Here is a 109,583-nt window from a genome sequence, read left to right as displayed (position 1 = left end):
TGAAGGCCGGCCATGAGCGCGGCCTTCATGGAGCGGTGGAATCGCTCGCACAACCCGTTTGCTTGGGGGTGGTAGGCTGTAGTACGGTGGAGCTTGACCCCCAGGTTGCGGGCGACCGCGCCCCACAGCTCGGAGGTGAACTGTGGTCCGCGGTCTGACGAGATGTCCGCCGGTGCGCCGAAGCGGGCGGACCCCAGGTGGCGATGAAAGCCTGCGCCACGTCGGCGGTGGTGGTGGAGACGAGGGGAACGGCCTCCGGCCACCTGGTGGTCCTGTCCACCATGGTGAGCAGGTGTGTGAACCCCCGTGACGGGGGAAGGGGGCCCACCAGATCCACGTTGACGTGGTCGAAACGTCGTTCGGGCACGGTGAAAGGTGCCAGCGGGGCCTGGGTGTGTCGGTGGACCTTGGCCCGTTGGCAGGCCGTGCAGGCGCTGGTCCAATCGCGGACGTCCCGACGAAGGCCGTGCCAGACGAAACGCGCCGACACCAGCTTCTGGGAAGCTTTCCGGCCCGGGTGGGAAAGGCCGTTGGAGGGAGGCGAAGATGCGGCGTTGCCAGGTGACGGGCACGATGGGGCGAGGCTGGCCTTGGGAGACGTCGCAGAGCAGGACAGTGTCCGCGCAGGGGATGTCGGCCAGGCGGAGGCCCGTGTCCACCGCCCGGAGGGCTTGCACCGTGGTGTCGGTGGTTTGGTCCGCCGCCATAAGCGCAAAATCCACGCCCAGGTGGACCGCGTTCGCGCTGGCCCGGGAAAGACAGTCGGCCACGGCGTTGTTTTTGCCGGCGACGTGCCGGATGTCCGTGGTAAACTCCGACACGGCGGAGAGGTGGCGCTGTTGGCGGGCCGACCATGGCTCCGTGACCTTGGCCATGGCGTAAATCAACGGCTTGTGGTCGACGAACGCCGTGAAAGGTCGGCCCTCCAGGAGGTGGCGGAAATGGCGGACGGCCAGGTGTAGACCGAGGAGCTCCCGGTCAAACGTGCTGTATTTGAGCTCGTTCGGCCGGAGCAGCCGGCTGAAAAAAGCGAGTGGCTGCCAAACCCCGTTCACCCATTGCTCATGTACGGCGCCCACCGCGTAGTCGGAGGCATCCGTGGTGAGGGCGATGGGAGCGTTGAGCACCGGGTGAGCGAGCAGTGTTGCATCGGCGAGGGCCCCGCTTTGAGCGTTGGAAGGCCGCATCCATTGCTGCGGACCAGGCGATGTCGTGCTTGGCCCGGCTTGCCCCGGAGGGCGTCGTAGAGGGGCCCGCATGAGGTGAGCAGCGCGGGGCACGAAGCGGTGATAAAAAATTCACCATTCCCAGGAATTCCTGCAGGGCCTTTATGGTGCGGGGACGTGGGAACGTGGTGATGGCCTCGACCTTGGTTGGCAGCGGCACGGCCCCGTTCTTGGTGATGTGGTGGCCCCAAAAAATCAACGGCCGTCGTGCCGAAGTGGCATTTGGCCGGGTTGACGATGAGGCCGTGCTCGCTGAGGCGCTCGAACAGTGTTCGGAGGTGGAGGAGGTGCTCGGCCCCGGACGTGCTGGCGACGAGGATGTCGTCCAGGTAAACGAAAAGGAACGGCAGGTCACGCAGCACGCCGTCCATCAAGCGCTGGAGACGCCTGAGCCGCGTTCTTGAGACCAAACGGCATCCGCAAGAATTCGAATAAGCCGAACGGCGTGATGACTGCCGGTTTAGGGACGTCGGCCGCCCTGACAGGTACCTGGTGATATCCCCGTATGAGATCAATTTTCGAAAAAAATGACCCGTCCCGCCAGCCGGGCGGAGAAGTCTTGGATATGCGGGATCGGGTACCTGTCGGGGGTGGTAGCGTCATTCAGACGGCGGTAGTCGCCACACGGGCGCCATCCACCCCCCGGCTTTGGCACGATGTGCAGTGGCGAGGCCCACCCGCTATCGGAGCGCCGCACGATGCCGAGGTGCTCCAACGCGTCGAATTCGGCCTTCGCTACGGCGAGCTTGGCTGGGTCGAGGCGGCGGGCCCTGGCGTAGACCGGCGGGCCCGTGGTTGGTATGTGGTGCTCGATCCCATGCCGTACTGCGACGGCCGAAAACGTCGGCCGCGTGAGGGCCGGGAACTCCGTGAGCAGGCGAGCAAACTCGTTCGCCGCCGGGACGGTGCATGCCAGCTCGGTCGGCGCGGAGCTGCTCAATGTGCATACCAGGGAGCTGAGGTTTCAGCGTTGATTAAACGACGCCGTTGGACGTCCACCAGCAGTCCGTGTGCGCAGAGGAAGTCGGCGCCTAGCAGAGCCACGGGCACGTTGGCGGTTACAAACGTCCAAGCAAAGCATTGGCCGCCGAAGCAGAGGGTGACATTGCGCGGGCCGAAGGTGCGGATAGTCGATCCGTTGGCCGCAACTAAGGAGGGGCCGCAAACCGCGGATTGCCTGTCCTGGTCAGAGGCGGGTATGACGCTCAGTTGGGCGCCGGTGTCGCACAGGAAACGCCGTCCGGACGCTTTATCCATGATGAACAGTAAGTTGCCCGTATGGCCGGCGCTCATGGCTGGTAATGAACGCCGGCCCGGCCGTTTCCCGGCCTGCCGAAGGTGCACGGGGGTCGGCATGTCCGGGCCTTTTGTCCGAACCTGGCATGATAGTAACACCACGCTTGGTCGGGTGGAGGTGGTCGGCACGGTAGAGCGGCCGCCAATTGCGTCGGCAGTTCGGCCGTCGACCGTGCCGGGTGCTCGGGCGCCATGGTTGTTGCGTCGGACGGCGGTGGGTCCCATGTCGCCGCTGCGATGCGCCGTCCTGCAGCGGAGATCTTGTCGGCTTCTCTGGCAAGGGCCCGGGGATCTGTGATCGTCGTGCTTGCCAGGGCGAGGCGTACCGGGTTAGGCAGCTGACGGAAGAACAGCTCCCGGAACAGGAATGCCGGAGAGTGCTCGCCGAGCAGTGAAAGCATGTAGTCCATTCGCTCGGAAGGGCGCGTGTCGCCGAGCTCAGGCAGTTCGAGCAGGCGCCGTGCGCGTTCCGCCGATGGGAGGGCGAAAGCATCGAGGAGCAGCTTCTTAATCGCGCCGTATTTGTCAGCGGCTGGCGGGCTTTCGAGGAGGCTCAGGGCGCGGGCCGCGGTAGTCGACCCGAGCGCAGCTACCACATGGTGGAAGCGGGTGTCGTCGGCCGTGATGCCTCGCAGGGCGAACAGGGACTCCGCCTGTGCGAACCAAACCGCCGCGTGAGCCTCCCAGAAGGTAGGCAGTTTAATGGCGACTGCCGTGTCCATGTCGATAGGTCACCAATGTAGGAGCTGGGGCTCCCACGTCGATCAGAAGAATGGACGCGACAAAAAGCTGGAATTCATCTGAGTTGCTTTATTGAAATCAAACACTCAGGCACTCTGAAAACCCGTTTATCGGTCAGCAATATATATCTATTAACCCAGGGGGTTTGCCCAGGCCCGGCACCAGGGGGCGTGGCCCAGCATCCTGGCTGCGGCCTGGCAAGTTGAGGGCGAGCCTGCCCGGGCATGCCCGGGCATGCCCGGGCGTCCCGACCGAGGCCTGGCAAGTTGAGCGCGGGCCTGCCCGGGCGTCCTGGACGACCCCGGCATGGTGATCGCTCCGCGTCCTTGATAGGTGCAAGGCGATTGTGAAACCCCAGCGGCAGCCGCTACAATATATATATATATATATATATATATATATATATATATATATATATATATATATACATATATATATATATATATATATATATACATATACATACATACACACACACAAACTGATTTATTTATATAGATTGTAAAAAGGTTGATGGAATTAAATAATAAAAAGGACAAATATTATTGATTGTAAAAAGGTTGATGAACAACAGGAAGAGACGAATCGAGCTTAGCGAAATGACGACATTTCCTCCCTCCCAGAGCGTCATTTCCTCCCTTTCAGAGCTTCGTTTCCTCCCTCCCAGAACGTCATGACGTCATTACGCTAAACTTGATTCCTCTCTTCCTGTTGTTCTCCACACGATAAATCCTGTATTTCTACCAAGATAAACAAAATATATACATCACATCATGATTGTTTAATACCAGGATATGGACGACCATTCACAGCTGCAATGTGGGCACCGAACGGCGGCCATTTCGAGGTAATTTCGATTTTCTGTGGATTGGCGCCGCTCAATTATAAAGGTGATCCTCATGGAAAAGGACACTTTAAATTTTTTAAAGTTATCGCTTCTCGGTGTTTTGGCTCAGATCAAGTGGTCGAGGATGGAGGATCAATCGAGGATCGAGGTGGTGGTGCGATCAATGATTCAATGACGGTGGCAGCAGCGGACGAGTTGGCGTTGGTGTTGCCAGCTGGGATATCGGAGGCGTTTGATGAATTCCAAATATCAAGCATGTGAGCCTCTCCGTTTAGGAGTCTATCGGTCACGCACGCATGCACGCACGCACACACAGAGTTTTATTTATAGCCGGCGAAGCCGGTGTTGTCAATAAACGCGTACGTATTATGTCGAAAACCAGATTATGCCTTGGCTTGAGAATTCCAAAGCTCCATGGAGGCCGCCATCTTGCGGATGCGGAAGTATGCATAACAAATTGAAAAACGTTCAATAGGAGTTTCTTTCACCCGTCTTTGTTTGATTCACAATATTATGCACCTCTAATTTATTATTAAAATACTTTAAGACCAACCTCGGCCCGCACGGGCCTGGTTATCTTCAACGAAAAGCATCACCAAACACCGGAACCAATGAGATTCGAGCATTTGAAAAAATATTTCTAAAACCAAAACACGCAATGGAGGCCGCCATCGACCGGATGCGGAAGTTTGCATAAAACAATTGCGAAAAAGTTAAATAGGAGTTTGTTTCACCCGTCGTTCTTTGATTCACAATCTAATGAACCTCTAATTTGTAATTAAAATACGTTAAGACCAACCTCGTTATCTTCAACGAAAATCGTCACCAAACACCAGAAGCAATGAGATTCGAGCATTTGAAAAAATATTTTTTTAAAGCTTATTACGCGTCGGAAGGTCAAATATTCTAAAATTGACGAATAATTGTTTTTTAGAAATCTCGTGGCCGTCGGGGATAGTTTTTCACGGCCAGAAATACAGTATAAGCGGTTTACATAAAGAAAGAAAGCTCGGTTTGATTAACGACGTCGACAGTCACACATTGCCGTTGAAACGGCGCTATCGTCTGATCTGTCGGCACTAACTTCTTCTGGTGGAGGAAGCCGCAGTGCCCGGAGAGAACCAGCCCTGACAGCGACTGAAGTTAGAAGACGACACACATACTGTGAAAACGTATGTTAAGCCCAGTTAAAATTTCTTAAAATAGGCCTTAAGCTAGCACATCGTATAGTTACTTCCTTAAGCTTCTTGTGACATTTATTGTATGTATGTATTGGGGAGGACTGTCTGCTCTTCTCTTTTACCGAGTCTTACCAGGTACGGTACCTACACCGACCTACTATCAACTACCTAACCTACTGATGTCATCGTGATGGGTAAAATAGTGGCAAGAGGCTTTGGCTTCGCCGGCTCATTGCGGGTTTGCAGTCGGGTACTAGTAGCCGGCGAAGCCGGTGTTGTGAATGAACGCGTACGTATTATGTTGAAAAAACAGATTTTGCTGGATCCTTTGAGAATTCCGAGCTTTGATGCACCAAATCACTCAATGGAGGCCGCCATCTTGCGGATGCGGAAGTATGCATAAAAATTGCGAAAAAGTTCAAGAGGAGTTTGTTTCACACGTCTTTTTTTGATTCACAATCTTATGCACCTCTAATTTGTAATTAAAATACTTTAAGACCAACCTCGTTCCCCGGGCCCGCAAGGGCCCTGGTTTTCTTCAACGAAAATCGTCACCAAACACCGGAACCAATGAGATTCGAGCATTTGAAAAAATATTTCAAAAACCAAATCGCTCAATGGAGGCCGCCATCTTGCGGATGCGGAAGTATGCATAAAAAATTAAAAAGTTCAATAGGAGTTTGTTTCACCCATCTTTGTTTGATTCACAATCTTATGCACCTATAATTTGTAATTAAAATACTTTAAGACCAACTTCGTTCCCCGGGCCCTGGTTATCTTCAACGAAAATCGTCACCAAACACTAAACACCAATGAGATTCGAGCATTTGAAAAATATTTTTAAAAAGCTTATTACCGCGTTTCGGATGCTGAAAACGGCGTCAAATATTCTAAAATTGACGAAGAATTATTTTTTAGAAATCTCGCGACCGTAGGGGATAGTTTTTCACGGCCGGAAATATCCGAAGTTGAGACGGAATTCACCGAATTAATCAAGAACGAGATTTTATAAATTTTAATCTCATCCAGAATGCAAATGGTGTCATTTTGAACTAGGTACGGTACCTACTACACCTACCTACTACCAACTACCCAACCTACTGATGCCATAGTGATGGGTAAAATAGTGGCAAGAGGCTTTGGCTTCGCCGGGTCATTGCGGCTTTTCAGTCGGGTACTAGTAGCCGGCTAAGCCGGTGTTGTGAATGAACGCGTACGTATTATGTTGAAAAGCCAGATTTTGCCGGATCCCTTGAGAATTTCGAAGCTTTGACGCACCAAATCGCTCAATGGAGGCCGCCATCTTGCGGATGCGGAAGTATGCATAACAAATTGAAAAAAGTTCAATAGGAGTTTGTTTCACCCGTCTTTTTTTTTTTCACAATCTTATGCACCTCTAATTTGTAATTAAAATACTTTAAGACCAACCTCGGCCCGCACGGGCCTGGTTATCTTCAACGAAAATCGTCACCAAACACCGGAACCAATGAGATTCGAGCATTTGAAAAAATATTTCAAAAACCAAATTGCTCCATGGAGGCCGCCATCTTCCGGATGCGGAAGTATGCATAAAAAAAATTCCGAAAAAGTTCAATAGGAGTTTGTTTCACCCGTCTTTGTTTGATTCACAATCTTATGCACCTCTAATATGTAATTAAAATACTTTGAGACCAACCTCGTTCCCCGGGCCCACACGGGCCCTGGTTATCTTCAACGAAAATCGTCACCAATTACCGGAAGCAATGAGATTTGAGCATTTGAAAAAATATTTCAAAAAGGCTTTTTACCACATTTCGGACGCTGAAAACGGCATCAAATATTCTAAAATCGACGAAGAATTGTTTTTTAGAAATCTCACGGCCGTAGGGGATAGTTTTTCACGGCCGGAAGTATCCGAAGTTGAGACGGAATTCACCGAATTAATCAAGAAGGAAATTTTATAAATTTTTATCTCATCCAGAATGCAAATGGTGTCATTTTGAACTAGGTACGGTACCTACTACACCTACCTACTACCAACTACCTAACCTACTGATGCCATAGTGATGGGTAAAATAGTGGCAAGAGGCTTTGGCTTCGCCGGCTCATTGTGGCTTTGCAGTCAGGTACTAGTATAGATTGTAAAAAGGTTGATGAACAACAGGAAGAGTCGAATTGAGTTTAGCGAAATGACGTCATTTCCTCCCTCCCAGAGCGTCATTTCCTCCCTTTCAGAGCGTCATTTCCTCCCTCCCAGAATGTCATGACGTCATTACGCTAAACTCGATTCCTCTCTTTCTGTTGTTCTCCACACGATAAATCCTGTATTTCTACCAAGATAAACAAAATATATACATCACATCATGATTGTTTAATACCAGGATATGGACGACCATTCACAGCTGCAATTGAGGCACCGAACGGCGGCCATTTCGAGGTAATTTCGATTTTCTGTGGATTGGCGCCGCTCAATGATAAAGGTGATCCTCATGGAAAAGGACACCTTAAATTTTTTTAAGTTTATCGCTTCTCGGCCGGTGCCAGAGCAGCTCGCTGATTCGCTCAGAGCGATCATGAGAGGTTCCATCCTCGCCGCCAGACCATTGAACTGAACAAACAATCACAAACAATTTTGTATTGTTGTAAGTGTAATGAGAATTGTTGTAAATATCACCCGTCACAGGTCGTCCTCCTAGTTACTCCATATACATACACGTAGCAAATCATATACCCTTCTAAATAGTTATCTCCTTATTCTATGTAGTTGAAGGCTCTGTTCCCATTAGTTGACTCTGCATTGCATCAAATTGAAATAAGGTAGAATCCCCTGTCAAGTTCAAAGCCTCCATTGCCAACTGCATTGCCGCCTTGCCCATGTGGTCAGCTCGGAGAAGAAAGGCGTGTCTCCGCCCTCGTCATCGGAAGGAGGAGTGAGCCAACCCCGATTAACCAACCAAGGACGAAGGGTTTGGCTTGAAAGGGCGGAGAGAGAACGATCGGGGAGGTTCGCGAAGGTTCGAGGGTGTGGCCTATATAACCCGCGGCGGGACGCCCCCACCGAGATGAGTCCTTGGAGAGCACGCGACGCACCCCACCTGAGACGAGTTGAGGAGGGAGATAGAAGCACGCAGGAGTTTTGAAACCACCGCAGCTCTGAAACCATCGCAGCTTTGGGACCATCGAAGCTTTGAGACAACCGCAGTGGTGACCATGGCAGCTTTGAGCTTTTGCGAAGCGACGCCGCCGGGCGAACACGATTGAGGAAGGGTGATCCTCACTCCCGGCCCGGCCGTCCTCCCGTGTCCAGCCGAACCTTCCTCCCCTTCCAGTCATCCGTGCCTGGCCTCATCCATCCATTCGTGTGAGTCTGACCATAGTCTGTCTTTTGTCTTATCCTGGGGTTAAGTAAGACTGTTTAGGTAAGTTAATAATTGCTCTGTGTCTTCTGGTCCTTCCATCCTTTCTGTAAATTATTTTATTATCTTTCCTTCTCCTTGGTTCCTTTGATTGTGTAAATATTAGTAATAAATTATATTTGTATTTCCTACCTTTGTTCTTCTTCTTCATGCTCGTCCGGTCGCTTTAGTGATTTCCCCATTGGACACCTGTGGCACGATTTGGCCAACAAATAGGAATCAGGTCTAGTTCTTGTTAATAGTTCGTGCCGCGGTTGCTAAACCAATTCATCAACAGAATTAACATCTGTCCGCGGTCGCGAACGGGGTTGCGCCCCTGCCTCTCCGGAGGGAGCTGTGCAGCGTCAAGACTCACGTCGGTCAGTCACAAACAAGGGGACTAATCCCCCCTTCTTAAGGGGAAGAAGGCCGACGTAGAGATCCGTAACAATATATATAGAACTAGCAGAAGTACCCGGCATTGCCGGGCTGGGGAGGGGAGGGGGAAGGGGAGGGGAGGGGAACGGGGGGGAGGGGGAGGCGGGGGGGAGGGGAGGGGGAAGGGGTAGGATGGAGGGGAGGGGGTAGGGTGGAGGGGGAAGGGTGGAGGAGGAAGGGTGGAGGGGGAAGGGTGGAGGTGGAAGGGGAGAGGGAGGGAGGGGGAAGGGGGAGAGGGAGGGGGAAGGGGAGGGCCAGTCAACAATGACGTTGCAGTTCTCATGGGAGGAAAGCAGCACAACAATCGCGAAATCGTCCTGCATCTTCGCAACAACAGCACGAAGCGGATTTTGGAGACTCACAGATTCTTACCGGGGGAAGGGAGACCCATACATTCCCAACCCGTACATTCGCCCTCTCGGCTCAAGCTCACTCGGACAAAAGCCTCGCACAAATTACACCGTGAAGGCCCAATGGCCATGTCTATGCCACAAATCAAGTACGTGAGCGAGTCTGGTGCACTGAATTGAAAATATATAGAACGCTCATACTCCGTGAAAAGTGTCGCCATCTTGGTTAGCACGACTCGACCAACTCGCTTCACGGATCTCGTTTGTTTTGAACGTGTCCCAGATTTTAAAAGCCAGACAACTGTTAAAATGCCATTTTGTGCGGCAATAAACTTTTCCAATCGGTTAAGGAAGGGTTGTGGAAAGACGTTTCACAGCTGTTTCAAAGACGTTTAATTCATATCGCACAAAATCGACACAAAACACGATCGCACAAAAGGTGAAAAAACGCAATCGCTTTTCGCTCTGAATTACGTGCAAACGTGTGACGGAAATCACCATCGCCCAGCATCGAGTGCCAACCGAGATGGCGCCCGGTAGCTGCATCTCCACCTATGTGGTGTGAATGGCAATGGTCATTCTATATATTTTCAATTCAGTGGTCTGGCGGCGAGGCTGGAACATCACGTGATCGCTCTGAGCGAATCAGCGAGCTGCTCTCGCACATGCTGAGATTCTGTGTATAATATTCCTCGCTGAAATGCGATGAGGTAAATATGAATAAAAAATATGGATCTCGTCAAATATTTTGAGTTCGGCCACGTCCTTCCCAGGCTCAATGGCCATGTCTATGCCAAATATCAAGCACGTGAGCCTCTCCGTTTAGGAGTCTATCGGTAACATATACACACACACACACGCACACACACGCACACACACACACACACACACACACACACACAAACTGTGTTTTATTTATATAGATTTAAACCTTTTTCCCATGCCTCGTGTTGTTACCACAGTCTCCTGGCGCCATCTGGAGGTTAAAACAGATTCCCACAATATTTTTCACCTGATCACAAACTATTACTATTAGCCTAATCCATCATACAGAAGCGAAGGAAACCTATATTTAGGAAAGGGAAATGTGGTCCAATGTATTTGTGTCATTCCTCGCTCCATTTAATTAATCTATTCATTTTTTGCCATTAACTCAATATCCATTTTATCCACAAATTAACTTACGTACTACATAGACAGAGACTTTAGCCATGGTTCTTGTGATGCAAACTGACATACTCTTTTTTTTGAAAGACACCGTGGGATGTTTAATTTGCACAACAAAATGATGTTACCCACAGCTAGGTGCTGCAATGAAAGAAGAGGAAGAAGAGGGAGAGGAATAAGAATGTCCCGCTCTTTTCAAAAGGCACTTTGGGATCTTTACCAAAAGTAAATCCCAACAGATGAGACAAGAAGTTCAATATTCTCTCCAACGTATGGCATATGAGACAGATAGGTATACAACCTTATCTGCAGGACGGCGTACTCCGAGATGCAGCACCACCACCTTGCAATGAAACAAATTCAGCAGTTTTTGTCAAATTTGATTCCTCAGGGAAGCAAATACAGCAACAAAGCATCAGCTATTGGTGAGTTTGTTGTCCCTAAAGTTTCAACTCCTGCCTTTCCATCGAGATCTCCAATTAAAGTACGAGCCAGGCTTGTCTCTGCTTAGCTTCTGGGACATGATGGGATTGGACGCATGGGAACCATAAGCCGAAGGTGAAATTAAACTAATTTAGCTATTTGTGTGAGTGGGATTGTTTACCCCATGTACTGGCAAAAACGATCATGGTAAATCGTACATTAAGCAATTCAGCACTGACGAATCACCTTCAGCCAAAACCCAGAGGGGGCTCAAGCCCGAAATTTCGCTTGGACCAGCTTGGCGGTGCGTGCACCTCTCAACGGGCCAGCGTTCTATTTGGCGACCAGCCCTGGCATGGCTGATTTCTCAGGTCATTCCGTCAAGCTTGGCAGGTGGCCGCATGGCAAACGCACGTAAGATCTAGAGCTACAAGACAGATCTTTTTTTTTCCCCTCGTTCAGCACTCTCACCAACGATGGGGCAGCGCATCTTGGAAGTTGATGAAGAACACAAAGGACTCAACATTATTGAGTGTTGAGGGAATCCAGAACAGACACTCGGGGATGATGCAAGTGCACGAGTACAAGTTTTGAGCTCGGGAAGATGTCCGCGGCTCCTGCAGGCCTGAGGCTCGTGCTAAATTTACATGCTCGATGAGTGAGGCAGCATCTCTAGGCTCCGCGGGACCCTCTGGTGCTGAAGAACCCTTCGCCGGCCCTTCTAGTACCCATCGGTCTCCGGCTCGCCCGTGGGGCTGGGTGCTTGGGCAGGCGGGCGTTTCGAGACTCCCGGGGCTAATTTTAATCTCCTCGCTGAAAATGTACCCGCTCTCGGCCGGACGCTCGAAAGATGACAGATGTCGTGGTTGCCGAGGGGCCAGTGAAGCTGAAAGAAGGGAAGAAGGTGAGTTTCAAACACATATCGCTGCCTTTTATTTAATGTCTGTTTTTTCTTGTCCTGAACGTATAAGAACCGTGGAGATAATGAAAGTCAATTCAATCTCCTGGATGTACGCAGTGGAAGAACCGATGGGTTATGCTTCGGAAGCCTTCACCTGTTGCCGGTAAGTGAACTTTTGTTTCTTGTTGTTGTTGTTATTGTTTCTGTTGAAGACTTTACCCAAATAAAGTTGTTATGACCTATATTTCAAATAACACTGGTGTTGCTCAATAGGTTGAGCTTTAGCTGTATTGTAATATGGTCATTGCAGGCCCATATCATGGTTTTATTTTTGTATGCAAAGGTAAGGTTGGTGGAGGACTGAGTACGTAGAATGGATGAGGACGTAACAACAAAAGGTACAGAGAAATAGAGGGGCCCGGGTTGGAGGGGAGGGTGTGGGATAGGGAGCAGCACATCAACAACATGGTTGAGGGACAAAATAGGGGGATACTTGGAGAAATAAGGAATGTGGGGAGGAATTAGGGCTCGGAGTGAAAATATGGGCTGGGCAAGGTCACAAACTCTCAGGAAGAACAAAACTGGAAACTTGGGGAGGGTTAATAAGGGTAGAAAAGATCATGGTTTTGGATATTGGGGTGATATGAGATGGTGATGAAGAGCTGTCTTGAGGACATGGAGGAAAGAATGAGATTGAAGAAAATGTGGAAGTTGGTTCCACAGGTGGGGGGTAAAAAGAGGATTGGATGTGTGGAAGTGAGCAGTGTTTCTGGATTTTGGGAGTTTCACTCGAGGAGGTTGGTGGCAGACTGTGTGCACCCTGCAGAAACCTGGGAATGGGAGGGATGGGGGAACAGCATGGAAGGAACAGACGGTGCAAGACCAGAAAGGAGGTGGTAGAGGACACACCAATGACTGGTCTGCAATGGAAAACTGATAGTCCTATAGACTCGGCTTCATTGTGGGACATTCCAATAACCTTGAAGGCCTTAGTTTCCACGGCGTCAAGCTGAGCAATGTGTGAGGCAGGAGAGCCAGCCCAGAGGGGGATAGCAATATTTCATCCTGCTGTGGATGAAGATAAGTGGATAAGAGTTCAGGTGTGCCAAGGAATAATGACCGTACATGATGGAGGGTGCCCAATTGGCGACTGGCTTTTGGAGGCCAACTTAGAAGGGTGGTTTGCCCATGAAAGATCATGGCAGGTACTGAGGGCCAAACGTTCGAGTGACTGAACTTCCTCAAAAGTATTGTTAAGAAAGTAAATGGAGAAAGTAAATTTGTCAGGATTGAAAGACATATTCCAAGTGTGTTGACCAGTTTATGATTTTATCAAGGTCTGTTGAGAGGGAAGAGGCCGCAGCCTTCCTGTGTGATTTATGAGGGATGTCACAGCAGAGGGTGGAGTCATCAAATAGATAAAGAGGATTTTCTGGAGTCAGAGAGATAGTTGATAAAGATTAGAAATAGGACTGGGCCCAGAATACTGCCTTGTGACACTCCAGTCTTGACCGGGAGAGGAGATGGAAGGATTCCGTTGAGAGCCACGTATTGGTTAAAGGAGCGGAGGACTCAGTTAGCCATGTGTGGAGTTGACCTTGGATGCCATAGGGAGATAGTTTGGAGAGCAAAGCGGGGTGCCAGGCTGTATCGAATGCTCGAGGTATATCTATAGGGAGATGGCCCTGACCTCATGGCTGCCATTGCGGGCCTCCATTCATTGTTAGGAGAGCAGAAAGAGCATTCCAATGCCCTCCAAGGTAGATTCCACAAAAATGCAATGACAAAGCACCTACTTTATGACCTGCCATAAAGCTGCTTTCAGAATATCTCCCTCCCCTGTTTTGGAAGATGTCATAACAAATAGGTTGAGCTTTTCTGATTATCTAATGGATCAATTTGTTGTCTAGGTCTACACTGTGCATTGCAGGATTTATTTCACTGTATGAATTGTCAGAAACACCCCAGTGTATATCTTGGTTATAAAGCAATTTCTTGATATATTGGCTTTTGTGGGATAGTATACCACAAGGAATTGTGGGACACTAACTCGGTGAGTGGCTCTGTGCTATACTTATAGATGCACCACAACTGCATACCATCACTCAAAGCTTGTGCTTTTGCTATGACAACATGCAGTAATCGACCCATTCATGTACTCGACACTGCCAGGTTAACAGAATCTTTCATAACAGGTGCTATACTCGGTGATGTGGCACCTCCACACACCATTAGTTAAACTCATTCTTAAGACTCAAGGCCCAAGTCTCATGCTGCTGCAGTGAGCCAATGAGCCTGGGAACCCAACAAAATCTGCCATTTTTGCCCAGCATCCCCATTTATGAATATAAACATATACCGGTACATGTCAAAAATATGATGAAGCAATACTACACGTATTTCAACATCTTCTTGACAGTGATTAGCAAAATTGATCCACAATATAGGGATGTGTAGAGTATATTTTGCCCCGAAGATAGAACAGCAATCTACGAGGTTGCTGTTGTTGTTGTTGTTCTCCTCCTTTTCCCTTTATAAGGGGTGTTCACAAATTCCAGGAACACGATGCTCGTCAATGGCTGCACACAAAGGCTGCACTTTTTAAATATTCATTGGTCATTGGCTGCTCTTCATAAATATGACAATGATATTTCAGTGTATAATTGAGTAATTGAGAGATTTGCTATGTCCTACAATAATGGGTCTTTAAAAAAATTGAGCATCGACGCGTTTTCAACTTTTAACGCAAATAAGCTGCTTGCTCCAAGAAAATCCACAAACGCATGGGCCCGTGTTTGGTGAAGACACACCCTCAAATTCTCCAGTACCTAACTGGGCAGCCAACTTTAAACTTGGACTCTTGTAGATGACCCCAGGTCATCACGGTCAGCAGATGCGACCTTCCCCCAAACTTTTGCCAATGTCAAAGCATTTATGCAGGATCACTGAATTATGGTCACATAAATATCCACAAAAACGTGCAATTTCTGAAGGCAGTGTTATAATAAGCATTCATTAATATTTGTGCATTTTAAAAGTCTCAGCAACATGAATATCTATAACATCTAATCTATATACAGACTTGGCATTTAATATGGAATATTTTTTTTGTGGGGGTGAACTTACTTTTCAAGTTGACTTAGAACCAAAAGTTCATTGGAATTATGTTGAAATTATTCTAGATTTTGTTAATGTGACCTTTAAAAGAAACAAAAACCACATTTGACATTTCGAAGCAAATAAATTGATCCTTGAAAGTGATGGAAACTGATATTGAACTCAATTCACGGACAGTACTGTGTTAAACTTCTGTACGTTTTCCAGAAGTATTCCTTTATATTGCACATTAGCCAAAAATTTTTTAAACAAAAACAAAAGTGAAATTACAACTGGGACTACGGACAGTAAAATTACAGTTCAGTACGTCGTGTAACCCCCACGCGCATTCAGGAGAGCACGTACACATTGAGGCATGCTGTTCACGAGATTTGCCAAGGTTTGGACAGGAATCGCTTGCCATGCAGTGACAATAGCCTGCTGCAATTCACGCACAGAGGTAGGCTGCTGGTCCAAGTTGTCGATTTGACGCGTTAATTCTGCCCACAAATTCTCTATCGGATTCATATCCGGGGACATGGCAGGCCACTCCATATGCTCTACACCATGGTCAGCAAGAAAGTGTTGGATCATGCGAGCACGATGAGGCCATGCATTGTCATCTTGGAAGACAAAGTTTCCTCGAAAGGCTGCACGAGCAAATGGAAGCAATGTTTCTTCCAGAATGGCCCTGTACTTGAACTGGTTCAGGTTTCCATTCAGAACAACCAGGTCCGTTTTGCCCCCTGCATGAAAAGCAGCCCAAAACGGTCACCCCACCACCTCCAGCTTGGACTCTTGGCACTATACAATCTTCGTTGTAGGCTTCATGCACTTGTCTGCGCACTCGGACATGGCCATCTTGACGATAGACCAGAAATCAAGACTCGTCACTGAAGATCACGTGATTCCAGTGTCCTGGCTGCCATTGACGGTGCTCTCTGGCCCACTGCAATCGGCGCTGGCGGTGTTGTCTTGTCAGGCGTGGCTTTCACAGGGGACGCCTGGCACGATCGCTTGCATGAACCAGTCGTTGGTTGACTAGCTTTCTGGATGCAGGCACATTTGTCAGTTGCTGCCACTCAGTCCTAAGCCGATTAGCTGACTTGGTACGGCCATTGCGGACTAACCGGTGCAGCTGGCGATCATCCCTCCTTGTGGTTCTGCGGTGATGTCCTGGCCTCAATATTGGAGGAGGGACACCCCTCTGAGCATTTCGTTTCGGGATCTTTGACACCTGACCTTGAGTGATGCCATACTGACGAGCAATTGCACACTGTTTCATACCGGAATTTCGTAAAGCCACCACTCCATGACAAACAGCATTGTCGAGTTGACGGACCATCTCCAGAGGAAGCGGCAATAACTTTTGTAGACATGCAGCAGTTGTTTTCCACTAATACAGAATAGAACAACCCTTATATACCCGATTGTGAAGCGAATCGTCAAATGTACCTGTCCGTACATTTTCTCACGCCACCTGTGATATAATCCTGTTATTGACTTCTTGCTGCGACAGACAATCAGTGACATGGTTCTTTTAACAAAGAAATCACCGAAGCGTAAAAGAAACTCACCAGGTTGATATTCTGAGTTCAGAAAGGAAACCCAAGTCAAGAAAAAAAATATATTCCATATTAAATGCCAAGTCTGTATATAAAAGAAAGTTTTTGTTTGTTTGTTTGTTTGTCTGCACGCGCTAATCTCCTGAACGGTGAAAGATAGGAGGAAACCTCTACAACAAAAAAATGTCGGGACGGGCCCCAGGTAGGTTATAGGATAGGTGGCGAGGCCGGTCGAGGCCACCTCGGCCGAGCTGGGCCCATTTCACGATTAAAAGCTGAGCTGAATTATAGTAATCAATCTTCTACGGCCGTGAGTAAAAGCTGAATTATAGTAGTAAATTCATTCAAAAAGAACTAAAAATGTTGGGATGGGCCCCGGGAAGGTTATAGGTGAGGTGGCGAGGCCGGTCAAGGCCCACCTTGGCCGGGCTGGGCCCATTTCACAATTAAAAGCTGAGCTGAATTATAGTAGTCAATCTTCTATGGCCACGAGTAAAAGCTGAATTATAGTAGTAAATTCATTAAAAAAGAACCCGGGCAACGCCAGGTGCTTTCAGCTAGTAAAATATAAAATAAAAAACCTCAGCACTCGGAGGCGATAACAACGACTAGCATCATGTACCGATGACATCATGTACCGGTGACGAGACTTTTTTTGCTTGCCCCGTAACTGGTGATGAAACGCGGCTTCACCACAGGAATCCTGAAACCAAATTGGAAGCCAACACAAGGGAACACTGCCAAACAACAATTTCACGCTCAACTCTCGGCCAGCAAGATCATGGCCTTAATTATCTGGGATGCCAAAGGAATTGTACTGATTGACTGTGTGCCTCTCAAAAATGGACAATGACAAAAGATTATTACCGCAGCTTCATGCAAGGATTCGGGGGCAGACCGTCCTGGATAAGCAAAGAGGAATGTTGTTTGAAGGTGTGCTCTTCTGTAACAATATGTCTGTGCCCAAGGCCAGGACTGTACATACCACCATCATATCTGTGACTTCCTGCAGATTGATCCTCACTCCTCCATCCCCCTCCATGCATTCTTGGCTTTGCCCTCGACTGTTATCCGTTTCCACATTTTTAGTCCCACGTGGTCACTGATTTGGCGACGGCGAGGAACCAGTTTATGCATATACATACTCCAATATGGTGTGGACAGTTTGAATACTTATGATATATTATTATTTGACAAGTTAGGCCATCTTGACTCCATTCTTGTATATTGTCGTCTTCACAGAGTATAACTTCGAATTTTGCTTGCCCATAACGTTTGCCCCTTTGGATTGCTTTGTTACTGATAAAACGTGTAGTGAGGGAGTTCTCCTGGTTGTGAAGCAGCAATTTAGTATCAGAAGTTTACATTGGGAATGTTTTCGGTAAGAAAATGTCATTATCGTTTTCTCAAGTAGTTGGTTAAATTTGTGGAAACAAGATGGTGCCATGTGTATTCCACAATACCCTTTGGTAGCTGCGCAATGGGTCCATTAGTTGAGTGGAACCAGTTAATTCAGAACAACATAAGCAGCCCATACAATGTGCACAAAGAGATGAAAACAAATTGTGAGGGCTGCCTCCATTTTGTTGTATTTATCTGCCACACTTGCTTCTGGGTGGTTTGCTGTTGATGTCACAGTAGTTAGGGCAGGAATTTGGAATTTGTTCATGGTGGTGGCGATAGCTCGCGTACTCTTCAACAGGATGTCGGTTTTATTGTAGAACCGAGAAACAGCACGCACATTGATGAATCACGCCGCCTGCGGAACACTGGAATGAGAGTTTATAGCTGGGTCTGGATTCAAACCCAGGCTAGACAGCTTAGAGGTGACTGTGCATACCTCATGGCCATCCCGACAGCCCTTAGTTGAACAAAGGATGCAAATCTAAGATGTTTAAAAAAAATTCAGGATTTTAAACAGTTCTAGAACGAGTTGTACAACAAACAAAACGGTTGATAAGGTATGACGCCACTTTTTGTTTCAAACAACTTTCAATTTTGTTAGACCTGGTATGTTAGACCTGTGAGACTAGTACTTGCTAGACTGTACCCCGGCCCAGCCCTCTGCCTTGCACAGAACTCCCGATGTCCCTGTTCCCTACTGTTGTTGTGCTTCCCATTCTCCCCCCCCCCCCTTGTCTCCCGCTCCCTCTTTATTATATGTCCTATGTGTTAGCTCTTATATGAGCCTCGACTTGGTATACAAAAAAAAAAAGACCAAAATACATTGATACATTTGAGCCAACATGAGGTTATAGTGTATTGGCAACATAGGAAGGCCTACTTTTATATATATGTACTCTCAACACTTGTGCAAAACAAATAGAGTTCATTACAGGACTAAAACAGTTTATATCTGTCTAATATGCTTTTAGCAATAAATAAAAAATATTTCATTCCAAAATCCTGTCTTTTGAACAAACACCATTGGACTGTCCACCAAATGTTAGCTGGTGAAAATACACAGAGGCCATGCTGCTGAAATCGAACACACCAAATTGTTCTGCAAGTGTATGAAACCATGAAGGATTAATGTGTGGTTAACGCCTTGGAAAACTGTTTCCCCTTGGTAGTGTGAACATGAGATATGCAACCTTACTATCATGGGAGGCATGGCCAGCTGCTTGAAATCCAAGCTTTGGCTACCGGCCTTCTACCTTAATGATAAAGTGTACCTCGTTCTGCCACAAAATCCATTTATATGGGGTAAAACAAACTGTTCTGCTCTGTCCACAACACTCCTCCACCACCCTCATCACCAGCCCTCTCTCTCCACTCCACATCCACCTTTCTGATATCCCTCTTCACACAGTTCTACCATCTCAATAGCAGTCTATCCCTTTCCTTCATGCGTTGCTCTTTCAACACATCTACTCTCTTTGAAAGTCTATCTTCCTCCATCCGGACCAGATTCCCAGCCCACTTCAGCAGACGCTCTTAACCAATTTCCCGGTGAAGCTGACCTGCACAATCTCCTCCCTCAGTTCATCCATCCTCATTCTATTCACCCTCTTCACTCCCGCAATCCTCCTGACTCAGTTGTTCTCGCACATCTGCAGCCTCTGTTCTTGTCTCTTTGTCAGTGCAACCGTCTCCAGACAATATAGGTATGACTCACAAGAAAAACTACTCTACTATATAATCCCTGAGACTATTGAAAAAAAGAATAATAATAATAATCAGACATATGCTAATTAAATAAATATAACTACCAGTCACATAAATAAGTGAGACTAGTGGATTAAAGCAATAACATACGAAAAACTAGAGAGTTCATAGAATACGTTACCCCACGCAGTGTTCAAGTGTATTATTCAATTTGAATTAAATAATGATATGAAAGAGCATTTTAAAAATTCCAGAAGTTTAGCGTTATTGAAGCAGTCTTATACACCACGCCGTTTAACATGTTCTTGTATTGCTAAACTGGAGGTTCATGGAAGTGAAAAGAGGGCGATTTGTGTTCCACAGTTTTCAAGTCTATAATTCAATTTAAATACACTAAAGATTATAAAAGTCGTATAAATATATTAATTCCAGAATCTACCGCCATTTTACGCAGTGTCGATTACACCACCCTATCTAACACATTATTGGTCCTTGACAACAGTAAGCTTCCTGTTTGGAAGGATTTTCAATTTTGTTTGATTGCCAGGTAGGCAGAAGGAGTTAAATATGATCTCGGTCCTCTCTGTGCATGTGCGATCGGGACGGATTCAAAGTCAAAGTGTAAAATGGCAGAGTTGTCTTCTTAATCATGTTCCGATTCGTGTTCAAATATAACATTCAATTCCAATAAGTTGTTCCTCGATCATAAACGAACGTTTACAGACAGATGGACGGACAGATGGACATTAACCAACTGCTTAAACCTGCTTTTTGCTTTGCGTACGCAGGATAATAAAGATACGAGTCAACACGCAAGCTAAGTAGAAACCGAAAACTGATATCAAAAATTTGTCTGATCATCATCAATTTATTTAATTTTACATCATTATTTGAAAAAACAAGACCAAAAGTCAAAACAGTGGCGTAGCTGGGCTTGTAAAATATTATAAACCACAAACATAAATGTTTAGCTTTTTAAACAGTCGCTAATGCTGTTTATAACATTAAACAAAGAAATTTGGAGGAATCCTGACATCCATCAGGTAAGTTTTACTTACAGAGCGGAGCGAAGATCTACTGTAATCGATGTACCCCAAAAGGATTGGAGGTGTGCTCATTTGCCAAGCCAGCCGTTCCTTAACGGTTTTGAATGGAGTGCTGCTCAAATGCTTAAATCACATGGCGATCTCTCCACAATAAATTGTTAAATGAACACACACCCAATGTTCTTGAGACCCGACCATATATCGACTGTAATCTATGTACCCCAAAGAGGAATGACCTATCCTGCCGCTCTCAAAGTGAGCGGGTGTTTACGCCGTAATGACATCATATATGTAATGACGTAACATGACGGCCGGACACAAAACCGCCACTACTTTAATATATATAAGACTAGCCGAAAGCACCGGGCGTTGCCCGGGTTCTTTTTGAATGAATTTACTACTATAATTCAGCTTTTAACTCACGGCTGTAGAAGATTGACTACGATAATTCAGTTCAGCTTTTAATTGCGAAATTGGCCCAGCCCGGCGAGGCAGCCTCGACCGGCCTCGCCACCTAGCCTATAACCTTCCCGGGGCCCGTCCCGACATTTTTTGTTTCAGAGGTTTCCTCCTATCTTTCACCGTTCAGGAGATTAGTGCATGCAGACAAACAAACAAACAAACAAACAAACAAAAACTTTCTTATATATATGTATATACATATACTAGCAGAAGTGCCCGGCATTGCCGGGCGGGGGGAGGAGGAGGGGGAAGGAGAGGGGAGGGGAGGAGAGGGGGTGGAGGGGAGAAGAGGGGGGAGGGGGAGCGGAGGAGAGGGGGGAGGGGGAAGGAGAGGGAAGGGGAAGGGGGAGGGGGGAAAGGGAGGGGGAGGGGAGGGGGGAAAGGGAGGAGGGAGGGGAAGGGGAGAGGGTAGGCTGGAGCGGGAAGGGAGGTGGAAGGGAGGGGGAAGGGGGGGAGGGGGGAGGGGAGGGGAGGGGGGAAGGGGAGAGGGTAGGGTGGAGGGGAAGGGAGGGGGAAGGGGAGGGGGGAATGGTAGGGGGAGGGGGAAGGGTAGGGGGAGGGGGGAAGGGGAGGGGAGGGATATAGATGGTTACTGGCAATTTATCACATCCACAAATAATGTAATCCACACAATTTATGTACTTTACATAACGTTAATAGGAATACATGGCCGTGTAGATGGGAAATACAGTTTGTTTGAAATAAATCACAAATATCAGATGAAAGTTTTTAAAATTTAGAACTATTCTCACTCAGAGTTAAACATCACCACAATATTACGCGGTTGCTTCAACGTTTTCTGTGAATTATATGTCATCATTGTGAGATTTTTTTGGATTTTTTTTTTTTAATGAGATTTTTATATTTAAAAAAACGGCAAAAAAGCATCAGAACAGCTGTGAAAAAGCATCAAAACAGCAGTGAAAAACCATCAGAACAGCAGTGAAAAAGCATCAAAACAGCAATGTAAAAGCATCAAAACAGCAGTAAAAAGCATCAAAACAGCATTCGATATATTTTCACTTTTACGTTTTGGCTAACTCGCTCGCGAACCTGACGAAGATCCTGAGCGAGGATCGCTACGCTACGCTACGTTATGCTAATGCTACGTTACGCTACGTTCGCTACATTATGGCTAAAAATATGGATCTAAAGATGAAAGAAAAAAAAACCTATGTGGTGTGAATGGCAATGTTCCTCGCTGAAATGTGAAAAAACGCAATCGCTTTTCGCTCTGAATTACGTGCGAACGCGTAACTGTGAGATTATGGTGGCAAGGCTGGAACATCACGTGATCGCTCTGAGCGAATCAGTGCGCTGCTCTGCCACCGGCTCAGATTCCGTGTATAATATTCCTCGCTACGTTCGCTACGTTATGGCTAAAAATATGGATCTAAAGATGAAAGAAAAAAAAACCTATGTGGTGTGAATGGCAATGTTCCTCATTGAAATGTGAAAAAACGCAATCGCTTTTCGCTCTGAATTACGTGCGAACGCGTAACTGTGAGATTATGGCGGCAAGGCTGGAACATCACGTGATCGCTCTGAGCGAATCAGCGCGCTGCTCTGCCACCGGCTCAGATTCCGTGTATAATATTCCTCGCTGAAATGCGCTGAGGTAAATATGAATAAAAAATATGGATCTCGTCAAATATTTTTAGGTAGGCCATGTCCTTCCCAGGCTCAATGGCCATGTCTATGCCAAATATCAAGCACATGAGCCTCTCCGTTTAGGAGTTTATCGGTAACATTACACACACACAAACTGTGTTTTATATATATAGACCGGCTCAGATTCCGTGTATAATATTCCTCGCTACGTTACGCTACATTCGCTATGTTATGGCTAAAAATATGGATCTAAAGATGAAAGAAAAAAAAAACCTATGTGGTGTGAATGGCAATGTTGCTTGCTGAAATGTGAAAAAACGCAATCGCTTTTCGCTCTGAATTACGTGCGAACGCGTAACTGAGATTATGGCAGCAAGGCTGGAACATCACGTGATCGCTCTGAGCGAATCAGCGCGCTGCTCTGCCACCGGCTCAGATTCCGTGCATAATATTCCTCTCTGAAATGCACTGAGGTAAATATGAATAAAAAATATGGATCTCATCAAATATTTTTAGGTAGGCCATGTCCTTCCCAGGCTCAATGGCCATGTCTATGCCAAATATCAAGCACGTGAGCCTCTCCGACAGCAATGCAATAGAAACGTCACTTCATAAAAATAATTCCTGAACATTTCCCATAGAAATATCAATGCATTTCGTTTAGATATCTCGTTATTTACATTAGTCTGTATCTAAATTTAATCCTAACTACCGACAGTGGTGCACATGTTGATAAAAACAGGTCACCAAAACGCAGGCAAAAAAACGACAATGGTACAAAGTCGTGCATGATTCCCATGGAAATCAAAATGCATGTGCGTCTCCTTGTGACTTTCCCTATAAAAGGCACCCCAAAACGTGTGTTCATCATTCGTGTTTCGATGCCACCACCATGCCCAGACTTAAGAGGATTCAGAGAGACCAGGCTATTGGAAGATTGCATGATGGACAGACTGCACGAATGGTTGCCAATGCTTTCCATGTCAACGTGAGAACCATCTACAGGTTACAGGAACGATACCAGGCCACCAACAGCACTGATGACCTCCCACGCAGTGGCAGACAGAGGGTAACAACACCATGACAGGATCGACAGATTGTGCGTCATCACATCCAAGATCACTTTACCAGGGCTACAGAAACTGCAAGACAAACAGTTGGAACCCACCAGAGACACATTAGTGGTGATACAGTCCGTCGACGTTTGAAGAACAGGGATGTCCGTTGTCACATGCCGTATCGTGGCCCCATTCTTACAGCTCGACACTGCCGTGACCGACTACAGTGGGCCACACAGCATCAAAATTGGCGTTACCAGCAGTGGAGAACCGTTCTTTTCTCAGACGAAAGCCGATACTGTGTTTCCACGGCAGATGTCAGAGTGAGAGTTTGGCATAGACGTGGGGAACGCTACTCAGATGACTGTGCGATGGAAAGAGACTCGTGGGGTGGTCCAAACATCATGGTATGGGGTGCTATTGCTCTCAATCACAAAGTCGGTCCTATGGTGTTCCAGAATATTGGTCCAGGAAGAGGCAATGGTGTCACAGCTGCTCGCTACATCGATCAAGTCCTCAGACCTCACATTGTGCCACATTTTGGACGTCACGGAAATCATGTCTTCCAGCAGGATAACGCCCGTGCCCACACTGCCAGAGCAACAAGGGACTTCCTGCAACAGAATGGCATCCAAACCATGCACTGGCCTGCGCTCAGCCCCGATTTAAACCCGATAGAGCACTTGTGGGACGAGGTTCAAAGAAGACTGAATGGCGTTCGATCAAGGCCGACAACTGCAGCTCAACTCAGTCAGGCGTTTCTCAGAGTGTGGGCCCAAGTGACAAATGCCTTCATCAACCGATTAATCCACTCCATGTACAGACGATGTATGGCTGTCATCAACGCTCACGGGGGTCACACAAGATACTGACTTTGACCTCCCTTGGTCTCACCTGGTCTTGTGTATTCAGAACATTCACATTATTGTTTGAACTGTGGTGACCATACCTGTAATGTTTCATGTTGATCCTAAATCTCAATTCGTGTTGATCATGACTTGAAAATAAAGACTCCAAAATATTGATTCTGACTGACGTTTCTTTTGCTGTTCAGTATATATATATATATATATATATATATATATATATATATATATATATATATATATATATATATATATCAAGTAATGAACGGCGGTTGGGAATTATATCCACGATATCCATTTTTCCGTTCTCCAACCTATAGCTTTGTCTTTAAAAAAAACTCAACGTTTCGGCCAGCAACCCAGCGTGCGCCGAGCCTCCACCAGCCTTAATCAAGAGAAGTTCCCTTGTTCACCTCCCCCCAGATATATCTGGGGGGAGGGGTGGGCCTATTCTATCAACCAATCACAAAGCTGCGTTGCGAGACCTCGTGACCATGGACCCATGCTCGGCTTATGTTGCAAGTGTTTTGTGCGTGTTTGAGCGGTGCATTGTGTTTTGTTGTTCGTGTTGCCTGTGTCGGCTATGTCCCACTTTGTCTTTGTCCTCCTCCACGCATCGGTGTGTCTCTGGTGTACTTATGCATGAGAGGTCCGTATGCCTGTGGTAACGCCACAGTCTCCTCTGTCAATGGTGCCCTCGTTTGGCCAGTGTGCCAGGCCTCCAGTATTCGCCTCCTGGCCCGGTTCGGGGATGCCGCCAGCACGTTCACATTGTCCCATAGAGGAATATGGCCTGCCCTTATTCCATGCTTGGCGATAGCAGATCTTTCTGGGTGATTACACTCAAAAGCCTTGTGGTGTTCATTAATGCGCTGGCCTAAGGTTCTTCCAGTCTCGCCTATGTATTCTCCACCACAGTCACATGGAATGGTGTATACCACACCTGTGCAATCATTCTTCAGTCTTTTGTCTTTGACCTTGGTCAGTGCACGTCTCAAGGTGTATATAGGTTGGTAGTTGACCCTCACCCCGACCGGTCTCAAAATCCTGCCAATCCTTTGAGATACCCGTGGCACAAATGGTAGCACGCAGAAGCCCGTAGGTGGTTCCTGTGGCACGTCCTGGATTCTTGGAGCTGCCAGTACCATTTCATTTTTTGGGCAGAGGTGGTCTGGGTAGCCATTGGCTTTCAATACCCATTTGAGATGCTTGATCTCTCTCCTTTTGCCCTTCAAGGTGGACGGTATATTCCTTGCCCTTTTTACGAGTGTATTCACCACAGCTCTTTTATGGTGCAGTGGATGGCAAGACGTGAAATCGAGGTAACGCTCGGTCTGGGTGGGCTTCCTATACACTGCGGTACTTAAGCTTCCATTGAGGTTCCTCCTCACCAAGACGTCCAAAAATGGAAGCGACCCATCCTGTTCTTCCTCACAGGTGAATTTGATGGAAGGAAACATTCCACTGATGCCCTCCTGGATTGCATTAACAGCCGTGCTGGGGCAGATGACAAAAGTGTCATCGACATAGCGGTACCAGACACGTGACTGTGTTGGGAGGGATGGGATGGTGCGTGTTTCCAGCTCTTCCATCACCATATTGGCAACCACCGCAGACACCGGGGAGCCCATCGCAGTGCCGAACACTTGTTTGTAAAATGTGCTGTCAAAGACAAAATAGGTGGAAGACAGACAAGTGCTGAGGAGGTGACAAACGTCATCAACATTCAACTTGTCGGCGGCCTGTTTCCAGCAATCATCCTCCATTAGCCTCTGTCTCGCCACATCAACCGCCAGGGTTGTGGGCACGTTAGTGAATAGCGAAATGACGTCAAATGACACCATGGATTCGTGTGGATGGATCGTGGTGTGTGTTATTTTGTCCACAAACTCGGAGCTGTTGCGCAATCCTCGGTCGGTTTTTCCCACGAGGTACTTTAGTATATCGGCCACGAACTTGGACAATGCATAAGATGGTCCATTGATACACGACACGATGACCCGTAATGGAACGTCTTCTTTGTGGATTTTTGGTAACCCATACACTCTGGGAGCGACGCCGTTGCTGCTGTACAATCGTTGGTAGTTTGTGCTCGATAGTCTCCCTGTTCTTTTTAACCTTGCAAGCAGCGAGTTTAACGTGCGTTCTTCCTTCTTAGTTGGATCCTTCGTTATACGTTCATAGGTGTTCGTATCATTCAATAACTCATGCATTTTGTCCTTGTATGTCGAGCGGTCCAATAAAACTGTCGCACGACCTTTGTCCGCCGGTACAACCACAATGTCGTCCATCCTGCGCAGCTCTTGCAACGCTCGTCGTTCCACCGAATCCAGGTTGAAATCATTTCTGCTGCGGCGGGGTGGGCGGAGTAAAACTGCTGCCACACGTGACCGAAACTCGTTCTTGACGTCATCCGACAGTTCCGTGACGGCGGTTTCAACTCGTGACACGATCACATCTGTCGGTATTCCTTTTGGAGTGACCGCAAAGTTAAGGCCTTTTCTTAATACGCTCATATGTGAATCCGTGAAATGTTTACCTGAGAGGTTAACCACCCATCGGTCCTGGCGTGAATCGCTGGCGTTTCCATCATGCACCAGTGTGTCTTGGAGTGCAGCAAACTTTTTCTCGTGCGTCTTCTTCACTGACACCAAGGTGGCGCTGGCAAAGTTCGAAGCTCTCTTTTCCACGGGAGTCCATTCTGCCATCGGTAAGGCCGTGGTGCAGATCGCATCAGCAATCCGGTTTGTTCGGGCGGTGCGTGATCTGATCTTGTTATGGCACATCGATACGAACAGACGCAAAAACCTCCGACCCGTGGCGTGCATGATCCGACGTGCTTTGTATCCTGGAAGAGGTGGTCTAAAACGGAGAGGTTTGGGTAGGACATCTTTGTTCAGGCAACGATGGTTGAACCTCAGATGGGCCTTGGTCACTTCGGGCAAAGTCACTTCGGGCTTCGGGCCTTGAAGGGCAAAAGGAGAGAGATCAAGCATCTCAAATGGGTATTGAAAGCCAATGGCTACCCAGACCACCTCTGCCCAAAAAATGAAATGGTACTGGCGGCTCCAAGAATCCAGGACGTGCCACAGGAACCACCTAAGGGCTTCTGCGTGCTACCATTTGTGCCACGGGTATCTCAAAGGATTGGCAGGATTTTGAGACCGGTCGGGGTGAGGGTCAACTACCAACCTATATACACCTTGAGACGTGCACTGACCAAGGTAAAAGACTGAAGAATGATTGCACAGGTGTGGTATACACCATTCCATGTGACTGTGGTGGAGAATACATAGGCGAGACTGGAAGAACCTTAGGCCAGCGCATTAATGAACACCACAAGGCTTTTGAGTGTAATCACCCAGAAAGATCTGCTATCGCCAAGCATGGAATAAGGGCGGGCCATGTTCCTCTATGGGACAATGTGAACGTGCTGGCGGCATCCCCGAACCGGGCCAGGAGGCGAATACTGGAGGCCTGGCACACTGGCCAAACGCGGGCACCATTGACAGAGGAGACTGTGGCGTTACCACAGGCATACGGACCTCTCATGCATAAGTACACCAGAGACACACCGATGCGTGGAGGAGGACAAAGACAAAGTGGGACATAGCCGACACAGGCAACACGAACAACAAAACACAATACACCGCTCAAACACGCACAAAACACTTGCAACATAAGCCGAGCATGGGTCCATGGTCACGAGGTCTCGCAACGCAGCTTTGTGATTGGTTGATAGAATAGGCCCACCCCTCCCCCCAGATATATCTGGGAGGAGGTGAACAAGGGAACTTCTCTTGATGAAGGCTGGTGGAGGCTCAGCGCTTGCTGGGTTGCTGGCCGAAACGTTGAGTTTTTTTAAAGACAAAGCTATAGGTTGGAGAACGGAAAAATGGATATCGTGGATATATATATATATATATATTTAACCTCCAGTAACGTTGCAGTCAATACAAAGGGATTAGTGTTACGATTAGATTTACTACAATAATAACGTTACGTTATTATTACGAAAATTATATATATATTTTTTAAAACGGGGTGAATTCCTTAATTTTGCTTTTACACCACTTCAATCCATCAACTTTCCATTCACAACATTGGGGTTAAAGTGTAATGGTTATATTTACAATAATATTATTACGAAAACGATACTACTGAAACATTATCACTGTATTAAGAAACCTGGGCTTAATTTGTCCAAAGCGGAAGGTGAGTCATAATGCCTAAGGCCTATACGTACCATATTGTTGGAAGAGACGTAAGGCCGATACTTTTGATATTTGATGATCATTTAACAATCGGTTTGTTTGTGTTTAACACTGAATGAAAAACGTCAAGGTAGAGCATGGTGATTGTGATATATGACAGGTTCGACGATATGTTTGGCATGAACGGCATATAAATCAAAATGGTGGAGTGTGGAGTGTCAGCCGTTGTACGCTTTAATGACATCAGACGTAATCACATCACCCTGTTATGTGACCAGATTTTCAGCTCTGATTGGTATACGTTTGACGGGACATACATACATTCATACATACATACGGACGGACAAACACTGTTCTAGACGTCTCTGCCCGATGGGCTACGCCGTAAAAATCATGATTGGGCAGAAAATGCAATTTGGCTAACTTGCCAGGGGTGTTTCAAAAGGAAGTTATATCTTGTTTTTGTGGGTCCATGTTTGGCTGTCCCCAGTCTTTAATGTTCACAAGTGTTTATCCAGAAACTATTTCCTTGTGACAATACCTAAGTCCAAACTTTCTGTCCACATCTGCTCCTTTGTGTCCTTTTCTCTCATCCTATGAGTCACTTTCCCAAGTTTGTCCTCTTGTATTCTTCCTTCCAGTCCTCTATGACAGCAGCATATCATTGTCTTGTGTTGTCTCACAAACATATCCTTGAGCTTTTTCTATCGATCCATATTCTGACCCCTGAACTCCACCTGGAAACCTTGCTATTCGCTAAGGTGTTGTTTTGATTGCTCCTTGTTGTGTACTTGCCTCTCCACTCCAATTGCTGATTTATTTATCTTCTAACCTCAATCATCTGTTAAGCCTGGTGTTGGCTTAGCCTTAGCGGTTAGGGTGCCGGCTTGGGATCCTAGGATACTGGGTTCGAATCCCGGTCGATCGCTGAATTAACGCCAGTGGGTTGACTCAGCCTGTCATCCTTCCGAGGTCGGCAAATTGAGTACCGGTTCACTGGTAATTCCCTGTGTGTTGCAAGAGGCAAGAGGCAACTAACAGGGTTGGTGGCAGGAAGAGCATCCGGCCATAAAACATTGCTCAACAAGCATTACGCCTAGGTCCCCCGTCGGTGAAGTGATGCGAGTTGACAAAGTGGAAGACGCAAGGCGGCCATCTTGGATTTTGACGTGGCGACCCAATTTTCAATAGCGTTCTTCCTTATGCCTAGATACACACACACCAGATTAGAAGTTGGTACTTCGCTTATTTTTCAAGATATTCCGCTCACAAGGTTCAGACATACATGGCGGCGGCCATCTTGGATTTTGACGTGGCGACCCAATTTTCAATAGCGTTCTTCCTTATGCGTAGATGCACCCACACACCAGATTAGAAGTTAGTAGTTCGTTTATTTTTCAAGATATTTCGCTCACAATGTTCAGACATACATGGCGGCGGCTATCTTGGATTTTGACGTGGGTTGCACCCACACACCAAATTAGCATTCGGTCCTTCGCTTACGCACGTACGCACGCACGGACACACGGACGGAGGGGAAAACCATAGTCCCCCTTTCTCTCCGCGGTGCGACGGGGGACAAAAAGGGGACCACGGTGCCTGAAAAAGGCCAACCCCTGCTCTGCGGGGAAAAATGGCCTCTAAAGGTGGGTCTTCTCAATAATCTGTTACTTCTCCTCCTTTATATGTGCAACTCATTGGATTGTAATTGCATTTCACCACATACATTTAACGACAATTTTTGCATACAGATTCAAGGCTCGTGGAAGAGCTAAAACACCAAATGGATCAGGACGCAACATAACAAAAGGAAGAGCAGAAAGACAAAGGGGAATTGCCAACAGTAGGGCCGAGGGAGACTGAGACAGACAACAAGGGATGCGTGGGTAAGGATGAGAGCAAGGGAAAAACGCAGAAAAGACCATGGTTTTGGATTGGTATGACCTGAGATGGTGGAGAACAGCCGTGTTGAAGACCTGGAGGGAAGAATGAGATTGATGAGGATATGGAAGGTGGTTCCACGTGTGGGGAAAAAAGGAGCCATTGAGTGGAGGTAAGTTGCAGCTATAGGGTTGTGGGGGTTTGGGGGTGTGGGGGTTGGTACCCCCTGAAACTTCAGGTCCCTACTCTTTGTTTATTTACCAACTGCTTGTTCTGAAACCCAATACAGCCCTTCTACTCGATAGATTTTTCAATTTCGGATCAGGGGGCTCCCTGGGGATCAAGGGTGCTCTGAGGGGGGCCCCCAAAATCAGCAGAGGTCTGAACTACAATCTCAAGAGATGGCCATCAGCTGACTCAGTGCTATTTATTTGATTTAGACGTTTGATTACAACTTAACTTGAATAACTAAGCTACATTAAAATACGAGGTCTTACTTTATTCGTGTGTTGTATTTCTGTTTCACAGACTGCCTCATTCTGGTCATCCATAAAGGAACCTCAGTTGAGAATCGCAAAGAATGGCGCTTGAGACTGCCTGAGAGGGGAGGTACATTGGAGCCTACAAGTGAACTTCTGTTGGATGGAATCTGTGGCCTTCAGGCTGGGGTGACAGCAGAAGGCTGTGAGAACGTGTTGGCCATCGTGTGTCCACTCCAGGTCATCTTGCTTGGTTTTGAGTCTCATCGTCGCCTAATAGAATGGGATGAACAGCTCCGTGACTGTCTCGGAGAAGGCGAGTGCATCGGATTGCTTGAAACTGTATTTGATTTGCTTCTGAAGCACTTAAAAATATATTGTGCATCAATTGTTAGGAGTCGCTGAAATCGAAGTGAAACTAAAAAATTCCATTTGTTTCATAAAAATATATTTCCAAGGAGAATGGGAGGATATTTATTGTGCTTAATTTTCTTATTGACAAAGGAATAACCTTGAGTTTCTGCTTTGGTTTGAGTCTGGAGGTAGTTAAATCTCAACAGGAATTTGTAGATCATTTTTGGGGGATGTGTGATCAAAATATTTGTAGAATATGATTGTCAGTCAATATACAGTGCGCATCAAAAAAAAGGTAATCCGAATTCAAGGGGTTAATATGCAAAGGTTATTTATTTTGACAATTTACATGTGGTTTACTAATTAAGAGGAGATCCTCAGCTTTCCATTGATACCTTCCATGCATCATTGCTGTCACACATGATCGAGTACATGTTCATTGAATATGAAAAGTTCAAATCGCATTTTTACAAGTTTGGCTAATCGATGCAAGTCAGGATAATTGGTGCAAAATGAACGTCAGATGTGAACTTTTCTCAGGAATGATTGGCCTTTATGCACCCACACCTTCAACATGTCCACCTCCCCTTTCAACACAACGCTCACAGCGGCGGAGCATGCCCTGAACTGCTCGTCTCACCATAGCCGGGTCATTGCGCAAAGCATCCACTTCATGTCGAATACGGCCCTGAAATTCGTCAAGATCACGGGGAGGAGTTACGAACACCTTGTTCTTTAAATGTCCCCAAAGGAAATAATCACATGGTGTGAGGTCAGGTGATCGTGGCGGCCATTCCACTGCATGGTTGAGGGCGATGACTCGGTCTCCAAAGAGTTCCCTCAGTCGATCTCGGACAGCGATAAGACGATGTGCTGGGCCGCCGTCTTGGGCCCACCAGAGATATCTGTAGACACCACGAACCTGTCGCTCAAAGTTCTCCTCCAGCTGCGTTAAAACTTCATCATTGATCATCTGCAGATACCTGTTACCATTGACATTCCTTTGAAAGAAAAATGGTCCGATCACCTGACCACTTCCACAAAGTCCCAACCAAACAGTCCACCTTTGTCGATTCATGTTGGTGTCAAAATTTAATTCCGGGGGTTGTCCTGTCGGTGCATATTCAAGAACATTATGGGTATTGACCTTGCCGTCCATGGCGAAAGCAGCTTCGTCGCCGATAACAAGATATCGCAGGAAATTGACATCTGCTTCGCAACGTGCTATCAACCATCCGGCAAGCACCAGCCTCCTGGCAAAATCCCCTGGCGTACGTTGATGCCGGATGTGAATCCAATATGGATGTTGGTGGAGGTCCAGTCTTGTGATTCGGTTGAATGTTGCCGAAGGCAATCCCGTTCCATTTCATCTTGCGCTGGTATCCCTAGGATGCTCCAAAACTTGCTGCCTTACTGCTGCAATGTTCATTTCCGATCGCCCAGTGCGCCTCCTACCAGAATTCCCCTTGTTGTGGTTGAGGCTAGTGCCATGCTCTTGGTATATTCTAACATTCGCCCAGATGGTTTTGGCTGCTGGAGGCTCCCGTTCTGGGAAACGTTCCCTGAACGCATCACGAGTTCACTGCAAACTTCCAGTTTGGTGAAAGGTTGTAACCACGAAGGTCCGCTGTTCAGTCGTAAGTTGAACCATCTTTTCAATGACTCAGACTGTCTCTAAACCCATACACTGTAGGCCCATCTTAAATACCCATCTTAAATACCCATCTTAAACAAAGGATGACGCAACCGACGATTACCAGACCAGCTTAACAATTTTACATAATCAACTTGGCAGTCGACAAGTAATGCGTCCATTTCAAACTGTCTTGCACCGATTAGCCAAACTTGTAAAAATACGATTTGAACTTGTCATTTTCAATGAACATGTACTCGGTCATGTGTGACAGCAAAGATGCATGAAAGGCATCAATGGAAAGCTGAGGATCTCCTCATAATTGGTAAACCACATGTAAATTGTCAAACTAAATAACCTTTGCATATTAACCCCTTGAATTCGGATTACCTTTTTTTTATACGCCCTGTATGTAGACAAAGTATTCTTTGTCCCCATATTTCATAAACCATCATCAACAGACAATGTTCTCGTCAATAAGTTGTCTTTAAATGTAATTATTTGACTGAAAAGAAAAAAATGTGCCTTGATGATTATTTGCAGTCTGATCCTTAATGATAATTGGGTGATCAATCTGATTGAAGTCACACTTTGATTAGCTTTAGGTACAGGAGATTTTCAAAAAACAATCAGAATCCCATAAGTCAGGATTAAACTTGAAATGTATTGTCTCACCAATTTAGAAATCAATTTGCAATTTCATTCAATAATATCAGCAGGTCAATTAAGCTAGCTATTACCATATCAGCAAATGAAACTCACAATTTTTCCAGTGAAGAGTTAAGTTTGCAATTTATTAAGTATCACAGTTTAAGTTTGCTTACACGGTAATGCCTCCTACATAACAAAAGCAGGACAAAGAACAGCTAATTAAATAAGAGTGAGTATTGCTTTGCAATACATTTCCCCTTCCGATGTGATATTTTCGCTACTCGTACACCGGTTCACTACAGGAGCGGCCAGGAAGGGTCATTCCTCTTTGGGGTATATAGATTATAGTAGATCTATTGTCGGGTCTCAAGAAAATTGGGTGTCTATTCATTTACCAAGTTTCTTGTGGAGAGATCGCCAAGTGGTTTAAGCATTTGAGCAAGCACTCCATTCAAAACCGTTAAGGAACGGCTGGCTTGGCAAGCGCGAGCTAGCTGTTTGGCAAATGAGCACAACCCGAGCTTCCTCCCTTTCGGTTTTGTGTTAAACAGCAGGAGCGACTTTTTCAAAAGGCCGCCACGAAAAACTCCACATTAGTGGCAGGAAGGGTCATGTTATTAACCCAACCCTTGTTGGGTATATAGAGTACAGTAGATCTTCCCTCAGTTCTGTAAGTAAAACTTACCTCATGGATGTCGGGATTCCTCCAAATTTTTTGTTTGGTGTTATAAACAGCATTAGCGACTGTTTAAAATCTAATTGTATGTGCTTGTGGTTTATAAATTTTTTACTTCTGGTAGAGGCCGTTGTTCCCATGAAAACACCATGATAAGCTATTTATAAACGTTGACACGGCGTTTGTTGAAGGAGGAAAAACCCTTTGGAGGTGTGGGACATTATTAGTATTAATATTGTTTTGTAATAACATTAATATTATGCTATTATCATTGGTTTTATTAGAAGCGGCCTTGGAAAAATGCCACAATAAAGCTAACTTAACATGGATATACACCTCAACACACAACCCATTGGCAGCAATGGTGGGAAAACTCCCTTCACGGAGAAACCCCCTTGGGCAGGGGGCAAATTAATGCGCTACAACCTTCATTGTGTGACCCTTAGTCCTCCTGTCAAGTTTGGTTGAGATTCATTGGATAAATAACAACGGAATGTATCGTGGTCAAAAATCATTAGACAGACAGACACCAAATTGCATATTTAATATGATGTCCAAAGAGGGCATAACAGAAAAATTCATGAAACGTCCTGAAACTCAAACTTGTTCTGTAAGTTATCATAATAAAGCCATGTGCCAAGTTTCAATTGAATATGTTAAAGGGTATGGAAGAAAGTCTGAAAAACCACAGGTGGGACAGAGACAGACAGACAGATGGATGGACAGACGGACATACAGACGGATGGATGGACGGACAGACAGACAGAGAGCAAACTTGTAGTCCGCTCCTGATGAAACTGGTATGGGACTAATAACAGAAAAATTACACAGAGCCTGAGATTGCCTAGAGGTACACATGCACTCACCTCAGCTGTCTCGCCTGGGTTTGAATCTCAACCCAGCTATAAACTGTCTTTCTGGTGTTTCGCAGGCAGGATGAGGCATCAATGTGTTCCGTCCCTTGGGATGTTAAACCGGATGTCCCATCTGCTCCCATTTGTTTGGTGAATGTTAGATTCCAATGTGTTCTTCGTGAAGAGTAGTTGGCGAGCTATCACTGGCAGCCTTGCCAAATTACAAATTCCTGCTCTATCCTACAGTGCCTGACACAGAGTTTAACATCATTGGCACCGCCGTGGCCCGACAAGAACTGATACAAACAGCAGTCACTTGCTGCATGCGAACAAACAAACGAATGGATGTTTTATGCTTGTTACCAAACCTATCTCTGATCTATTAAAATTATCATCCTGTGTGTGAAGTGAAAAGCCTGGTTCAGCAGTACATGGACAAAATATTACTACATTTTACATCATCTCGACCAATCAATTTTGCTGCCCGCAGACCCCACCCACGTCCTTTTTTCCAAAGATTGTGCAGAGTAAGATGTTCTATGAACTCTGTAGTTAATGTAATTTTATGGTATAATTGTTTTTTTGATTGGCATAATTATTTTCAAACTATTCCCCTTGCAGAGAGATAAATTTTCCAGGGGTGAATCCTAACTCATGTGATGTGTTGGTGATTAATGGAGATGCTACATAGCTCCTTCGCCAAGGCTGTCTGCAGCAGAGACAAGACCTCTGAATAGCATATTCTGTTTTGGAAACAGCCAGAAGTGGCATCATGGGGGTATGGTAAATACGGTAGGTGTTGCAAGTGTTCAGCAACACATTCAGAATGGCGTCAATTACAACCTACGTGGTCAAGCACTGGTGTGGTGCACGAGTCAGGTGGTTTTTTAATATAACTTTTGGTCACATTTCAAATTCCTTCATCTAGATATGACGTGTTTCAAGTAAGTAAATAATGCTGACATGGGTTACAGGGTTTTTAAACGTGTTTACTTATTTAAACACCCAAATAATTATACTTAAAAAATATATTTCCATATAATGATTGCTAATATAAGTTTCATATTCTGTATAATTTCATACAAAAACACAATTTCAAAAATAGTTAAACACTAATAATTGGAAAACACAATTTCAAAAGTAATTCAATACTAATAATTCAAAAACGATTTCAACTAGAACAGCACTCAGTAGAGAGTATACCTCTGCCTGGTTGGCCATATCACTCAATGGTGAAGAATAACTTAAAATTTTTAGAATTCTCTGATCCGAATCCATATTCAGATCGTCACGAAAATTGAATCCATTCTTCCTTGTCAAACACACAAACTGTCCACCAAGTTTCGTCCAAATCCATCCATAACTTTTTGAGATATCCCGCAATGTATAGTTTTGGCCCTATCTCCCAATGGTGAAGATTCACTTGAAATTTCTAGTGGCCGAATCCGGATCTTCACCAAAATCTAATCCTTTCGTCCTTGTGACATACGCTACATCTCTGCCAAATTTCGTCCGAATACGTCCATAACTTTTTGAGATATTTTGTTCACAAACAAACAGACAGACAGGGGTGAAAACATAACCTCCATCCACCTTTGGTGGTAGAGGTGATTAAAAAAATAATTCAATACTAATAATTAAAAAACCGAATTTCAAAAATAATTCAATTCTAATTATTCAAAAACACAATTTCAATTTCAAAAACTACAACGCCACTCAGTAGAGCGCATACTCCCGCCGTGGGTCAAGTTGGAATAGTACAATTTCACAAAAGTTTGAGGGAGTAGTTCAGTGACAACACAAGACAAGACAACACAAGACAGACACTGCACAGATATATATTTAGAATATATAGAAGAGAATGTTAAAAAAAAACAAGGCAATTTCACTTACATTTTCGGATTCAGCGTTCAATTCTATATAAGTGAGTGTATTTTGAGGCATGTGTGACTTCAAATAAAATTGTAAGCCAGGAAAAACGTTCGTTTCATTCCTTAGGGATACAACATGTAAAACTGGCCCAAACGTCAAAACAAAACTCGCTCATTTTAAGTCGTACAAGCTAATGCGACCACTCATTCTTCTGGGAAGAATCCCGTGCACATGCTGGTCACACTTATAACTCACCTAAGTCTTTATAAGTTCATCAAATACTGACACCGCGATTGACATTCGCTGAGGTAAATGTTGATATCTCTTCTGAGGTTAAAAAAAAAAAAAACAAAAAAAAAAAACAGTTTTAAAGCATCATACGTATCAAACGATACATTTTATGAAACGGGGAAACCGAAAACACACTTTGGTGGTTTTAAAATGACAGAATATGTCTTTATTAGAAAAAGAAAAAAAAACCTTGAAGAGGACGCTGCTAACAATATACACCGCTCTAACGCATAACCACGAGTTTAAACTACATTTACAACAAATATGAAAACTATTTTCATATCACAATGTTAAATATAGAATATATAGAAGTAATGTTAAAAAAAATGAGTCCTATCTTCCAATGGTAAACAATCCTTCAAACAATTCCTGGATCCGGAATAATATCCTGAGCTTCACCAAAAACTAATCAATTCTTCCTTATCCCAAGGGCAATCATCCCACCAACTTTCATCCAAATCCGTTCAGAACTTTTCCAGATATCTTGTTCACAAACACACAAACACACGCACACACACACAGACACGATCGAATGCATTACTCCCTGGCGGGAGTAATAATCCAATACTAATAATTCAAAAACAATTTCAATTTCAAAAATAATCCAATACTAATTTAAAAACACAATTTCAAAAACAATTTGAATTTTAAAAAAATCAAAAATAATTCGGCCAAATGACCTTACACTTGAGTCAATTTGACTGACTTATGAGGAATTTCTTAGGAATGTCGACCAAAACTTATTCACAATTTATTGCTTGTTGCTTGATAAAGCCAAAGCAAAGTTTCATCTCTGGTCACTTAGTACTAATCAATGCTCTCCTTCTCAGCAATAGGTTGTATTATTTTTCTATACAACATCGAGGTTCATGGAAGAGTGAGATGGCAGAGGGTAAAAGGAGAACTGACAGTGGACAGTGGGTCCAGATTTGGAATTAACAAGCAAGAGATTGAATGAACAGGAAAGAGGATACAGAGGAGAGGAGGAAAAAAGTAACATGCAAGAAGGACGGTTGTGAATTAGGTCGGGTTAATGGGGGCAGAACATATTGCGGATTGGGATGAGGTGAGATGGTTATGCATCACCTGTCTGAAGCCTTGGAAGGAAGAGTGGGATTTCATAACCTCAGAAAGATGGTTCAACGCATGTGATAAAAGAGGGAAAAAAGAGAGCTGTGCAGTGAGCCTGGGTTTTGTGACTTTAACCTGTAGGGTGTTATGCAGGATCTCTTGAAATTTCCTGTAGAGTTAATCTGACTTCAAAAAGAAATAATACTTTGAAAACTAGAGAGCTCATAGAACACGATACCCCACACAGTGTTGAAGTATACACAGTAATGTAAAATAATGATTTTTACGATCGTTAAAAAAAATCCGGAATAAGTTTAATGCTATTGAAGTAGTACAGAAACAGTTCCGAATCCCACTCTCCAATACACCACCCTAAACAAGAATGTATCAATTGAATGCAGGTTTATTAGCAACAACGATGAACAATCAATCTGCAAGACAAAGAAAGCGATGGTCGATATTAGAATAAGATAATAGATACAGAATATGCAAATAACAATGCGCAGTATTACACAAGATGAGGACGCAATAGAGAACAGCACCATACAAGAGTTGTCTATCTCCCTTTCCCAAAAACGTTCAATTGTGACACAGAATAGAACGAAAACTGGAGACCGAGAAAAAGGATCACATGAGTTTATAATTGATATTCTTCTGAATTGAATCGGGCTGGTGGTTTGATAATTCGCTTCGGGCGGCCCGTCACCACCCGATCAATCGTCGGAGTCCTCTGAGGGCAGTTCGTAATTTCCTGGTCCATTATGGGAGTCTCCGGTGGGTGGTTCACTATCACCCTGTCCGACGCCGGAGTCCCCTCCAGCTGGTCCATCATCACCCGAACTGTCAAGGGGGCAGAAATAGGCAGTGACTGTGGAGGTGTGGCGGTGGTCTGCACATGTGGTTGGTTAGCGACTCTCGCGGGTGGTGTCATCGCGGTAGTGGAGTGGAATGTCTGTGATGGTAAGCCCGGCGCAATGACATGTTGGGGTTCACCCTTCTGGGGAGTGGTAACAGGATTGAGACAGACTCTTGGAGCGGCGATGGGTTGGGTACCAGACATTAAGTATTTCGGTACAATTGGCATAACACTTGGCATAACGCTTGGCAGCATGCCACTTTTGCCAGTCGTAGTGGGAGTTGTCATGCTGAAAGGCGTAAAACGTCGCAGGAACTTACGATTCCGGAGAGTGATTCTTCCGGAGCCATCCACCTTGACAACGTATTGATCGAATTGTTTTACCTCAATCACGGTTCCGGTCCGGTCCCATTTTCGTGGTTCCAGGCCGGTCTGGTTCTGGATCCGGACATGGTCCCCAACGGCCAGTGGAGGTAGTTTTGTCGTGTGTTCAGAGAGTCTTTCGATCTCCCTGGCATGCCGAATGCGCAAAGCTTCCTCACGATTGTTGCGTGTTTCCAGCCAGGTGTCCGATGGCAAGTATCTGCCTGGGATGATGGGTATGAAGTCCTTGACTGGCCTCTTGAAGATGATCATGGCTGGAGACAACCTAGTGTCCTGATCCGGTGCATTCCGGTACTGGAGTATTGCATGTTGGAACCGATCAGTGTCTAATTCACCATTGGAACCAGTGTTATCGGTGATCATTCTTTTCGATGTTTTGACTGCGATCTCGGCACGACAGTTGCTGTGTGGGAAGGCAGTGGATGACAATCGATGGTTAACGTCCCACCGACGCAAGAAGTCTTGGGTGTCATGTGCCGTGAATTCTGGCCCACCGTCAGATGCCAATTCGTCGGGGATACCATAAGTGGCGAAGTTCGACCGCAGACATTTCACTAGGCCTTGTGCCCCGCCAGTTGTTAGCTGAATGATTGGCCAATTAGAGTAACGATCAACGGTGACCAAATAACTCCGACCCTTGTGATGAAAGTAATCTGAACAAACGTACTGGAAAGGGTAGGCAGGTTCAGCTGAGGCTGTAGGTGGAGCGCTTGGTTGCGATGGGGCCATCCGATTGCAGTGTGAGCAGCGATTGCGCATCTCATGAATCTGGGGAGTGGTTCCAGGCCAAAAGATCGAGCTGCTGGCCCGGGTGGTCATAGCCGTGACTCCTTGGTGAGCAGCATGAAGATTCTCAAGGACAAGCTTCCGTAGCTTCGGTGGGATGATAATCCTCCCCTTGTAGACCACTATGCCATCAATAGTGTAGAGGTGTTCACGGAAGGGAAAGTATTCCAAAATGGACACAGGGAAATCGTCCCGACTGACAGGTAGACCCTGCTCAATAGAATTGAGTAACTGCAGCATCTGAGTGTCACTTGCTGTTTCGTCCCGAACATCGTCCCAAGTGACGGACCGCACAGAATCGGCCACATCCATAATGGAGGAAATGTCATCCACCAGTGGCAGTCGTTCCGATGGTCTGGCACCCGACGGATGTCGTGAAATCGCATCTTGTACGCAGTGTCGTTTTCCCGGGATGTGGATAATTCGGAAACGATATGCTAGAGTCCTTTCTTTCAAGTTGGCAAGCCGCGTGTTATGGATGTCCTCTAATCGTCTGTCGCCAAGAAGCTTGATTAAGGGCTTGTGATCGACGGCAATAATCAGGTTCTTGCATCCCAACACAAAATACTTTACTTTTTCCAGGCTGTCCGCCACTGCAAGAGCTTCACCCTCTATCGGAGCAGAGCGCGACTCCGCTGCATGGGTGAAGCGGCCTCCAGCAAGGGTGATTTTCCAGCCATCGGGGCAGCACTGTGGGGTTTCACCAGGGCATCTGCAGTGTTTTTGGAGGAGCCAGAAGCCAATCCCACCCTTCGACCAGTCAGTTGCGAGACATGTTTTCCGTTCCTTGTCAAAGATCCGGACCCCATTTGCGACTTCAGATATGATGAGTCGTTTTGATTCTTCGAATAGGGATTGTAGTGTTGCATCCCAGTAGAAGGGGGTGGATGGTTTTAGGAGGTCCCGAAAAGGTCGCATCTTCTCGGTCATGCTGAAGCAGTATGTTACCTGATTGACTAGCCCAAACCAGGAGCGGATGTCAGTAATTGTTTTTGGTGTGGGGAAGTCCTGTATCGCTTGGAGATACCTTTGGCATGGTCGTACACTGTCCATGGTGATCTCGAATCCAGCGAATTCGACCATGCCCTGACCAAAATGGAATTTCGTCGGATTTTGCGTAATCCCATTACGGCCGCACAGGTCGAGCCAGTTGCATGTCTGAATAAAGCTCTCTTCCAATGTGTCGCTCCACATGATGGTATCATCAATACATTTGGACTTGTTTTTGAAGTCCGATACAATTTCGTCAAATCGTCTGGAGTATCCATCACCTGAAGCGATGTAACCTTGGGGAGTGGTGCAGTAACGGCATCGGCCCCATGGTGTGATGAACGTTCTCAGATGGCGGTCACATTCTCTGATTGGAACGCTGTGATCGCCATTCCAGGCGTCTGTTACCGTCTTTTTGGTGTTATGTGGCACCGCCATTGCTTGATGGAAGGGTGACTGGGTGTGGTGGGTCTCACGTGTGCAGTGCGCATTCAGTGGTTGCAGATCAACTGTCCTCCGTGGGGTCCCATCTTTCTTTGGACAGACGACCATTCTGCTGCACCATGTCACTGGTTCACCAATTGGCACCGGTTCCAGAACCCCTAACTTGATGTCGCGATCGATACCAGCCTTGACTTCTGCCTGCCAGTGTAAGGGGACAGGCACTGGGGTGTGCACCACTTTTGGTGTTGCCTCGGGGTCAACCATCAGTGTGAGAGGCGGACCTTCCATGTGGGGTAGTGGCTGGTGTTCGCAGACATTGAATGTGCTGCTTTTGTAGTACTCCAGTAGCCATTTCTCCAGCCTCTCTCGGTTCTCGTCAGTGGCCGGAAATGGGATAGATGTAGGCAGTGTAGGGGGAAGCGATCTTTCCGGGCAGTTACAATTGCATCGATAACTGCTGCCACTGCAGCACCAACTGTGTTGGATTCGCCAATGGTTGGGAAGCTACTAGACACGAGGCCTAGATCGACGCATGCTTCACGACTGAGATACATGTTCCGTGTGTCAGGTGAGATGTAGCAGATTTGTCGGGTTTCAATAATGTCGCCATTGGCTGTGCGACCAGACAGGTGTAGGAGCATGGCGCCGATAATCCGGACCCTTCCACTGTTAACAGCATTCTTCTTCAGGTTGACAGGTAACAGGTCTTCATTACGCAGCCCGAGTTTGTGGAAAATATTGAGTCCTGTGAGGCAGCTTTGACAGCCAGTGTCGGCCATGGCCTGGAGCCTGGCCGATTTTGGTCGGGATGACAGTGGCTGGCCGAAATGGTCATAAGCTTCCTTATCGATCCGTGCTATGAGTGTTATGTACGGCTGTGGTTGAGACTTCTTCTTGGTCCAGCCAGAGAGGTGGTCAAATATATGGTGGTCGAGGTGTAGTGGAGTTGACAAGGTGGCCATGGCCCTTTTAATTTGCGGCTTCCAAATGGCCGTTTCTCGTTCCGTGACAGAGCAGAGGAGATCGTGGACCTGGCTGCTTTCTTCCACATCATGAGCATCCATTGATTTGTCCGTAGGTTTGTTGTCCGCCTTTTTCGTGCCTCCCCGGCAGACATGTGCAAAATGGCCGCGGATGGCACATTTACTGCATGTTTTCCCGTAGGCATTGCAGAATTGACGCCTTTGGTCGATGTTCGGCTGTTTGCCATGACCAGTTTTGCCGCAATAACTACAAATGGCCGCCTGCTTGTCGGTAGTGATCAGGGCTCTTTTGTTCTTCCAGTTTTTGTATTGGCTTGCGCCATGAGCGCCTTCACTATCGAGCAAGGCATTCTGGGAGCGTTTCCCTGCTTCCTTGGCCTCTACGAAAGTGAGAACTTCCTCCAAGCTCATGTTCTGATTTTGATCGCCGAGAATGTCCTGTTGTATATCTTGATCGGCGAGTCCCCGACATAGGACATCGCGAACCATGTCCTTGGTGTAGTTGACATCAGTAGGGGGATTGCATGAGCATACAACAGAAAACTTGCAGATCTCAGCTTGACCAGCCAGACGGGCTGCGTAGGTACGAATTGGTTCTTCTTGCTCCTGTCGCATGTTGTGGAGGTTGACGCGGGACACCATAGTATTCTCCTCTCGGACAGCAAGGGACCGAATGGCTTGTAGTATAGCTGCCTCGTCCTTGATTTCAATGCGTGGGTTGCTGCGGTGGAGGTCACGTCGTAGGTTATCATCACAACATTCAAGGAGTTGAACGCGAACATCATTGCCGATTATCTGGGTCGCTGCCTTGTAACCATCCCATCTTCTGGTGAAATATTGCCAATCTTCGCTGGTACCGCCGGTTTGGATACGAGGATGGCTGACTTTGTCCGGTTTGGCTGGTGCAATGGACGTGTGAGTCATGGCGTGGATGGAGAGCTGGATAGCAGCAACGGCATTGTCAGTGCTGTCAGTAACGTAGACACAGCTCGGGAAGGGGCAGACTGCAGCAGGCATCTTCAGATGAGTTGATTGTTCATAAACAAGAATGTATCAATTGAATGCAGGTTTATTAGCAACAACGATGAACAATCAATCTGCAAGACAAAGAAAGCGATGGTAGATATTAGAATAAGATAATAGATACAGAATATGCAAATAACAATGCGCAGTATTACACAAGATGAGGACGCAATAGAGAACAGCACCATACAAGAGTTGTCTACACCCCATTGAACCTTTATTACCTGTGTCACCAAAGATGGATAGAGGTTGTGTTTTCACCTGTCTGTTTATTACTTGGAAAAAAAATACTTTTTTTGGACAAGTATGTTGATCACTCCGGTTTGTGTGTGTTTTTGTGTTTGTCTGTCCGCTCACTTATACTTGTCTACCCGTCACAATTTTAAAACGATCTTCACGAAACTTCACCAAATGGTAGAGTTCATGGTTCGACAAAATCCTATTTATTTTTGAGGTTTAAAGGTCAACATAGGCCAAAGGTCAACCACTTTTTCCAAATTTCTCAAATACTCAATTTTCATCCGATTGACTTGAAATTTGAATAAGATTTACATATCAGTTAAGTGAATTCAAACATCAACTATTTTTGAGATCAACATAGGCCAAAACGTCAACATAGGCCAAAGGTCAACCACTTTTTCCAAATTTCTAAAATCCTCAATTTTCATCCGATTGACTTGAAATTTGAATAAGATTTTTACATCAGTGAAATGAATTCAACAAACAACTATTTTTAGATCAACATAGGTCACAAGGTCAACATAGGCAAAAGGTCTACCACTTTCTTTCATATTTCGAAAATCCTCAATTTTCATCTGATTGACTTGAAATCTGAACAGGATTTTCAAATCAGCTAACTGAATTCAACCACCAATTATTTTTGAGATCAACATTAAAAAAATAAAAAACCACCTTTAGAGGCCATTTTTCCCCGCAAGCGGGGGTTGGCCTTTTTCGGGCACCGTGGTTGTTGTTGTTTTTTGGTCCCCTTTTTGAAGCAATGTTTTACGGCCGGATGCCCTTCCTGCCGCCAACCCTGTTTGTCGCCTTTTACGACAAACAGGGAATTACCAGTGAACTGGTACTCAATTTGCCGACCTCGGAAGGATGACAGGCTGAGTCAACCCCCCTGGCGTAAATTCAGTGATCGACCGGGATTCGAACCCAGGATCCTAGGTATCCTAAGCTGGCACTCTAGCCGCTAAGCCAACGCCAGGCTGCTAAGCCAATCCGCTAAGCCAATCGGAGATCAACATAGGCCAAAAGGTCAAAATAGGCCAAAGGTCAACCACTTTTTCCAAATTTCTAAAATCCTCAATTTTCATCTGATTGACGTGATATCTGAATAGGATTTAAATATCAGTGAACTGAATTCAACCACCAACTATTTTTGAGATTAACATTGGTCACAATAGTGGGGCGGCTTAGCCCAAATATTCAAAAGAATTGTGCATTTTGTGATACAAGCACCAAATTTGGCACAAATGTACATTAATATGTTGCGAACATTTTCAGATATTGGGCCACTTGAAATTCCGTAATTTTTTTTTTCAAATTTTTTCAAATTTCGTAATTTCAAATTTTTCGGGTGACACCGTCACAATTTCGGTCTTCGAGGCCGGCCGATAGGCAAAGTGTGACCGGAAGGGACGAGGTTCTCCTGACCACGTGGCCCTCGATCTGGGAAGCGAGAGGCGTTCCATTAGTGGACGCGCCCCTCACGCCCGACTTTTGGGCGGCCCCGGCAGGCCGTTTGTTTTGACGTTCCGTGACAGGCCCCGCACCCCCACCTCCGGGCCGACCGGAAGCTTGTGCTGAGTACATCATACCTGAACAACTCAGTGAGGCAGAACACAGCAGTGCACACCAGGGTGACCCCTTCAGTGCATAAACCAATTAACCTGTCCACTGCAGGGCATATAGAAATGAAGTTATTTTCTGCATATAATAATAATATAAGTTCAGTTCTATATAACAATTTCTGTTATCACCACTACCACTACAACTACCACTACTACAAGCTTTGTCTGGAATTTTGTGGACTAACAGACAAACAGACATACAGACAAGCTGGGATCAAAACATTACCTCCTTCCACCATTGAGTGTAGAGGTAAACATCATGGAAATTATATCATGCCCTAGATTTAATTCATGCTTACCCGTGTATTTGCTTCACTGGTTCACAAGGTCTTTTGCATACATGTAATTCAGACTCTCGTCTTCATTGCTGACCACACAATGTTCGCAACATATTAATGTACATTTGTGCCAAATTTGGTGCTTGTATCACAAAATGCACAATTCTTTTGAATATTTGGGCTAAGCCGCCCCACTATATCGGCCGGCCTCGAAGACCGAAATTGTGACGTTGTCACCCGAAAAATTTGAAATTACGAAATTTGAAAAAATTTGAAAAAAAAAATTACGGAATTTCAAGTGGCCCAATATCTGAAAATGTTCGCAACATATTAATGTACATTTGTGCCAAATTTGGTGCTTGTATCACAAAATGCACAACAGGTTTGCTATGCTGCTACACGACAAGGTCAACATAGGCTAAATTTCTAAAATTGTCAATTTTCATCCGATTAACTTAAAATTTGAAGACTATTTGCATATCCGGTCACAGAATTTAACCACCAATTATTTGTGAGGTCAAAAGGATGCTCTACTGAGTGCCATTCTACTTTGTTCTGTTTTGCCAAGTGTCGCTCTATGAGTGTTTTTTCATGTTTTTTTTTTTTTTAATCTCTGAACAGTATATCTCAAAAAGTTGGGGATGAATTTAGACGAAATTTGTTGGAGATGTTGGGTATGTGATACGTTTTGGTACAAAATGATTATATTTTGGTGAAGATCCGGATCTGGATACAATAATTTTTAAAGTGATTATTCACCATTAAGAGATAAGGCAAAAATACTATATAGCACGATCTCTCAAAAGGTTGTGGACAGATTTGCTCAAAACATGGTGGACAGGTTTGGTGTGTGACAAGGAAAAATTGATTTAATTTTACTGTAGATTAAAATCCAGATCCGGATCAGAGAATTTTTTATGGCGCAGCCCGTAGGAGAATTGCCGTCGAGAACAGCGTTTGTCTGTCCATATGTACCCACAAACATGCACCAATCAGAGCTGAGGATCTGGTCACATGACAGTTGGACGTGTTTAGTAACCATTACAGTTCCATATTTAAATAAAACCAAATGTAATAGCCTTCTGTGGAACGTCTTGGGGGGTGCGGGGAGGGAGGGGAGGTTCCCGGCGGGTGTCATAATGGAGGTAGGAGGTTTCAAACATTCCTCAATACAATTATGATTTTCAAATGCGATCGACATGGACCTTCGTCTCAAATCTGGAAGTGAACAGATGATAACGGTTTGCTGGTTTGATAATATCTCAATACAATCGTGATTTGGCTACGCTATTAGCTTCTGCTGTCTCAACAATGGATGGAGGCCCTCAGTGCCAAACAGGAAATCAGAGCTGTCTCTCTTGACATATCTCGTGCATTTGATACGTTCTGGCACCCAGCTCTGCTCACCAAACTCTCTTCCCATGGTATCCATGGAAACCTCCACGAATGGCTTGCAGACTTCTTCTCTGGTCGCAGTCAACGTGTGGCCCTGAATGGGTTTCTCTCATCTCCCCTTCCTGTTCAGGCTGGAGTTCCCCAAGGCAGTGATCTGGGCCCTGTGCTTTTTCTGGTCTTCATCAATGATCTCTCCTTCCCGGTGTGTACCCTGATTTAGAATAGGTACACCGTATTCCTGCGTGTCGTAAGAGGCGACTAAGAAGGTTGGCGTCAGGAAGGGCATCCGGCCATAAAAACATTGCCTCAAAAATAGAACCATGACAATTACAACTACATATGGGCAGGGTACAGCCCGAAGTGGAGATCAATTTCTGAAGTTTGGGACATGGAATGTAGGGACAATGACAGGGAGATCAGGAGAAGTGGTGGAAGTATTGATCAGAAGAAGAGTGGACATATGTTGTGTGCAGGAGACGAGATGGAAGGGAAGTGGTGTGAGAATGGTGAAGGGTAGGCAGGGACAGAAATACAAGTTTGTGTGGCAAGGGTGCCCGGAGGGCGTGAATGGTGTTGGTGTCCTGTTTTCTGAGGAGTTTGTAGACAGTGTGGTGAGTGTGACTAGAGTGAGCGATAGGTTGATGATTGTGAAAATGGTGATTGGAAAGCTCTTGGTGAACGTCATCTCGGGATATGCTCCGCAGGTTGGTCTGAGCGATGAAGAGAAGGACAAGTTCTGGTGTGCGATAGAGAAGCTGATGGAAAACGTGAAAGATGAGGAAGTTGTTGTGGTAGGAGGAGACCTAAATGGACATGTGGGAAGGAGTATGGACGGTTTTGAGGGAGTTCATGGGGGTTCATGGGGGTGTGAGAAATGGAGAAGGTGAAAGGATTTTGGAGATTGTTGATGGAGCTGATTTGTTGATTTGTAATACTCAGTTACAGAAAGAGGATAATAAGCTTATTACATACACATCAGGTGGGTCGATGACAACCGTTGACTACCTGCTGGTGCGTAGGCGAGATAGGGGGCACCTCCGGGACACAGAGGTGATCCCGGGGGAGGAGGCTGTTTCACAGCACCACTTGGTTGTCTGCGACATAAGGGTGAAAGGTGCGAGGAGAGCTCGGCGGGTGAAGTACCAACCGAGAATGAAGGTGTGGAGGTTGAAAGAGGTGACAGTAAGGGAGGCATTAAAAGAGAGGCTGAGTCGGGTAGAGGATGATGTGGTTGAGCTTGAAAGTGGTTGGATGTCAATGAAAGATAGTCTGTTGGGAACCGTTGGTGAGGTATGTGGATGGACAAAAGGACCATCGAAGCACTCGGAAACATGGTGGTGGGATGATGAAGTTGGAAAGAGGATTGACGAGAAGAGGAAGAAGTTCAAGGAGTGGCAGAAGGCGAAGGGTACGGGAGCAGAAAAAGCAGAGCATGAAAGTCATCAGGCAGCCAAGAAGGCTGCAGGAAAAGAGGTAGCAAAGGCGCAGGAGGCATGTAGGAAAATGTTCGGAGAACGCTTGGATTCGGAAGAGGGTCAGAGAGCGGTATTCAGGATTGCAAAGCAGATAGCGAAAGAGAGGTGTGATGTGATGGGGGTGAGTTGCTTGAAGGATGAAGTGGGACAAATCGTTGTGGACCCAGATGGAATTAAAGGAAGATGGAAAAGATATATGAAAATGCTGTTGAATACAGAGAATGAATGGGATGGCAACATAGAGAGTAACCCAGTTTTAGGACCGGCAGAGAAGATAACTGAGAAGGAAGTTGAGGAAGCGATAAAAGCAATGAAGAGTAGAAAAGCGGGAGGGCTGACGGGAGTTGTGGGAGATATGTTGAAGGCAGCAGGAAGTTGGGGTGTGAAGAGAATGACAGAGATCTGTAATCTGGTGGTGAAAGAAGGCCGCATTCCAGAGGATTGGTAACTGAGTACCCTCGTCCCTCTATACAAGAGGAAAGGTGACCCTCTGGAGTGTGGCTCGTACCGAGCGATAAAGGTATTGGAGCATGGAATGAAGGTATTGGAAAGGGTGTTGCAGAGGAGGATAAGGAAGAAGGTGAAGATCGACGAAATGCAGTTTGGATTTATGCCAGGAAGAGGAACGACAGACGCGCTCTTTATTGTGAGGCAGTTGCAGGAGAAGTACATGGAGAAGAGGAAGAAGTTGTTTCTTGCATTTGTTGATCTGGAGAAAGCATTCGATAGGGTTCCCCGCGAAGTATTGACATGGGCATTGAGGAAGTTAGGAGTGGAGGAATGGTTGATCAGAGTCGTGATGGCAATGTACAAAAGAGCGTGCACAGCTGTAAGGACAAAGGACGGGAACAGTGGTGAGTTTGAGATGAAGGTGGGAGTGCATCAGGGGTCGGTACTATGTCCACAACTATTTGTAGCTGTGATGGAGGTGCTGGCTCAGAACGTAAAGGAGGGTTTACCATGGGAGTTGTTGCATGCAGATGATCTGGTGTTGATTGCGGATTGTATGGATGGACTGAAGGAAAAGATGAACAAGTGGAAGGAATGTATGGAAACAAAAGGTCTGAAGGTGAATATCGGAAAGACGAAGGTGATGGCAAGTGGTAAAGCATGTGGTGAGGTGGGAAGAACTGGGAAGTGGCCATGTGCTGTGTGCAGGAAGGGTGTCGCAGTGAACTCCATTCAATGTACAATGTGCGCTGAGTGGGTTCATCAAAAATGCAGTGGTCTGAGAGGGTCACTAACCAGTGTGGCAGCTACATTCAAATGTAAGGTGTGCACAGAGGGAGCTGCAGATGGAGGAAATGTTGAGTTGGATCTTGGAGAGGGCGTGAAGCTGGAAGGTGTGAAAACATTTTGCTACCTCTGAGACATACTGAATGGAGAAGGTGGATCAGACTCGGCAACGGTTGCTGGAGTGAGATGTGCATGGAAGAAGTTTCGGGAACTGAGTGGCGTGCTGATGAGGAGGGGAGTGTCGTTGAAGCTGAAGGGAAAGGTGTATGCTGCATGTGTGAGAAGTGTTATGATTTATGGGAGCGAGACATGGGTAATGAACGTAGAGCAGCAATGAAGGCTGGAAAAGGTGGAAATGCGAATGGTTTGGTGGATGTGCGGAGTATCGTTGAGAGAGAGGAAGACAAATGATGAATTGCGAAAGATGATGGGAATAGAGCCTGTGATTGATGCTGTGAAGAGGAACAGGTTGAGATGGTTTGGTCATGTGTTGAGGAAGGATGAAAGTGACTGGTTGAGAAGAGTGATGGAAATGAATGTAGAAGGAAGTAGAAGACGGGGAAGACTGAGAAAGACTTGGCTAAAGATGGTGGAAGAAGAAATGCGGGCAAGGGGGTTAACAAGGAGAGATGCAGAAAATAGGGCAAAATGGAGAAGATTGTCATGGGGGCCGCAAGGCTAACCCCCGCTCTAGCAGGGAAATTGGCCTTAAAATGCATGTTGTTGTTGTTGTTGTTGTATCAATGATCTCTCCGACTCTCTGGAAAATCCTCTCTTTCTCTTTGCTGATGACTCCACTCTCTGCCGCTCCATATCTCAACCCTCAGATCGGCAGTCTGCAGCTTCCTCACTCTCTGCAGACCTGGACAATATCTCAAACTGGTCAAACAAGTGGAACATGTCTTTTAATTTATACTTTGTGAACAATCCTCTTGAAGAAGTTCTGTCACTCAAGCTTTTGGGTCTCACTATCTTCCATGATTTTTCCTGGGAAAACCATCCAAGCTGGCCTCCAAAGCCAGTCGACCTCTGGGCATCCTCCATCATGCAAAGTCCTTCCTTGGCACTTTTGAAATCCTCACCACACACAAAGTAGTCTAGTAGGAAGACTAGGTCCCCCTGCACCCCCCGGAGATATACTTCTAATCAGTGTTTCTAGATTGGACAAAATGTGTAGAAAATGACTAGCTATGGCCCCAAGCTGCAAAAATGTCCCACATACCATTTTTATGCAAATTACTGCTGCAAATTTTATGCAAAATTATGCAAATTTTATGCAAATTTTTGATGAGGAGTAGAGTTGAGGGGTCTTTGAGGGCTTCATCGAGGTGCTCTCGGTTGCAAGACTGGGTCATTCTGAGAAGCACAGCAGGGTCAGAGATCATGATGTTCTCCTCCTCAGTGAATCTCTCCATCAACAGCCTCTCCATTGCCTCACACACTGTTTTGAGGCAAAAGAGGGACTTTGCGTAGGCCTTTCCACTGAGAACACCTTTGAGAGATCCACTTGTTACTAGTTGTGCCTCAAAGAGAATCTCTGCATATCCAGAACCACGCATCTTGTGTCCAGTGAGCATCCCGATGTAGTTCATGGATGTGTGGAAGGGTCCAATCGTTACTACATGACTAGCAAATTCATTTGGCCAGCGCCAGATGATGGGAAGGGCTTTCATGCAGACACCCAGATCAAATGTATTCAGGACCCATCTCTGACCCACCTCAGCAGTTGCTGCCTCGGAACGCTTCAGTAGCTCACGAACAACTGCGTTGTCTGTGATCGGTTGGTGGATAGGCGTGCAGTAGTCGACTGTTGATTTGCTGGGTGGGGGAGAACCAGTTGCAGAGGTGAAACCCCCTAGCCCAGGCACAGGCTGCAGGCCATTGCCATGCCATGCAGGCACCAGGCACAGACCGATCACAGACAACGCAGTTGTTCGTGAGCTACTGAAGCGTTCCGAGGCAGCAACTGCTGAGGTGGGTCAGAGATGGGTCCTGAATACATTTGATCTGGGTGTCTGCATGAAAGCCCTTCCCATCATCTGGCGCTGGCCAAATGAATTTGCTAGTCATGTAGTAACGATTGGACCCTTCCACACATCCATGAACTACATCGGGATGCTCACTGGACACAAGATGCGTGGTTCTGGATATGCAGAGATTCTCTTTGAGGCACAACTAGTAACAAGTGGATCTCTCAAAGGTGTTCTCAGTGGAAAGGCCTACGCAAAGTCCCTCTTTTGCCTCAAAACAGTGTGTGAGGCAATGGAGAGGCTGTTGATGGAGAGATTCACTGAGGAGGAGAACATCATGATCTCTGACCCTGCTGTGCTTCTCAGAATGACCCAGTCTTGCAACCGAGAGCACCTCGATGAAGCCCTCAAAGACCCCTCAACTCTACTCCTCATCAAAAATTTGCATAAAATTTGCATAATTTTGCATAAAATTTGCAGCAGTAATTTGCATAAAAATGGTATGTGGGACATTTCTTCAGCTTGGGGCCATAGCTAGTCATTTTCTACACATTTTTTCCAATCTAGAAACACTGATTAGAAGTATATCTCCGGGGGGTGCAGGGGGACCTAGTCTTCCTACTAGACTAAAGCCTTCATCCGCAGCTTGATGGAATACTGCTCTCCCCTCTGGGCTGGTGCTCCTGCTTCACACCTTGCTTGGCTTCACGCTGTAGAAACCAAAGCTTTCAGGACCATTGGTATCTTCCACGATGAATCTGATTCTGAGGGTCTTTAACTCTCTCACCGCAGGCAGGTTGGTGGTCTTTCTGTCTTCTACCGACTCCTCTCTGGCCTCGCTCCGCCAGCTCTCTCTGTGCTGTGTCCCCCAAATATTCCTGCGGACACACTAGAACTGCCAGCAACCCTCTTCTGGTGAAACTGCCAAAATCAAGACTCTCTGCTCACCTTCACTCTTTTATTCCTCTTTTTTCCCGCCTCGAGAACAAACTCCCATACACCCATACTCTCTTCAATCCCACTCCTCCCTCCAGGTCTTTAAAACAGCTGTTTACCACCATCTCATCTTTCCCCATCCAAAAGCTTGATCTTTTCTACCCCTGTTAATACACCCCAAATCTACCTCTTTCAATCTCCGACTTCATTCCTAAAATTCATAGTCGTGTCAATTTGTTGCTCTCTCTCTCTCTCTCTCTCTCTCTCTCTCTCTCTCTCTCTCTCTCTCTCTCTCTCTCGCTCTCGCTCTCGCTCTCGCTCTCTCTCATGAAATTGGTTTTATAGTTTCCCTCCCCCTCCCACACATCTCCCGATGTCCTTGTTCTCTTCAGTTGTGCTTGTGTGCTTCCCTCTCTCCCCTTCTTGTCTCCCCCTCCATTTATTGTTTTATGTGTCCGTTTATGTTTTTTGTGTTTTATGTGCTCATGTGTGTTTAATGTGCCAGCTCTTACACAAGTCTCGATCTTGTATGCAAAAAAAAATTTCTTTTACATTTTTTCATTTATTAACACCATAGTATTAGTTTGTGATTGAAATGATGAATGATGCTGTTTGGAATGAAAATATGGAGATATTGAATTTAAAGCAGAATGAGGAAATGACGTGAGGATTCACGGATTCCACATTTGCAGTTTCGCCATTGACTGGGTATCGCAAAATTCAAACTGTGTACATTTTTCTTCTAGTCCTTCACGAACCTGCTGTCAATTCCTGACGTTCGACTGAAGGCGGCACAGGAATGTGAAATTTTTTGGTTCATCGTTTTCCATTGTCATGTCTGAAGTCCAAAAAAAATTAATACTTAACATTATTTGCTAACTGGTATCCCCACCCAGGTCATACTATCCTCTTCAACTAAAGTATAAAACAAGCCCGGCTACATCGTTGTTAGACTATCTGTCTTGCTTAGTGATTCTTCACCATTGAGTGATAGAGCTAAAACCGAATCATAGCATGATATCTCAAAATGTTATGGACGGTTTCGGATGAAACTTGATGGACAGGTTGTGTTTGTGAGAAGGAATAATCGATGCGATTTTGGTGAACATCCGAATGCAATAATTTATATATTTTAAGTGATTCCTCACCATTGAGTGGTGGGGTCCAAAACAATATACAGCATGATATTTCAAAACGTTGTGGACAGATTATGACAAAACTATGTGCACGAGTTGGTCAGGCAACAAGAACAAGCCGATTCGATTTTGGTTCAGATCCAAATCCAGATCTGGCCTATCAGTGGGATACAAAACATAAACTGTTCAGCCTGGTGGAGGTATACTCTCGACCGAGTGCCGTTCCAGTTTAAATTGAAGTACTGCAAAACTGGTTCTGTTCTTGGAAGTATTATGGCAGGCAATTTATGTTCTACATTGTTCAAGTATGTAATTCAATTTAAATCAAAGAAAGATTGTAAATTTGTATAAATTGAAGATTGGAGGTCTCGTCTCTTCAAAGCTGTCCATGCACGCTCGCTTTCGAAGTTAAGTAACTTTTCACAATTGTGTTTTTGTCGAAACTGGTCTTGTATGTACCTATTGGGGTGTCTTTAATAGTATTCTTGGCGTTGGTTTTTTGTACCTGTGTACAGAATCGTCGGTCTTTCTCATCGTGTATTCTGAGGCCTAAGTGTAGTACTAGGCTACTGTGTCCAACCTTGGCTTTAGACTTTGTTTTTGTCTCAGCGGTTCTCCGATCACGCTGAAATTTTTTTCCGGTCTCTGTTTTCACGGTCTTTTCATCCCATACTTCCTTGTTTTAAAATCTCAAAAAAAACAAAAAAAAAAAACCCAAAAACATTTCCTTCCGTTTTTATTCGTTTATTCGTTCTTAGTTGTTCGTTCGTTCATTCTTCGACCACGCTGTTTGTGATCACGTTGTTAAAAAATGTCTCATCTGAATCCTGAAGACCTGTATTCTGTCATATTCTATAACACATTTTTCTTCTTCTTCTATAAAAGGATGCTTTCGACTTGCTCACCAAATCCATTCATTCCAAAAAAAAATTCCATCTCTTATAGTGCATCTTTCATTCATTCCCTAAACTCTCCAGCACTCCATCCTCCCTCCAGCGTCCTCAAACGTATTTTTGACTCGAATGTCTCAAGAAACTCATTTTGCAATAAATGTTCGTTTCCCATTAATCGTACATTTTTCAAAATCCCATCACCCCAAAATCCCATTTCCCATCACCCCTCCCCTCTAAATCTACCCCCTTGCCCATCCCCTCCAAATCATCCCCATCACCCATCTCTTTCAAATCTTCCCCCTTGCCGCTCCCCTCCAAATCTTCCCAATCACCCATTCCTTTCAAATCTCCCCCCACACCCCTCCCCTCCGAGACTCTCCCTCACTCCTCCCCTCCTAGACTCCCCTCTCACCCCTCCCCCTCAAAGCGTCCTCCCCGCTTCTTCCCCCTTCCAACTTTCACCTTCATCTCCCTCAACCTTCTGCCTCGCTCTTCCCCCTCGTCAAATAACACCTCACTGCGCCTCTCCCAATCACCATCAAACCTTTTGTCTGCCCCATCCTTCCCTTTCTCCGAGCTATTCTGTAATCTCTGACACACCTTCAACAGCTCTCCCTACCTCTTCCTCCTCTTCCACATCTTACCCTACCGCTCCCCCCCCCCCCCCTGTTCTGTATCCAATGCTCCCCCTTCCTCTTCCTTAACAGTATGGACCTCAAACATCCGGGGCCTTCGCTCAAACATGTCTGATCTCTCCATACAGGTTGCTTCTGACAAACCAGACGTGATCTGCTTAACAGAAACTTTCCTCCTTCACAATGTCTCTGATTCCTTGGTATCTCTCCCAGGTTACTCCCTACTCCGGTATGATAGACCTGAGCCTCGTCCTGGAGGTGGGGTTGCTATCTTTATAAAAAACTCTCTTCCTCACTCGCCCTGCACTGCCCTCTCTCCACCTCACCCCCAGGAATACCTTTGGCTACGGCTTCCCCTTCGCTCCCACCTTTTGTTCATATGTGTGTTGTACCGTCCACCAAACAGTGATGACTCCATCTACATCTCGCTGTCTGAGAATATGGACCAACTTCTATCTACCCATCCCAACTCTCTCTTCCTCATATGTGGTGATTTCAACTGTCACCATGCCAGTTGGCTGGGTGTGGGTACCTCTCTCACCAGCCATGGCTCTTCAGCAAAGGACTTCTGTGACTCACTGGGACTGACACAAACTGTCAATTTCCCAACCCGGATTTCAGTCAACGGAGCATCTTCTCTTCTGGACTTGGTTATGACTAACTTCCCTGAAAATGTCTGCTGCTCTTCTTCTGCTCCAATCGGCTCTTCCGATCATGTGCTTGTTAAAGTGGACATCTCTCTGACCATTCTCAGAGAGCCTCCTCAGCGTCGACGAGTCTGGCATTTCACTCAGGCCAACTGGCACGGTCTTCAAGCAGCCATCAATCATCTGGACTGGTCTCCCATCTCTACTGCCTCTGACATAAATTCTTCCTGGGAATTCTTCCAAAGCAAACTGCTCTCTCTCATGCACAGATTTATCCCATCTCGTCTTCTGTTGTCATACCCTTCCTCCCGTCCATGGTACACGGAATCTTGTGGTGAGGCTATTGCCCAGAAACAACTTGCTTTCGTCTCCTGGAAAGCAAATCCAACGGAAGGAAATCTCATTTCCTTTCACAAAGCCCGAAACAAGTGTGTGTCCACCCTCAGGAGAGCCAGGAAACAATATCTCTCCGTTCTCAGGACCGAACTCTCTTATCTGTCTCCCTCTTCCAAATCCTGGTGGCGTCTGGTCAAATCTGTTTCTGGTGTTTGTTTCCCCTCCATCCCCTCCCTCACCTCAAATGGCCACACGGCTGACTCCGCACGCGAAAAAGCTGAATGCCTCAACTCTGTGTTTGCCTCTAAATCTTGTGTCCCAAACCCATCCCTCTCTGTACCCACCGTACCCAGTCGTACCCAGCTGCTCCTGGACTCTGTGTCCTTTCCTCCTGACAATGTGGAAAAGTTTCTGTCAACCCTCGACTCCGATTCTGCAACTGGACCTGACGGCATCAGCCCACGGGTCCTAAAATCCTGTTCTTCCGCTCTTTCACTCCCTCTCTCTGTTCTCTTCACCCTCTCTTTTGCTCAAGGTCATCTTCCATCTGCTTGGAAATCTGCCAACATCACCGCTTTGCACAAAAAAGGTGCAAAAACAGATCCCAGCAACTACAGACCAATCAGCCTTCTCCCAATTATCAGCAAAGTCATGGAATCCATCATTGCTTCAGATATGAAATCTTTCCTCTTCTCCAATGGCTTGATCTCTGATCATCAATTTGGTTTCAGACCTGGACACTCTACTCTGGACATGCTGCTTCTGCTTTCTCAACAATGGATGGAGGTCCTCAATGCCAAACAGGAAATTAGAGCAGTCTCCCTTGACATATCACGTGCCTTCGATACGGTCTGGCACCCCGCTCTGCTCACCAAACTCTCCTCTTTTGGTATCCACGGAAATCTCCACGCATGGCTGGCAGACTTCCTCTCTAGTCGTAGTCAACGTGTGCCCCTGAATGGTTTTTCTCTCATCTCCTCTTCCTGTTCAGGCTGGAGTTCCACAAGGCAGTGTTCTGGGCCCTGTGCTTTTTCTGGTCTTCATCAATGATCTCTCTGACTCTCTTGAAAATCCTCTGTATCTCTTTGCTGATGACTCTACTCTCTGTCGCTCCATTCTTCATCCCTCAGATTGGCAGTCTGCAGCCTCCTCACTCTCTGCAGACCTGGACAAAATCACAGACTGAGCAAACAAGTGGAACATGTCTTTCAATCCTGACAAATCTCACAATCTTACGATGTCTCTCCGAAAAGACCGACTGGACAACCCTCCCATCCACTTTCTGAATAATCCTCTCCAAGAAGTTCTGTCACTCAAGCTTTTGGGTCTCACTATCTGCCATGATCTTTCCTGGGAAAACCACATTTCAAATCTGGCCTCCAAAGCCAGTCGCCGACTGGGCATCCTCCGTCGTGCGAAGTCCTTCCTTGGCACACCTGAGCTCCTCACCACATACAAGGCTTTCATCCGCAGCTCAATGGAATACTGCTCTCCCCTCTGGGCTGGTGCTCCTGCCTCACACCTAGCTCGTCTTCACGCTGTTGAAACCAAAGCATTCAGAATCATTGGAATCTCCCGCGATGAAGCTAAATCCAAGGGCCTCTCACTCACTCACCGCAGGCAGGTTGGTGGTCTTTCCATCTTCTACCGACTCCTCTCTGGCCTTGCCCCCCCCAGCTCTCTCTGGGCTCTGTCCCGCAAATATTCCTACAGGTCGCACAAGATCTGCCTGCAACCCTCTTATGGTCAAACTGCCAAAATCAAGACTCTCTGCTCACCTTCACTCCTTCATTCCTCTTTTCTCCCGCCTCTGGAACAAACTCCCTCACTCTCTTCAATCCCACTCCACCCTCCAGGTCTTTAAAACAGCTGTTCACCACCATCTCTTATCTTCCCCCATCCAAAACCTTGATCTTTTCTACCCCCGCTAATTTCACCCCAATTCCACTTTTTTGAAATACCAACTTCTGTCCTGGAAGTCATTGGTGTCCTTGTGTTTTATACTTCTCCCTCCTCCCCCCCCCCCCCATTCCCACGCCTCCTCCCCCCAAGCCCTCTCCCTTCCACACATCTCCCTGCTCTCAAATGTTGTGTTTGTGTGCTTCACCTTCTCTCCCCATCTTGTTTTCCGCTCCCGCTTTTTATATATTTTGTTTGTCTGGTTGATTTGTTTGTGAAGTAAATGTTAACTCTTTCACGAGCCTCGATTCAGTATACAAAAAAAAAAAAATGAATTCTGGTATTTACCACCATTTTCGCAATGTCTATTACATCATCCAATCGAATCTAACAGGTTACATTAGTTCTTAGTGCCTGTTGTTTGTGTCCTTTATGACGTCCTTAAAAACAGTACGTTTCCTGTTTGGAATGATTTTCAATTTTGTTTCACTGCCAGGCAGACAGAGAAAGTTCAAATATTATCTTTCTTCTCTGCGCATGTGCGATCAGGAGGAATTCAAAGCCAAAATATGTTAAAACTAAACCTTTGTCTTCCTATTCATTGTCGGATTTGTGTTCAAAATATACCATTCAATTTAAATAAGTTGTTCCTCGATCATAAACTGATAAGATGGACGGATGGACGGACATGAACCAATTGCTTAACCTCACTTTTCACTTTTGCGATAGAGGGGTAATGACCAGACCTATGCAGACATCCATGAAATATAATTATTTATGTATACTAACACTACTTTAAATGTTGTGAATAATATATATCGATCCACATCATCCTTTTAACATTTTCTGTGTAGTTCTAACGTACTGTTATGGGTTCGGGGGTAAACGCTATCTCGAGGGGGGGTCTTTTGGACCCGCCGCTTGACCTCTGACCCTGAAGCACTCAGTCACAGATAACTCCGTAACCCGATGGGTTACTTAGCAACCATGGATGTCAGGTAAAGCCACAAAAGCTAGCAGGGTCTTCATGTCCAATTAAACGGCATTACTGACCAATAGTTTGGTTACCTTAACAAGAGAACCGCGCTCTTGACTCCACACCCTATTTACTTATTACATACGGTCGAGCAAAACCGTGGTTGGAAGTCAGCTATTTCAGAGTGAAATGGTGGGGGTACAATCTTCCGTCTATCCACTATGCACACACTATTCCAAACCAATGAAGGAAAGGCCAATCAAGCAGATTTGAAAGATGCGTAACAGGCCCAAAACAGCAATCATTTATTTACACAAGTAAACAATCAAGGAGCAGCACATATTTACAATCATAATTGATAAGCAGGTATTTACAGTCAGGCAATCAATGAGCACATATTACAAGTAGGCAAAAACATAGAAGAGCAGACTTAACCCCAACCACATACGTTTTCCCCCATACACAGGCTTAATTGCCGAGGGACGAAAAAGACAGGCGCCTCAGTCACATGAGAAAATGAGAGAGGAAGAACAAGAAGATACAGGCAGAGCGGAGCGTGGTTGGAGCCCATTGCTTACCCAAAGCATACAAGCGGGTTTACATTGGTCCAAGTTGCAGGGAAGGGAGAGGAAAGGTAGGAGGGGAGATGCGGTTGGGAATGTCAGTGCGATGTTGGATATCGTTTATTGCTGGTGCCTCTGAATCTGGGGACGCCATGCTCCATTCGCCCAGATCGATCGGCACACCACCTGTGTTTCGGCAAGCAGGAGCGGCCTTGCAAACAAGAATAGCTGCAGCCCTCGTAGCTCATCCAGGCAAATGGTAGAGGCTCATACAGACTTCAGGCAGGCAAAGTCAGCAGTCCACATTCAGGGCAGGCTTCCTCCAGCAGATCTCGGTCTCCCAATGGCTCCATTCCTCAGCAGATCACTCTGGTGTTCGTCTGGTTGCCTCTTTTGGAGCCAGATGTGAGGCGTAGCAAGGATGTCCCGAGGTCCCTCCTACCTGCTCGTGAGTCTTGTTCATTGGTTCCTCGCTCGGAGTCTTTGAGTTCCTTCCGGAAAAGTATTATGCCACCGACAAAAGGACACCTCTCTGGAAGAATATTCTGAGGGATAATCTCCACCTTAGCACTGAGAGCAACGTTTTATGTAAAAAGTGAGTGTCATGTCATGTTTTACACAGGGTAATGTAGGGGAGGCAAGAAAGGAATTTATTTAAACCTAAGGATTAATTTTGCTCCACATGATGAAGGGTTTGTTACAGGAGGTGACAAGGTGAAGGATTTGGATGTTGGATACAACACACAACATGCATTTTAAGGCCATGTTCCCTGCTAGAGCGGGGGTTAGCCTTGCGGTCCCCATGACAATCTTCTCCATTTTGCCCTATTTTCTGCATCTCTCCTTGTTAACCCCCTTGCCCGCATTTCTTCTTCCACCATCTTTAGCCAAGTCTTTCTCGGTCTTCCCTGTCCTCTACTTCCTTCTACATTAACTTCCATCACTCTTCTCAACCAGTCACTTTCATCCTTCCTCAATACATGACCAAACCATCTCAATCTGTTCCTCTTCACAGCATCAATCACAGGCAATATTCCCATCATCTTTCGCAATTCATCATTTGTCTTCCTCTCTCTCAACGATACTCCGCACATCCATCGAACCATTCGCATTTCCACCCTTTCCAGCCTTCGTTGCTGCTCTACGTTCATTACCCATGTCTCGCTCCCATAAATCATAACACTTCTCACACATGCAGCATACACCTTTCCCTTCAGCTTCAGCGACACTCTCCTCCTCATCAGCACGCCACTCAGTTCCCGAAACTTCTTCCATGCACATCTCACTCGAGCAACCGTTGCCGAGTCTGATCCACCTTCTCCATTCAGCATGTCTCCGAGGTAGCAAAATGTTTTCACACCTTCCAGCTTCACGCCGTCTCCAAGATCCAACTCAACATTTCCTCCATCTGCAGCTCCCTCTGTGCACACCTTACATTTGAATGTAGCTGCCACACTGGTTAATGACCCTCTCAGACCACTACATTTTTGATGAACCCACTCAGCACACATTGTACATTGAATGGAGTTCACTCCGACACCCTTCCTGCACACAGCACACGGCCACTTCCCAGTTCTTTCCATCTCACCACATGCTTTACCACTTGCCATCACCTTTGTCTTTCCGATATTCACCTTCAGACCTTTTGTCTCCATACATTCCTTCCACTTGTTCATCTTTTCCTTCAGTCCATCCATACTTTCCGCAATCAACACCAGATCATCTGCATACAACAATTCCCATGGTAAACCCTCCTTTACGGTCTGAGCCAGCACCTCCATCACAGCTACAAATAGTAGTGGACTTAGTACCGACCCCTGATGCACTCCCACCTTCACCTCAAACTCACCACTGTTCCCGTCCTTCGTCCTTACAGCTGTGCGTGCTCTTTTGTACATTGCCATCACTACTCTGATCAACCATTCCTCCACTCCTAACTTCCTCAATGCCCATGTCAATACTTTGCGTGGAACCCTATCGAATGCTTTCTCCAGATCAACAAACCCAAAAAACAACTTCTTCCTCTTATCCATGTACTTCTCCTGCAACTGCCTCACAATGAAAAGCGCATCTGTCGTTCCTCTTCCTGGCATAAATCCAAACTGCATTTCGTCGATCTTCACTTTCTTACTTATCCTCCTCTCCAACACCCTTTCCAATATCTTCGTTCCATGCTCCAATAACTTTATCGCTCGGTACGAGCCACACTCCAGAGGGTCACCTTTCCCCTTGTACAGAGGGACGAGGGTACTCAGTTCCCAATCCACTGGAATGCGGCCTTCTTTCACCACCAGATTACAGATCTCTGTCATTCTCTTCACACCCCAACTTCCTGCTGCCTTCAACATATCTCCCACAACTCCCGTCGGCCCTCCCGCTTTTCCACTCTTCATTGCTTTTATCGCTTCCTCAACTTCCTTCTCAGTTATCTTCTCTGCCGGTCCTAAAACTGGGTTACTCTCTTTGTTGCCATCCCATTCATTCTCTGTATTCAACAGCATTTCCATATATCTTTTCCATCTTCCTTTAATTCCATCTGGGTCGACAACGATTTGTCCCACTTCATCCTTCAAGCAACTCACCCCCATCACATCACACCTCTCTTTCGCTATCTGCTTTGCAATCCTGAATACTGCTTTCTGACCCTCTTCCGAATCCAAGCGTTCTCCGAACATTTTCCTACATGCCTCCTGCGCCTTTGCTACCTCTTTCTTTGCAGCCTTCCTGGCTGCCTTATAACTTTCATGCTCTGCTGTTTCTGCTCACGTACCCTTCGCCTTCTGCCACTCTTTGAACTTCTTCCTCTTCTCGTCAATCCTCTTTCCAACCTCAACATCCCACCACCATGTTTCCGAGTGCTTCCACCACCATGTTTTCACATTCTCTCCCCATCTTGTTTTCCGCTCCCGCTTTTTATATATTTTGTTTGTCTGGTTGATTTGTTTGTGAAGTAAATGTTAGCTCTTTCACGAGCCTCGATTCAGTATACAAAAAAAAAAAAAAAAAAAAAAGTCTGTATATATATGTATATATATATATATTTATATATATACATTTATATATATACAGACTTGGCATTTAATATGGATTTTTTTTTTTCCATATTAAATGATATTCATATTAAATGAAAAATGAATGACATTAAATGATATATACATATTAAAAAATAATGATATTTCCATATTAAAAAATATATATAATCCATATTAAATGCCAAGTCTGTATATATATTATTGGAATTGGTACCAAATAATGAAAGACATGTTATAGTAAATATAAAAATAAGACAAAGTTCAACAGATTTTGAAATTGGTTTTGGAACCATTTTTATAAGGAGGTATAAAACACATTGCAGAGTGCATCAAATTATGTACATATATTTTGCATATGAGCGTTGATGCATTTTTTTGAAAAATTGGCAATTCCCTCCTTTTAAGATGAGAAATTTCCTTCAAGCAGTTCCTCTTTTTTACATCAACCTCAGTGAACCATGATATCTTTTAAAATCTCTGCTTGCGTAGCATTTTATAAAATGTAGTTACAGTATACCCAAAATTCACGTTAATTATCAAAGTAATTTTTTTAACTCATGATGTCACATGATTTTGTTTATTGACTTGTTATGGAGACTGTGAAAGACGATTTAAAAGAAACTTATGGACGGTACTGAATTTGATGGCTCAGTATGTTCTTTCTGCCATACAGTGCACAGCTTTGCTGTTAATATACCCCCTGGTGGGAGGATGGAACCTGGTCCAGCCACACTTCATTTTCGTCACAATGCATTTGCTTTAACAAAGCACAGTCCACCTGTGTCATTTGCACACTGGGGCTTGTCGGAACTACGCCGGTATGGAGCTGTTCCTGGTGGCTTCGCCTTCGAAGTCGGCTCACATTCAAGTTCAGGTAAAGAGAGATCATTTTTTCGTAATCATTCTTGTAATCTTCTTGTAATCATTTTTTTAAAATATACATGGGCTAAAGCTCGTAATAGAGCTGACACACACACATGCACACCGATACACTCACATGCAGAACATACACACAAACACACTCACAAACACACACTCACACACACACACTAACGAGACAAACACTTAACACAGCCACTGAGCTTGGGGGGAGTGCCGTCACTACCGTCACTTCCGTGGATACTCTGGGTACCAGTGACATCATAACAATGGCGCCACTTTTCTCACCGTACTGAGCAGGGAATTTCCTCCTCCCCATGGATGCCAACCGATGGGGATTCTCCGTGCTCTATACTTTTCAAGCAAGTAAGCAGCACGTACCGTTTTAAAGTCTTTGGTATGACTTGAACTGTTTCAAACCGAATGGGCTTCTTTTTTTTTCGGAGACACCATCTCCTTACTGGATGACCGTTGGCTCCCCACTAACAAAGCTTGTGGGGGGTGTCGGTTTAGTCGCTGAAAACCTGACCACGCGGCAGGTAGCACTGGTTACATGTTAGCAGTGGCAGTCGCAAAAGACTGACCTGACCTGAATCTTATGGAATGAAGCCTTTCTTTTTAAAATGTTTCCTGAATCATTACTTCCATTCGTGAAGCTGCGCTGCCTAGAATCATTATTAAAAGAAGAATTATGGGACTTTCGTAAAGCATGATGTAGCAGCAGCACAATAAAGGGCCAATTTCTGGGAGTTAGCATACTTGACGGTTCGTTTCAGGAATTTTGCACTTTTAAAGGACGTCAGGGAATAATTAGTAACTCACTAGCATGTCACAACCATGAGTAATGACTGTTTATGTGATTGTTTATCACAGATCTAAGTTCAAGTTGGACAGCCTAGTCACAGCACTGTCCGTTGTTTCAGTGGATTGCCCTAAATTCCTCGGCAAATTTCCATAGGTGGCACTCATTCACAATGTGATAAATATAGTCTTATCTGGGTGACGACGTCACATGTTGCGCTGTCTTTGAAATTCCATTTCTGGAGGTGGTGTGACATCCTTGCATGGAGTCTGGATCCTGTTGAGCGCAGACCACTGTTTTCGGGGAGGTCGAAACCTGGAGACTCTTCTGTCAGATCACTCACCAGCTCTTTGTTAGCAATGTTGTTGTCTGTCCAGAGAGGTTTTCATTGAATGAACGACCATAGTCTTGCAGATACTTTGGATGCACTGTGTTTGGTGACAAATTACAGGAGTTATGATTGTGAACTTCTGAAGTTTATTGCCCCCTTCTCCCCCCAACCCCCTGACTTTTTGCTGCATTATCTTTTTTCTTTCAATAATATTGTTGCATGTAAGGGGGGATCCATAGATAGACTGGTAAGTGTAGTATGCTCCGTGTGTTCTGAGTAGGTTAGATTGCCATGTAACAGGGACATGTCAGAGTACCGTAAGTCGTTTGTTCCACCTGATGCTGAGGAGGTAGCATATGTAATTTATCGACAGGTTAGACCTTAATTTTGTAGGCGTAACCACCTATTGTTTGTGGATGGGGCTAGGTAAGGATTTCCAATGAGAGAGGCACATATATGTCACGTGTATGAAAGGCCGATCACTATCTGTCTGGCCAGTGCGTGTCAGCCATGGCGGTGCAGTGTGCTGTGGAGCTGGAAGTGAAAATGAGCAATTGATTTTTATGAGGACCACCCCAATGGGTGGGACAGCCAGAGAGAAAACTCCACCCAGGAGGAAGAAGAAGATAACTATAGAGAGATGGCGGTGCAGTGTGCTGTGGAGCCGAAAGTGGCAATGCACAATTTATTTTCATGGGGACCACCCCAATGGGCGGGACAGCCAGAGAGAAAACTCTGCCCAGGAGGAAGAAGAAGAGAACTATAGAGAGAACTTGCTTGGAGGAGGATGGAGGGAATTTCAGAGAGACCTGGAGACTAGGAGGAAGAGGAAGTCTCGGGTGTTTTGAGGGAGATCAAAAAGCCTCATGTGAAAGGAGCACAAACAAGTGGTCCATGGAAGAGTTTTAGACATTGATTGTTGCTTTGTCTCTGTGGAATTAACCCAAGTGGGGATCACTGCGATTGGGCATTGGTCTGAAAAGGCCAAAGGGGGCATGAGGTCTGGTTGAAGAGCTACTCGTCGCTGGAGCTGCTTGTATCGGTTTTACCTCATCTTTGGACTGATTTTGTCACTTGCTCTCATCTCACACCAAGTTTCCAAAGCAGGCTGCATTGAATCCTATGCCCACCTTGCACATCGTAGAGAAAAGGGAAGTCCTCACCTGCATTCTTATCTTGTTGTACAAGTGTGATCTGTGGTGCCTATATTGGGATAGGAATTGCTTTATATGCAATAAATTGTACATAAGTTTGAGTATTCCCATTTACCTCTGTGTCCTTTTGATTTGCTTGGTTCGTACCATTTGTTAGTGTCTTGTCGACCCTCTTCCCTGTAATTTTCTTCATAAATAAATCCTTTAAAAGGTAAGAAAATGTGTTTGAGCCATCTTCTTTTCATGTAAGTTTGCTGTCTATTTCGGCCCAATTGAATGATCCTTGGGGAATGGTGAAATTGTGGAATTTATTGAACGCAGTCCAATGAAAGACCATTTGGGCCATCTCTCGGGACGAAATGTCCCAGCGCTGAGGATAACGGAGCCTCAGACGTGACAATATTTTCGTGTGAGTCTTGCTCTTAGTATGTGTGCATATCTCTGCGATAATTGAAAAGATTATGCCTACTGCTGCATTACGACTTCTTCTATTGGCACCAAAAATACTAAAACTTAATGTAAAAAAACATCTTGCAGCATGTTATCGAGTAAATATAATATCATTTCAAGGTTATGACGAAATCAATTGGTTGGCCAGCCCAATATTATCTCCACTTTGTGATGGAGTGGTAATTCAGTGTGTATTGAAATTTCATTCATTGGAATGAATTTGTAAGCCTGGTGTTGGCTTAACGGTTAAGGTGGCTGGCTTAAGATTGCAAGGTCCTGAGTTCAAGCCCCTGTCATGCAATTGAATTAATGCCAGGTTGGTTGACTCAGCCTGTCATCCTTCCGAGGTCGGCAAAACCAGGTTACTGGGGTGATTGAGCTATTTGAGTATCCTGCGTCGGAATGGCGACCTTGCCAGGATTGTGCCCAATAGCCACGAAACTGCTTTGGCAGCCCTATGCATCTGAAGATGCAAAAAGAAGTGGTCATCATCATCATCATAATCAATTAATTTCTGATGTTTTTCAGAAAAAATATAACTCGCTTTGTAACCTTTAAATATTTCAATTTGGGATAGTTCTATAAATGCCCATTATGAGTTTCTGCGACAACCATAAGGCTGGCTCAAGATAGTTCTGAAGTTAAGATCATGGAAACTCTTAAAAATAATGAGAACAATATCAGGACCACTCCATGAATCTGAAAGCAATTTGGAACTTCTTGAAAACAACATTCGTTGAGTTTGTAAAATTGTTGTTGTAAAATCAAAGTCTGTGTTACAAACTGGGTTGACATGCTAATGTCCATTGTCAGTTAAGAATACTTGAATGATGATTTATAAACTGTTCTCCTGAACGAACACATAGCAATATTTCTCAAGCAATACTTTTGATAAGCAAATAGCAGATACTTTGAATAAGGTCGTCTTTCTATTTAAATTGATAGACTATTCTCTAACATTTTAGTGTTGTAATGTTACTCTCAAACGATTGTTTGTTAAAAAAATTCTCAATGTAAAAATGAAACGTCAGGTTCAATTTAAATAATATACTCATATAAGCACATGCAAAAGTATGATGAATTTAACCAATACTGTCACAGAAAGATTGATTGTGAATCGTAAGCGAAGACAGACTTGTACAGTTACTCGTATGTGACACAGTCCAAGAATGGAGCCTTACTCGAACACTTACTTAGCTGACAACTCCAATCTGCTGGCAGCTTTCCCAAGGCATCTACATGTCTTCTTGATCCTTGTGACAGGTGCTGGTGTGTTTTTTCTCTCCTGCGTTGAGGCCGATCAGATCTGTTTCCTCTTCGACTGCTTCGTGGCTGGTTTTGCCTCGCCCCTCTCGTTCCGAAGAACCCCATTTTGCCTTTCTGGTAAGATGCAGATGACTACTTGACACACTCGTACTTTTCACAAAAGCTGCTCACACCATACTTGGGTTGTGGCACACGGTATGATCATAAATTTAATGCATCGGAAGGTCAACTGAGAGATGATCTTCTTTAGCTGACGGAAGAATGCCCACCTGCTGCCAGATTCCCTGCTGCTTGGAAAATTGAGATGCCAGAAGCATTTGGTACACAAGGGGGAGTTTCACGCTTTTTTCCATCTTGGCTCTCAGGGAAAATTTTCCGATAAAACTGCAGGTAGGCACAAGAAAGTTGGTGCTGACTTGAGCCCAAACGTCATTCTAAGTCATAGTGAAAGATTAATGAGAGTGACAAAGGCAGGATGAGTACAAAAACATGCACAAGCTAAATACAGAAGGGGTTTTAAGCAAAATGGACATTGATGAGACCATGGGGCCTGAGGGTGAAGAGGGTTAGGGTGGTAGTAAGCCAGGGGACTTTCACTCAAAGCATAATTAATGTATGGAATGGTCTCCCAGGAAAGCTAGTAGCAACAGAAAGACTAGATGGGTTCAAATTGGAATTACATAAGTATCTAGGATAATTGGCGATTGACAGGTACAGGTATATTGGCAGGACTTGAAGGTAGCTTGCATGTGGAATGGTGATAGTATCTGGTTTTGGTGTAGCACAGGCATGATGGGCCGAATGGCCTCCCCTCCTGCACCAAAGTTCCTTGACGGCCCATACCTGCGCAGCAGAGACGGGGTCTTGCAATCAATTATGTGTGTCTGTCTGTCTATCTATCTGTGTGTCCGTTCAGGCTATAACTTTTTTTTAAATCTTTTTAGCTTTTGTCATCACATTTTCAGCAAAGTTTTACTCTGAGAATATGGCGAAGACAAATTAATAATTTTGTCAAAAAGTCAAAAGGCCAAAGGTCAGCATCACATGAAATCATCAATTTTCATCCAATTGACCTGAAATTTCAATTTACCAATTGAGCTTTGCCATCACATTTTAAACAAAGCTTCATTATGAGAATATGGAGAAGACGTATCAATAATTTTGTCAAAAGGTCGGTCAGCGTCACATAAAATTGTCAATTTTCATCCAATTGACTTGAAATTTCAATTTACCAATTGAGCTTTGCCATCAAATTTTCAACAAAGCTTCATTATGAGAATATGGGGAAGACGTATCAATAATTTTGTCAAAAGTACGGTCAACGTCACATGAAATCGTCAATTTTCATCTCATTGACCTGAAATTTAAAAAATTTGCACATTGGGTCACTGAATTGATTCACCAATCAAAAGGTAGAAGCCAGTTATTTTAGATTAAAAGGTCAAAGGTCAAGATTGCATAAAATCGTTAATTTTCATCAAATTGACCCGAAATTTTAAGTATTTGCATATTGGGTCACTGAATTGCTCCATCAATCAAAAGCTAGAAGCCAATTGTTTTTTTTTTCGATCCAAAGGTCAAGGCTGCATAAAATTGTCAATTTTCATTTTGCATTTTTAAAGCTGTTTTCGTCATGTTTAGCATACCGAAGAAGAGGAAGAAAAAGAGGAAGATGTCTGAATACAAAGCGGACGTGGACGGGCCTTGCATTGTCATATACTTTCTAGCCATTCCTTGCATTGTACTTGCCCTGACATTCTTCATTGACTGTGGTGCAAGGAAGGCAAGGTTTATATCATAAGCATGGCTATGCAAGATAGCATCATCATGATAATGAGTTATCTGTCCCATGTTCGGTCCAAATACCTTCCTCAGCAGAGGGTATGCTGCCAAAGCACTTTCCTTGGCAATGAAATGCACTGGGCAATTTGCCAATAATTTCCCATTGGGGTCAGGAATTGAATCTGCAATCATCACATTTTGATACAAAATCTCGGCCAGTTGAGCTGCCCCAGAACACTTGCAATATTGCAGGACATGTGCAAATATCCTGACAAGCTAATATATGACCACAACCCATATGTGTCTTTGACCATATGAATAAAACAGATATAGGAGAGTCACGTTATAATGGACACATTATAATGAATTTCATGATAACGAGCAGTACTATTCATAGACAATGCCGTATTTACGAACAAATGTATCTGAATATATTGAACAGTTAAATGTAGAATTTGGGGATTTAAAAGAAATATCAAAATACAGAACCATTGCAAAGAAATAAAGTCAAACTTTATATTATTACCATATCAAGCATGAGTACAGCCAAATGGGAGGAAAATTTTTTAAATCTCCAAATGGTAATTTAATTATCATACCCCATAATGTCAAAGTGGAATTTCATTTGAAGAATTTTTTACAAAATAAAAAAAATGAAAAGGTGAAATGTCTTGAGCGAACAGGTATTCAACCCAATTGCTATGACACTCCAAATTGAGCTCAGGTGCATCCAATTTCCTTTGATCATCCTTGAGATCTCTTTACAACTTGATTGGAGTCCACCTGTGGCCAATTCAATTGATTGGCCATGATTTAGATAGAAACACACCTTTCTATATGAGGTCCAACAGTTGACAGTATGTCAGAGCAGAAACTCTACCATGAAATCCAAGGTATTGTCCGTACAACGCCGAGATAGAATTTTGAGGAGGCATAGATCTGGGGTAGGTATAAAACAATTTCTAGATTGTTGAGAGTTCCCAAGAGCACTGTGAGCTCCATCATTAGGAAATGGAAACAATATGGAAATAACCAGGCTTTCTATAGCTGGCCGTCCGACCAAACTGAGCAACCGGGCAAGAAGGACCTTGGTCAGGGAGATGACCAAGAACCCAATGACCACTGAACGAACTACAGAGTTCCTTGGCTGAGATGGGAGAACCTGTCGGAAGTACAACAGTCTCTGCAGCACTTCACAAATCTAGTCTTTATGGGAGAGTGGCCGGACAGAAACCACTCCTGAGAAAAAGGCACATGACAGCATGCCGAGAGTTTGCAAAATGGCATGTGAAAGACTGAGAGCATGAGGCAAACGATTATTTGGTCTGATGGGACGAAAATTGAACTCTTTGGCCTGAATGCAAAGTGCTACATCTGATGGAAACCAAAGCACAGCTCATCACCCATCTAATATTATCCCTACTGTTTAGCAAGGTATAGGTAGCATCATCTTATGGGTATGCTTTTCTGCAGCAGGGACTACAACAACAAATAACAGGCATTTTAAGGCCATTTTTCCTGCTAGAGCGGGGGTTAGCTTTGCGGGCCCCATGACAATCTTCTCCATAGGTAGCAGGGACTGCAAGACTTATAAGGATAGAGGGAACAATGAATGGAGCCAAATACAGGCAAATCCGTGAGGAGAACCTGCTTCAGAGTGAAAAAGACCTTAGACTGTGGCGAAGATTTACGCTCCAACAAAACAATGACCCCAAGCATACAGCCAAGACAACACTGGAATGGCTTCAGAACAAGAACGTGAAATCCCTTGACTGGCCCAGCCAAAGTACAGACTTGAATCTCATTGAGAATCTGTGGAAAGACATGAAGATTGCTGTTCACTAATACTCCCCATCCAAAGTGACAGAGCTTGAGCAAATCTGCAAGGAAGAATGGGAGAAACTCCCCAAATCCAGATGTACAAAGCTGATACAAACATACCCAAGAAGACTCAAAGCTGTAATCATTGCCAAAGGCGCTTCTTTGGAATATTGACCCAGGCAGCTGAATACTTATGTAAATTATTCTGTATTTCATATTTAATTATTTTGTAAAAAATTCAAAAACATAATTTCCACTTTGACATTATGGGGTATTATGTGCAGATCCGTGACAAAAAAAATCTCAATTCAATCCGTTTTAAATTCAGGCTGCAACACAATAAAATGTGAAAAAAGTCAAGGAATGTGAATACTTTCGGAAGGCACTGTACATACACACATACACAGGTACGTACATATAATTGCCTTATTTTATAGAGTAGCATAAGATTGCTTTTCAATTCAGAAACAAAACGTGAATACTGCTGAAATAGACAACGGGCTTGATTTTGATGATCTTATGTACAGAAAGAAGTATTAGTAAGTTTTTGTAAAGAAAAAGAACTCATTCTTTCCATATTTTCGTAGGCTCTACAAGTTGCACGCATCCCCCAGTCATTGCTGTAAGAAGTTCCAGCCAATCAAGTTCTACAGATGAGCGTTCTGACTCAAGTCAGTCAGAAGCAACTGCACATAGTGGAGATACGTGTACATTTCCACATGCATCTGACGAATCAGGGGGCGAGAGTGACAAAGTTGCTCGGCTCCTGGACATACCTTCATCCATGGATACTCTTAAAAGGAGTACTGCAAAATCTGAGAAAAGCAGAAAAGCATCGCAGCACTTGAGTGAAGGTGCACGACACCCTTCCACAGACAGCGGCATTACCACAGCATCACCCTCAATCGCTGGAAGTCTGTCATCCAGTTCTGTGAGCACAGGTGGGTCAGCAAGTGATGAAGCAGATGTGGTGGCTGCAAAGGGAATTGTTGGTCATATGGCGACACTGACAAAAAGACCAGCTGTTGCTATGAGGGAATTGTGGTATGATGTTCCACGTCGTGAGCTGCATAAAGACTGCCCAACAACATGCACATACAAACCATGGGCACCCTCTTTTGGACTGCAGGAAGGATGCAAGAAAAAACTTCAGATAAGGCCAGAGCCTGAAGTGAAGTGGTCCACATCACCAACAGAAATCACTTCAGTGAGCGAGGCAAGCTCAACTAAGAAAAGCTCCTCACCTTCTGCCAGACCTCGTGAGGGGTCATTAGCAACAGATGCCTTACACCGACTTATGGGCTGCTCCTTGCTTCAACCTTCAAATCAAGGTGCTCGGATATCTCGGCAAGAGAGCATGACGCAGACTCGCAGTGGTGAAGGTAAAAAGCCCACACAACATCTGGGTTGTATATCAGAGCCAGCACAGCCAGTTGGCAAAGCATCTACTGAGGCTCTTACAAGGTGCTTCCACGTCCAGCTTGCTGAGCAGAGGAAGCTGTCAAAACTCCCTGATAAGGTATGATTATATATATATTAATAGGAAAGACAATTTCATGTTTCAATGAGTGAAACTTCCATGATACTGTTATGGAAGGAAATAACTCCAAGGGCTTAATAATGCGTAAAACAGAGCAGGTATTTCCTTACCGAGTACACCAGCTTCCTATGGAAGCGGCAGAGAGGTCATGTTATTATTATCCTCTGGGGTATATAGATTATAGTAGATCTAGGCTCAGGTCTGTTAGTCTGTGGGGGACACGATAAGCATATCATGCCTCAATAACGTCGGATTTCCTCCCTTTCAGTTTTGTGTTAAACAGCAGTATCGACTGTTTTAAAAGTTAATCAGACATGTTTGTGGTTTATAATGTGTTTTACTTCTGGTAGGGGTGCCCCACGAAACTCCATGACAAGTTATTGTTACGTTTGAGGGGGGTAGGGATGAAATACCTTCGTGAAGTCAGGATTGTGTAAATTAGCATGGACTGTGTGACGCAAAGAAGAAGCACACCTCGATGTACCTAAGCAGGGTAAACATTCAGGTTAAGAGTGTTTGCATGTCACCACACGGAGGGTGGCTTTTGTGTTAGTTAGATAGGGCGTAAGATTAATAATTCCCAGTATATATTGCCTCCTGTGATTTTCCCTTCTGTTTTATTTCAACAAAAAAGGCCGCCATTACGAACGACAAGAACAGTCATAAAAAGCTCCAGTCACCCACAACACAGTCATGCCGACAGAGGCCCGAACATTTGCCAATTGGCAAGTAAACTCGTCCCGCCGAACATTCTCGATGTGCGCCAAGAAGGCCATGAGGCTCCGCCCTGAAAGGGATGATTGGTCGGGGAGATGGACTGATGTGATGGGGCACGGGGATTGGTTGCGTGTGACATCAGCGAAGGACAAAGGAGGGTGAGTCCCTTCTACCTCTCTCTCTCTTCAAAAGGCTGCATGGCAGACGGTCACAGCATCATTGTCTCTCTCTCGTTTTGGTGCTGGGTGCGAGTCTCTCTCTCTCTCTCTCTCTCTCTCTCTCTCTCTCTCGCTCTCTCGCTCTCTCGCTCTCTCGCTCTCTCGCTCTCTCGCTCTCTGTGCCCTGGTGCTGGGTGCATGCGGTCACATTTTTGGCTCTCTCTGTCCTGGACTTTGTGGCGAGCAGTCGCATTTTTGGCTCTCTCTGTCCTGGACTTTGTGGCGAGCAGTCGCATTTTTGGCTCTCTCTCAATTCTGGGCTTCGTGGCGAGCGGTCGCATTTCATCGATCTCGCGTTCTGGGTTTGGTCGTGGCGGTCACATTGTTCTTTGGCTCGTGTGCGCCTGTGGAAAAAGACTGAGCAAGAGCGGTTTGGGCAGTCGGCATCACGAGGAGAGCTGTGGGGAGCTTTTGTGGACAACTCCCATCGTAAGGAGGAGCAATAAGGCGGCGGTTTGTGGGGCTCTTGGCGTTTTCGATGGAGAGGAGAGCGAAAGAGGACCACGTGCATGACGTTAGTGGCGTCAGGGGGCGGGGGGTGGGGGGGCAGAGGGTCGAAAGACTCCACGCCATCTTGTGCGGTTCCCGCACGGTGGTTCGAGGTGACCCCACCAAGATTATTTTCTTTGATCATTCCCTTGTCTGCTTCGTGTGTCTGAGTGGAGACATCTCAAATTAGGAATTATAGTTTTTTTTTAACCTCAACATTTATTTTGCCATTTTATCGTCTCACAATTATTTCATTAAATGCATTATTTGTTGCATTTTACTCCTGTGTCGTGTCCGTTTACTTGTTTGTGGGTTCGAGTAATAAACCACGTGGCGGCCGTCCGATCAGCTAAGGCTTTGGGCTTTTCCGGCGCGTGCAAAAAGTTAATCCCGCCAAGTTCGGGAATACGCCTCGGAGTTAAAGCAATGTTCGGCTATCTATCCAAGGCTGGTTTTTGTCGGCCACAGACTTGACACTATTTATACACGTTAATGCGGTGTTTGTCCAAGAAGGAAAAGCCCCTTGGGGAGGAGGAAAATTAAGTCACTACAACCTCAATCAAGTGACCCTTACTCTCCTGTCAAGTTCGGTTGACATTGGATTAGTAACAGCCGAATGTATTGCGATCAGACAGACAAAGACACCAAATTGCGTATTTTAGTGTGATGAGTGTTTTAAAATAAGTGTGAAGTAATTGAATGTGATATCAGATAGGTTTGCTATTTTGTTTAGATAGACGATGTCCACCCTCCCATCGTGTGTGTCCCCAATTAATTATCAACCCGTTTGACACTTTATTCAATGTTTCTACCCTCTGTCATCAGTTTTAAATGTTATTTTTAGTGTCTGGTTCGGCCATTAGCCCTTAGTTTAGGTGGGAAAAGTCACCTTAACAGACCCAGACCAGACCTGTCAACCAATGGTGAGTGTGATAGAGGGGTGCAAAGCTCTATCAATGATGTGCGAGCCTGAGATGATAAAGAGCTGCTGTGTCAGAACAACTGGAGCAGATGTCGGGACCGATTACACCAAGAGGGTGTGCAGATATGCGAAGCTGCTGTGCAACGCCATGCCTCAAACCAGCCAGCTACGCCTCCTTGCTCGAGTTCCGCATCGATAAAAGGCTGTGATCCGACCTGGAGTCGTTGACTCACCTGACCTCTGAGGTCACTTTGACGCTACTCGCCGGGTTCGAACCAAGCAACCATTCTAACCGGACGACTGTTACAATACCATCCTCTGCAGTCATCGTTATGTTTTCGTGCATCCCCCTACAGTCTATACCATTGTTCAATGTGCGTGATTCTTTGTTTAAAAAGAGTACAATATTTCCTGAATCAGTGACTTGTCACTGATGGTTTTTATTTTGACAGCAAATTAGATGAGTGTCTCAAAGACACTTTTTTCAAACATATTTGTCATTTAATTTTGTCTTAACATATTCCTAATGAAAAAAAGAAGTGTGATTTTGATGTTATATGCAGTTGTGAAAATGACAACAAAAACACATAATTCTAATCATTCCATTTCCAACTGCCTTTATTATTCCTATTCCAGGACTCAAAGATGACTGAAGACCAAATGAGAGGTAAATAACATGTAATTATCATGTGTTCATGTTCTTTATATAATGAGGTCTTTATATAATTTTTTTTTTTTTTAAATATAATGATGTCCCTTGCAAGGAACTTCAACACAGAAGGAGGCCATTAGGCCCATCAAGCCTGCACAACGGTTGCCTTAACCTATGGGTGTTTGTCTGTGCGCTATCCGTTTTTTAAATATCGAGGATTAAGCAAAGAAGCAGCACGCACCATTTTAAACATATTTAGTATGACATGGCCGGGATTTGAGCCGACGACCTCAGAGTCGGAGTGGACGGTCTAACCATTACACAACCAAGCCTAGTGCAGGACAGAGCAGGAACAGCATAGGCCTTCTTCACAGCAAACAATGGCATAGCCCCACTTCAGCATCCACAATGGCACTTCCTGCATAGGCAGAATCACCTCCTTGCCAAGTCATGTCATTCCAGGTCAAATATAGTTCACAATCTCCTGCCAACGCCTTTTTAGTTCAAGTACGAGTATACACATCCTCCACTTACATAGTTACAATTTATTACACCATCCCAATGCTCTGTTTGGGATTGCAGAGAAAATAAACAAAAACACCGACAAGAACAATACGAACACTATAAAACTGCATCAACTATGTTATGAGGAACAAACATTCCCGTTTTCTGCACTTCAAGATAACGATACAGCATATTCCGCAGCATGCTGTACCCACTACCTCATAACAGTACCCAAGCAGCTGTTATTTAACAATGAAAATTCAATTAATCTGGCCTATGACAGAAATTTTCAGAAGAAAAAAAAACTAACTAAAAAATTATATTTTTTATAGAAAAAAAAAGTGAATGAATAAATCCGACAGCAAGTAGTCTGTAGCCTATGTAAATAGGGATTGATTCACAATCCCTCGCGGTTAGAAGATGACAGAGCCTGGCATCCTTCCAAAGCTAACTGCAGCTTCCTCTTTTTAGTCTCACCCGAAGGGAGAATATTGCAATGTCCGTGTCTTTGTGTGTGTCCGCGTCTATATATTTAAACTTTAAAATTTTATTTCTCTTCAACCGCTTGTCCGATTGATGCAAAACTTTAAACATAGGGAAATATTTTTTGTTAACTCTGATATCATAGGTCAGATGGTGTGGCACCCATATTGGATTGAAGGTGGACATCATCTTCTCCAAATCTCTGAAACCGCTCAACTTAAAAATTGAAACTTGGCATACATCATCATTTGGCTTGGCACTCCTTGCATTTGGCATCAAGAAACTTGCCACTCCCCATGTGGTATATCGGGTAATAACGATGACGTCATCAGAGAAGTGGTATTCTAGACATAATTGGTTGAATCAAAATTCTTATCCGAAAAATCTGAAACTTCATATATCTGATCTACGATTCATTATGAATGAAGAATTCAGTTTATGATGTCATTGGTCTGTCACATGATCTGGTGGCCATATTGGATTGAAAATAACATTAAAATCTTCATCTCCAGAACAGCTCAACAGATTGATGTGAAACTTCATGCATATGATCAACTAGCCATGAGTAATATAGCTTGAGTTTTTTTTTCATATGCGTCTCTATTGATGCAATTTAGACTTGATATGCACAAAGGTGGTCGTGAAATATCCCAATAACAATCAATAATTAATAAAGCTATGAATAATGGCAATGTGTATGACATAATATGGTGCATGGATGATACAGGTATATGGGCCATAATAGTGGTGTGTTCAGTTAACGATTGTGATTTTGTTCAGAATGAGGGCACGAGGCGAGACTATGTGCTCTATTGAGTGCTGTTCTAGTTTATCTTCGGTGACCTTTTTCCAGTGACTATATGTGCATTTGCATCCTCAGCTGTATGCTGATTTTCAGCTTTTACTGCTGTTACAGCGCCCATCGATACATAACGCAACTAGAACCGCACTCAGTAGAGCGCATGCCTCCGCCAGGCTTAACAGTTTACATTTTGTGTCTCAATGATGGGCCGGATCTGCATCTGGACCTTAACCAAAGTCTAGTCGGCTTGTTCTTGCCCAACTCATCCACCAAGTTTTTTTTCATAATATGTTCACAACTTTTTAAGATATCCTGCTCACAGACAGGCAAACAGACAGACAGACAGGGGTGAAAACATCACCTCCGTCCACCTTCGGTGGCAGAGGTAAATATTGACTGCCTGTGCCTGTTGTTTCATGCTCTTCCCTCCAGTCTTTCAATTATGCTATCTGTTATCACCCCATGGTCCCCACCCCCCCCACCCCCCTACCCACTTTTGATATCTTATTGTCTTGCTGAACTCCCCTTCCCCGATTCAATCGTTCTCCCTCTTCCATTCCTGCCACTCAAGTACTCATTTGCATTATGGCTCTGACTTGTCTGCTTGTTCTCTTTTTATCCTCTGTTAGTCAGTCAAGCTGTTGCTTTCTGTCATTTAATTCCTCCATGTGCCAAGGCTTTTGTACAAAAGATAAACCACGAAGATGCAGTGACTTGGAGTATCAAAAACCATATCAGATGAGGGTTTATAAGGACTTCCAGGAGCAAATAACAGATTCTTGGATTGGACTCTGTAAAAGCAAATGGCCATTCAGGTTAATAAAGCCTGCTGGATTCTGGCTGCAATAGCTCATGTAAAGACGGCGCACCTCATAACCTGGTATGAAGGTAAAAAAAGAACCATAAGATAGTGTGGTCACATCGCTTGATGTTCTGATGGAGAAGCATATACGACCATGACCCTGCATGGAGAACGCCTTGAGCAGGAAGGCTCAAGCAAATTTATCATTGCCAAGGTACACAGCACTGCAAAATATCTCTCAGGAGGAACCTGGTTAAGCTGTTACAGGCAACTGTTGGCACCAGGTCAAAATCTGGCATGAAACTTTGTAGTGTGAATAGCACAAACAGCCATCTCGGAATTGCAAATGAGACAACGCTCGGCTATGTGAGTAGACACCTGTGGTGCCAAATCAACTTTCTTGATTCTCTCAGGTCAATAAAAGAAAGAAATGGTTGATTTATCCACTGTGAAAGATGAAAATATGCTGCTGTTTTGGACTTTACCCTCTGTCGAAAAAAACGAGCTTCTGTATTTTCCTACTCCTCTTTTGCTTCTACAAAGGCTAAAGCCCAAAACATCAGTATCTTTTCATCTTTTATGGCAGATAAATCAACCATCTTCTTGTTTTTATTATCTTGTGCCTCTCATGCAGGACCGCCAATTATGTTCTTGAATTAACGCCGACATATCCTCTCGGGTCAGACTTCTGATTGAACAACGTCAAGGGAATTTGAATAAGCTGAGGACCATCAGGTGTTGGTTCACAGAAGGTTCAATGAAGGATTATGCCCAATTTACACCAAATGGAATGGCAAATGGAAGCAGTCACATTATATACCATATCTTGGCAGCAAAGATTCCACCTTGGTGGGAGAAAGCTGAATAAATAAACAACAGAGGTAATCGAGAGGTCGGAGACGGACACTCCTACAGTTGTGGGAGCTAAAGGTAGCTCAATAAAGATACAAAGTGACAGTCTGGAGTGAAGCTGTATGGAGGGTGCTGTAACATATTTAGAGTGGTCTACAGTAAAATGTCTAGGTATGCACCAAGGAGGATGATTAAGATGATCATACTTTCACTCACAGAGTCTGCTGAGCACGATTGAAGCGGGTCCATAAAGGAAACCTATGTCAGACCACTGAAAGGCATAATGGAAGACGTGGGAGTAATTTTACATTAGGGCTGGGCTATATCTCGATATTATCAGCTCGATAAGATATTGAAAAACTATCGACAACGCGCGACACTACATTTTTAAAACTATCGATATATCGACACATTCGATAATGGAAAAAGTGGTTTGCGGTTTTCCTTGATTTAATAAGAATATCGACATGAAGGACTCATTTTATCATAACGAGATAATCCCAGTAAAAAAAAAAAGATGTCTGCAACACATTCTCTCGGTTTTCACGAGAATGGCGAGAAAACGTTGTCGCATCCCAGTTGCCAGTTTTCCTGCCTCATCATCAGGGTCTTCCGTTGAGGATCCAGTGCCTGTGCCTATGCTTGAAGAGGAGGGGCGGAGGAGGACGATGACTATTTACAGCGGTAAAATCAACACATCTGAACTCCAACTCAAACCTCATGCAGGAGAGTGTTTACCAAGATGGTAAAACATAAATAGTTCCTCTTCCCCTTTTACCCCTCACCTGCCCCCTCCACCCCCTCCCTCCCCCCACTATTTCAGTTGACACACATGCGCACACACACCAATGGGAGATCAGAAGATGAAGAAGTTAAGTAACATCATGAAAGAAATGAGGAACTGGCATGGAGAAGATCTATGAAGCAATAAATTATTGACAAACTCATCCACCAAGATGTTGAAAGAAAGAGGCAGGAATTATGGATATTGACTAAGAAGAGTTACCAATGCAAGAGATAAGGTAATGTGCAACCAGAATGAACTTTAGCTGCCAATGTGTGTTCAAGGAAGAAGTAACAATGCCAACACATCAGCCACGTCCTCTTGAATGGCCTACAAGCTACAAGAGAGGTATAACCACCCGTCTGAGTGCCCTGTGCAAAAATCTGTACTTTTATACTCCTAAAGTATTAGTGCGCTGAGCTTCTACTTAACGTAAACATTATGGGCCGAATTTATGAAAGGCGTTAAAGAATTAGATGTGTGTAGAATCGATAATCGTGCGATGATCACCCATTCAAAGTTAGTCACCAATCGCCACAGAAAAAGGTGATAATTTATCTAATGTGTGATCAAAACCCAATCACAAGCGTTTAAATAACAAAGAAAGTTTTAAACATCGTCGGTGAGGGCATGTGTTAAGAGTGCCGTTTAAGGCCTTGAAGCAAGCATTGGATGGTAGTTTACATTGGATGGTGAATATGGATGTGCTTGGAGTGCTTAAATTACCTTCGAGGAGGCAGAAGAGGATAGGAATAGAGTAGTTCACCAAAGTGCATTTAGAATCTTCGAGGATAGATGCAATACTCTGGTGAAGTATGACAATATCAAATTTGTCTGAAATTACAGACTCTCAAAGGAATAATTTTGTTGGCTGCTGAATCTCATGTAAGATGACCTGGATTAACCAACGAAGAGGAGCGATGCCCTGAATCCCCTCCAACAATTGTCCATGGCGCTGTGATTCTATGCAGGTGCATCATTACTCTCACAGGAGGAGAGGGTATTGCATTTGGGTCCGTTTGTCTGTCTGTTTGTTACTTGCCGGAAAAGATTCCGGCAAGTATGTTGATTGGTTGGTTTGTCTGTTTGTGCGCAGTACTACGTCTATACCGTTGCACATAGAATCGCCAAACTTTACACACATATTTGTCTTGCCCTGGAATAGACTGTGCCCAATTTTTAACTCTCTCGGCCCAAGGCCTCCATAATGACGTCATAATTCGATAATTCGACAAGTAAAAAACTTCATCCAATCAAGATGCAACTAGAACGGGCACTCGGTAGAGCGCATACCTTCGCCGCAGCTACTGTTCTGTACTTGGTAAAAATACGATTTTGACCTTTTCGTGACCTTGACCTTGACCTTTGACCCGATTGCTCCCAAAATCTAATCAAATGTGTCCCGTATAATAACCAATCATCCCACCAAATTTCATGCAATTCGGTTGAATACTTTTTGAGTTATGCGAATAACATACACACACACACACACACACACAGACATACAAATAAATACACAGCGATCAAAACATAACCTTCCGCTTTTGCGAAGGTAATTATTTCTTGAGCGACATGACGGCATAAACTGGTGGAGAAAAAAAAATGATGACGTCATCGGTCACGTGGTTTGACCGCCATCTTGGAAAAATCGAAAAACTTTGCACCTCTATATCTCCGAAAGTGCTGAATAGAAAAAATTGAGACATGGCTCATTGTAAAGAACTCTCCATGGGGAATAAATGGTAATGATGATGTCATAGGTGCCTCCATTATGACGTCATCATTCGACAAGTACAAAACTTCATCCGATCAAGAAGAAATTTCCTGAGCATAATCGAGCAATAAATTAGTTTAGAAAACAAATAATGATGACGTCATCGGTCATGTGGTTCGGCCGCCATATTTGCCCAAAATGGCCAATTAAAAAAAGTACATTCCGGCAAGTCCTCGGTCTCTGACCGATTTTTCATCTGTTTGTTTGTCTGTCTGTTTGTCTGTTTGTTTGTCTGTCTATTTGTTTGTTTGTCCACTCACAATAAATATGATTTTCTCGGTAACCGTTGGTCCGATTGACAGGGAATTTCCACCATAGGTGCAACTCCACCTGTATAATTTTTTTAATGATAATTATGATGTCATAGATCACGTGGTATGGGCACCATCTTGGAAAAAAACGAAAAACGTTGCACCTCTATATCTACGAAAGCGCTGAATAGAAAAAATTGAGACATGGCTCATTGTAAAGAACTCTCCATGGGGAATAAAATATGTTAATGATGATGTCATAGGTGGCTCCATTATGATGTCATAATTCGACAGGTAGAAAACTTCATCCAATCAAGATGACATTTCTTGAGAATCATCTAGTGATAAATTGGTGGGAGAAAAAAATTAATGATGACGTCATCGGTCACGTGGTTCGGTCGCCATATTTGTTTTTAACACAAAAGCCTTAAAAACCACTGAAAACACATCCTGGTGAGGGTCTGCAATCTCTGATTGCTCTTTCTTGTTTCAATTGGATGTTGGAGATATGGGCGGTGTTTCACAGGCTAATTGGATGTTTGGGCACGCACAACTAATCATCTGTTTATCTCCCTTCATAAATTGCTATTTAGACGGATGAATAGCTGTGCATGTACAACGATGTTTTCGGGTCGGGTTATTTTAGCGAGCAAGATGGTCGCTAAGCTCCTTTCATAAATTCGGCCCTATATTTCTCTCTGATTCCATGTTCCCCCTTCCTTTTAATTTGCAATCGATGTAGTCAAACCCAGAATCAGACAGGTAAAATGAGAGCAGGTTACCAATCTTGTATTTGAAGTACAAAGAAATAAAATGTTGACGTTTGAATTGGTTTATATTGTCTTTAGGCTTTTCATTTTTTTGTTGGCTGTCGTTCTTTATCCATTGTAAAAAATATCCATTCATGTAAAGTATATATGAATGCTTCTTTGTTTTCAACTTTGGCAGAGCAGTGTGAAGAGGAACAGGTGCTATCTGTAGATGCTCTTCATATACACGAGGATGCTGGAGAGGATGCTCTGGTAATAATTTGTCTAAACTATGGATCACGAGCAAAAGTACACATCCCCTGTTTCGGGAAAAGTTTAGGATAAACTATCAATTGAAATAATTTCAAGGACGTTAAAAAGGTTAATCGTGTTGCACTTTTTTTTTTCTTTTCTTTTTTTTTGTATACAGAGTCGAGGCTCGGAAAGAGCTAACATTTATCAAACAAACAAATCAAACAAACAAGCAAACAAAGTATATAAAAAGGGGAGCGGTCGACAAGATGGGGAGAGAAGGGGAGGAAGCACACAAACACAACATTTGAGAGCAGGGACATCGGGAGATGTGTGGGAGGGAGAGGGCCTGGGGGGAGGCAGGATAGGTATAAAACGCAAGGACACCAAGGACTTCCAGGAAAGAAGTCAAAAGTCACCTCAAAAAAGTGGATTTGGGGTGAAATTAGCGGGCACAGAAAAGATCAAGGTTTTGGATGGGGGAAGATAAGAGATGGTGGTGAACAGCCGTTTTAAAGACCTGGAGGGAGGAGTGGGATTGAAGAGAGTGAGGGAGTTTGTTCCAGAGGCGGGAGAAAAGAGGAATGAAGGAGTGAAGGTGAGCAGAGAGTCTTGATTTTGGCAGTTTAACCATAAGAGGGTTGCAGGCAATTCTTGTGCGACCTGTAGGAATATTTGGGGGACAGATCCCAGAGAGAGCTGGGGGGAGCAAGGCTGGAGAGGAGTAGGTAGAAGACGGAAAGACCACCAACCTGCCTGCGGTGAGTAAGTGAAAGGCCCTCGGAGATAGCGTCATCGTGGGAGATTCCAATGATTCTGAACGCTTTGGTTTCAACAGCGTGAAGACGAGCTAGGTGTGAGGCAGGAGCACCAGCCCAGAGGGGAGAGCAGTACTCCATTGAGCTGCGGATGAAAGCCTTGTATGTGGTGAGGAGCTCAGGTGTGCCAAGGAAGGACTTCGCACGACGGAGGATGCCCAGTCGGCGACTGGCTTTGGAGGCCAGCTTGGAAATGTGGTTTTCCCAGGAAAGATCATGGCAGATAGTGAGACCCAAAAGCTTGAGTGACAGAACTTCTTGGAGAGGATTATTCAGAAAGTAGATGGGAGGGTTGTCCAGTCGGTCTTTTCGGAGAGACATCGTAAGAGTGTGAGATTTGTCAGGATTGAAAGACATGTTCCACTTGTTTGCCCAGTCTGTGATTTTGTCCAGGTCTGCAGAGAGTGAGGAGGCTGCAGACTGCCGATCTGAGGGATGAGGAATGGAGCGGCAGAGAGTGGAGTCATCAGCAAAGAGATAGAGAGGATTTTCAAGAGAGTCAGAGAGATCATTGATGAAGACCAGAAAAAGCACAGGGCCCAGAACACTGCCTTGGGGAACTCCAGCCTGAACAGGAAGAGGAGATGAGAGAAACCCATTCAGGGCCACACGTTGACTACGACTACAGAGGAAGTCCACCAGCCATGCATGGAGATTTCCATGGATTCCAAAGGAGGAGAGTTTGGTGAGCAGAGCGGGGTGCCAGACCGTATCGAAGGCATGTGATATGTCGAGGGAGACAGCTCTAATTTCCTGTTTGGCATTGAGGACCTCCATCCATTGTTGAGACAGCAGAAGCAGCATGTCCAGAGTAGAGTGACCTGATCTGAAACCAAATTGATGATCAGAGATCAAACCATTGGAGAAGAGGAAATATTTCATATCCAAAGCAATGATGGGTTCCATGACTTTGCTGATAAATTGGGAGAAGGCTGATTGGTCTGTAGTTGCTAGGATCTGTTTTTGCACCTTTTTTGTGCAAAGTGGTGATGTTGGCTGATTTCCAAGCAGATGGCAGTTGACCTTGACCAAAAGAGAGGGTGAAGAGAACAGAGAGAGGGAGTGAAAGAGCGGAAGAACAGGATTTTAGGACCGTCAGAGTCGAGGATCAGAGTCGAGGGCTGATGCCGTCAGGTCCAGTTGCAGAATCAGAGTCGAGGGTTGACAGAAACTTTTCCACCTTGTCAGGAGGAAAGGACACGGAGTCCAGGAGCAGCTGGGTTCGGTGGGTACAGAGAGGGATGGGTTTGGGACACTTTGGGATGGTTTGGACACTTTGGGACACTCTTGGTTTTACTCAGAGCTAAAGCTCTGAGCTAATTGTACTGCCCATCGCGAAATGGTGTTGCAACTCAGGTGGTGGAGGTTGGATTTGTTTAAAAAGAGCGGAAAATTTCGCTGTTGTAAATTATGTGTTACTCCAAGGAGAATTACTAATTACTAATTTAATTAATTAATTAACTAATTCCATTAAATATACTTTAATCCAGATGTTCATGTTGATTATAAAGATTACTGGAAAGGACTGACTGATTATATTGCAACAATAAAAGTGAAGTTCAACTGCCTGAGTCAACACTTCTTAGAAGCGCCTTTGGCAGCGATTCCAGCTTCGAGTCTTTTTGGGTATGTCTGTATCAGCGTTGCACATCTGGATTTGGGGAGTTTCTTCCATTCTTCCTTGCAGATTTGCTCAAGCTCTGTCAAGTTGGATAGGGAGTATCGTTGAACAGCTATCTTCAAGTCTTTCCACAGATTCTCAATGGGATTCACGTCTGGACATTAGCTGGGCCACTCAAGGACTTTCACATTCTTGTTTTGAAGCCATTCCAGTGTTTATTTGGCTGTATGCTTGGGCTCATTTTCCTGTTTGAACATAAATGCATGCTGCAGTGTAAGGTCTTTTGCACTCTGAACCAGGTTCTTCTCAAATATTTGCATGTATTTGGCTCCTTTCATTGTTCCCTCTATCCTTACAAGTCTCCCAGTCCCTGCTGCTGATGAGCATCTCCATGGCATGATGCTGCCACTACAATGGTTCACGGTAGGGGTGGTGTTGCAGTGCCTTCAGAAAGTATTCACACCCCTTGACTTTTTCATATTTTGTTGTGTTACAGCCTGAATTTAAAATGGATAAAGTTTTTAAAAAATTCTCACCAACCTACACAAAATACCCCATAATTACAAAGTGAAAACATGTTTTTAGAATTTTTCAAATAAATTTATTGAAAATGAAATAACGTGCAAAAATATCCAATTTACGTAAGTGTTCAACCCCAAGTCAATACTTCGTAGAAGTGCCTTTAGCAGCAATTTCAGCTTTGTCTTCTTGGTTGTGTCTGTATCAGCTTTGCACATCTGGATTTGGGGAGTTTCTCCCATTTTTCCTTGCAGATTTGCTCAAGTTCTGTCAAGTTGGATAGGGAGTGGCGGTGAACAGCAATCTTCTAGTCTTTCCACAGATTCTCAATGAGATTCAAGTCTGGGCGCTGGCTGGGCCACTCAAGAGCTTTCACATTCTTGTTCTGAAGCCATTACAGCGTTGATTTGGCTGTATGATTTGTGTCATTGTCTTATTGGAATGTAAATCTTTGCCACAGTCTAAACTCTTTTGCAATCTGAAGCAGGTTCTCCTGAAGGATTTGCCTGTATTTGGCTCCATTCATTGTTCCCTCTATCCTTCCAAGTCTGCCAGACACTGCCGCTGAAACGTATTCCCATAGCATGATGCTGCCACCACCACGCTTCAAGGTAGGGATGGTGTTAGATGGTGATAAGCTGTGCTCAGTTTCCACCAGTCATATTGCTTTGCATTCTGGCCAAAGAGGTCAATTTTCGTCTCATCAGACAACAGGATATTTTGCCTCATGCTCTCAGTCTTTCTCGCGCCTTTTTGCAAACTCTAGGCATGCTGTCATGTGCCTTTTTCTCACGAGTGGTTTCCGTCTGGCCACTCTCGCATAAAGCCTAGATTGGTGAAGTGCTGCAGAGATGGTTGTCCTTCCGCCAGGTTCTCCCATCTTAGCCAAGGAACTCTGTAGTTCTGTCAAAGTGGTCATTAGTTTTTTGGTCACCTGCCTGAGCAAGGTCCTTCTTGTCCGGTTGCTCAGTTTGGTCAGACAGCCAGCTATAGAAAGAGTCTGGGTTGTTCCATATTCTTTGCATTTCCTAATGATGGAGCTCACTGTGCTCTTGGGAACTTTCAACACGTTATACATTGTTTTATAACCTTCCTCAGATCTATCCCTCCTCACAATTCTATCTCAGAGTTCTGCAGACAGTTCCTTGGACTTCATGGTAGAGTTTCTGCTCTGACATGCACTGTCAACTGTGGGACCTTGTATAGAAAAGTGTTTTTCTCTAAGGGGGTCTATATTGCAAGTCATAAGACCCCTTGGGGAGTGGAGGTATTGTTTCATAATATCATTAATAGTATGCTTTTATCATATCATAGGTGTTGTTATTCTTTTTGTAATGAGAAGCGGCTTTGGAAAAACGCCACGAAAAACTCATTGGAAGAACTCCACATTAGCGGCAAGAAGGGTCATGTTATTTACCCTTGTGGGGTAAATAGACTGCAGTAGATCTACGATCAGGTGCATTCCTCGACATGATAAGCATAGAGCCATAGACTGATGTACGGATTCTTCCAAATTCTTTTCAGTTTAGTGTTAAACAGCATTAGCAGCTGTTTCAAAAGGTAATAATACGTGTTTGTGATTTATAATATTTTTTCTTCTCGTGGGGGTGCTCCCACAAAAACGGCACGATAAGCTATTTATACACGTTAACACAGCGTTTGTTCAGGAGGAAAACCCCCTTGGGGAGACGGGATATTGTTTTTATTAATATTGTTTTGTAGTAACATTATTATTATGCTATTAGCATTAGTTTTGTTATTAGAGGCGGCGTTGGTTAAACACCACGACAAAGCTAACTCAACACGGATATACACCTCAACAAGCAACCCCATTGGTGGGGAAACCCCCCTTGGGAAGGGGGGAAAATTAATTCGCTACAACCTTCATTGTGTTACCCTTAGTCCTCTGTCAAGTTTGGTTGAGATTGGATAAGTAACGACCGAATGTATCGCGGTCAAAAATAGTAAGACAGACAGACACCAAATCGCGTATTTTAGTATGCTTTTGTTTTCTTCCTCTTGTAATTATAATCATAAATTACTCACTCTTCCTCCTCTTGCGTTCTCATGTTTGTCGTCATCTAGAATGTTTCCACATGCATTTAAAAACAAGAAACACATGATGATGCGCATCAGTCCCCAACATTATATGGACAAATACCCTCAAAAGTTATTCATGTACATACATGACTTTGCCTTTTATACATAAAAGTCAATGTCAAATTGGAACCACCCATGTCATTAAATTAGCCAAGACCATCGCTTTGCAATACAATGGACAAAATGGTTTGATCTCAAATTACAATTTTTCTTGTTATTTGGAAATACGTGTAAGTAATATTTAAATCTTTCAAGTTTATACTTTTTAGTATTCCACATGGCATAATGCCAATATTGAGTAAATTCTTACCTTGTGAAATTTTGAGATATTCTATATTTACAATGTTTCCTTTGCAGGTTGGGACATAGGAAAATGAGGAAATCTTTAATGATTTCTCATTTGGTCCAGGAAGCACACAATCGCATTCAGAGGCTTTGTGTTGGATGTCGACTCATCTTCATCAAATGTATTTTTTTTCCAAGACATTTTTGTACGGTCCGTGGTCAAACTGTATAGAAGTTGTCTTAAGCAACAATTTGAAGCATTGTGTGAATATTTTTTTTTTTTGTGAATTCTGAAAAGTTTATTGATAATCCACATCGCGAGTAGACATGTTGGATCGCTTGTACCGAAACTGCCCGATACAAAGCTACTATTATATGGTTGTTAGATTCCATTAATTTTATTACACGCTTTAATTTAACTTCATCTGAACTTTGTTTGTCCCGTTTCAAATCTTTGAGCCGTTCGTTTTCTAGGTTCCATACGTCCTAGAGAGCTGAAATTTGGCCCACCGTCCTCTTTTCTGGTACATTTTCATCTATCAAAATTTAATTTTAAAAATAAAAATGTTTAAAAAAATAGGTTTAAAACTTTTTTTAAATAAAAGTGTGTAGCCCTAAAACATGTTTTTTCGTTTACTTGTTATTTTGTGTCCTTCGTTATTTAAAAGGAATGATACTTTAAGGCAGCTTGGTGATTATTTTTGAATGGGGATGTAGAAAGGAGGCTCAGGTTTCATGGCATGTTAATTTTTTTCCTTACATATGAATGTTTTTGCAGTCTTTAACGCTTTGCGTTTTAAAGTTCCTTGGTGAACATTACTGCCAAATAGTTCTGATAAGGGGCCACTTGCATATCACATATGTGTGGGGTGGGCGGTTGGAGGGGCTGGTGGGTGATAGGTCGGAGTTGAAGGAAGGCGAAGAGTAAGGGCATATCTGAATGAGTGATTTATTCATTAAAATCTGTGATAATTTGTAAAAACAATTTCCAGTTTCTTATGTTTGACTTCTCTTCTATGAGCCTCGCTTTTTTGTCATTGATTAGGACTAAATAACAATATTTTTTATTTAAAATTGGCCTTATTGCACAGGGTTTTTATTGATTTTTTTATTTTTATTTTATTCTTGCTTTAACATTTTCTTTCTCAACGCTCACTTTGATTTGGAGGTTTAGAGAGGAATTGGAGACTTGAGAACTGAGACACTTGCTAATGCAGCTCAAGCTGGATATTTTACTGGAATTATAAGTGCTATTACTTTTGGTTTGAGTAAGTTCCTGGACCCCAACAAGAGTCAAGTTTTGAGAGCATCTGTACATCTGACATTTTGCATTTTTTCAAGATGACGTTTTCAGATTCTGATACTTCATTTTGTTCTTTAACAAGTATGTTTGAAACATGCGAGTAAAATTGTTGGCCAATTTACTACATTCAGTTGGTTAACAATGTGCATATCCACTGATATTTCATGTCAATGATTAATATCTAAAAAACACAATACTATAACTGTAAAAAATGAAACAATGAATGTCCAATACTACCTCAGTCTTAATAATTGCAGAAAAATCAAATAAAAAAGGTAACCTCAGTGCTGGTATTTCGTCGAAATCTTCCATGGTCAGTAAAGGGACCAACAAGGTTATGCAATACACACATTATGTATTTAATAAAAACACTTTAATCCATAAGTTATGTGACCACTAGCTAGTTAAGCAACATGTCTTTTGATCGTGTTTGACTTTTTCCCATTAAAATTGATGTAAAACTGAGTTGTAAATGGTATTGTTTTATTTGGGTGGTGAAGTTGCTCAAAACGTTTTTGCTGTTCTTGCCAATTGATTTGTTGTTACCTCTGCCACTGAAGGTGGATGGAGGTTATGTTTTTACACGTGTTTGTTACTTGGTGAAATTTATTTGTTCATCAATTCAGTTAGTTAATTAATTGGCAAAAAAAAAATTTCCGCAAGTATGTTGATCACTCGTGTGTGTGTGTGTGTGTGTGTGTGTGTGTGTGTGTGTGTGTGTGTGTGTGTGTGTGTGTGTGTGTGTGTGTGTGTGTGTGTGTGTGTGTGTGTGTGTGTGTGTGTGTGTGTGTGTGTGTGTGTGTGTGTGTGTGTGTGTGCGCATGCGTTTGTTTGTCTGTCCACTCACTTATACTTGCCTACAGGTCACAATTTTAAACCGATCTTCACGAAACTTCACCAAGCGGTAGAATTGGTGGTCCAACAGAATAATACTTATTTTTTAGGTCAAAAGGTCAACATAGGCCAATCGTCAACCACTTTACATCAAATGTCTAAAATCCTCAATTTTCATCTGATTGACTTGGAATTTGAATATGATTTTCATATCAGCTAACTGAATTCAATCACCAACTATTTTTGAGATCAACATAGGCCAAAAGGTCAACATGGCCAAAGGTCAATGACGTTTTCAAATCTCTAAAATCCTCAATTTTTCTCTGATTGACTTGGAATTTGAATATGATTTTCATATCAGCTAACTGAATTCAATCACCAACTATTTTTTAGGTCAACATAGGCCAAAAGGTCAACATAGGCCAATCGTCAACCACTTTACATCAAATGTCTAAAATCCTCAATCTTTCTCTGATTGACTTGGAATTTGAATATGATTTTCATATCAGCTAACTGAATTCAATCACCAACTATTTTTTAGGTCAACATAGGCCAAAAGGTCAACATAGGCCAAATTTCTAAAATTGCCAATTTTCCTCCGATTAACTTAAAATTTGAAGACGATTTGCATATCAGGTCACATAATTCAACCACCAATTTATTTGTGAGATCAAAAGGATGCTCTACTGAGTGCCATTCTGCTTTGTTCTCTTTTGCCAAGTGTCGCTCTATGAGTGATTTTTCATTTGTTTGTTTGTCTGTACGCTCGCCTACAGCCCAAACCGCTCAGCCGATCGTTCTGAAACTTTCGAAAATTGTAGGCATCATCCTTACGAAGGCCTGAGGCAATGTTTTGTAAAAATCAGTCAACGCGTTGTAACGTGATGTTGCAAAAACGTAAAACACGTTTTGGACGATAATTCCAGAACCTGAGGCCTTATCGACTTCCGGTTGATGCCAAAATGTTTCCCGTTCAATTTGCCAACAGCTTTCCAATTTGAACTTATATGATATAAAAACAACAGATTTCCTAAGCGTATGGATTTGAAAGTTTGCCTGTCTACATCGTAACGTTTAAAACACATTTTGACCAATATCTCCGAAACTAATGGTGCTGGAGCAAACAACGATATTTTCGACCGCTGCAGTTAGTTTAGTACACATCAGACAAACACAGATCAGACATGGTTGTGAAAGGACTTTATTCATTCTTTTCTTTTTACCATAGCCTCAGGAATGGAGACCCATTTTTCGTCTGATTTTGTTGAACAGGCAATTCACAGGTAACCTGAGTCCCTCTTTACCTCTTATTTCCTAGTCCTGATAGTGGAGGATTCATTCTGTTTTACCAAATGTTGCTCTGAGTGATTTTTAGTGTGTTTGCTTGTCTGTCTGTGAGCAGGCTATCTCAAGATGTTATGGAAGGATTCAGACGAAACTTGATGGACAAGTTTGGCGTGTGCCAAAGATGAATTAATTAGATTTTGGTGAAGATCCGGATATGGATCCGGGTATGAGAATTTTTTTTAAATTATTTAAGCGATTCTTCACCGCATTGAAAGATAGGGCCAAAAATGATATACTGTATTGTATAGCATGATATTTCAAAAATGTATATATGGATTTGGATGAAACCATGATAGTCAGATTGAGTGTGTGAGAAGTACAAATTGATTCGATTTTGGTGAGGAACCAGATCCAGATACGAGAATTTTTAAAGTGATTATTCATATTTGATATGGCCAAAAACGATAAATAGTATAACACAATATCTCAAAACGTTATGGACGAGTTGTGACAAAACTTAGTGGATGAGTTGGGTAGGTGACAAGAACAAGCTGATTAGATTTTGGTGCAGGTGTGGATCCAGATCCGGCCTATCAGTGGGATACAAAACGTAAACTGTTCAGCCTGGCGGAGGTTTGCTCTTTACTGAGTGTCGTTCTAGTTTACCACGAAACTTACTACGATTGAGCATACAGCTATTTTGTCCAGGTTATATTGCTAAATCAACACATCATGTCTATTGCCAAGTTGACACATCATCAACATACTTTGAAGGCAGATGACTTGACTTTTCATTGCTCCTCCATAGATACCAGATGGAGAGAGCCAGGCCATTGGTAGATGTTGCCAATTGAAGAGCAATGAATGTCGAAAGCAAAGCCTACTCTTGCCCCGATGGGGGGCTAATTCCTAAAATAAATTTTATTTTGCTTCCCACGGTGTTGGTGTACCTTTGCCACCTTTAAGTTGGAAACACCTCTCATTTGAATTGTCCATCGACACAGACTGACACCAGCCTTGAGAAAGTTGAGTATTCCTCTAAATCAACCTAATGCAATCACGAGGATCCCAGAGTGCCCAAGCTCTCCTTTGCCAACTTTCAGTTGATAGTACATATTGTTCCAGTTGAAAAACCAATGCAGGTCAAAAGGAAAGGCCTTGAAAGTCATGTTGGAAGCATAGATCTTCTAGTGGCAAAGCATTTTTTTATTTTTTTATTTTTTTTTGTATACAGAGTCGAGGCTCGTGAAAGAGCTAACATTTATCAAACAAACAAGTAAACAAAGTATATAAAAATGGGAGCGGTCGACAAGATGGGGAGAGAAGGGGAGGAAGCACACAAACACAACATTTGAGGGCAGGGACATCAGGAGATGTGTGGGAGGCAGAGGGCCTGGGGGGAGGCAGGATAGGTATAAAACGCAAGAACACCAAGGACTTCCAGGAAAGAAGACAAAAGTCACCTAAAAAAAGTGGATTTGGGGTGAAATTAGTGGGGGTAGAAAAGATCAAGGTTTTGGATTGGGGAAGATAAGAGATGGTGGTGAACAGCCGTTTTAAAGACCTGGAGGGAGGAGTGGGATTGAAGAGAGTGAGGGAGTTTGTTCCAGAGGTGGGAGAAAAGAGGAATGAAGGAGTGAAGGTGAGCAGAGAGTCTTGATTTTGGCAGTTTAACCAAAAGAGGGTTGCAAGCAGATCTTGTGCGACCTGCAGGAATATTTGGGGGACAGAGCCCAGGAGAGCTGGGGGAGCAAGGCCGGAGAGGAGTCGGTCGAAGACGGAAAGACCACCAACCTGCCTGCGGTGAGTAAGTGAAAGGCCCTCGGAGATAGCGTCATCGCGGGAGATTCCAATGATTCTGAACGCTTTGGTTTCAACAGTGTGAAGACGAGCTAGGTGTGAGGCAGGAGCACCAGCCCAGAGAGGAGAGCAGTATTCCATTGAGCTGTGGATGAAAGCCTTGTATGTGGTGCGGAGCTCAGGTGTGCCAAGGAAGGACTTCGCATGACGGAGGATGCCCAGTCGGCGACTGGCTTTGGAGGCCAGCTTGGAAATGTGGTTTTTCCAGGAAAGATCATGGCAGATAGTGAGACCCAAAAGCTTGAGTGACAGAACTTATTGGAGAGGATTATTCAGAAAGTAGATGGGAGGGTTGTCCAGTCGGTCTTTTCGGACAGACATCGTAAGAGTGTGAGATTTGTCAGGATTGAAAGACATGTTCCACTTGTTTGCCCAGTCTGTGATTTTGTCCAGGTCTGCAGAGAGTGAGGAGGCTGCAGACTGCCGATCTGAGGGATGAGGAATGGAGTGACAGAGAGTGGAGTCATCAGCAAAGAGATAGAGAGGATTTTCAAGAGAGTCAGAGAGATCATTGATGAAGACCAGAAAAAGCACAGGGCCCAGAACACTGCCTTGGGGAACTCCAGCCTGAACAGGAAGAGGAGATGAGAGAAACCCATTCAGGGCCACACGTTGACTACGACGAGAGAGGAAGTCCGCCAGCCATGCGTGGAGATTTCCATGGATACCAAAGGAGGAGAGTTTGGTGAGCAGAGCGGGGTGCCAGACCGTATCGAAGACACGTGATATGTCGAGGGAGACAGCTCTAATTTCCTGTTTGGCATTGAGGACCTCCATCCATTGTTGAGACAGCAGAAGCAGCATGTCCAGAGTAGAGTGACCTGGTCTGAAACCAAATTGATGATCAGAGATCAAGCCATTGGAGAAGAGGAAAGATTTCATATCCGAAGCAATGATGGATTCCATGACTTTGCTGATAATTGGGAGAAGGCTGATTGGTCTGTAGTTGCTAGGATCTGTTTTTGCACCTTTTTGGCGCAAAGCGGTGATGTTGGCTGATTTCCAAGCAGATGGCAGTTGACCTTGAGCAAAAGAGAGGGTGAAGAGAACAGAGAGAGGGAGTGAAAGAGCGGAAGAACAGGATTTTAGGACCAGTGGGCTGATGCCGTCAGGTCCAGTTGCAGAATCAGAGTCGAGGGTTGACAGAAACTTTTCCACCTTGTCAGGAGGAAAGGACACGGAGTCCAGGAGCAGCTGGGTACGACTGGGTACGGTGGGTACAGAGAGGGATGGGTTTGGGACACAAGATTTAGAGGCAAACACAGAGTTGAGGCATTCAGCTTTTTCACGTGCGGAGTCAGCTGTGTAGCCGTTTGAGGTAAGGGAGGGGATGGGGGAACAAACACCAGAAACAGATTTGACCAGCCGCCACCAGGATTTGGAAGAGGGAGACAGATAAGAGAGTTCGGCCTTGAGAACGGAGAGATATTGTTTCCTGGCTCTCCTGAGGGTGGACACACACTTGTTCCGGGCTTTGTGAAAGGAAATGAGATTTCCTTCCGTTGGATTTGCTTTCCAGGAGACGAAGGCAAGTTGTTTCTGGGCAACAGCCTCACCACAATATTCCGTGTACCATGGATGGGAGGAAGGGTATGACAACTGAAGACGAGATGGGATAAATCTGTGCATGAGAGAGAGCAATTTACTTTGGAAGAATTCCCAGGATGAGTTGATGTCAGAGGTGGTAGAGATGGGAGACCAGTCCAGATGATTGATGGCTGCTTGAAGCCGACATTACTCATCACTATGAGACAAACGAATGCTCATAATACTCAACTTATCATACCTTCTGCTCCAGCACTGTCATTATACTTACCAAGTCCTTAGTGTGATTAAAGTTTTTTTTTTTTAATCTCCAAAAAAAGAAGAAATCCCCCTTGTGTCTGTTTATCCATGAGTCTGTATTCTATGTTTGTCATAAACCTCTGTGCAGAGTTTTTGCTTAGATATTTGATTGTAGAAATTCAATGGTTATAACCTGTGCATTGCTGAGTTAATATATGACCAGGACCACATTAAGTGAATCGTTATGCAAATGCACAGTGGTTGAGCAATTAGTATACAATTTGCAGGTTTGCTGATATAATAAGTCATAGATATAAAATTCTTCATAGAAGATTAATAGAGTAGATTTTACTTTTATTTGCAGGAGTGAGGCTCATGGAAGAGCAAGGTAGGCCTGGCAGTAGGAGAAACATCAAGGAAATGAACCAACTGGGAAAGATGAGAGGGAGGAGGGGGAGGGTTGGGAGACTGAAACAAGGAAGTAAGTTGACTGAGTTAGGAAGGATGAATGGTGGTAATCAAGATCATGTGTCAGAATTGGTAACACAAGAGATGGCAGTGTACTGTTTGGTTGAAGAGGTGCACTGCTTGCTCTTCCCTGGAGGGTCCAATAAGGGGTCCAAACTGTCCAAAGGTCTTAAATTGTCTAAGGGTCTTAAAAGATCTATAGGTCTGAAAAGGCTCAAATAATGTATATCGGTCTCTAAAGGGTCTTAATGGGTATGAAGCGGTCTAACTAATTTACTCCATTCATTTAATATATTTTGTATTATTCCTCCTTATGCAAGTCCACCTCCACTCCATCTCCAAACAGCTTGTGGAGACAACAAAAGAAAGTATATACTTGAATGCACCTTAAATTTATTGTGGATGTAAAAATTGAACATGCTGTGGTTGCTTGTTCTCAGGATAGCTTTGAGGAAATCATATATTCCCTTCCCTGGGGCCTAGACAATAAATGAACACAGCCTTTCTTCCTTCCTGCATTCTTGCGAAAATTCGATCAAATGGGCAAAAGGAAACACGTCACTGGAGTCAAGCTCAATCTTTTTCTGTAATGATCCCCTTCCTATAAAAGCAAACATGAATATTGTGCGCTGGGTATCAGTAAAGTCTAAGAGGTCCATACGACTATACCGAAGGAATTGTATGCCAGATTTCTTTCAGTTTAGTGTTAAACAACAGTAGTGACTGTTTAAAAAGGTAATGAACCACCTTTCCACCTTTCGAGGCCATTTTTCCCCACAGAGCAGGGGTTGGCCTTTTTTGGGCACTGTGGTCCCCTTTTTTTTTTGGAGCAATGTTTTACGGCCCGATGCCCTTCCTGCCACCAACCCTGTTAGTCGCCTCTTGCGACACACAGGGAATTACCAGTGAACTGGTACTCAATTTGCCGACCTCAGAAGGATGACAGGCTGAGTCAACCCCCCTGGCATTAATTCAGCGATCAACCGAGATTCGAACCCAGGATCCTAGGATCCCAAGCATAGCACCCTAACCGCTAAGGCAACACCAGGCTTGTTTAAAAAGGTAATCATGTGTGTTTTTGGTTTATAATTATTTTTTACTTCTGGCAGGCACGCCCAATGAAACGCCACAATATGCTATTTATCCACGTGAACACAGCATTTGTTCAAAGAGGAAAAACCCCTTGGGGAGGGTGGATATTATTATTAAATATGTTTTAGTAATAACAGAAATATTATGCTATTATCATAAGTGTTATTACTTTTGTTATTAGAAGTGGCTTTGGGAAAATGGCATGATCAGCTATTTTAACACGGATATAAACCGTAACACATTTTCCACCCAAGGTGGAAAACACCCTTGGGGAGGGGAGCAAATTAAGTTGCCACTGCCACAACCTCCATCGTGTGAATGTTAATCCTCCTCTCAGGTTTGGTTGAGAATGTATAAGTAACGAGCAAATGCAATGTATCACAGTCAGACAGACAGACACCAAATTGCATAGTTTAGTATGATTTTTTTTTATATACTAAGTCGAGGCTCATATAAGAGATAACACAGAGAACATACCAGTACCCTACTGTAAAGCCGCAATGAGCCGGCGAAGCCAAAGCCTCTTGCCACTATTTTACCCATCACTATGGCATCAGTAGGTTAGGTAGTTCGTCGTAGGTAGGTGTAGTAGGTACCGTACCTAGTTCAAAATGACACCATTTGCATTCTGGATGAGATTAAAATTTATAAAATTTCCTTCTTGATTAATTCGGTGAATTCCGTCTCAACTTCGGATATTTCCGGCCGTGAAAAACTATCCCCTACGGCCGCGAGATTTCTAAAAAATAATTCTTCGTCAATTTTAGAATATTTGACGCCGTTTTCATCGTCCGAAATGTGGTAAAAAGCTTTTTTGAAATATTTTTTCAAATGCTCGAATCTCATTGGTTCCGGTAATTGGTGACGATTTTCGTTGAAGATAACCAGGGCCCGTGCGGGTCCGGGGTACGAGGTTGGTCTTAAAGTATTTTAATTACAAATTAGAGGTGCATAATATTGTGAATCAAACAAAGACGGGTGAAACAAACTGGCATTGAACTTTTTCGCAATTTTTATGCATACTTCCGCATCCGCAAGATGGCGGCCTCCATGGAGCGATTTGGTGCGTCAAAGCTTCGAAATTCTCAAAGGATTCAGCAAAATCTGGCTTTTCAACATAATATGTAAGCGTTCGTTCACAACACCGGCTTCGCCGGCTCTAATAAAGGGAGTGGGAGACAAGAAGGGGGTGAAGGGGAGAGAGGGGAGCACAACAACAGTTGGGCACAGAGACATTGGAAGATCCGTGGAAGAGAGGGCTAGGGCAGGGTACATGGGATAAACAAGATGGACACTACAAGGATTTTCAGGAAAGAAAACAGGGAATTTGCAGAGGTGGGTTTGGGGTGGATTAATGGAGGTAGAAAAGATCAAGGTTTTGGATGGGGAAAGATAAGAGATGGTGGTGAACAACTGTTTTGAAGACCTGGAGGTCTTGAAAGGGGATTGAAGAGTGTGGGAGTTTGTTCCAGAGGTGGGAACCTCCCCCCACCCCCTCCTCTCTCCATTCCCTTCCTCCTCTCCCCCCTACCTCTCACTCTCCCTCTCACTCACCCTTCCCCCGCTTCCCCTCTCCCCTTCCTCCCCCTCCCACTTCCCTTCCCTCCTCCTTTCTCCTACCTTCCCCCCTACCCTCTCCTCCCACTTCCCTTGCACTAACCCTTCCCTTCCCCAGCCCATCCCACTCCATTCCCACCTCCACTCCCTTACCCCTCCCGTTTCCTCCACTCTCCCCCCGCCCCCCTCTCTTTATATTCAAGGCATGGCACGAAGCGACCTTGCGTTACCTGGCAACGTCAGGTACTTTTGCAAGTAGAAAATACCAAGATTTACATAAGAAAACTAGAACAGCACTCAGTAGAGCTTATACCTCTGCCAGGCTGAACATTTTATGTTTTACATCCTACTGATAGGCTGGATATGGATCTGCTGACCTGTACCAAAATCAAATCGATTCGTCCTTGTCACACACCCAACCTGTCCACCGAGTGTCGTCCAAATTCCTACATAACTTTTTGAGGTATCCTGCTCACAGACAAACGTACAGATACAGGGGAGAAAACATAACCTCCATCCACCTTCGGCGGTGGATGTAATTAAAGATTGGATGTCTCTCTTCAAATATTAACTCTTCCTTTCACTTGCATTGGCTGAGTGTGACTTCAATTCTAACATGCTAACTGCAGTGATGCAAGGGAAGGGGTGTGACTTTTTTTTTTTTTTTTTTTTATACAAGATCGAGGCTCGTGAAAGAGCAAACTTTAATCACCAAAAAAAAAGCGACACATAAAACATATAATAAGGGGAGCGGTAGACAAGATGGGAAGAGAGGGGGAAGCACATGAGCACAACATTTAAGAGCAGGGACATCGGGAGATCTGTGGGAGGTAGAGGGCTTGGGGGGAGGAGGTGTGGGAAGGGGGGGGGCGGGGTGTGGGAGAAGTATAAAACACATGGACACTGCAAGGACTTCCAGGAAAGAAGTTGGTTTTTCAAAAAAGTGAATCTGGGGTGAATTAATGGGGGTAGAAAAGATCAATGTTTTGAATGGGGAAAGATAAGAGATGGTGGTGAACAGCTGTTTTAAAGACCTGGAGGGAGGAGTGGGATTGAAGAGAGTGAGGTAGTTTGTTCCAGAGGCGGGAGTAAAGAGGAATGAAAGAGTGAAGGTGAGCAGAGAGTCTTGAATTTTGGCAATTTCACCAGAAGAGGGTTGCTGGCAAATGTTGTGCGACCTGGAGGAATATTTGAGGGACAGAGCCCAGATAGAGCTGGGAAGGAGGCCGGAAAGCAGTCGGTAGAAGACAGAAAAACGGCCTACCTGCTTGCGGTGAGGAGTGAAAGGCCCTCGGAGATAGCTTCATCGCGGGAGATTCCAATTATTCTGAAAGCTTTGGTTTCAACAGCGTGAAGCTGGGCTAGGTGTGAGGCAGGAGCACCAGCCGAGAGGGGAGAGCAGTATTCCATTGAGCTGCGGATGAAAGCTTTGTCTGTGTTGAGGAGCTCAGGTGTGCCAAGGAAGGACTTCGCACGACGGAGGATGCCCAGTCGGCGACTGGCTTTGGAGGCCAGCTTGAAAATGTGGTTTTCTCAGGAAAGATCATGGCAGATACAGTGCATTCAGAAAGTATTCAGACCCCTTCACTTTTTTCACATTTTGTTATGTTGCAGCCTTATGCTGAAATTGTTTATATTAATTTTTTTCCCTCATCAATCTACACTCAATACCCCATAATGACAAAGACAAAACAGGCTTTTAGAAAGTTTTGCAAATTTAATATAAAGAAAAAACTGAAATATCACATTGACATAAGTATTCATACCCTTTGCTATGACACTTGAAATTTAGCTCAGGTGCCTCCCATTTCTCTTGATCATCTTTGAGATGTTTCTGCACCTTGATTGGAGTCCACCTGTGGTAAATTCAATTGATTGGACATGATTTGGAAAGGCACACACCTGTCTAAACAAGGTCTCACAGCTGAGAATGCATATCTGAGCAAAAACCAAGCCATGAGGTCGAAGGAACTGCCTACAGAGCTCAGAGACAGGATTGTGTCGAGGCACAGATCTGGGGAAGCCTAGAAAAACATTTCTGCTGCATTGAAGGTTCCCAAGAGCACAGTGGCCTCCATAATTCTTAAATGGAAGAAGTTTGGAACAACCAGGACTCTTCCTAGAGCTGGCCGCCCAGCCAAACTGAGCAATCGGGGGAGCAGGGTCTTGGTAAAAGAGGTGACCAAGAACCCGATGGTCACTCTGGCTGAGTTCCAGAGATCCTGTGTGGAGATGGGAGAAACTTCCAGAAGGACAACCATCACTGCAACACTCCACCGATCTGGGCTTTATGGCAGTGTGGCCAGACGGAAGCCTCTCCTCAGTGAAAGACACATGAAAGCCCGCCTGGAGTTTGCAAAAAAGCACCTAAAGGACTCTCAGACTGTGAGAAACAAGATTCTGTGGTCTGATGAAACCAAGATTGAACTGTTTGGCCTCAATTCTAAGCGTCATGTCTGGAGGAAACCAGGCACCGCTCATCACCTGCCCAATACCATCCCAACGGTGAAGCATGGTGGTGGCAGCATCATGCTGTGGGGGTGTTTTTCAGCAGCAGGGACTGGGGGACTGATCAGAGTTGAGGGAACAATGAACGGAGCAAAGTACAGAGATATCCTTAATGAAAACCTGAAACAGAGCACTCAGGACCTCAGACTGGGCCAAAGGTTCACCTTCCAACAGGACAATGACCCTAAGCACAGAGACAGACAATGCAGGAGTGGCACCGGGACAACTCTGTGAAGGTCCTTGAGTGGCCCAGCCAGAGCCCTGACTTGAACCCAATCGATCATCTCTGGAGAGACCTGAAAATGGCTGTCCACTGACGGTCCCCATCCAACCTGGCAGAGCTTGAGAGGATCTGCAGAGAAGAATCGCAGAAAATCCCCAAATCCAGGTGTGCAAAGCTTGTCGCGTCATACCCAAGAAGACTCGAGGCTGTAATCGCTGCCAAAGGTGCTTCAACTAGGTACTGAGTTAAGGGTCTGAATACTTATGTCAACGTGATATTTCAGTTTTTTCTTTTTAATAAATTTGCAAAACTTTCTAAAATCCTGTTTTCTCTGTCATTATGGGGTATTGAGTGTAGATTGATGAGGATAAAAATGAATTTAAACGATTTCAGCATAAGGCTGCAACATAACAAAATGTGAAAAAAGTGAAGGGGTCTTTATACTTTCTGAATGCACTGTAGTGAGACCCAAAAGCATGAGTGACAGAACTTCTTGGAGAGGATTGTTGAGAAAGTAGATGGGAGGGTTGTCAAGTCGGTCTTTTCGGAGAGACATACTGAGAGTGTGAGATTTGTCAGGATTGAAAGACATGTTCCACTTGTTTGACCAGTCTGATTTTGTTCAGGTCTGCAGAGAGTGAGGAGGCTGCAGACTGCCGATCTGAGGGATGAGGAATGGAGCGGCAGAGAATGGAGTCATCAGCAAAGAGATAGAGAGGATTTTGAAGAGGGTAGGATAGATCATTGATGAAGACCAGAAAAAGCACAGGGCCCAGAACACTGCCTTGGGGAACTCCAGCCAGAACAGGAAGGGGAGATGAGAGAAACACATTCAGGGCCACACGTTGCCGATGACCAGAGAGGAAGTCCGCAAGCCATGCATGGAGATTTCCATTGATACCATTGGAGGAGAGTATGGTGAGCAGAGCGGGGTTCCAGACTGTATCGAAGGCAAGTTAGCTGACATTTCCTCAGATGAAACGTTGCGTAAAACCCTCTCCTGGAATCAGGGGCGTCGATCGTTACTTAAACATAGGGGCAATACCTCTGGCACTCACCTGGTAGAATAAACAGTATACTGCACCGACTAAGGGTATTTTCAACCAATTTCAATGGTTGCTAGAACACAGCACAGCATATAGCATCATATTATCATACTCATAAGACTTTAAACAAACAAAGAAAAATATATATATTGTCACGCAACTCCGATTAACATCAAAGTTGCGGATGCCGATTACAAGGCTTTACTCTCCCGAGGCGAAACCTCAATAGCGGATTCCAAATCAAAGCGCTTAAACGCGCGTAATGGCGGGACACAGCGAAAGCTCTGCAGCCTGACCTATTAAAATCAAACACCCAGGAAACTGCGTTCAGATATATACAGAAAATAATATAAGGATTTATTAAATAAAAGCAAGACAGGAAAAAGCATGCACCGGTAAATCTAATATCCTAAATCGGGACGTCCCCACACGACTGATATCAAACACAAAACGAGGGAGATGAATTACGAAAAGAACACGTCACGTCGTTCAAAATGTACGCGGATGCGGCTTATCTGGTCTTTCGTCGTCTTTGTGGCTGCCGCCCAACACCGCTCCTTTCGGCCCGATCGCACACCACGAGGTCCTTCGCTCCAAGTCCCACAAGGTCGGGCACCACGCACCAAAAGCACCACGCGTCGTCGATCTCCCTCGCGAGCACAAACTCCAGAACCACGACGAATGGCGAAAAGGGGGAGAGGGCGCAAGTGCGACTGCGTGCTATGGCCAAGTCCGAGTTTGCTCTCGCCAGACCCTTCCGAACTGCACTCGAACTCTTGACTCAAGTCAGGGCTCTGCTCTCATCTCAACTCACCCCGGGACTGCCGAAAATGGCGTCCTGCCCTCGATAATATCTCCGGCCAATGACGTCACATTGGCGCACCCCTCAGCCTATCAGAGCCTCCCCTGGCTCGCCGGGTCGCCCAAGGGCACGCCCACTGCGTCACTGCCGCTCGCTACTCCTGCCTCTTCTTCATAGCACGTGCTATCCGAGATTGGTAGGCCTTGCGGAAGAGTAAAAGGTGGCGGCCGATTGTGGCGGTGTTCCAGCCCGATTTCCCGTCTATTCACTTCCAAAGTCATGTCAAAGGGGAGGAATTATTTAATGTTGTGCGAGGGAGCTAACTAAGTGTTTATGTGGTTTGCAGTGCCATAATGGACAAGGGTTTGATGACCAGGTGAGACTCACAGGGGCGTTATCTTTTAATCCCTGTCTAACTATCACACGAATCTCCTGGTAGATCCACATTTATACACCTCATCCCGACAAACGTCTAAACATAAAGAACTTATTACATGTGGAGTCCCCATCACGACAGTCGAATACCTACCGATACAGATCTACCTAGCTCTACATTTTTCTCTACTCCCAGACATAACACCCCCCCCCCCCCCCCCCCTAGAACCATAGCTCCCACAAGGTTCACCGCAGGCGCTACCATTCCAGCCTTAACACTTACTGTCACACACTTAATTAACCGTTGAAATAAATTAGGAAGGGCTGTGGGAAGTGAGTCGGACTACCTACCTACACTTCCTTAACATTCTAAACCCCTTAACAGCCATGCAATCAAATATGTACATTGATCTTCATTCCATCGCTCCTGTGGTGGAGGAAACAAACAACACGCAACACTAACTTAACCACAAAACTTAACCATAACCAGAAAAATTCCAAAAACTCTATAAACATTTGTACCTACCCCAATCTACAGACCGCTTCCCCCCGGTGGATGCCACAAGACAAAACCTTACCTGCGGGGCCATCCCAATGCACCCCCTAAATTTCCACGGGCCCTGTCCAGGTGTTACAGGTGAGTGACATGGCGCGGTGGATTTCGCCCTCATTCGTACAACACAAACCCCTTAACCACTCATTCTCACTCCATAACTCATCAAGGCATTCCAAAAATCAACAAAGCTCTTCTCAATACACCCCCCTGCAGGACCATGGCACTGATGTCATATACATGTGTGTGCCTTCCTCAACTCGGCAGCGGGGAGGTACCACACAAAAAGATGGTGGGGGCGCTTCAGGCTGTGGTGCCCGCAGTCCCAAAAACAAGTCAACCGACTTACAAGTTCATTTCCCCCCCCCCCCCTTTACTTATTGACCCATGGCAGCCCAACAGCCCCTTTCCGCAGTTACCTCGCCGGTGAGGGTCTCCACACACACCAGGCTCCTCCACGGCCTCCTGCTTCAGCGCAGCAACACGGGTCACCGGAGGACTTCCTCACCCCGCGGCGCCCAACCAGACCCTCCACCGACGAGCTCCAAATTCCAGTTACCACCGGCTGCCAGGGGTAATTGCCGCAGAGGGGGGGCCGCAGGCATCGCTCCTCAGAGCTTGCTCTGTACCTGCGGACACACACACCTTCCCCACCCACAAGACCCCAAAACACACTTCCTCCCCCGCTGCCATTCAATTCTGCACAATTCGGTACCATTCAGTACAATTCCATTGACGGTGTAAAAGGTGTTACAAGGCTTGCCATGGCCTGCTACATGTGAAATCCCATTCACAGTTCAAATCATTACACATTTACAAAACACATTTCAAAACTCAATAATCATCACTCCAAGGTTGTATTTCTCCAACCTTACGACCATAATCAAAACACATAACCACAACACAAAAACATACGCCACCCACAAGACACTGTGTGGCCCCCATTCCATCCCCTCACCGGCCATGTCATCACTCTCACCCACCTCCCAACTCCAAATTACATGTCCCCAAAATTTCACAAGCAAGTCCTGAAGCCTGGGACAGTACTCCTCAAAACACTCACCTCATGTGCAGGCAGTTGCAGGTTGGTCGGGTCCAAGAGTGTCATCCACCACACCTAATTTCCCCCTCACCCTTCCAATCCACCCCGGAGCCTCCCGACTCATGTAGGAGCTCAATCTATCCCCGTAAACTATCTGTGGAAGGGTATGCGGGCCCATATGAATTTTGAACACCACATCAGTCACCTGCCGAAGCACCACCCCGGGGCCCTTCCAAGGTGAGGTGAGTTTTGGGCACACCCCCTCCTTCTCCGGGGCCAGTAGAGCCAAACAAGGTCTCTGGGAAGGAACCGAGGTGTGTGAGCCCGAGTGTCATACCGCGTTTTCATATGTGAAGAAGCCAAGCCAATTTGCTTCCTCGCAAACTCATGAGCCTTTTCCATGCTCGCTTTCAAATTGGTTGCATAGCCTTCCACAGTCGGCTCACCCGGTTCCCCTGGTGATGGTCCCATCAACAAATCTGTGGGGACTCGCATCTCCCTACCGAACATCAACATGGCGGGGGTGCACCGAGTGGTCGCATGCTGGGCGGTCCAGTATGCCATCAATATAAAGCGAAGGCGCTCGTCCCAATCCTGATGGTTTTCAGATGTAAAGAGGGCCAATTGTGTCAACAGTGTCCGGTTGAACCTCTCTACCATCCCATCCGATTGAGGCCTAAGGGGGGTCGTCCGGGTCTTATGAATTTGGAGGAGCTCGCACACCGACCGCAGGAGGGCGGATTCAAAGTTCCGGCCCTGGTCGGTGTGTAGCTCCCTTGGGACGCCAAATCGGGAGAAGAATCCCTCAACTATAACTTGAGCTACCAGCCGGGCTTCCTGGTTGGGCAATGGGTAGGCTTCTGGCCACTTGGTGAAGTAGTCCATTGCCACCATAATGTACCGGTTCCCTTGGCAGGTGGCTGGCAGGGGCCCCACCACATCTACTGCCACCCGCTCGAGTGGTGCTCCGACATTGTACACCTGGAGCGGGGCCTTGCGCGCACGTGGGGGTCCCTTCTTACCGTGGCAGAGGTCGCAGGATCTCACCCAATTTTGAATGTCTCTGCCCGAATTCACCCAGTAGAACCTCTGCCGCAATTTGGACAAAGTTTTGGCCATGCCCAAATGTCCCATTGTCCTAGTCCCATGCACGTGCCCCATAACCACTTCCTTCAATTTGTTTGGTACAATTATCAACCAGGAAGCTACATCGCCCGTTGGTGTCACCCACTTTCTGAACAAATAGCCCTCTTTCAACCCCAACATCTGCCACTGTGCCCAATAGGCCTTTACCTGGGCCCCGTGTGGAGCAATCTCCTCCCAAGAAGGTCTTTTGTCCTCCTCTAGCCAATGAAAAAAAGGGCCCCAAAACTGGATCCTCCCTTTGACTCTCTCGCCAATTCACATCGCCCAATTCAGGTGGGGGTTGTGGCAAAGTTTGCCTGGTCACTCTCGCTGCATATAGGCATGCATCAATTTGGTCCTGCCCAATTGGATCCTTGGCTTCTTGTCTATCACAAATTTTACACTGTGCCTCCCAACAGGGGCGCCGAGAGAGAGCGTCTGCATTGGCATGTGCTTTGCCAGGCCAATGTTGTACAGTGAAATTATACTGCTGCAGCCTCTCAAGCCACCTTGCAATTTGTCCCTCCGGCTCTTTGAACCGAAGGAGCCATTGCAAGGAGGCATGATCCACTCGGATCACAAACTCCCTCCCATAAAGGTAAGGGTGAAAGTGTCCAACTGCAGACAGTAGGGCCAATAGTTCTTTGCAGGTAACGCAATAATTTCGTTCGGGCCTCGAAAGTGCCCGACTGTAATAGGCAATAACCCTCTCGACTCCCTGTTGCATTTGTGACAACACAGCTCCCAATCCTTCCTGGCTCGCAACTGTGTCCAGGACGTAATTGCCATCATCCGTTGGGTATGCCAAAACTGGGGCCTCCACCAGACGTTGTTTTAAGTGATTGAATGCCTCGATGCAGCTCTCTGACCATATAAATTTGGCTCCTTTCTCTGTCAATTTGTGCAAAGGTCTTGCAATTTCTGCGAAATTTGCCACAAATCTCCTGTAGTAAGAGCAGAGGCCCAAAAATCCTCTGACCTCCCTTACATTTTTGGGGGCGGGCCACTCTTTTACTGATTTTACTTTCCCAGGGTCAGTGGCCATGCCGCTCTCGCTAATCACGTGACCCAGGTAAGTCACCTCCCTCCTGAAAATTTCACACTTGCTCGGATTCAATTTCAACCCGGCACCCCTTAATCTCCCAAATACCTCTGACAAATTTTCAACAGCCTGTTCAAATGTGGGAGCGTGGACCAATACATCATCCAAATAGACTAGGCAAGTCTGCTATGGTAGGCCAATTAAAACACGTTCCATCAGACGCTCAAACGTGGCAGGGGCATTGCACAATCCAAAAGGCATGACTACAAACTGCCAGAGACCCTTTCCTGTGGTGAACGCTGTTTTCTCCCTCGCCTCTTTATCCATTTCCACCTGCCAATAACCACTCTTTAAATCCAATGTAGAGAACCATTTTGAGCCTGAAACGGCATCGAGGGTGTCATCAACACTTGGCAGGGGATACGAGTCTTTGCGTGTCACATGATTGAGCTGGCGGTAGTCCACACAGAACCGAGTGGTCCCATCCTTCTTTTTCACCAGCACAATGGGTGACACCCAAGGACTCACCGAGGGCTCGATAAATCCGGCTCTTTCCATTTTGCTCACCTGTTCCTCTGCCTCCTCTTTCTTAGTGAAAGGGAGCCGCCTCAGCGGTTGGCGAACAGGCCGAGCCTCGCCAGTACTAATTTGGTGCCTGACGAGACACGTGCGTCCAACATCCTCGGGGGAGAGAGAAAAAACACCCAAGTTCTTTCCAACCAAATTGTGCAATGTCTCTACCTGCTCCGATGTTAAGCCCTCTTCAGAGCGTGTCATCATGTCCCGCACTCCCTCTGGCCAATCACATTTCCCGAAAATTTTGCCCTCCTTCCGGCTGTACTGGCAAGCATGTGGATCCACCTCCTCCGGCGACCTCCACTACACTACTGCATTTGGCTACGATGGCTCCGCCCCTTACAGTGCGGGGGCTGTCGGACAAGTTGAGCAGCCTGACTGCCAGCATAGGCCCACGGGTGTCTACGAGGGTGCGACCCACCATTAATCCCTCCGTCCCCTGTGAGGACCATGACTCCACCAGCCCCAGCTGGCCAATGGGTTGAGCACCTGTGGCTAACTCCGCCATCACCACTCTCTCGGACCTGGGAGGCACGGTCACAGTGCGTGGCACCTCCAGCCACGTCCCCTGCACCTCCTCGTCATCCCCCAGTCCCACTAACTGCAGCCTCTCGGTGCCCAACCACATGTGACCACGCCCCAGGTCTAATTGGCAGTCATGTTCCACCAGGAAACTCAGTCCCAACAGACACTGATCGCACACCCCCGCCACCCACTCAACCACGCTGACCTCCAGGCCACCCAACTCCATCCTCACCACTCCGTGTCCCAATATTGGCGCCGTTGCCCCCGTAGCCAGTTGAAGGCTGTGTCCTTCTACCCTATCAATTTTGTCCCAGCCTCCAACACTCTGGTCTAGCACACTCGGATTGATAATTGTGTCACTGGCTCCAGTGTCCACCACAGCCTCACAAAATTCTCCCTCAATTTTGCATCTAACCCTTAGATTACCCGTGCCAATTTATCCGCAATTCACTACTTTCACCAAAGGAGGGCGCTTCTCCACACACTTGCCAGCC

At 44.9% G+C, this 109,583-nt stretch overlaps 1 protein-coding gene across 2 annotated transcripts; it reads left to right on the top strand.

Moving 5' to 3' along the window:
• The first annotated feature begins 11,425 nt into the window (after positions 1-11,425).
• Positions 11,426-90,854, top strand: LOC137433125 (uncharacterized). Of its 2 annotated transcripts, XM_068125579.2 has the most exons (9): positions 11,426-11,947; positions 12,062-12,107; positions 31,380-31,646; positions 64,141-64,341; positions 68,347-68,466; positions 72,540-73,471; positions 76,475-76,505; positions 83,691-83,764; positions 89,159-90,854. In XM_068125579.2, the coding sequence occupies exons 1-9, from the start codon at positions 11,894-11,896 to the stop codon at positions 89,168-89,170; spliced, it is 1,737 nt and encodes a 578-aa protein (XP_067981680.2). In that variant the 5' UTR covers positions 11,426-11,893; the 3' UTR covers positions 89,171-90,854. The 2 variants fall into 2 exon arrangements, with proteins under 2 accessions (XP_067981680.2, XP_078639433.1); XM_078783307.1 differs by lacking the exon at positions 83,691-83,764 and having other exon boundaries at positions 11,450-11,947.
• The last annotated feature ends 18,729 nt before the right edge of the window (positions 90,855-109,583 follow it).

The sequence above is a fragment of the Myxine glutinosa genome, chromosome 8, assembly GCF_964187855.1.
Source record: "Myxine glutinosa chromosome 8, kmMyxGlut1.1, whole genome shotgun sequence".
Lineage (NCBI taxonomy): Eukaryota > Metazoa > Chordata > Myxini > Myxiniformes > Myxinidae > Myxine > Myxine glutinosa.
Note: the sequence above shows the minus strand (reverse complement) of the source record. Positions and strands in the feature narration are given on the sequence as shown.

Bases quoted from the DNA above. Each gene is read 5' to 3' on its own strand.
- LOC137433125 (XM_068125579.2), top strand. From the start codon at position 11,894: ATGACAGATGTCGTGGTTGCCGAGGGGCCAGTGAAGCTGAAAGAAGGG. The intron at 31,647-64,140 runs GCGAGTGCATCG...TCTGCCATACAG, and splicing joins CCGTGACTGTCTCGGAGAAG to TGCACAGCTTTGCTGTTAAT. The intron at 76,506-83,690 runs GTAAATAACATG...CAACTTTGGCAG, and splicing joins GACTGAAGACCAAATGAGAG to AGCAGTGTGAAGAGGAACAG.